Raw genomic sequence first — 121,896 nt, 5'->3', positions numbered from 1 at the left:
AACAGAATACCTTTAAGACAGCATGCTATTTCTTCTGGCGCTATATGCACAGGTAATATTGGACAATTGTGAATAATAATACAGTAGTTTTTATTTATTCTAAAAATACTGATTTCTAGCAAGTTTTCTTTTACATCTAATCTTTATACGCATTTGCAGCCTTTAATTCTGGCCTGCTCTCATGGCTGTAAACTTTTTTTTGACCCAGTTTTAAAAATTCTAGCAAATTTTACAACATTTATCTGAAGCAGATTGATCAGTCAAACTAAATTTTTACACACAAGAAATAAACAGACAACTTGGTCCAAAGTCCTGTTGCATGATGTTTTTTCTTTTTAAATGTAAGGGTGTTTAATAGGTTCTCAGTATATAATTACAGTTCTATTTAATTCACATTATTTATTATTCTGCTTTGATCCCAGCACTTTAAACTTTATGAATGGAACATAATAAATATTGTAGCACTGTGCTGACTTATATTTAGTCTCAACGATGTCAGCAGGCTAATTAAAAAAAAAAAGACAATAGAGGCTATTAATAATTGAACAAAAATCATCTTGCATTTGTGTGAGGACTATTAATCCAGAATCGTTTCCCTACACTCTATCCAACAGGATTTGAGTGGCTAGGAGGAAAATAAAGAATATATAATATTTGTCAACCAGTGAAAAGAATGCTCCTAAGAATGCTAGAGTTTGTGAATTATGTTTATGAATTATGCCAAATCTCTTCCTGACAAAAAGCTTTTTACAAAGCACGAGAAGCTTGAGCAGGAATAGAAACAAAAGTATTAAAATACTTTTTAAAATGTTTACTTAATATTTTTAAAAAGTATTATTAAAAGTACTCATCTCCAAGTTGCCCCTTCTCCATTTTAAAAAAATGGTGAAGATTAATAAGTTATTGTGAGTCTAATTAATTTTGTACTGTTTATAGAATTTGTTATTTTATGTTTGTTAGTCAATAACTGTAATAAAAATATCATCCTTAAAATACACTGAACTTCTTCTGGCTTGGAGGATTTACTTCTGAAAACTGACAAATGATCTCAGAAAGACCTGGTCCAGAAGGAGGTTCAACACAATCCTAAGAGAAATGGAACATTCTGGAGTTCTCTAGAACATTCTGTTCCCTATCAATGATTTCCGCACATTTCTAATGAAAAGAAGTTATGAAAGTAGAAATTATCATAGAGCAATCTCACAATATAGTTAAATAAATACAATCAAATTCCATCTGGTGCCTGCAATTTATTATATACAGAATGACAGCAAGTGTCAGAAAAAGCACAACATCATGGAGATACAGTTAGTGAGTAGGCTTAGAGGCAACATTCCACTTTGGCACAATTGATTAGCATAATTTATACAAACACATTAATAAATACATAATAAACCATTAGAAGAATAGCAAGGACTGATTTGGGGATACCGTGGCACACAGACACCACTGGTCATGCCAGCATTATCCCACAAATCAAGCACACCATAGCAGGGCAGGAGGGAGAACACACATTCATCCCTCCTCTAAAACAGTGGTATATTGTATCAGGCACAGACAGGAGCTAAAATATTTACTGATGAAATTTATCAGTTTGCCCAGTTAAGAAAAAAAAAGAAAAAAGAAAAAAATATCAAGTTCTTGCTTTCGCTTAGATAAGAATGTCTGGAGGCTATGACCAAGAAGAATTACCAAGATAAAATGACTCAGTTCTGAATACTGCGGCACAAAAATTATTGTATGCAACTTAGTTTGATGCAGCAGTAGCAATTCCATATACCAAAATGAAATTGGATAAAGAAACATTTAACTTGATAAAACTCAAGGCAGAAAAAGGATATTAAAATTTGAATTCATTAATATATACTCTGGATACGGAGTTCCTTTGACTGCTGGCATTTTCTTTCCTACACAAAACAAAGCGCTTTGGAGCAAATCCTGTGGAGGAGTTTACTCAATTCTACCAGAATGGCTCCTGTATTTAGTTTCAGTTAAAAAAGTGGGTCTTAGTTCTTACAATTCCTGGATAACCTAAATTGTTTGAATGAACTTCAACTACATAAACACCCACAGGAATAAAATCAAAGGACCATTTTGTGGAGGCACAATGTCATATTTTCTGGATATGTCTCTGATATTTCCTTTTCACAGCATAGGTTCTTGGAGAACTTTAAAACAGGCATGGAATGGCAGTGGTTATATTTAAGCCTGAGGACAAACACTATAAAAGCACATCAAGCACATCAAAGTATGCTACAAAGTAAAGCAAAGGCCAACAGTAAGAGACCACTATTGGCTACAATAAAACAAAAATAACTTAAATAAATAATTACTGTGATGAAAAATAGTAATAAATACTAGTTTGGCCTGTAAACAACCTATTTTTTTCACATTAGATTTCCTGCTCCCCTATTGTGTCTAAAATGAAACCGATTAAGCTTAAAGAATGAAAGGGGAATTAGTTCCACTCTCTTCATTCTTGAAGAAACACTGGAATGTGATGAGCTCAGATTCAAGAGGGGAGACAGGAGGAGGAAAGGTTGGCAGTCTGGAATGGAAACAGGACTGTTACCCACCCACTTCCCCCCTTATTCATCGAGGCCTGGTATCAAGTCTGCAATACTGTCCACATAGTAGTGAGGCACCAGGTCCTTAGCTGAAGGGCTGTCACTGGCCATGTAAGCCTGTGCCTCCTCTAAATATGAGACACCTGTCAGGGTCAAGACAGTATCAAGGCCACAGTTCTTGCCAAACAGTATATCCGTCTCCAGCCGATCACCCACCATAAGCATGCGGGATGGATCTACACCAAAGCGCTCTACAATGCATTCAAACATGTATGTGTTTGGTTTTCCAATTACTGTTGCTTTGCGACCAGATGCTGTTTCAACTGCAGCAGTGAGACTCCCTGTCCCTGAAAGAGAAGAGACAAAACAACCACAAATCAAAAGATTGACCTCCGTTAACAGCCGCAATCCAGGCACTGCCTGACATATTTAGGTAATCCCAATTAATTGACCCAATAAAGGATGAATAAAATGGGTCCTTTTGGGTTCAAAATAGTGAGACTAAGTAAACTTAACTTCACTTAAATGGAAAGCTTACATCTAATTTTACTATTATGTGAAACACATTCACATAATTCTAAAGATTTAATTGCAAATAATATAATCCAAGAAATTCTATCAGCTCGGTTGAAAATTCTTGGAATGGATTCCAAGGTCTTATAAATACAAGCTTTCCCTGGTTCAGAAACTGATACCCTTGAGTATGTAACATTTCAAGGCTGGTTAGATATGAATGGATACATTTTATTACACAGTATAAGTATATATTACTATATATATATAGTTATACAGTATACATTTCAATTTTTTCTCAGTAGTATTGCTCATAATAATGTATACCTAAGGTCAACCAGTCAACTTTGGAGTAAGGTTTTCCAAAAAAGTGGGGAATAGATAACCTGTTTATGAGGGCAAGACTAGGAAGTATGAAGATTCAGATATATCTTTATCAATTGAGATTTTTTTTCAGTTCTCTTACCAGTCATGGAGAATGTCTCATTCAGTGCAGGAATAATTATAAATTCCACAAAAATAACTTAAAACTCATAAAGCTCTAAAAGGAGTTGCTTGCAATGGTCCAGGGGAAACAGATACTGATTCATCTTATTTGAAGAACTGTGCAGCAGCTGACTAATAGACATGTACTTTCTACTTGCAAAATCACTTTACTAAGTCATTTTATTGGTAGTTTGCAAAAAGGGCTATCAAAAAAAGAAAAAAAATCTGAAGTTGTGTCAGACCCATATCTTAGCAACACACAAGAACGGCCACAAGGTTATTTGATCACTGGCAGTGTTAATACATCAATTGTTATTCCAACAATTATTGCTAGTAAAATATGAAAAAAAGTGACATAAAGGCTAAACTCCAGCATTTTAGGAAAAGGCATACTTGACTTTGAGAACATTCCTTGATTTCACACTACCTTGATCTGGTCAAAGCTTTGCTCAGCACATCAGGATTCTTCAAATAAATTATGGAGTGTACTTCTATACTGTATGCTGTTATTTGAATGAAATATTAGTCATTTTGAATCTCATTATGGGACATTTATTAAACTGTACAGAAAACAAGATATCAAAGACCAGAATAGATGACATAACAAGTGAAAATCCATTCCTCAGCCTTTCAGTAAGCCTACCCAGATTATATGAGCAATTTGCATGGTTGACCGCTTTTTCTCTCTACCCCTTTTCTTAGTTTCTGGAAACGCAGGATTAAGCCTGGGCTGCGTCCTCTACCGCACAGACCCAATAGGCCGAGGGCAGGGCGACGCCACTGGGCCTCAGCGCCCACCCGGTGCTAGCCAGGGGGCTCCAGAGCCTGGGCCCTTCGGCTCGCCGCCCTCACTCACCCGGGGTGCGCTGCCCACTGCTAAGCGGGTGCCAAGGGTCTGGATCGGTGGCTACCAGCAGGCACCGCGGGTCGCGCAAATAGGCGCAGGCCTCGGAGAGCTTAGCGAAGGTGAACTGGTCGTCGTAGCCGACGACGACAGCGCGCACCGGGAGGGCCTCTCCGTCGCCGTCCCCTTCTTCTTCTCCTCCGGTCAGCCGCAGCCCCGCGTCGCGCAGCTCCCCGCGCAGCCCTTCCCCGCCCAGCACACAGACGCGGCCCGGGGTCGAGTCGCCGGCGCCAGCTTCCCCGCCCAGAAGGTGCTGGCGGAGGTAGAGCGCGGAGCAGAGAGCGGAGCTGAACACCTGCTCGCCGCGGACGCCGCGGAAGCCAAGGCGGGAGAAGCGACGCTCCAGCTCGGCCACTGAGCGGCGGCTGTTGTTGGATACAAACAGGGTGGTCTTCCCGTTCAGGTTCAGGCGCTCCAGCAGCTCCGGCGCGCCCGGAACCGCCCGCTCGCCGGTCCACAGGACCCCGTCGCAGTCGAAGAGCAGCCCCTGCGCCTCGCCCAGCACCTCGCGCAGACAAGCGCCGCTCAGCCGCATGCAGCCCGCCATGCTGGAACCGCACTCGCCGCCCCGCCCCCCGTCCTCCTCGCGGCGACGCAGCCAATCAGAAGCGCGTCGTTCCCTTGACGGACTAAGGAAACAGTACCAATCAGATGCCTGAAGAGCCGGGGGCTCGACCCGGTTAGAACGAAACAGGGAAGATCTGAGAGTCGTCGTCCAATCACAGGAGCTGGTACGGTGAATGCATTAAAAGGGGAAGGCTGGGGTATTCGCCCGAAGTGCTAAAAGCGGGGCGGGCCGTGTTGCTCCATGACAACCGGTTTACAAGCGAGAAAGAAAGAAAATACAAGAGGGCGTTCTAAGCAAGACCCGTAAGGGGGCGCTCGTCTTCCTTTCTAACTGAGGAGCGGTAGGGGTAAAGTAGTATTCCCCCGCCCCTGTAGCTTCAGCCCATTGGTAGAAGAAAACAAGGAAGAGGCGGGTCAAAATAAAGTGGCACGTGTTGCAAACCTGTTCGATAGAAGGATAAAGGCTCTTACAAATGAACGTTTGAAAAACTCACGTTACGGACCGTGAAAAAAAAAAAAACCCGAGTGGAGCTTAAAGGCAACAGAATAAAGAACCTGGTGAGAGAAAAGATGGATGGTTAGAAGAACCTATTGCAGGCCCTGAGTGCGGAAGGAGGCGGAGTACCTGAGGACGGAGCGGTTTTCGGCGGGTTGCTTCCGGTGCCGTACGGAGGGATGTCTGTGGAGATGGTCACTCGTCCAGGTCATGGTTATCTCAAAGGTGCTTTATCGAAAGGCAACTGGACTGTTTTTTCTTGAGGAGGACGTTTCGCTTCTCATCGAAGAAGTTTCATCGGTTGTGGCAGAATGGGGGTGGGGATGGGATGGAAGGATTAGTTCTGACAGGATTGGGGTGGGGTGGAGGGATCATGTTTCTTTGCTGTTCTCTGGTCGTTAGCCCTCTCCCTGAGAGCTCTTGAGGCCCCTTGGAGGGTTTATCTGTGCCCTCAGGGTCACCTGTATCAGAGTGCAGATGGGGGTGGTGGGGGTGGAATCTTCTTTTGGAGAAGGGTTTTGCTGCAGGGTTTGCCTTGTAGACAGGAGATAAAATGGTGTCTTCTCCTCCTCTGTTGAGAAATGGCTGCTCAGTGTTAACATAAATGGCCTCTTTTACTCCTCTTTCAAACCAATGATCCTCTCTCCAGAATGTGGACTTTCTGGTACAGAAGGACATTACCTTATAGCAGTGTTTCCCAAACTTGACAATTTTAAGGCATGAGGACTTCATCTCCCAGAATTCCACAGCCAGCAACGCTGGCTGTGGAATTCTGGGAGTTGAAGTCCACATGCCTTAAAATTGTTAAGTTTGGGAAACACTGCCTTATAGGAAATTATATCCTAGTCTTACCTACCTATGTATGTCTGTCCTATCATTGTTGTCCTCATCTGATTTAAATAGTGCCCATCGCATATATGTGACTCCTGTGCTGAACAAAATAGTATACCTGTTCAAGTACTGCAAAATACTGATTCCATTTTCTTCCATGGAAGCTATTCTTGCTACCTTTAGAAAGCCCCCTGTTGGCAAACTGTATTCAAGAAGCTGGTTGAGGGTAAATGCCAGATGCTATAGAAATTAAGAGAATTGCCTGAGATACTGCGTTCACTTGTTTTCCTACTTTTTCCTCTGTGAAAAGAATAAAAAACAAGGTGACAGCATGTAGGAAAAGAAATGGCAAAGCCTACAGATGAAGTTAACAGAAGAACCAGCCTAGACTCTCAACTTAGTCACAAATGGACTAAGTCCAACTTCCCTTGAATTCCATGGACCCTTATTTAACTCCAAACAGGTGCTAACCATTAGTTGAGAAGATTTCTGTGCATAGGCTGTTTAGCAATAAATCTGTTTAATTGGACCTTTGTGTGTGGACCTGGTCTTTCGTGCCTGACATAGGTACAGGGTTGGGAAATAAAGCTTGAAAGCACATTCTAGCCATTTAAAGCATGCAGAAAAAATATTGTTCTCCAGGAAAGGCTAGGGATTTGAACTCTTCAGCTGCTTCTGATGGGCCCATTTTTATTGTGTCAGCATGAATGCTTGCTGCATTTGTTCTTTTTTTTTCTCTGTGTGTCATGTATGACCCAGGATTTTTATTATGCTCTTTCTTGTCTATTACAGTGTATTTGTTTTCTTACCAAAAGTTATATATTGCCTTTCAATTGCAATTTTATTTTATTTGCCTATCCTTTCCTTTGTTTTTGAAGCAGTTCTTAAAAGTGAAAATTGATAAGGGTATTCATTGGCAATGTATTTATTAGACTTTATAATGTTAAAAAACACCTTTTATCTCAATAAAACAAGAGCTGTATTTATCTTTGATACAGGCAAAATTGATACACAGTTTCTTTGATTTGCCTTTTGCCTATATGAACTATTTGGATCATCTTACATGAACTAGAGACATTCTTAAAATTGAGTTATAGATAAAATGTTTCTCCAACAAAATAACCACTTTTTAAAAGGGTAAGTATAATTCTCATAGATAGGATTAATGCAAGATGTATGGCATAACTGCAATAAAGAGAAGACAACATAATCTATCTTCTTTTAACATTTATTCAGAAGCTTCCACAAAAATAATAAAAAAAGCAGAGTACTATTAATGAAAAGCTATTTTGTGCTTTATAGACTGATAACAGAATCGTAGGAAAGTGAAGTATGTTGTATCAGACCACTGCTCCTGTACAGGGCTTGGATTCAAATATTGCATGAAGGACATCCTATACTGACTGATGCTCTAATGTTTGTAAACAGGAGGAGAGGGTTTTCTATTTTGTGGGGGGGGGTTGGGGGGGGGAGTTTGATTTAAATAGACCATACCTAAGGGTCCCAAGAGACATGACCCTTGCACCTTGATGCATTTGCGGAACATTTAACAAAATACCAGTGCGAAAAGAATTGCAACAAATTGGATAGGCAAAAGCAAAGCCAGTAAAACTCTTCCTCTCAAACATTCTCCAGAGTTTCTACTTTCTGAGCAGCAGCAGATGGAGAGCTGATTTTTTCTTCATTGGCTTCTTTCTTTGTATGGATGGAATCTTTGGGAGTTTCTCTACTGCAGTCATTAGTAGAATCCTCTTCAGCTGCAGCTGCCTTATTGTTCATGGCTTCTAAAGGAGCCCTAGGTGATGGCGGAGCTTTGTGACTCTGCCTTCTGGCTGGCTGGGGAGGAAGTGGGGGAGGCACAACTGGAGCTCGTGCTGGTCCCCCTACTGTTCTTCGAGGCAAGGCTTTAGGGATGGAGACAGACTCTGGAGAAGGAGGGGGCATGTGAAGGTGAACAAGCGGTGTGGTTTGAGGATGGGGTGGAGGCATGGTAGGTCTAGGTGGAGCCACCCGCTTTGCTGTAAAGGAGAATGAAAGAAAAAAACCCATATTTTAGACATTTTTTATTCTTACTCCTGGATCTCAGCTTTACATGAATCCAGAAAAACGCTGGCATATTTGATATAAAACTCTCTTTTAACTATTTTCTTTCTATGTACTTTCTCTGTATCCGTTTCTTAAACTTGAAATAAAATTTTCTAAAAATGCTGGGTTTTGATATGTGTTATTTATATGTGGTTAACTGCAAAAGGTGGTTCCTAACAATACCAGAATTGTGGATAAACTGAAATCTGAAATCTGTACAATAAGATTATGCCCAACTTTATCAAACTGCAGTATGAATTTTCTATATATGTTTCCCTCTATTTTATCTAGTCTTGTCACTTCAAAGCACATACAGAGCTATGCTCTAGTTAGTTATCCTTGACTATGCTATGAATTTTCTGAACATGACAGTAAAACAAAAGACAGTTATGAATAGCAGAATGATATGATGGTAAACAGAATAATACAGCCAACAAGTAGTATGTCATTGCATATTTCCAAGCAGATAGCTTTCAACTCTGTCAATCAAAATATATTGTGCCACTATTCCATTACTCCTTAAGTATCAGTATAAAATGTTATCATCAGATCTGTCTAAAATTCTAAGGAACACCGATTGCACAACTAAAACCTTTTGAATCTCCCATGCCACAAATAATGCTTTCATAATACAAAATAGTACAATTGTCTTGTATTTAATGAATGTATCTTGCTACAATCCCATTTGAAGCATTTTTTAATAACACAAAATTAGAACTTGTGAGGACACTATATATAACACATAAATGCATTGTGGGAAAATTCAAAACATGCAGTGATTTGGGAACATTGGCAGCTGGTGTCAATGATTACTATGGTAGTACTATGAAACTTACTTTTTCGTGAGGTCTCATCAGCAGGAGAGGTAGGTGGGCAGATTGTTGTTTCAGTAGAAGACTGGGTCACTTTTGAGGACACTGTTTCTGGAATAACTTCAGATTTTTTCCTGTCAATGTGGAAAAGTCTTATAAACTCTCATTTGTAGGCTTCCAAAAGCAATTAGTATACAGAGAAATTCCAGAGATACTTTCCATTTTTAATCCTTTGATATCAACCACAAACCACTAAAATAGTGGCTCCCCTGTATTCCAGGAAGATTACAGTGGAGTTTTTATTCCCTTCACTGAGCAGTGAAGAAATGCTGAAATTTGCTTTGTGCATTCCAGAGAAGAATAAGTCATAAAAACTGGCTCCCAAGTTATGTTTTCTTCTTTTCTCTTTTCCTAATGTGTTTTTCTTTGGGATTATTTTTTAATGTAGGCTTGAGGGAGGGACTATTAGTCCTGCTTTTTATATGCTACTGACTTGTTAGTACAGTGATGACGAACCTTTTAGAGACTGAGTACCCAAACTGCAACCCAAAACCCACTTATGTATTGCCTGGTGCTGGGTAGGCGTGGCCCATTGGGTGGGTGTGGTCAATTGGGTGGGCGTGGCCCATTGGGTGGGCATGGCTTCGGTGGTAACGGCAGACTGGATAGGACTAAAAAGTTCAATCAATGAATTCCAACTTTGTGAGATCTTTTTTTTCCCCGCAAGAAGTTGAACTTGATTGAACCTTTTTTTTTTTGTACACGGCGGCGGAGACCTAAAGCAAAAAGGTTTTATAAAACCCAGCTGAAGGCCTAGGACTGGGGCTCTGTGTGCCACCTGTGGCACACGTGCCCTAGGTTCGTCACCACAGTGTTAGTACAAAGTCAGGTTAAAATGCATACAATCATATCCTGTTTCATAATGATGGTTGGAGAAAGCCGCCTTCTCTGGAGTGTTTTTCCTGTAAGCATCAACAATATGGCTGCACAAGCAGCACATACCAGAGCAAGCTAAAGTAACAGAGTAGCTTATGATTGGTTAGGTTTTTATTAGAAACCCAGCCATCATCTTAGAGTAGGATATAAAGCAGATCATTATGTTAAGCTGTAAGATAAGTAGCTTATGTATAGTATGTTACTGTAGGTATAGTGATTATTTGATTCCCCCTTTATTATTTTTACAAATGTTTTATTAAGCAAGGTTTAGACTTATACCTGGTCTATTTGTAACTATTGTATTAAATCAGGGGTGTCAAATTGACGGCCCATGGGCTGGATGCATCATGCCAAAACTGTGCCCACCCCATTGCCGGCAATGGAAAAAAAAAGTTGCGATATGTCATGACACGTCACGTGATGTTGGAGTTTGATACCCTTGTATTAAATAAACTGCAGCAGTGTCCTGTTGTGATAGGAAGTAAATGGGCACATTGCATCACTAAAAAGAACTGTATCTCAATAAAAATTGGATAACAGAAGTTCCATGTTTTCTAATTGAAACATTTTGCTACAATTCTTTTGAGGAACAGATATAACTGAAAAAAGCACAATGTATTCAATCCATATTAGAGCAACTGTGACCACATGCTCTGTATGTATATTTATGCTGCTGTCCAGATGCTAAGTCAGATGAATACTTTCATGGTCTTTTTATTCACAACATTCTTGGTAGGAAAGTGCAACACCTTCCATTTCTCCTTTGGACCACACTGTTCTAGCCATCCTGGACCAGCCATTTTCCAGAAATTAATCTTCCAAACTAGAAACAATTTTCCAGTCATGGTCCAATTTCATTTTAGCATAACTTTTGATATGGTACAGAGGAAGACTGGTAGGTTTTATCAATACCCCGTTCTTTATTCTGAAATCAGACTTGGACCAGACAAGCCCAACAGAAGAAGATATCTTCAAATGGATATCACTCTAGCTGGAAGGCTGAGTGAAATTTTTTTTTTAAACTGAAACTGGGGTGGGAGGAGTACAAACTGATAAGGAGCATAGCTGTCTATGTATACCTTTCTTCAGGCATAGGGGAATTAGATTCAGAAGGCAGAAACACTGCTGAAGGTTCTTCTATTGTGAGGATGTTTTGATTTTTGATGTCTAATGGAGGAGTGAACAGACTGGAGACATTGAAGTTAATATCTCAAGGAAAAAAGAAAAAAAATGCATGAGATAGTCTGTCTAAAAGCTATTATAATGTTCTGCAATTATCTCTAGTAGCAGAAGGTTCATCTCTGATTTCTTCCACATCTTTCTTTCTCATAAGATTTATTAGTGCTTTATTAAGAATAGTCAATTCATGCAAAGTCAAGAAGAGACAGCCTGGCTAAAAGTCAGAAATCTGTGACTCTTCCCTCCAAAGCCCTTAAAAGTTAATGCCAAGAGCTAGGTGTTTAAATTGCTAAAAGGCACTATCTGTTCATTTATCTGCTTTTTGATTAAGAAAGCACCTCCCTCTAGGACAGTGGTTCTCAACATGTGGGTCGGGACCCCATTTGGGGTCGAACAACCATTTCACGGGGGTCGCCAAACAAAACAGTCCGCCATTTTTCCCCCTTTTCCTTAGCTGTGCTACTCCCTTTTATTCTATTGGCTTTTGAAAGCCAATAGAATAGACTCTCTTGAATAGAGTCTAATTCTATTGGCTTTCAAAAGCCAATAGGAATTGTCCAGGCTGTCTCTGCCCTGCTGAGCCCGCCAAAAGTCCCATTCTGCAAACGGTGCTGCACCAGTTGAGTAGTCCTCGACTTACAACCAGTTGAGTAGTCCTCGACTTACGAGTGGTTGGGGGTCACGGCATTAAAAAGGTTGAGAACCACCACTCTAGGATCCAGGTTTAGCCCTGGAGAAAGGTAATACATTTGGCTGAAATACCATGATGACATTCAACACATAATTTAATGAAGTGCCTTGGAGGTTCCTTTGAGAAGAGTTGGTAACTACATATAAAACATACCTGATAAAAATCATCCACATGCAGCTTCTGCATCTCACATTGATTTGAGTTCTCCCCAAAAACGGCTCAGATATACTAATTTTTTATCCCTACATCTTTAAAAGTGTGAAATATTTTTAAACCCATCTCTCTATTCACCTTTATAAAGAACCTCATTTTTAAATATTAAACATTATTTATATAAATTATATATTTTATTTGCTCCAAAGAAGCACAGATTAAGAACTCCTACGCGCGCGCACACACAAACACACACACACACACACACACATTTTGCAGCTCTTATTGTAACACTGGATAGCAAAACTCTTGCTATTGAAACTTGCATGGCAAAGAGAAATACAGTACATGAATGATATTATTGCAATGCATAATTACTCCATAAAGCAATTTCTTTTTTGTAGGGACTAATGAATTCACAGAATCATTTACTAATTCCATTTTCCAGTCTCCCTAAGCCATCCTTTTCAACTTGATACCAACTACATGTATCTGCTTAGAAGCTGTGTGGAAGAGTCCAGTTTGCCCTTAGAAAAAAGAATTTGTGTTACCTCCTGGAAAGAGGATCTCAGCATTTTGTATGAGAGGTTCCACAACTCCCACAACTTGGATGGAGGATGCAGAAGCTATGTCTAGCTGCACTTGAGACCTGGGAGAAAGAAGCCAAGAACAACACTGAGCAGATTCTGAAGCCACCTCCTATATTTGCCCTAATCTGCCTTGCTTATCTTTACAGGTATGCTTCACCAACATGTCAGCATATAAATATTACTCTTCTGCTTGATCTCTGAACATCTAATAAGATTTAACCTGATTACAACAAGTGCACATAAATAATTTAATAATACTATCCTCTCCATCTGGGTGATTGCTTTTTATATTTATGTGGTATTAAACAGGAGGTGATAGGATAAAGCTATCATTGTTAGAATATATATTGATATATATTAATTCCCTGAAAATAGGAAATATATCTCAGTATTGATTGCTCCTGAAAATGTGTAGGAAGGCATGCAGTTATGTCTTCCATAAGGATTCCCATCTGTTTCTGGTTGGTAACTTTAAGAACAGAACATTAGGTTGAAAGCACTGCTGTTCATGTGTGTTTTCTAGAGAACGGATAAAAACCTAATTTGAAAGATATTAACTGATTTAAGGGGGGAAGCAACTGGATTTCCCCCCTTCATTTTGGCAGGGAATGCCCATTCAGTTTCTTTTATTTCTTGAGAAGCTTGAGAAATGCTATATAAAAATATAGAGTGAAAGAAATAAATATTTCACACACAAGCGCACACACAGTTTCTCACATTAGGAGAGCTGGCAGTTACACAAAAAACTGAAGACAGTTAAAAGTCTGACAGCTGCTTTGGAGCTGTGGCTGGAGAGATACAGAAGAAGCTGATAATAGTCAAACTAAGTAGGATTTAGGTAGTTTTGATTGGTGAAGAAGTGCAGATTCCAAGATGGACTGAGGAAGATTGCCAAAGAGTTCCAAGGTGAATAGGAAGATCACCAAAGATGGAGAAGGATGTGACATAGGATCATGCATGCTCTGTACAGATGTCCACAGGCAGAAGTTGATTGGAGGAAGGCCAGCAGTATTCCACTAGCTACAAAAGACTGCCAACTAGGAGAAATTACTGCCACTGATTAAAGTAGAAATTACCCAGTTACATACACAGACATATTCTATAAGGAATATATTGACAGTATCATTACTTTAGGCAAGGAATTATTTAATAGCTTAACTAATTATTTATGAAGTTATTTACAACTTTTTACTTTATATCTAATTCTTGGATAGCTGAACCTGTGCATGGGAGTTGGGAAGGAGATCTGTTTATGTATCTGCTTAAACTACAAGCCACTTACTGGTTTGGCATGGCTGAAAAAGAAATTAAGACTTTCTTCTCTATATTGCAAATAAAAAAAAAGTTCTCAATAAGGTCTCTTAATGAGGAACATTGAAACCGCAAAAATTAAACTGCTGTAATCACATTGTTGTAGTGATGAAAAAAGTTGCACTTTCCAAATGTTTCCCAGTTTTAAAAGAATTTGCCCTAGATTACTTCCTTTATCCATCCTATGGGTCCCTAGTTGTTTTGTGCTACAATTCCCAACAGTAATGCTATTAACTAGGGAGTAATGAACATTATAATTTAGTGCATCTGATGCATAGTACCAAGCTTGGAAGAGAGTAACATTTATCATTTTTGGTACAACATATTACATAGATAGAATGCGTGAGGTATTTCTCAATAATTCATTATTGAATATACTATATCCGTGGTGGAGAACCTATGGCACGCATGCCACAGGTGGCATGCAGAGTCCTCTCTGTGGGCACATGCACCGTTGCCCCAGTCCTGGGCCTTCAGCTGGGTTTTATAAAACCTTTTCACTTTAGGCCTCTGCTGTTGTGTGCAAAAAAAAAAAAAAAAGGTTCAATCAATCAATCAATTTCAACTTCTCGTGGAAAAAAAAGATCTCGCAAAGTTGGAATTGATTGATTGAACTTTTTAGTCCCACCCAGGTGCTGTTACCACCGCAGCCACGCCCACCCAACGGGCCACACCCACCCGGCACCCGACAATACATAAGTGGGTTTTGGGTTGCAGTTTGGGCACTCGGTCTCTAAAAGGTTCGCCATCACTATGTGTACTATATACTATATGAAACACACAGAGTATGTTTCTTCTGAGACACCTATACTTTACCTTTCATTCTGCTGGGGCCACAGTAGGTTGGGTCCTAGGACAATGGCAATGTTGCTTGGGGACATTTTATTCACTTCTTGTTGTTCAGCCAGCATGGCTAAAAAACGAATCAGATACCTACAAAGAAAGAGTACTTTGTAAAAGCAAAACTCAATGCCTTGATTTTCTTAGGATTCTAAGGTTTTTCTACTGAATTTCAACTAGAACAAAAAGATGATGTTTGACCTATCACAGAAAGGCAGGGAGCAGAAAAGCTTTACATCTTCATTTAAGTAAGCCTATAAGCCAACTTTCTGAATTAAGGCAGTGAACACATAAAAATACGAACATTCAAGAATGTCATTATATATTATAATAAAATTTAAAATTGATCCTTGAAAGTTCTAAAAATGTATAGCTGTGTCACACCTCAGATTGTTGTAGTTGTCCTTGGGAAGAAGATTACAAACATCCTTGAGGCCCTCTAGTCGAATGTCTGGCTCTTTGGCACTGAAAAAGAAAAGTGAAGAAGAAAAAAGGGTGTGATAATATTTTTTTTGAGGCAGAAAAGGAAGGCCAGAACATAGCACTTGTGAGAATTTCTCATACTATTTCTTATTGCCTAATAGTGAAGGACAATGTAATCAGATTCTGGCTGTATTTCTTCTCATTTACATCCTCTAAGGCAGGGCTTTTCAACTAGTGATACGTGTACCACTGGTGGTACTTCGGCACCTGGCAGGTAATACGCAACCTAGAGAAGTGTAGTGGGGGGGATGAACTGAAGCAACGGCAGTGCCATGAGCTGAAGTGGCAGAAATGCCACACAGGCCTGGGGGAGAGTCAGCTGGAACTGTGGTGTTGCTAGGGCTCTGCTGAGGGTGCAGGATCGGTGTGCGTAGCTCCAGTTGATAGGTGCTTCCAGCAGCCTCTGCTATCACTGGGAGCAGCAGAAAGGCCTTGGGGTGAAAGAATCAGTTGGAGCTGCAGGACTGCTGTGAGCTCAGGGTTGGCATGCACGACTACATACTGATTGGCACTTCCGACGCACCCAGAAGAGATGGTGGGGGGAGAGAGGAGAGGATATAAAAGGAGGAGGTTTTGGCGGGAGAGGGAGAGGAAAAAAAAGATGACGGAGAAAGAGAAGGGGACGAAGAAAGAGAGGGAGAAGAGGAGAGGCTTCTGTGAGACGAGCAGAGGGATCAATGAAGGAGTAAAGGCTATGGAAGGAAAGCCCAGCAGGCAGAGAGAGAGAGAGAGAGAGAGAGAGAGAGAGAGAGAGAGAGAGAGAGAGAGAGAGAGAGAGAGAGGAGAGGGAGAGAAAAAGAAGGGCCAACCAGTCACTTGACCACCAAGGTAGTGTGCATATTGATAAATATGAATAAATTCATCATACATTATCAGTGCAAAGGGAAAGTGATTCAGCAAAGGAATTTCCACCGAAGAAATTAAAACCAGTACTTTTTTCCTTTTTTTTTTTTTTTGGTCATCAAGTTTTTGACACCTTGCTAAGCACTGGTGGAATATTGTCATGTCCTAAAAGTGGAACAATCTGTGAAAAGGCTGAAAAGCACTGCTCTAAGGCTTCTCAGATATGGATGGAGCAATCCTCTTTAGCAATAGCAATAGTACTTGGATTTAAATACCACTTCATAGTGCTTTACAGCTCTCTTCAAGTGGTTTACAGAGTCAGCAAATTGCCCCCGAACAATCTGGGTCCTCATTTTACCAATCTTGGAAGAATGAAAGGCTGAGTCAACCAGTCAGAATCGAACTGCTGGCAGTCGACAAAATTAGCCTGCAATACTGCATTCTAACCACTTTGCCACCACAGCTTTCTTTAACTCTCAGTTGGTGGAAGCACCTGGCTGAACTTCTCTGAAGCCAAACAATTTGGGTGAGTCTTCTTAATATTTGCAAGAAAATAGATTTTATAACTATTTTTACAATGTAAACCAGGGGGTATTAGTTTGTCAGATAAATAAAACTCAACCGAAGACTGAAAAAAATATAGTGCGCTTAAGTCCATTTTTCTATTTCCAACTCACCTGGCAGCTTTCAGCCAATCATCATAGAGTTCAGAGGTCATCAATGGCTGTGGCAATTCTCGTAAGTAACATTTTAGTGCACCTGGAAGCAAGGAAGTATGGTTTTGACACAGTATGACTGCCTAGCTGTAAACAAGATGTAAATTACCTGGTATGTGTCTAATGTTCAATATTATGAATATTGTAGCCAATGACCAGAGTTTGGGAACTGTTTTCCAAACTATCTAAAGAACCTTAAGTTGTTTACTGCTGTCTGAGAGAAAGATGGAATTATGCTGTGCAAAGATGCCACAAATAATGATGTTCAAAGTAAATGCTTTGCTTTCCTGTGAAGCAGCAAGGTAAGGCTGCTTAGAAGCTTGGAAGTGGGAGAACTGTGTGCTTTGCTCTACTCAAATTTAACTGAAAAGCCTCTTTGAAGATCTGTACAGTTCTGCTGATCACCTACCTGCCACAGCATGAGGGTCTATGTAGAATTCATCCGGAATATTTGAGCCGCTGTCAAGACAGTATTTTAGTTTCTTCAGCACAGAAGCTCCAGCTGCCAGCCGGAAGAGCCCCTAAGAGAAGAAACAAAAATAAGAGAGAAGCCAGAAGGTCTATGGCAAATGAATAGCTGGACAGAGGGGGGCACCTACCTCTTCCCGCATACCTGTGCTCAACAGCATCATAACACAGGCTTCAATGGGAAGTGCAATCTCTCGCCCAGAAGCCTTTAGGTGAGTTTCTAATGGCATTCCATACACCCCTGGTACAGCTGCATCTAATGGAAAAGGGGCATCTAAACAAGGGAGGAGAAAGGACAAAGATTAAAGACAGTGAGAACAATTAACCAGTGGAACAACCTGCCTCCAGAAGCTGTGAATGCTCCAATACTGGAAGTCTTTAAGAAGAGATTGGACAGCCATTTGTCTGAAATGGTATAGGGCTTCCTGCCTGGGCAGGGGGTTGGACTAGATGACCTCCAAGGTCCCTTCCAACCTTATTATTATTAAAGAATGTTAATTTCCAGAGTCATCTCCTCTCTGCTGTTCCGGGCTAATATCAGGCTTTTTTTGATGGCCGAAGCCATTTCTAGCCAACTACCACAGGTTAATGCAAACATCAGTTAAGAAGGACCCCATCTAAGCAGAGGAGAGAATGTCCCTGCCAAAAGTATTAATGTTCAGTTCCACATACTGTATTTGCAGCCTTTTCTTTGTAATAGTCCCAAAGCTCTGGCTGAATAATAGCAATTTATTTATTGCTAATGTGTCATACCAAAAAATGCATCTCAAGTTGTACCTGACTGGTTTTGAGAACTCATTAGCTCTGCCAACGTAGAATTTAGAGATTCCAGAGACTTCTGGTGATACTCTGCCTGGATTTCCAACAACTGCCACAGAGAAACATGCAAGCAGAATTGTAATTCTAATTAGTATTTTTCCTACAAGTCTTGTCTATGGAGAGATAAAATTTTCAGAAGTTAGGACATGTGATTTTCAAAATATAAATAGAGCAGTAAAGAAAAGGAATTAAATCTTACTTTGATAAAGTATTTAGCATAGCTGTCTTCCTTGGTTGAAAAATGATATAAATCAGCCATATATTCATCCTGGAACAGTATTGGGAAATATTACACTTTGACATAATCATGAAAAAATAAGCATAAGATTTCATCATTATATTTCCTGACATTCATTCAGTGCAGCAGGGTTTCCCAGTCAAGGCAGCCTTGACATATGGACTTCAACTCCCAGAATTTTCCATGACTGGCTGGAGAATTCTGGGAGTTGAAGTCCATGCATCTTAAAATTGCCCAGATTGGGAAACTCTGTATTACAGCATTAACAAACTCCTAATACAGATAGGGAGTATACTTGTAGTGTACTTCTAGAATGTAACTGCATGGCTCTGAGGATACATGTATACAGCTAATGGAAATCAACAAAGTCTTTTGCTTCTATTGGTAGCTGTTACAAGATCCATGGTGACTTCTAGGCTAGAGTAATGAGATGCAGGAGTTTTGCAATAGTCTTATTTTAGCAATCAGGTAGGTTTTGGGGTGACAATCATTAGAAACTAGTTTGGCATTTTGAGCTCATTTGTGGAAGCTATCCAATACACAATAGAATTGATTGTAGAGACTGGTTCCATCACTAGACAATCTAAACACAACCAAGGTGTGGCACAGCAGTTAGAGTGCAGTACTGCAGGCCACTTTAGCTGACTGTTCAGCAGGTCAGCGGTTCAAATCTCACCGGCTCAAGGTTGACTCAGCCTTCCATCCTTCCGAGGTAGGTAAAATGAGGACCCAGATTGTTGGGGGCGATGTAAATATACATATACATTGCTTACTGGTGTACACCGCTTAGAGAGTGCTTGCACCTAAAGCGGTATATAAGTCTCATAAATAAATAAATAAATAAATCTGAAACTACATCAACACTCTATTCTTTCCAGTTTATTTTAAAAAATTTTCTCAGCTCTCCTGTACTTGATGAATTTCTTATACAAATATGTTTCTTTATTCCAGAATTGAAGAGTGGACTAAGATAAATCAATACATTCTTGATCAAGCTGTTTCTATGTATAAGTACCTTACTCTGCTCAACCCTCCTCTTCATCTCCTCTTCCTCCTCCTTCAGATTCTCCAACTTTAAGGCAGCTGAGGAGGCTCCTGAAGTTGTGACAGCACTGACACTGTTACTGGAATTCTTGGCAACTTGGTTTAAACTGCAATTTAAAAAAAACAGGAAGATTTGATGGTATTTCAAAATTAGGAAATAGGATACATTTGATATGGAAGATTTTTTTAATAATCAGAGTTTGAGCTGTTATTGTGAGACCTAAGATTGGAACTCTGAATGCAGACATCCATGTGATGCTATGTTTCCTGTGGAGTGGGAAGCCCAAACTGTTTTAACAGCAGTTTGTGTAGTGCAATGTTTTGAGTGCCAGTCTAGAACTAGGGAGGCTTGAGTTCAAATCTTGGCTGATTGAGAAAGCTTATTGCATAGGTGAACAACCAATACCATCCAGTTTATTTATTCTGTATAACTTGGCAATTTCATGCAATCTAAACTTAAGGATAAATCGCCAAATTTAGATGGTACAAATTTTGTAGGTCCTTTTTTTAAAATAAAAGAGGTAAATTAATTTCCCCAAGACATAAAACAAGCCAAGAAGTTGTTATTCTTCTACTAACATCACTGTCATATACTTGTAACACTTGGATACAAACTCTAATAAAAAAATTCTTGTCCAAGCTTACTGAGTGGCTGTGGTTGTTTTATTTCACACTGTTGTAAGAATAAAAGGGGAGATGGGAAGAAATCTTTCTGATTCTTTTCATTGTTTAGAAATAAGGAAAAATAAAAATGAGACAAGATTGGAACACTTGAGAGATTCCTTCATAATATTAATATATATATAAAACATTATTCCAAATCAAGCCATTAATTGGGCAATAACTTTCCCTTTTAGCCTTTGGCATATCTTGGATAGCATAAGAGCACTATAGGCATTGCTGGATGGTCACTTTCTTTTAAGTAAATGGAATGTGAATTATATCTATCTACAGATGGAAAGTTGCAACTAATCATATTATTTCTAATGCTCAGTAATGTGTTCTATCTTGATTATTCCTTAGTTCATCCCAACACAGTATCAGAAGTAGTAAAGTGGCTTTGTATTTATACCACTCATATTACAATATCTGTATGTATATCCATACAATTCTTATGTCCAAAAATACAGTACATGTATCCACTTGAACACACAGATGAAAATGTTGGGCAGAAGGCCTTTTCATTAAAATAATTTGGTAATCGGGAACCTGAAAGAGGAACAATGCTACACTCTCTGTCACATTTGTGTATGTAAACATGACTCTTTATGGCCATTGCTCTGCACTGATAGTGGACTTCTGGAAATGCCATAAATAACATTACTTTTTCGAGGTACACTTGAAAGAGGCAGAACAAAAATCTAAACATTAATATTTTGACCTTATGATACTAAAGTATATGATGGATTTATGGAGGCTAAAACCAGATAGGCCCTTATGCAATATAAGAGAATATGGTTTATTTTTTCAGTTAGCAAGCATAGCAGTGAAACACTTTACTGATGTGAATATGATAGCAAGCAGTTACTAACTGAAAAGACATCTAAGAACATGAAAGCCATTTCTAACAGCCTTGAGAATTTAGTTTCCTATTACTGACATGGATTAATGGCAATTATCTAACATTTGCAGCTGTTTTTCTTGTCTAATCTGGAAATGGCAAGTGTTGATGCTGAGATGTACTACATGCAAAGTAGGAGTTCTACCACTGAGCAATTGCCTCTCCTTAATCCATGCATTTGCTTAGAAACATTAAATAATTTATGCAAGTCAGCATGGAAAACAAATAGTAATATAAGACATATGGAAAGTGGGACTCCCAAATTGAAATACAGTTGAACAGGCATGTAAGGGATCATCTATTTGTGCAGCTTTCCCCAACCTGGCATCTCTTAAATATCAGTACAGGTAGTCCTTACTTAACAACTGCTGGTTTGCAATCATTCAACGTGACAGTGCTATTATAACTGATCCCCAACGTGACTATTATTTGAGAACTTCAAAGCTGGCTTCTGATAAAGTCAATAGGGAAGCCTGTAGAAAGTTGCAAGTTACAATCATATTACATCATGCTTAACGACTGAGGATGATTCACTTAACAACTGCAGTTGCCAACTTCTGTAAGTCAATATGCTTAGATGACATTTCATTTTATGACCATGCCATTTATTGATGGAGTTACTGGTACCAATTGCAGTCATTAAATGAGGACTATAATATGCCACTGGCCATGCTGACTGAGTAATAGGAAGTACAGTACAGTATATCTGGTAATAGATTAAAAAATGATACCTTAAAGATTTGAAGTACTTTTGAAGTACTAAACTGTATTTTGTCCAAATAAACAGCTTCTTTCAGTTGACAGTGATTGCAATATATCATAAGCCTTAAACCATCATTTAGAAACCATTGTGGCTAGTTCACACAAACCTAAACCTAAACTTCAAATCTAAGAAAATTATAATCTAGGATGCTAAATTAGTCAGTGCTTTAAGGCTTTGGATGATGGAGGTCTTGTTGCCAAGGTGATGTTATCAAAAACACAACCCCCCCCCCCGCAAAACATGCTCCATCTCAAGAGACTTTTCCCCATCACTCCCTTTTAAAGATTTCATTGAGCCCTCCCCATTTTTCTGTTTCATTACATCTCCCCGATACCGGCTCTTGATGATGTTCCAATCCAAAATAAGTTTCTGAAGGTTCTTTTTGTGTTTCAGGATGATAGGCAGCTCCTCCTAGAAAAGGTTGGAATGAAGGAGTTAGGGACGGTTCACACTAGCCTCAGCTCCCATAAGCATCAGTAACTTTTAACTAATAAATTTTTCAATGGTCTTTAGATACATCCAGATATAATAATACTAATGATAATGATGCCAGATCCAGTCTAAACATTTGACTGTCATATTATTATGTGAGCAACCACAATAATAATGAAGTATAATGGCCAGACATAATGGTAATAAAGATACTTTGCAATACCTTCAAGAAATATCATTTGCTTGCAAGTAAGAACTGGTAGCAGCACAAAATAGGCAAATAGAAAATGAAGAAGTTAAGTACTCTGGTACTTTAGAATTCAGACAGATAAGCACCTGCCATATAATGCCTCAGATTTAACAATTGTTGATAAGGAAGACAAAAAAGTCTGGATGGTGGATATGGCAGTACCTAGAGGCAGCAAAAGAAAAAAGAAAGAACTGGAGAAAATCCAAAGACCTACAAAATAAAAGTAGAATAACAGTAGAAAAAAAACAACAAAAGCAAAAATAATACCAATAGTAATAGGCATCTTGGGTGCAATCCCAAAACATCTGCAGCACCACTTGTACACCATCGGCCTTGACAAAAATCACCATGAGTTAATTGCAAAAGGCAGCTTCACTTGGAACAGGTTATATGCTGCAACGGTACTTAACTATTAAACAACAACTCCTGCCTATCTTGGGTCCTTGGGAAGGACTCAGTAGGTATATAAAAATGCCAAGTCCAGTTTAAACATCTGGCTGACTGTGGGACCAACTATAATAGTAAGCTTTATATCACTTCAGTAATGGCTGAATGCCACTAGAAAATGCTTTCAGTGACTAGTGAGGAAATGCTATTAAGATCCTGTTTGTTTTTAATCCGCATAAAATAGCCTATTTCTTATGTTTCCAGGATTTCTGCCCATTTTATTCTTTTTCTGACTTTAATATTATGATGGCCCTTGCAAGAATTTTCACCATAACCAGGTTTGTTATTTATTTGATAGATTTATATCCTGCCTTTCCTCCAGGAGATCAAGGGAGTAAGAAAGTAGTCTTTCTTCCAATTTTTCTTACAACAATCATTCCATTAAGAATGCTGAGTTGAGAAACAGTGATTGGTATATTCAGTGAGCTTCCAGTAACTGAGAATGGGTTTGACTCTCCCGAGGCCTAGGGTGGCTTCTTACTTACTATACTTTTCTTACATTTGAACAGCAGAAGCAGTTAGTAGTCTTTCTTCTGTCACCCTGACAGGAAATGCCAGTTTCCTGATTTTGCTTAAGTTAGAAAGTCAAGCATTGCAAGATAGTTATTTCCAATGCATATTGACCCTTAACTATAGTTGTGAGCAGCCTTACAAAATTTAAACAACCTTTTAATTTTGTTCTTTCTTGTAAATGAACATTATAGTCAAAGTCCCCATAGCTCCTAAGTTACAGCAGCTTTTGCCCATTTGTTAGGAAGGGCTATGTGGCTGGGTTCCTGAAGCATTCCATCATCAATCGTTTAACCACAGTTTACTGCATGAATTGCACTCTGGCTGGACAAATTCTGATAATGCTGAGGTTAAGTAAACATGGAAATAGGAGTGAAGAGAAAAGAAATGAAATATTTTGCTGGTTTCTGACTGTAGTAAAGATTTGATTTGATTTGATTTGATTTGATCTGAGATTAAAGATACCTCACTCAGTTTATTCAGGGGTTGTAGGACTTCTTGTTCGAGAGTAATTTCAAACTCTGCAAGGATCCTGGCCAGGGTGCTTTCAATACAGCAACTCATTTCTAGAGCTTTCCTAGAAACAAAGAAGAAAGAAAGAGTTGAAAACCTGACTTGGAAGGTGAAGAGTATCAATCTACCATAATACCTCTGGGGACTAACATACAGTATGTTTGTTCTTCTTTTGCTTCCAGAGTCCTGGTTTGGATCCTTCAACAGCTGCTTCTTCCCATATCCAGCATTTTCTAGATATATTGCATTGCAAGTCATATGCAATGGGAATTAAGAGCATCAAATTGGGAAAATTGTTTTTTTCTTCAATTAATTTGCCACAAATTCTAAGCTCTGCAATTATTACTAGGTATACTTTAATTTCTGTGATATGTATCCTATCTTTTTGCCCAGAGGATATATAGGACCACTAAAAGTAAAAATAAGCAGTTGAACAATCTAGTTTAAAAGGGGTAAAAATCACAACTCATTCCAACTGAAAAGGATAAAGGACGGAGACCTGAGCACAATTCCCAAAGAAATACTCGCCAGAATTTGGAATTACCTGGATGATTGGAGATACAAGACAGTTTATGCAACCAATAACTTCATTCCTGATATTCATTTTCTAAATAAAATGCTTGTTGAGTAGCAGACACATGTATTTGACACTGATAAACTCCAAAGACTATTCTGCAGTTTCAGGTAGGCTGAACAGTCATTGTGGCTCAGCTTCAGTTGATAACAGTAATGCAACATCCATATATTACTTGTGGGATTAGCTCTAAAAAAATACTTTGTTTTTAGTGACTTGGTGTGCCTGTTACTGATAAAAAGTGTGCCCTTTGCTCTTTTTGTGGCACTGCACAGAGGAAACCAAGGGAATGCTAGCAGGGCAAATAGTGCCTATTAAGTGATGATCAATAGAATTTAAAGCTGCACTAGCAGATCTGCACTTGGGTGATGAGACTTTCTCTTCTTCATGTCACTCCTGTGTATTCTTACAATTGCTCTGGAAGAATAAGAGTTTCTCTGAATCAGATTTGAAGGCATGTGCAAGCCTGTGCAAGAGGAAAGGGAAACGGCCTTCCTCCCACTCAACACCCAGAACTGGCTTTTGCTAATAGAAGTGTAAGAGTCAATTTGGTGTACTGATTAAGGCAGTACATTAGAAACCAGGAGACCATGGGTTTTAGTCCCATTTTAGGCATAAAGCAAGCTAGTTGACCTTTGGCTAATCACACACTCTTAGCCCTAAGGAAGCAGGCAATGGCACCCACTTCTGATATCTTACCAAGGAAACTTCAAGGATTGTCCAGGTAATCACTAGGAGTCAAAAACTGTCATGACGTCACCCCCAAAACTCCCCCAAAACAAATACCCCCCCCCACCAAGTGCAGCTTGGATTTCACCCAGTGAAAACTTGACCCACTCTGTGTTTGTGCTGCTTTCTGTTGTACCACCCTTTTGCTGGACAGAAAGTTATCCCAGAAGTACAAAATATAGTCTAATGCAGATTTCATAGTTGGCATGGTTCTTAAAATACAAGGCCAACAGAAAAGGCATGTGGTGGAGGAAAACTGACAGGCAAACAGAGGAGACTCAACTTGCCAGATACTTCTGTACGAATGGCTTTTAAGGTTAATATTAATTACACAGATGCTGGAAAGAATACTGCTCTAGAAAAATAATATTTTTATGTTTTCAGAAAACAGTCAGGATATTAATGCAAATTGAGAAAGAAAATATGATTCTGCAATCCGTAGGGGGGATGAACTTTATAGGAAGTTCAGACTATATGTTCTTCAGCTATGAAGAATACTGTATGATCTTTCATTCATAAAATGTAAGAATTCATACCCAAGACTGGAATTCATGTCTAACTCCTTAAAACTTTCAGCCATAGCAACCGATAATGCCATCAAAGGTAACCTTTTCTGTGGAAAAAAGTAAGAAAATGAACAGACAAGGAAAATAGCTATACCAGCTAATAGTTGGTAATTACAGTTATTAAATCTCTAACTTCTTGCCTACATTATGGTTTCTTATAGGGATATAACTTTCCTCTGTTTCTTTACTATTGGCTTAACAGGTAATAATAACTGTTTCTCACCATCAATACCTTATCTTAATGTAATATTAGGTTTTTTTTGACAATGATAATTCATTGAATCCTGAGGGCAGTATGTGTGTATATACTGGGATATCTGATAGTTAGTGAAATGTGAATAACAGTACCGTAGTTTGGCTTACAGGCAATGTCTAAATTAGTGATCCTATGAATGAAAAGGCCAAGATATAGGTCAGAGAATATGAATTAGTGTCAAGTGGAAAAATTTTATGAATGCAAATGGTGGTAGAAATGGGTAGAGGTGTATTTTTAAAAATGAAATAGGTTAGGCAGGATACATGATTGGACATAACTGATTTAAAGTTTAAGATTAGCATCTTAAAATGTTGTTGATGGTTCCATAATAAGGCACAGACACAAATAAATATACCATGGATTTTAAGACAGACTAGTATTGGTGCTACTATGGGCCAATTTATATCTTATTCTAAAGTCTGTATCTGGCTGGATGCCTGCAAATATGCCTGCATTCTCCTACTGGCTGCACCCATGAGGAGCTGTAAAAAATGTCCATAGCTTGGCTAGTTGAACTTGGTGATTAGTACTCTGGATTTACTGTATTCAGTCAGAAGCTAGAGACATAAAATAAGAACAAACTGAAAAAGATTCATTGCTTCATCTTCTGGTTTCTTCTAGCTAGAAAAAAGAAGATGAAAACAATATTTCTAAAGAATATGAAGTACAAAAGTATTACTGGTCTAAAGTAGACAAGTAATTACTTAAAGTAATTAAATAGTTATAAAGCTTGATTAATGAATTATCTTGCTTTTTTATAATTTTTATTTTACTATTCTTCAAAGGAATGCAGGTAGTCTGTTATTATTCTCTCCTATTTTTTTATTATCATAAAAGTTCTGTATAGTATTTTAGTCTCAAAAAGGGTAATTGCCTAGTGTACTCCCTTCCTCCCTTCCATATATTTGCTGTATTTAAAAAAGCAAAAATGAGGTACTGAAGAAAAACAAGAAATAAGAAATTTGGGCTTCGCCCGTATTTAATTCCAAAACTGATTATAAAATCTGTATGGATATAAATATCCATACCTAGTTGTATCTCTCCATGGGCAAAATCCAATAATTGGATTCAATGACATATTACTTTGAATACTGATTATGATCCACAGGGCATGTTAATCTCCAGGATACCTTCTCTACTTCTTCCTTTGATATCTTAGAATGGACTTTTCACACCAATAGATCAATGAGAATATGGCTTCCATAATTTTTAGCCAGCTTACCTAATGATAATATTGGCTGAAGATTATTGGAGTTTAATTCAATGTATCCAGAGGATATCAGATACTAGAAGGCTATTTTAAGGAGTCTCCCAAATCCTAGCATAAATGCTACAGATAGAACTGTGGATTAATATTAGACAATTTTAATACCCAAATTTCTTAGGAGCTATACAATAGCAAAGTAGGAGATAAAACTCCTGTATTACAATCTAGATCAGCACCCGAAGCAGAAATCATGGAGAGGAAAAAATTGTAGGCATAAATTACTGTGGACCTATTGCATTTTTTTTTCTCAGTGTAGAATAGTGTCAACTTCTGAAATAGGTGAGATGGGGAAAGAAATATGTTTTATAATTGAGAACTAGCATAAAGCACCAAAAATGTGCCTCCCATATTGTGAATTAAGATCCAGAAAGAACCGCAAAAAAGAAAAGAAAAATGAGATTTACCACCCGTTTGTCCAGTTCTGCCCCATATTGTCCCTGGAGACAAGCCACAAGCCTCTTGTGCACATTGTGTGCTGCTCGTTTGACTGGTTCAATTCTCTGTTCAGTCTAAAAAAGAAAGTGGAACAATTAGCTGGGAAGAAATAAGGAGAAATGCATTTTCTCCTTACTACACTGTAGTTCCCCATACAAACTGTAAATCTGTATGCCTATACATGCAAATGGCTTTGGTGAGCACTCTTTGCTTTGTCTATCACTCATAATATCATTTGTTTAAATCATTTTTAACTGGTTATTGTTGTATATCTCATTTTATACTGAGACACTCAGAGTTGTTTAACATACAAATTCAATTGATAAAATAAATATTTATTAATGGACTCCAGTGCTTAAAACACATTGTACTGTTATTCAAATGACATAGCTGGAGTTAAAAAATGCAGCCACTTTTGAAAGCATACCCAGAATAGTCTGATCCTCTTCTCCTGTTGGAGATTGTGACTAAAATATATACATTATATTCATCTGTGGCACTTTTCATTTATTCACTACTCTTCTCATTGTCAGAATTTTATATTGAATTCAAATATTGTGGTCCCTATTTTTTTCCTAGGCTTTTTATGCCAGGAAAAAAATCAGTTAAGGAAAGAAAAGCCCAATGATTTTAGGATGTCTTGTGAGGGATGGCATAAAACCTGTCTATTTGAAAGCCTCTTCACTGCCTTTAAAAACTCCATTAATTTAAGGAAAGTGACCCAATTCACAATCTATCTGCAGCTTTGCATGTTCTGAACTTTTGCTAGTCTGAGTTGTTTCATTAATGCTTTGCATCTTCTGGATGTTCTCTCCCCCACCCAATGGAATATATTGTATGAAGCTTGCATGATACAGCTTACTAATAGACCTGGATTATATTGGGAGAGGATGACTCCAGTCCAAGATTGTCTTGTGACTCAGACAGAGAGAGAAAACAAACTGCTCTCTAAGACGAGTGACGCCTTCTCTGCCAGCACAGGGCTACAGGTAAGTACATGCCCACAGATGAAACCCAGTGCCTCACCTGGAGCAAGTCTTCAGTCAAGTAATCTGCTGTTTCTTGGGCTCTGGAGAAGGAGGAGCAGTAATGGAAGAAAGAGGTCATCAACACACTTGTACATTATATTATTTCAATAATGTCTATAAGCCACGTCCTTGCATGTCAGATCAGCATTATACTTTCAATAAAATAGTAGGCTTGTTTGTTAGAGGATTGATTTACCCCTGGAAAAGTAAAATAGAATCAGAATTTTACAGGTTCATAGTTGTTATTAACAATATATCTGGTTAGCATTCAGAAAAAAACAGAAGCCATGGAGAGGAATGGGGACAGTTGTCCCCACAGTTATTCAGACATGTTGGTACATAGTGGAAGGGTTCTTGGGCAGCTTCAGCATGTCAGACGAGTGCAGGCTTAGAATGTTCAAATGTTAATCGTGGTTTAATTCTCACAATCCAACCTGAAGTTGAATGTAAGCCCAAGGTCTATAAATGGCAACATAAGGAAATAGCAAAAGCCTCAAAATCTACTCTTGGTTCCTTTTGAAAATAATTGTTTCCAATACTCTGGAAATGGAGTCTGAAAACTGCTATTTCAACAGCACAATGCTATTTTGGGGGAAATTGGAATACTTTCCAGATTCTGCAACACAGTCTTGCCATTGATAAACAAAATAGTAAGGATGCCCTCAGGTCAAACGTGGCTGCAGCTGACTATATAATTGCTTTGGAATCTTCTTGATTGCAGAGATAGCTTGCCATTATTACTGACTCCCAGATGACTGTCATTCCAGACTAGTCTTCTGCCATGATGTTTCTGGTGATCTCCTATCCCAGCTACTAGCTCTGCTTAGCTTTTGAGTCCAGACAGAATCAATCAATTGCCACCATTAGATGAGGATCATATGAGCATGCAAGATGCCCAAAGGTCAAAATATTACCAGAACATCCATCTTGAGTTTTTTGAAGTCAGAAGATATAATGGAATTCTTTCCCAGGTTTGGGGCAAAATGGGCTGGCAAAAATTAGAACACAACCCATTCAAAAAGATTACAATGGATGTGTTGATCAAACTCTCCCCCCCCCCAAGTTCTTGGACAACTAACTACTTGGGCATCTACCAGGAAAACATAGAGGACACTATTTCACAATCTGGGAAATGGCCTTTCCTGAAATATTGCCGCCTTCTTATTCTTAGCACTGTGCCTGACAATATCTTCCCTCTCCTTTTGTTTTGGACGACTATATTTGGTTAGAAACACATTTCAAACTCTGATCTGGGGGAAGTATATAGGATTTTAGTTACATTTACATGCTTAGTTTGAATTTCACAGCAAACTGAAATGAACACAAATCAGGAAATCAAAGAAGATAGAAGTTAAAAAGCCTTTCTCCATTTGTGTATATCAGTGTTTCTTAACCTCAGCAACCAAGACGTGAGGAATCCAATTCCCAGAATTGGGATTGGCTTGGGAATTCTGGGAGTTGAAGACCACATTTCTTAAAGTTGTCAGTATTGAGAAACATTAGTATATATCTTGAGAAATATGTGCTGGCATCTGCCTTGCTGTTGAGATTGATGGATAATTTTCCAACTATTTCCACTAGTTGGTAATATTCAGGAAGGGAGAGAATCAGAGTGTTTATCCAGTTGATTTGCATAACATGTCCTATACAGAAACAATACAAGTAGTCCTTGACTTGCAACCATATTTGAGCCCAAAAATTCCATTGCTAAGCAAGGCAGTTGTTAAGAGAGTCATGCTCCATTTTACCACATTTTGTGCCATGGTTGTTAAAGGAATGACTGCAATTATTAAGTGAATAATGTGGTTGTTAAGCAAATCTTGCTTCCTCCATTGTCTTTGCTTGTCAGAAGCACCCTAGGAAGGTTGCAAATGACAGTCCCAGGATCCTGGAACGCTGCAACCGTTGTGAATACATGCTAGTTGCCAAGCACTCAAAGTTTGATCACATGACTGTGGTGGTGCTGCAACAGTCATGAGTGTGAGAACTGGTCATAAGTCACTTTTTTCAGTGCTGTTGTAACTTTGAAAAATCATTAAATGAATGCTGGTTAAGTTGAAGATTACCTGTACTTCTGTCTAGGAATGGGCTATGTGGACAGTAGATTTTATATTGCAATAGTGTCCTGCCAGTTCAAGAAGTGGATTTTTACATTTTAATTTTTAACCCCTATGATCTGAAAAAAAGGAGTCAGGAAAAGGTGGCAATGCATAAGCTTATGGCTAAGATGACTCCAATAGCTATGGATCCATTCACCAGTTACTGATAAGTTGAAAATTACTTTATAACAGAGTGTAACATATTATCTTATGGGGAGGGGAGAAATCCCATTTTAAATAAATGCTCTGCTAAAACACAAGTATCATAATGTTAATAGTTTGATACCTTAATTGCTGCTGCATTATTGAAAGAATGTTCACAATGTTATATCCCCAACCATCCTGGGGAAATGATTAATTCTCTCTGCATTTTCTTTAATTGTGTGGTGACTGATTCCAATGGCATTTTAATGAAAGTTGCAAACAAAGAACGGTTAAACCTAAAAACATATCATTAACATGGCTGCTTTTTTTATGCAACAACAGCAATAGTTAAGTGTCCTTTGTGCAATTAGCCTAGGTGAGCAAGTCTGCAAAGATCCTCTTCACCCCCATCTTGGAATAGGATGAGTAACTTCAAAATACTACTAGACAGGGAAGACAGGAAAAGCAGCTTCAGGATTCCTGAGAGGAGAACCCTGCCCTAACTCTACTGATGTCATGCCCATGTGTTCAAATGTATGGTAACCAGTCAAATTTTTCTGCACTTCCGGCCGAAAGAATGACAGGAACAAAGTTAAGAAGAGATCTCCTCATCCAACCTCCATGGAATCCTCCTTGTGACTGTTTAGTGCAGGAATAGGCAACCAGGTGTCCTTATGTCTTGGAGTAGAGTTTCAGAAGCTTAATTCAACATGACTGAGAGCCAGGGATTACAGGAATTATAATCAAAATATTTGAAAAGCACTATATTGTTTATTGTTGGAGTAGTGAAATGGGTTTGCCACTGGGAGACCAAAAGTAAAATTCTATCCATCTATAGATGTGCTGAGTGGTTGCAAAGCAGCCCAAAAAATACAAGAAGAATCAAGAATCAATTTTATTTTATTTATATTTCCTATTTTTTTAAACTGCCCATCTTCCTCAGAGATAATTGAATGTTGATTAAATCTTTTGAAGGGCAATAATATTTCAGAGTTATTATAGCAATAATAAGAATAGTCCCACAGTTAGATAGGTGACAAATACATTTAATAAATAAAATAAAACAAATCATAAAATTATCTGTCCTCCTTCTGTCAAATGAATACTGCCTTTTCTTGGAGCAAAGACTCTGCTGTTTATTTTCTTGCTCATATTTGGCAAGAAAATATTTCTAACCTTGTACTTTTCAGATATGTTGGAGTAAATGCCCCACATTGGTTGTGATGTGATTGAGATGCAGGGTTAGTAACACTAGGTTGGTAACATGAGCTAACAGAAATATGATCTTTGGCCTTTTTCTTTTTATTCATAGGTCAGGAATGGGGATCCTATGATTCTCCAGCATCCTTCTAAATGCCATAGTTCTTCCTACCTTGCCAGTTATAACTTATCGTTTGCATCTTTGGTACTTGCTTTAGAAGTTTACCAATCTCCAATTATTATTTCAGGGATATTTGGATCACCAGTATGAGCCTTTGATTGATAGTTGCTATTTTAACAGCCTAAGAAAGTGACTAAACATGAAACTGATATGACTCAGAATGGCTTAGTTGTAGCAATCTAATCCTCTACAAGTAAAATATTGTATAGAATCTGCTATCTGAAAACCTCAGCTTTTATTTTAGGGCAACTGTGTATGCCTCTTTAGATGAGATTTCAAAGCATGTGGTTGTTCACACACACACACAAAAAAAGATTTCAATTTTAATTACAGCAGGGAAAGGCAGCTTTCAGTTTTGCAGAATCCAGTTTTTGTTTCACTAATATCAGAGACTATCAACTGAACTATATACAAAAAGTATGATTCAAAAGCCCCTTTCTCATTATCTGAGAGAAATAATAGATGGATTTCAGATTTTCTACCCTGAAATCAATTTCTAATTAGCCCCACTATTTTCATTTCAACAGTTGTGATTCTTAGTATTTTTCCTGCTAAGGGTCTGCTTGTTTTGCCCTGCATCACCTGATTCTTACAGGTGAATCTATCAATGCATGATGCAGCAAAGGGGAATTATTTATCAGCTAGCTTGTTGCAGAGCTTGATGCTAATAATGGTTGAGAGGGAATGATTGGCTCAAGGTCATCAAGCTGGTTTCTGCAGCCAAGGGAGACTAGAACCTGAGTACCCACATTCCTACTCCAGCACCTTAACAACCACACCACACTGGTTTTCTCAATTTCAGCAGTGAGATCAACAGCATCAGGCACTACAACAAACTATGTATGATAAAAGTGGAGAGATCATTTTGTTCTTGTTAAACAACTGGGAATCAGAACTCTTTCCCATTTTGGTTGCAAAACCTGGGTGCTGAAGTCTTAGTAGGGTTGCAGAAATGAAGGCTATCCACTGTGGGAAAATTCAGCACATTGCTAATCACACCATGGAAGCTTTTTAGAAGTCTGCCGAGTGGAGATTCTGGGGGCATAGGAAGCCACTAATAAACTATAATTAAATAATCCCAAGGAAGGGAAAAGCTGGGGTTACCCCATCCATTGAGAGCTACTCTGTGACAGTTTTTAAAGTAGCTACCCTCCAGCTAGAGATACAAAATCTAAATCCCAATGAACTTTTCAACGCAAAGTTCTAGCACTCCAAACTATACCTATAAAGAGAGGCTGGCAATGCAGCCAAACAACTAGTCCTTACCGTCCAGTGATGCTGGGGTAACTGAGCTGTTGCCGCATCCGGTTAAACTGCCTCTTCATCATCCTGTGGGCCAAGCTGAAATAGTATTACCAAGACAGGAAAACAAGCCAGAGGCTCAGTACCTCCTCAATACAAGCCAGCTGCACTTGCTGCCATCCGTTGCTCTCTCCCTCTCCGCCTTCACTGCAGGCTTCTTCTTGTCACTTCCTTGTCATCTTCTAGTTTGACCTCCTTTTTCTTCCCCACCTATCCTCTCTTTGTGTCTTTATGCCTCTCCTCCCTATTCTACTTCCTTCTCATGGTTTCCCCTTCCACTAATGAGCTTTACTCAACTTTTTCTGGGTGCTTCTTTACTTTTTTTTTTTTGCAAACTTTCTAGCTTCTTAACTCTCTTGCTCCTTCTAGCCTCTGACACTATCTTTTTCCTTGTGCTAGTCAGGTAAGATCTGTGGTTGTTTTTCTCAGTTCCTGTCGCCACCCCTTAAAAAAAAAAGCATAAATAACCTCAGCCAAGTCTTAAAGGGGAAATATGATTACAGCAAACATGAAACAAGGCAGAACAAGCTGATTTGCAAGGCTCATGTGGTAGAACTTCCTACTTTCTTTCTGTTTCTCACTCTCCAGCGCTTAATAGTGTATATTTGACACATTAACATAAAGGTTTGTGCAAAGACAACAGCCCATTGATTAGAATAGGTTGCAAAGTGAGCCCACATTATCTGAATCATGATTTACACAATAAGCCATCAAATCCAGGTTTACACAATAAGCTGTAGTAAGGCTGAACAAGCTTTCTTATGGCTTAGTATACTGTGTGAACAGGTCAGAGAAAACTAGCTATAAAATACACTCATGCTTATCTGACTTATAAGAGTTCCCAAACAGGATCTCAAATAGAATTGATCAGTATTACCTCTAAGCAAAGACAGATGTTTCAAAGGCTTGGACCTTTTCAAGCAAGACTAATAATGTGTAGTGATTCCAACTGTTTAGTTTTGGCCACCAAAAAATATTCATAATAATAAACGATATCTTGCCTTTCTGGATATTTTCAGCTGCATCCTGCACCAGCACTACAAATTAACCTCTTATGCTGAAAGAAAATAAACATCAGAATAAAACTATTCTTAGGAAATATAGATTCTGAACCATACAAGATACAGCATTTTGTTGCATGCTGAAATTACCTCACGCCTGCTGATTTATTCTCCACCATCTCTAGTTCTGGATATTTAATGCTGTTACCAACACTTTCTCAACTATAGCAGTTAAAAACTTGGTGTTTTTCTTAAAAAGCAAAGCCTCCATAATGAAACCATGAATATGCCATGCTGGTCTCCTTGATACTTGTGGAAGTAGGTAAATTATACAACTTTGTAATGCATGTTTTTTCACCTTCACCTTTCCATGCTTTTTTAAAAATTCCAGTCCATTCTTATGAATACAAAGTCACATGGACCAAATTTAAAATATTTCTAATGCTTCTATAATTACATTTTTCTTTTTTTGTCCTGGTTCAGGCAGGTTTTTAAACATGAGTTTACCTGTCAGTTTTCAACAGGAATACAGAAATAAGATACAAATGAAAAAAATATGTGCAATCAGTATGTCAAAGTTTAGGCATCACCAAGCTGTGTTTCACGGAATCCCTAAATGAACAGAAGCTGAAACAAGGGTGAACACAGCTTTCTTTTGCTTTTTTACATGCAACTGTTTAGTTTCAAACTAAGAAAACTGTGAATGTGAAAAATGAAAAAGTTTGGAGTTACTTCATTGTAATACCATTTTTCCAGAAATAACCACTTCCAAATGCTGAATCATAATATTGACCAGTGGCGCCTTAATATTTGCACTGAAGAGCATATGCATTATTGAAATGTATACACACATATCCACATGTTGATTATAGTAACAGATTCACAGCTGATAAGATGTTCATTTCATATTGTTTGGTTAAGTTATGAAATTCAGTATTACAGAATATGATTGAGGCCTGTAGTCTTTTTTAAAAAGTTAAGAATATTTTTTGAAGGTTCAGTTTATTAGCAGCACCCATTTACAATGCAAAATGGATTCTCAGTTCCAAAGTACATTCTGGTGATGAACAGCTCTGGATCTTCTTCATATCCTAGTTGAGCCCTTCCAAAAACGTTTGTCTTGGTGCTACTGGAAATAACTTCAGGAAACAGTTAGACTTGCATCATGCAGTTGCTGCCCGTCCCTAAATTCTGCTTTTATAACCGAAAACAACCGTTAACAGTTTATATCCTTCCAACAAAATGTCTTGTTTATTTATTTATTTATGAGACTTATATACCGCTTTAAGTGCAAGCACTCTCTAAAGCAGTGTACACCAGTAAGCAATGTATATATATATTTACATTGCCCCCAACAATCTGGGTCCTCATTTTACCTACCTCGGAAGAATGGAAGGCTGAGTCAACCTTGAGCCAGTGAGATTTGAACTGCTGACCTGCTGAACACAGTCAGCTAAAGTGGCCTGCAGTACTGCACTCTAACTGCTGCGCCACCTCGGCTCATTATTATCTGACAGGACCACTGAGCTACTTTAACTGGAGGTCATTCACATGTTCAGCTGAGAGTCAAACAAGAACCTTATTGTATGATTACAGAACCCACACATATCTTTCATTGTTTTCCTTCTAACAGGTGTTAACTACTTTCCTGACTGTTGACCACTTGCTTCCTTCTCCAAGTTTCCTCTTCATCTATAGGTAATCCCCTTAGTAACTGCTTGGTGCTATTCACTTGCTATATATGGAGAATATGCCCTGTATTTGCCTTCATAAATATTGAAACAAATGTATATTATTGTATTGTAACTTCTATTGAGACATAAAGAGCAACTGATGCCTTCCCAGAATTGACTGAATGTTTACTTTTTACTAGCAGATGCAAACTTTGCTCCTGTGGCTTATAAAATTCACATATGGCTGATAGCAACTAGTGCAAGCATGATTATCCATGTTTTATTTGGTATACGTTTTAATCAATTTTGTAGCTGTCTTCTGTAAGTTTTATTTTGTCTAGGATTTTGACCGGTAATCAAGAATTTGATTCAAATTAGAGTCTGAGAAGTAGGAAATCTGAAGAAAAACAAGGCAGAAAAGCAATCATAGTTGTTAAGAAGAAATCAGTTCTATATAAGTAGTCCATGATTAGGGACTGTTTGCAGTTACAACAGTGATCAAAAAGTAACTTTACAATTAATCTTTGCACGTATGATCTTCGCAAGTTTATAAAGCAAAGGGGAATTGAAATAAGATAAGCAGAGTCATAATTTTACTTAGCGACTTTGTTTAACAATTGACTTTGTGGTTCCCAATTGTGGTTGCTAAGCAAGAACTACCTATAGTTGTAGATGAGAAAAAAGGTGAATGATACATCTTGGCATCTACAATGCCCTAAATCTAGATGTTCATGGAATTAAATTAGAACTGCTACACAGGTTCTGAATTGTATATGTAACTGAAATTATTGAGCAATTGTTGATTTTTCTTCTGAGGCCTAGAATTTTCTGTAGGTCTTCTATTGAAATCCTAAGCATGTTACAACCCTTTTAAAAAGTAGCTTATAGTAGTATTCATTTCAATTCAGTGGAAGCAAGACTTTTGATTCATAGGCTATAGGGGGGAAATCATTAAATTATTGCTGCTGTGACTGCATCTATAAAATGAATAGTGGTGATTAAGGTTGATTGCAAATATAATTTTTTAAAATAATTCTAAGGATAACAGTAGTCAGAATTAAAAGAGTTTTTCAGTGCATTGACCTGGGAATTCTGCATAACTCAATTTTCTAAAAATTCCTAAAAGACAAGTGAAGAAAACAAGCATAAAAGAGATTACTTTGAATTTACTATCTATAATAAGTTTTATTTAATTCTGAAATATTTATGATTGTATTTTCAAGAGAAAGACAGGGTAGAAATTGTCTAAATATATTTCTTAGAATTCCTCATAAATGTGTTGCATATGGGATGATATGTGCTTTATAATATATACGGTAGTAATATAATTCCAACTATAGATTTTATATTATCTGGTGAAATTTTAAACTTAGGTTTTGATGCACTGATGGACAGCTTTATTCTTGTAAATTGTGTAAGGAGGTAACAGCAGGATATTCTTCCCGGCTCAAGATAGTATGAACAATTACTCTAGTCATTGTTCTATTTGTAGCAGTCATCCATTGGACCGCAATCTAATACCAGGAATTATGGGAACTGAAATACAACACATATAGCAGACTTCCAAGTCAGAGAAAGCCATTATATAATAATTCTGCTAAAGCAATCCTGCCACATAAGTTCATTGTAGTGGTGGTGGTGTTCCTGGAAGTGATGAGTGAAGAATGCTGGGAATGTACACCAAGAATATTGTACTGAGTAGTGTCACTCAAGATATGAATGCTACTCAGCTATTTAAAGCAAGTAGGCATCAGTGATATAGGAAATGCTGAAGGTGGATGATCAGTTTCGTGACGATGGCAAAAGCATAATTTCATACCACGCAGAAAGCAATGCTAAACCATTCCTCTAAAGAAAGCCACTTAGAAAGATAGTATAAAGTGACTGACAATATAGTGTGAGAAGATGGGCCCTTCGGGTCAGATAGTATTCCATGTTCTCCTGAGAAAAAACTGAGGTTCAGAGTATTAATGGCATGTACAATGCAATCAGATTAAAGACCCTGAAATGCTGATCATCAGTTAGTTGCCGATATTGCCATGTACGAAAAGAAAAGCTGGAGCCGCAAAGACAGAATTACAGTGGGAGCAGAGAACATAAGAAATATGAACATGGGATACTCAACACAACTAGAATGCCAAAGTAGGAAAGGTTGAAAAGATAGTTGGACCTATGGTCTAAGAAACAAAAATGAAGCAGAAAAGACTATTTTTGCTAAACCAGTGATATTTTTTATTGCTAACATTCTTTAAACAACCAAAATGACACCTGTATATAAGGACATCAGCAGATGGGGTGCACAAAACTCAGATTGATTATATTATTGATACAAAGGTAGTGGAAGAGCTCAGCTGTAATAGCAAAGATGAAGCGGGCTGTGCAATAGTCCTTAAGTACAAACGTGCAGGTTTGAAATCAAGTTAAAGCAGAAAAAGAAGCAATCGGTTTCCATAATATGATCTTGAATATATGCTAACCATTCTCAAGATCACAAATCAGAGTATCTCATGGATCTTATGCACAACAAACACAGAAGAGGAAGCCACAGTCTGAGCACAACATGGTTAAACAAACTGACTTCAGGTCAGTAAAGGATGAGACAAGGTTGTATTGTATACTCTCTCCCAATTTATTCAATTTATATACTAGATATATACTGAAAAAGAGTGGATTGGAAAACAGTTAAGTATAGATTTAAAATTCAAAGTAGAAACATCACAAATCTGCAGTATGCTGATGACGTTACTCTGATAACTGAAAATGCAAATGATATGCAAGCTCCCAAAAATGAAAGCAAAAAAGCACCAATGGAAAAACTGAGACTAAGATTAAATATAAATATGACCAAATTAATGAAAAGAGCTGCTTAAAACTGACAAATAGACATACTGAAGTTTCTACCTTTCAGGATTTCCAACCAAAGTAAAGAAATACACTGCAGGTTAGCACTTGGTAGGATAGCAATTGAAGGCTTTGGGAAAGATAAAAGATCAGAACTGTGGAGGCAATGCTTTTCTGTTACTCTAAGGAAGCAGAAGTTGGATTTTGAAGAAGGATGGAAAAAAAAATAGAATGTTGGTGTTCAAAGGACTCCTGATAATACCACAGAAAGCCAAGTGGATCAAACAAATCAGTCCAGAGTCCTCATTCAAGACACAGATGTCCAGACTCAAATTATATTTTAAAGTATATGTTTGAAAGAGTGAAGACGTAACACTCTTGAGAAATCTAAGAGAAGATGACCAGCAACAAAATGGATGGAAATGATAACAGCAGTGGATGCACTGTTCAAAGATCTGAAAGACCATTCATTTGGGCCTAGCTTTGTGGCCGGTAAGAGTCAACATCAAGATGACGGCACGTCATAAATCAATGGTACCTAATAGAGAAACATGTGTTATGTCTGATCCAGTATACTTCTCAGGTATGTTAAAATAGGGAAAGTATTCTTTTCTGTTCCTTGTTTAGGTCCTAAAGCAGTGATGGCGAACCTTTTAGAGACTGAGTGCCCCAAACCCGCCCCCCGCCCTGCCTGCTCTGCCCCCACCCGCCCCCTGCTCCGCCCGCCCACAGGGCCATGCACTGCCTCAATGGCCTGCTGTAGATCATCCAGGCAGCCCTGCAGCACCATGACAGCCATGCCCGCTGTCCACACCCTGCAGCAGCATCTGCATGCTATGGAGCGCGAGGGCGGAGTCTTGTTCCTGCTGCCCGTCTATGTCCTTGGCTGCGCTGCTCTGTGCAGGCCACACCAGGGGGTGAATCTCCTCCAGGGGGGCTTCTGGAGAGGAGGGGGGTCACATGCGGAGATGGGGCTGGGGCAATGGTGCGCGTGCCCGCAGAGAGGACTCTGAGTGCCGCCTCTGGCACGTGTGCCATAGGTTCGCCACCACTGTCCTAAGATGTTTATTAAGACATTAAATTTCAGTTTTACTGAGGTTAAAAAAAACTCATTGGTCTTCTTGCACAGATTAATGAAATATATAAAAAAATCATTCCTGGGATGTTTCAGTCACCATCTCACAACCTGCAAAAATAAAGAAGGATCTGACTACTCTTATCATGTGGAATAATTATGGCTTCTCTGTTAAAATTTATTAATCTATCACTGCTGTATAATGTAATTATTCTTCTTTCTTACAGATCATCTACTGCTATATCTCAAATGCAAGAATGCATTTCCTCTCTTTTCCACCAAGTCCAGCTATCATATAGCAGAAATAACTGCTGCAGAGGCCCTGCAAAAAGCAGCAGGAAGAAGAGGAAGTGAGTTATTAATATATGCAGAGCAGATTTGGCCACAAACTATAACATACAGTTTGAGATTATACTAACCCTGCCTAGAACAGGAGTAGGAAGAACAGGCAATGAGGTTTCCTAGGGTTAAAACTATGGCTAGCATTTGCAGCCATCTCTTGCTTTCTGCCAAATAATGTTGCTCTGTAATTGCTCTACAGATGACCATACAAACACTACCTTGCATGAAATATGAAGGCAACTGTGGTTGGTAGTCATATCTTAGTTATATTGGAGGTTTCTGCATTAAAACAGGAATTGAGACTAAGGAACACAACTCATTATGACTGGAAATGGCTGCTCTTACACTTATCCCTCTACTAAATCAAATGATCTGCATAACACTTAAGTAAATTGCTTTTTTTTTAAAAAAAATGCATTAGTATTTTTATAAACACGCTTAGTATTTGTGGATTATCAAGTGATGGTCAGGGCTAACCTCCAGGACAGTTTTTAAAGCAGACATGAATACCCGTAAATATCCCAAACATATTACAGAAATCCAGAAGCAAGGAATTAATGATGCTTTTTGCATTTTGAGAATCTTATCCCTTACGTTTGTAGCCTATCAGACTGTACCAGCAATGTCACCAATTCACAAAGGCAAGATTTCAGTTAACTAGTAGAAACACCATAAAGTATACCAAAAAATGAGATATTTGCATAATACATTCAATTTCTCAGTACAACTTTTTAAAAGTGCAGAGTATACTGTACATAGTTAAGGATTTGGCCCAAGATAGAGATGATACAGGCAGAGTTCCATGTAAATCGTGATATGAAAAGCCACTACTCTATCCCACCAAAAACAGTGACTGCAAACCATTCAAGTTCAAATGAAGTTTATAAATTACGAGTAGGAGAAAAACAAGAGACTTATAAGACTACAATTCTATATAGGATCCTCATGCTATTTCAGGAGGTCCCAATTCTTAGAATGCACTTTAGGGAAAATATTTCTCATTAGTACAGCAGACTTCACACAGTCTATTTTAGGCTCTTCTATGTGCAGAATTTGTATGTGTGGGTGTGTGTATAGGTACACACACACATAAATATGCATACTTCAAAACTTAAATGAAACAAGTCTAAGAAGAGCAAGGGCAAAGATAAACCTGAAAAAGAGACTAGAAATTAAAAGTATCCAGTCATAGCAGAACCTAACTAGAAATATTTCCCATCAAAACCTGTCAATTTGGCTGAAGAAAGTATGCAACTCAGTTGGGTAAAAATGTCATTCACTGTCTCAATCCCATTTATTGTTTTTGCTGCTAAAGCTTAATTTCATCCCTCTTAGTGCAATTTATTATGAAACCAGTTGAGAACTACTAAAACTTCCATGGACATTTTGCTCATAAAAATAAACCGAGGAGCCCTATAGACTGCATGTTTCCGAGTCTGGTATCTCTGAGCATGTCAATTTATGGAAATCAAAAGGATAGCTATAACTGCTAATGATTTGAAGGGAAACATATTATGAGAATATCTCTTTCTCTCTCATCAATTTTCTCCATTGTATTCTAGTGGGTTTCAAAGACTGGATACGTAAGATGGAGCTAGGAGCTTTGCATACAACAAAGTGGATCTGAAGATGGATCCTGCAACTTTCTGCATACAGTATATTGGTATAGTCTGTTTCCTTTCCCAGAAAAGCAAATCATGGAGCAAAAGTTTTCAAAGTTTCCTTGTATTCTTTGTTGCCCATCCTGTTAACCCGGTCTGGTTCTGACTCCTGGGGTGTTATATTAAGAATTAGGCCAACACTCGTCCCCTTGTCTGACCATTGGGAGAAATAAGACCTCATGAGCAAAACAGAAACAGCTACCCTGTAATCCTAAAGATATTTAATTCACAAAGCTTTAAATGGGACAGCTATTCTCCTGTGACAAAGTACTGGGTACTTATCTTGGCCCATCTTTTGTCTTGCAGCTTTTGTGTTGCAGCAAAAAACCAAAACTCATCTATTAACCTGAACATGTCAGGGTTGCTTGTTCAGAAGTGGTATTAAGGGGAAAGTGTAAGATCCAATACTACCTCAGCAGATGGGAAAGCTGTACAGAAGATCTAAAGTGTCTCTTCAAAGCTCATCTGTGCTGATATGATTATTATTCCACTCAGGAAAAAGCAAAAAGTGAGACAACAAGATGAGGGTAAAGGACAAATCAAATAAGAACAGAAATCAAAGAACAGACAGCAACTCAATCCTTCTTGTCCCTCCAACCCCAAGAAAGGCATCCCCTCTTGTTCTTCTCTGCCTCTCATCCTCCTGTGCCTGCCTTTGCAGTCTGAAAGCACAGTCCAAACAGCAGCCAATCCTGGGAAGGCTCTGGTCCTAAACGAGACAGAATCTTTAGAAACATGACACAGCACACTGGCTGAGGCACTAGAGATTTCCCCATGATTCTGGAGGGGGGAACTGGTCCACATCTCCCATTTCATTGTAAGTCTGATCTGCCATGGTGAAGGTCAGCTTGTATCGTAGTCTTACTTTCTCCTAGACAGAGAAAAAGGTGTATAACAATTAAGAGAAGATCTCTGGGATGATGGCTCAGATTTGCAAATGTGGGGTAAGGAGTGGAGTAGGAGAACTAGGATGTCTGAGAAAGATAACTCTAGCTAAAGAGCATAGCCCCAGTTGTTTACTTAAGGAGGTAATGTTACCTTTTGTGGATTTGCAAGCAGGAGGACCTGGGTGATTGCTGTAGGGGGCACTATTGGGTTGAATGGTGGAAGTTCTGTCCCTGAAGGTGGCTGCAATTTCACTTTCATCACCTGTACAAATAAAAGCACATCAATAACATTCTATGATTTAACCATTAAGAACAAGAATTGCCTCCATGCAGCCAAATAATGGCATTATCTAAATTAGAAAGGTTGTAGGCTTTGTATTTCCCCTCTGGAAGAATTGGACTGATAAATTATACTACATCCATCAGAAGTTTGATTAACATAACATGAGCCTTCATATCTTTTAGTTCATAATTCTAATTCGTGCTTGTTTTACAGCCTTTACGAATATTACATTTCTTTTCCTTCAATGAAAAGACAATGGGAAATATGAAAGCAATCATTTTTTAAAATCTTTAACTACCTAAACAAAGGAACAGGTCATTGCAATCAGCATACCAAGGGCAGCAGGGAAGTATATCAACATATATTGATCAGCCATGGGACTTGCTCCCTCCAGATCAACATGAATGTATGGAAGTGAAACCCTAACCCCAAACAAAAAAGCAGAATTATTCTACTGTAACTGGTAGTGGTTCTCCAAAGCCTCAGATCTTAAACAAATGTTAGATTTTAAACTATTAATCAGCAATAGCCTTTCAGGTAAGAGAAAAAAAGTCATGAAACCAAATCATGTCTTTTACTACTAAGTTATGACTTCTCCTTAACTCACTTAAATCAGCAGAAGATATAGGCAAAGTACTAGGTAGGTAAGTATTTAATTAGGTACTTACACTAGGTAACTTGAGGATGGGTGCAGACTTCCTAGTGTTCTCAAAAATTAAAATAGGTGCACATGAAATTTTAATTTGCATAAAAATATTACCTTGGGGACAGCAGATTGAAAGATGATGTTCCTAATGGGCAGAGGGGCTGTGCTTAGCATAGAAATGACCACCACTAGTACATCGGGTCGGTCAGGCAGAGAGTCCTTGGCAAAGTGGAAGAGGACACGGAAACCATGCTGGTCATACACAGTCACTGGGAGGATGCTACCTGGAGTAAGTACCAGGAGAGGCATAAAACATAAGAGAGAATACTGACTGGTCCACTCTAAAGAAGCAATCAGTCAGTGACTAAATATTATTACAGTCAGGAGATAGGAACAGAATGGCCAACCCCTGCCCCCCCAATTCCTCACCCCCAATTCCACCTCTCTTAGCTTGGTTGTCCTTTATATATCAACTAGGGGGAACCCCACATTTTAACTTTCCTCAACCTCTTTCCCTCGTCTTTCAAAAGCCAGGTCAAGGCAACGGAGATATCTTGCAAATGTACATCGAGAAGGATTCTTTGCACAAACCACAAACTTTTTACAGGTGTTTCAATTTGCATTAATGTCAGACACAAGGAACCAGGTGACATTGTGAGCTGATCAGAGTTGCTTCTTTATTGTTGCCTGCCTATTTATAAAAATCTCATCAGACTACATTATTTTGGGAACAGCCAGATAAAGGCTTCAGGAATTGTGTGTGTGTGTATGTGTGTGTGCGTGTGTGCACGCGCACACGGTTCTTGGCTTCTGTCGCTTCCCTCCCTGCAAAGACTCCAAGGTCACCAGTCTTTCCACTCTCCTCCCCCCAAAACTGGAGATTCCACCACAAGAAATGAGCTAAGCCAGATGCTTTGGCATAAGACCATTCTCCAAAACTTTGCTCAAACTCACTTGGCTTGATAGATTCCAGAGGCACAGTGACATTCATCAGTGAGAATTCTAAGGGATGCGTGGAAGCTGGGAGACCTGCTGGAAGGCTTGCATTTCCAGAAAGAGTAGGTGACCCTTGAGGGGCCAAGACAGGGGCTGTTTTTTCCAAGGGCAAAGTGATAGCAGGGCTTGAAGAGAGATTTGGGAAGACAGATGAAGTGCTATTGGTGCTCAGAGATGGGTTGGAAGTGCTTTTGTTTTGGAGATCACGCAAGGTTAATCGAGGAGGTGGCTGCTTCTCCCTGCAAAGTGTGAAAGAGAGTGAGCGTTCTTCTCCCTTAGCAGATGCTACTCCCTTTTCAGAAACACCCTCTGCCCTTCCCTCCTTGCTTCCTACCATCGGACTTGAAGAGACTCTGGGGGAAGAGACTGTTGTAACAGAGTCTTGCCTAGCAGATCCAGATCATCCATACCACTCGTGGCAGCAGGAGATGCAGGCAGTCCAGCTTCAGCTTTCCTGACTGCAGCCGGTGGTCCTGAAGAGACACTGACTTCAGGGCTCTCAGATGACTGAAAAACAAAGAAGAAAAATTGATACAGCTCTCCCCAAAAGCACACCAAACTGAATAGTTTAAGCACAACCCTTGGATAAAGAACAGTGTATTACATGCAATACAAAGCACAGAAAAACCCTTAGGTTTCTTTCACACATGTTAATAGCAATTTCAAATAACTGCAGTCTCCCAGATATGATTAGAAAAGTCTACAATTTTCTGCATAGCAGATCAGATTTGCACAGAATCTACAAAGTCTACACAATTCAAGGAATGACATGGATTCAATTACATATTTGTGGCCATCTCTATTCAGCATGCCTTTTCATTAAGCTTTCTAACGTCTTCTGATATCCCTTCCAAGAAAGTAAGGTTTCCCTTGCTTTACAAAAAGATAGCTGGGGAAAAATGAGAATAGGAAACTTGATTCACACTTTAGTTGCATCTGTTTTTCCTGAAATAAGACTCTGATTTTCTTCTTCTCAAATCAAGATCTAACAATCTGAAATAAAAGCAGATCCAGAAAACCAAGCAACTCACATTAGGGGATTTTCTTCATAAAAGTTACTTCTGCACACAACCTTGCTCACATACCTATGCTATAGAAACGTTTCAACGTGCAAGGGCACTTTTATAGACCTAAATAGTCAACTAAAATAATCTTCACTTAGATTTCCACTGGATAACCTGGATACATTTTGACTGAAGCATCTTTAATTGAACACTTGTACAATATGCTAGGTTAGCTTGAAGAATCTGCTATCATAGTTTTATTATTCAATTGACTTCTAGTCTCAAAGTTGTAGGGTTCATCAACCAATGATGTTCTTCCAGCTTTCCAATAACCAAGACCCCTACCTGGAAACTGTTCCACCCACTGTTGTCGGTGCCTTGGACTGAAGAAGTTGCTTGATCAGTAAGCCCTAGACACAGGATCAGAAAGAGCAGATATGAGAAATAAGATCCAATTAATCTAAAAGTGAGGAGCCCAAACTACAGTAGTATTCCTCTGCAATCCAGTAACTCAGTATAGTATGGAAAACAAATTAAAACATCCAAACAATGATTAAAATAGTAAATGAACTAATAGTCATAAGATGCCCCAATACACAATACAATCAATTATAATAGAACAATAAAAGAAAAAATAAAAGGAATAAAAAGACTAGAGCACATGTTGCAATGCATAAACTTAGGAGAATGCTCTCTGAAATAGTTCTGTTTTCACATTTCCTGAAAATCAATAAGGAGTGGCTATCTCCATCAGGAAGCTATTCCAAAGTTTTAATAAGAATAGACATAAATGGAAAAACACAATTTTGATGTATTTGTATATATTGTATACAGATGGTCCTTAAATCAGAAGCATTATTCAACCTTATTCTTCCCTGTTTAGAACATCCTTGTTATAGAAGAAAAGCTACATCCAGAGCAAACAGCTGGTATTCATAAAGATCTGCTCAACATCTGAGAAACAATAATCCTGCAAGACCTATTTCTACAAAGCACAGAATTTTCTTTAAGCAAAATAAGAGATTGAGAAATGAGTTAAATTCTTCTTAAATTTCATTTTTAAAAAGTATTCCCACCTGGCCTCACTCTATTCTGCTCAAATACCACTTTTAGAACTGTCACTTTCTGTCCCCTGTAGAACCATGGATTTACCTAGTGACATGAGCTCATCGTCCAGTAGAGAGACTGAACTGCTTTGTTCTGGCACAGTTGCTGAGCTACTGCCTGAGAAAGTTGGTACAGCTGGGTAGGCAGGTGCCACGTCTAGTCCTGACAGATCCAGAAGTGCAGAAGTGCTACCTAAACAAAGAAACAAAGTCTATACCAAGAAGAACAGAACAGCAACAAACACAGCTTTTAGCAATTACTCCCTTATGTCAGTCAAGAGATTGCTCTGCAAAAATCCTTATCCTCCTTCAACTCCCGTCAGTCTTAATTCTCTGATTACTGCTTCATTTTTTCAGTCCTAGAGCTGGGCTAAATGAGACTGAGCTAGCCACATAAGATCACTTTTTGAATCATAAAGTTAGATTATTTTTTATCTGTTTATCTCCTCATCTCATGTTCAGATTCCTACTTTAGACAAGACTCTGAGCTCTCTCCTCTTGTGTCAGCAACGATTATTCAGCCTCCTTACCTCGGAGAGAACCTGCTGTAGTTTCACCATTGATCTCCTCTCCTTTCACAATCTGCTTGTACAAATTGATCACTTGCGTTAAGTTGTCATTAGCCTGCAAAATTTCAGCTGCAACAAGACCAAGATGATAAAAACTAAGGTTTGGAGCGGTAATCAAATGCTCCACAATAGAGATAAAGCCTAACATTAACTTTTCTACAAGAAAAAAATACAAATGTTTTAAGCCTACGTTGTTAGTAGGTTTAAAACCTTCAGCTGAAAGTTACATTGACATTTGGTTGTTACTCCTAATATAGCCAACATAATGGAACAGGTCTACATGGATGAACAGTTTTGCTTCCATTCAATCCGTTAACCTGATTAGAACAACACAGGCACACGCAGATGCTCACCAGGGGATGAGAATGGAGATGTCAGAAGTGAAAGGTCACAAACTCTATGCACAAGGTAACTTTGGGTGCACTTTAATCCAGAAACTCATGATTAGAGTGACTTATAACAGAAGGTGAAGAAGTCTATTGATATCTTTAGGGTTTACTTGAAATTATTCTAATGTGTGACTGGATGCTTGCCTATACCTACCCAGTGCTTCATCATTATCCTCTGTGTCACTAGCAAGCCTGAAAAGCATGGGCCTCATGCGTTCACAGCGCTGATACAGCTCCTATAACGAGGAATATTAAAGTTTAGCATAATTAGGTGCACTTCTAGGTGTAAAATACATTGGGGTGGTTTTATTTTACTAATTATATCCGTTTGAACCTATATGAAATTATAAAATTGATTCAAATGAAAAGAAGCAAAGAGAAAAAAAGTAGAAGTGAAAGACAAAGTGGGAAGCCCCACTCAGAAGCACTTTGGAGTATGAACTCTCCAGTCCTAATTACAACAGTCTGGCCCAGGAGAGAGATTTCTTGTAACCTGTATTTGGATGACCTTGAAGCAACAGATCCAAAAAGAACAACATCCGTTTCATCTATACTTAGTCATTTGCAATTAAATGTGCAGTCAGAGGTGTGTGTATTTACACCTACCCATAAGTTAAGATTATGAGCAGTGTGCCTGAGTAGATGCACGTACCAATTCCAGTTTAGTAATTCCTCATTTTATTCATGGATTTGCAACTTCTGAAAGGAGCAGCCAGTATTTGCTCTATAAGTGGTTGTTTCAATAAGAGGAAAAGTTGTAATTTCTGGGCTATTCTTGAAATATTAACACCTTTTCTATCATTAATTGACATCACTTACTAAATTTCAGGTTTAAAGGCTAAATTCAATAGTTAGGTGCACACAACACATTGAATTATGGTTTCTTTAACTATACATTTTGAAATAAGGCAGGGATTCAGTCAATCCATGAAGTCAAATGAAGCCAAGTATCACAATGGCTTAGTCGTCCTGCATGTGAATCCAGATACTGCTTTGTTTATTGTGGCTAATTAGTAGAACCAAAGAGCAAAAAAAGATGTTCTGCCCCCTTCTGGAGGATTGTCATATTAATTTTCTAATTGGTTTCGATGCTATCAGTCTTTCCCAGCCAACTCTGGAGTATGAGATTATGAGCATTCCCAACAGCATGACCAATCTAGAAACTCTAGGAAAGAGTATTACAAAGTATTATATATGACCAGCAAAAAAATATACTAATAAAGATTTTAGCATATCTTTGATGCAACAGATAACAGATGCAACACATATTTAAGGCAGCTTAAAGATTAACAAGTATTAACATATAGGTTTTCTGTAGACTGAAATCCATGTCAGCAGATGTATGGAAATTTCTAATGAAGTAGACCAGAGGTGTCAAACTCAATTTCATTGATGGCCGCATCAGCACTGTGGTTGTCTTTGGGGGGGGCTGGATGGGTGTGGCCAGGGTTGGTGCGGCCTACTGGGTGGGCGTGGATAGAGTGGATATGGCCTACTGGGTGGGCATGGCCAGCTCTACATCATTCACGTCAAGGGTGCCCGCGGGGGCCTGGGCAGGAGTGGGACAAATCTGAAGGTCTCTGGCAGAAGGAGGTGGGACCGGGGCAAGCGCCAACGCATGGTCCATTTCTTCATTCCTCACAAAGGGTGACACCTCCCCAGCCTGCACCCAGGGGGCTGGTTCCTCGCTATTTCTAGACGGCCTTGTAGAGCTAAGACTGAATGCATTTCAGCATAGATGGCCACCACAAAATTGTACATTGGCTCCTGGCCGGCCTGGGCCAGAGCCAAGGCAGCGGGGGCCGTTCCCTCACTGTTTCCAGGATGGCTTCATGGGCCACATGAAACCACTTTGCGGGCCGCATCCAGCCCCCGGGCCTTGTGTTTGACATGTCTAAAGTAGACTGTAGTGCACAAAACATTATGCTAAAAATGTAATATAGTGTAATGTGATCTAGAACCTATGATATGGAACTTGTTCAACTTAACAGTAAATGACATGGAAGTATTAGAAGTAATTTAGATAATAGTATTTTAAAATAATAGTAAATTTGTATATTTGCTGAATATATACAATTGTTATCAGTCATACACCAATATTTGCAAATCTTAGGTGACTTATTTACTCATGTTACAATCTGGCTTAAGCAACAGACACAGGCATGTAAAGCAGCCATTGGTTCAATGAAAAAATAATCAGGCAGCTGAGCCTCAAGGGTAACTGGGGAGATACTTAGAAGTTCAAGCTCTGCAGGCAGCTTTGTTACATTAAAATACAAAGATGTTACATTAGCACCAAGGGTTTTCAATGATGCTTTGTAAGGGCATATTGGACTAACAATTTTTGCTTTTTCAAGCAAACATAAATGGAGCATTTGCTGCTTGTGATGTAAGAACGCTACATGTATTCATAGTTAAGAATTTCAAATACTCCATTAGGACTTGTTGCAAAACAAAATGCAAAATGTGGATATCTTCTCACTTTCATGAGATCCTCGCTGCTCTCTGTCATCTCTCCATTGCTATAGTTAGTCACCATCTCAGTCAGCAGTTTCACATTGTTATTTACTTCTTCAATGGCATGCACTCTCTTGGAGATCTTCTCCATTCGCTTTTGGTCCTGAAAGAAGAGAAGGGTTACAACTGGGTCCTCTTCCTACTCCTTAGAAGACTAGAAAATGTAAAACATGGCAATCCTGTTATTTTCAATGACTTTAAAGAGACCCTCAATATTATTCTATCGAGATCACTGAATGCTAAGATACTGCAGCTAACTCAGCATCCTAAGCAACTCCAGATATTAAAATATGCCACCCCTGAAAGTTTTTATAGCTCACTGGACATGTATTTCAAGACCATATTTTATCTCTGAAACCTCTGCCTTCCATATGCAAAGGAAAAGATCCTGTGAAATAGCATGAAAACTTTGAAGACAAGATTATCAAACAATGTCAACTGATAAGACACACAGAAATGGAAGCATGTCCCAAGCAAAACTTACTTCTTGAACCATCTCTTTGATGAGTTTATTGGCAGCTCGGAGATCTTCAGGATGGGAACTTTTGAGCAGGCGGGCCAGCATCTGCAAAGACACAGAGATCAGAAAAAAACAGCTGTCTGTGGAAAGCTTACAATAGAAGAGTTTCTGAAAAAACAGATATGAGATATAAAGCAGGGTAATTTTAAGAGCAATACTTTTCAGATAATGTTATCTCTTTAAATCAATCAGACCTTTCGAAATCTCAGCCTTATATACTTTGATAGAGACCTAAAACACCCCAGAAAGTGTTATAGTAATCAACAATAGAGTAAGGATAAATTTAATATTTTCTGCTTTCTCTGTAAAGCAGGCTAGCATAATCTGTAATCTACTATGATAAACAGTCAGATTTCACAGGCTGTTTCTAAACTTGTTTAAGGAAAAAAAAGGAGGAAGTTTAGTGAACCACTCATGTGTTGACAATTTGGTTTAACAATATTAGATTGAACTGTATGGCCCATTGCTATAACCATGCCTACAGACAGTTTCATCTTTTATCCCAGATGAGGGCAATCTGGGAGCTCTAGAAGTTGTCTGATTACAAATCTACCAGTCTGTTAAAAAAAAAAAAAAGCTTAAAACAGTAATCAAGAATGATGAGAACGGAGGAGCAAAAAATAGAGGTTTACAGGTTGTCTCATCCAAACCTAGTCCTATCCAAACTTATTAAAACTTGCTGGTGTCAGTTCACTGCAACCCTTAAATTGTTCATATTTTTACTTTCTACCCAAAACCTTTTCAGGTGGTGCGGTACTTGAAAAGCTAAGAGTTTCAAACCTTAGACCAGGGGTCCTCAACCTCAGCGACTTGAAGACTTGTGGACTTCAACTCCCAGAATTCCTCAGCCAGCTTGGGAATTGAAGTCCACAAGTCTTCAAGTCGCCGAGGTTGAGGATCCCTGCCTTAGACAAAGCAAAGCAATTACTGTAAAGTATCTAGGCAATGAATTATTTTTTTACCTTGGATTTCTCTTCATCATCAAAGATTACATTCTTTGGTCTAGGAGGAGGTGAAGGGAAAGACGCGTCCTCTGGCAACTTGGGGTCACATTTTACAATCCCTGGGGGTGGGGGAGAGAGAAAGGAAAGATCTTACCAAGAGGTGTTTTTTTTTTTTGCACAAAGAGTAGAAATGTATTGGAGAACACATTTCTTCTACTTGTATCCCAAAATTATAGATGCTAATTCTACAGCACCTCTTTCCAATGCGTATACCAACAAACAATGTAACATAGCTGCCTCCTCTCCACCAAGTGGCCAAAAGTAGACAAATGATCCGTTTCCCTATCAGGCCAATTTAATAAGTCTCCCCAATTTGACCCCTTTTTCCAAGTGAATGAATGTTGCAGTGAAGTAGACAACCTCTCAGTTAAAATAAATGAAGGAACTACAGGTAGTTCTTGACTTACAACAGTTCATTTAGTGACCATTCAATGTTACAATGGCACTGAAAAAAAGTGACTTACAACCATTTTTCACACTTAGGACCACTGCAGCATCCACATGATCAAAATTCAGATGCTTGGCAATTGACTCATATTTATGATAGTTGCAATGTCCCAGGGTCATGTGATCACCTTTTGTAACATTCTGGCAAGCAAGGTCAATGGGGAAACTCGATACACTTGACCACCGGGTTACTAACTTAACAACTGCAGTGATTCACTTAACAACCGTGGTAAGAAAGGTTGTAAAATGGGGCAAAACCCACTTAACACATGTCTCACTTAGCCACAGACATTTTGGGTTCAATTGTGGTCGTAAATTGAGGACTACTTGTATTGCTAATTTTTCCTATTACCCATCCAGCCAAGGGGAAGGTGTTGACAAAACCTGCCTTCTAAGAAGCGAATGCAAACAGATAGCATGGAACTATAGAAGGGGGTCTGGAAAAACAAAGACAATAAACTGAGTTTGGTGAACAAAGACCAGTACAAGAACAAGGACTTCTTTAGATATGTTCACAATGAAAGGAAAATAATCATATAACAAATGCTCAGTGAAGATGTTAACATGCTAAAGAATAACAAGGAGGTGGCAGAAGTATCCAAGTCCTCTCAAATAAGTGACTATTGATTTCATGAGGCAAATGTAAAGACCAACATGAAGAAGCAGGACTGAAGCCTGGGGCTGCTAAGAGTTATTGTCAGGAAATTACTATGTTCAAATGTTTAGGGCTAGATGAATTACATACTGTGGTAATAAAGGAAAAATTTGATGGTCTGGTTGAAACTATGTATTATCTTTGAAACACTGAGAACTAGCACTATGAGATGAGGAAAACTGAATTAGGCAACTCTGAAGGAGCGGAGATGCTGTTCCTCTCCAGAGAACTGTTCCCTGTAAGGAAACTGTAGGCCAGTAGTTCTGTGGGTCTAAGCACTGGAAGACAATGGAAACCATCAAGTTTAGTTGTGATAGAGCCCTTAAGGACATTAAATTAGTATAACCTCACATTCTAATCACTTTTGGAATTATAATTATTTTAAAGTTAAAAGAGATCTTCTGAACAACAAGTCTGAAAATCCACCTGGTGAGTAAAACTTCACCCTGATATAGAAGGAAGATTACCTTACAATTTAAAGAATTTAAAAACATGAAACAAATGGCAAAAAGCTAAATAAGAATTCAATCTAAGAACGTTTTAAATGGATTAAGGAAACAGATGAATTTGGGATATCAGGACTTGAAGAACTTTGAAAAATTGAGTAAATAAAACACTTTTGTGGGAATGGGACTTGCTGAGCCTATGAGGAAAGAGATTATTGGTGGAAACTTCAAAATAAAAAAATGAGATTTTGTAAATACAAAAACAGGACCCTAAATTAACATTTCAGGCAGAAATTTAAAAAATGTCAGATAAAGGTTGAGAGATTTCAAAAGGTCTTTAAAGAACTGAGAGAGAAGCTTAGAACTAAACTAACATCAATAATGTCTACATCTGGGCTTCCGGTTCCGTTTTTTTGACACTGGCGGACATGCGGAGACTGCTCTCCCTGCTGTCTGTTTTTTCTCCTTCGGAAGACCCTGGAAAGGGTCGAAAGTCACCCTGGAGGGGCAACTACTGTTGGGGGGGGACTCTTTCTGGATCGTGGAGGGGCGGCAGCTTCGCCGTTTGATCTGCAGTAACTCCTCAGGACCGCTGTTAATGGCCGCTCACTTAGTCGAACCAGCCGAAAGCCCAAAGCACCAACTAAGCATGAAGAAGCAACTGGAGGAACTGGGTGAGACCCTATTTTTTCTTTTCTCCTTCCCAACTACTTTCCTGTAAAAATTTTGAAATACCCCTTGCCCCCCCAGATGAATTCTGCAGCTTTTGCTCACTTTGGGAATATAAAGCCAAGAAATACACACAAAAAAGGAACAACAAGATTAAATGACCACTTACCTGGACTTGTAATATCTGGATACCTGGGCTCCCTAAAAGCTTGGTATCTCGACAAAAACTTACTGCTTTACTTTTGTGTTAACTGGGGGAAAAAAAGGGAATGTTCTTTGTTTCCTCTCTTGAACCTGAAAAAAGCCCTATTTTGTATGTCACCGGGGACATCTAGTGGTGACATTTGGTACAGCAAGTGGAAAATTTTTCTGACTGGGAGATCTCTGAGACTAAAATTTGTCCTTGACAGCAACCAAAAGATAAGAACTTGAAACAGCTAGGTGGTGAAAATATTTTTTTATAGTGGAGGTGGACAGTTATTGACTCTTATTAAAAATAGTCTCCACTAAAAGTCTGTAAACATTACAGAAATGGAGGAAGCCTGATGTCAAACTCATACTTGAAAAAATTCTAGAGGCTACTGAGCTAGTGAATTCTAGAATCAAAGACTTACGTGCCACTTTAAAGCCACAAAATACAGCTTTAACCCCATTAGAGGAACCTACACTTCAAAAAACAACAGAAGAAGGAACTAATAACAAAGTGGATTTTAAAGAATGTCAGGAACAACCTACCCAGAACTTTAACATCCAAATTTTGACCTCACTTAAAGACTTTACAACTACAACAGCAACAGAGACTGAACAAAGCAATGCTAAGATGGAACTTGAAGAGGATTTATGACAATACACTGAGATCCTAGATAATCTAGATGATCCAAAAACAACTATAACATTGAACATGAATTTTCATTTATTTCAGCTGAAACCAGAAGAAGACCAGCCTGAACGTATTATAAATACATTAACTCAGATATGGAGACGTAAACCATTTGGCCAACAATTCAACAATTGTGAAGGGACTGGCTTCCTTGATAGGCTGATGATCAGATGGTCTCCCCTGTTTCAAATGATATATCCAGGAAGGAAGGGAGAGCCACTTGAAAATCTAAAAGCTTTTTTATGAAAGCCGGCTTGGCATAAAAGGAAGGAGAGAGTTAGACTTAAAAAAAAATGGTTTTCCTTGTGTGATAAAGCTTTAAACTTTATGTAATGAGCCAAGGAGATTTTAAAAGATATTATTGGATTTAATAGTTAGGATCTATATCTATAAGGGAAATAAATTAGTTATTTAAATAACTGTTTTGAATTACAAATAGAAGATGGATTTAGAGGATAAAGAAGCTTGGAACTAAACTAACATCAATAATGTCTACATCTGCCAACATATTTCCTGAAATTTTAAAGAAGTCAAAGATGTAGAAGAGAAAATCCTAAACAATGTAGAAATATTTTGAAGAAATTGTGGATTATAAAAGAATTATAAAATGATAGAATTGAAATACAAATGACATATCAAGAAATGGGAAAAGATCTGACAGTGATTTATTGGATTTACAAAAGGAGGTTAGTAAAGTCTTGAAGAAATTTTTGAAATGGGAGAAAGTAAGTTTGAACGGCAATTTAATCCTACAACAAAAACTTGATGAATTAAAGATTAAGACTGTTTGAAGGAAAAGGAAATGAGCAAATGCTACTTTTATCTTTAAAAAAGAGAAAAAGAAGGCTCTGGAAACTATAAACCAGCCACCCTGATACTGATATCTAAGAAGTAAGCTAAGCTCCTTGAAAACAATGCAGTAATTAGTATGAATTTGTAATAACAAATCTTATTGAACTAAACTTATTTCATTTTTTAAAAATTGATTAACTTCCTTAATAGATTGTGGGAATGCAATGGCTATAATGACTTGCTTTCAGAAATAAATTGGATAAAGTACCTCAGAATATTCTGGTTAGCAAATTAATTAATAAATAATCCAGAATTCTCATGTCAGGCCTAATTAATCAGATTCAAATTATTATATTTTGGCAAATACCTAACTCACTTGTAAAGTTCATAATGTTGAGAAGGTTGAATACTGCAAGGTATGTCTTGGAATATAAAGATACAACATCAGTAATAAAAATTTAACATAACTATAATGCTAATCAATTGCATATTTAGATGTCAAATAGCTGCTTTGGTGACTATTACTGGTAGAAAGATTCCTATGGAAAGTATTATATCTAACAGCGTAAGATATGAAGCAAAAATTAACCTGCTTTAATCATATTGAACCATCCTCTACCACATTTATTAATTTGTATGTATGAGTTTGCAAAAACATTAGTGCTAAAAAAAATGCCCAGTTCTTTACACTACCTCTTCAGTATTTTTGTAGTCCAGAATATAAAACCCCCAAGTTATTAACCCAAGTTTGGAAGGAACATCCACATTCTTGTACAATTAAGTGAAGACCTCTGGGCAAATAAAAATATATCCCACCTTGTTTTTTCAACATCTGATATGCTTCTGTAATTTTCACTTCCTGGGGCAGACCCAACGTCCAGCTATACATCAATTCTAAGATTTTGGATTTCACTTTTTCTGCAGTTCTGTTTCCTAGATACTGAGGAAGGAATAAATCACACCTCATATTTAACATGAAGGACTTAAAGAAAAACACACAAGTTTGCTTCTAGGGCAGACATGTCAAACTCGAGACATCACGCAACGTATCGGGACTGTTTGCCATTGCCGGCAATGGGGTGGGCGCGGCTTCCATGTGACGCCTGCGGGCTGGCAGTTTGATACCCCTGTTCTAGGTTGTTCTGTATGAAGCATGAGATGAAGTGTCATGTGTTTGGTTCTATGCTGAAGGTGAAGACAAATCCAACTGTTGCAATCCTGACAATATCAGACATTAAGGGAATAAATCACCATTCTTCACTTTTCATTTACAGTATACTAGCACGGAACTCAAAAGAAAATGATTCAAAATACAAGGTTTTCTTGGTGAAGCCAATATTACTTTTTATTTAACATGTTAAAATATGAAATTGCTCTCTGTTTATCACTACTTGTTACTCTTTGAACCTGACACACTAGTAATGAGCACTCACCTTTGGTGACACAACCTTGATGAGTTCATTAAGGAACCTAAACTTGCCAACTTCATCATGAAAGCGCTTGCCACAGTTTTTCATACACGCCTCTAGCACCTGTAAAATAGAGCAGGAAGTGACCCTAAATGCCCACATGCCAGGATTCCTCATTCTCTTCAAAATGAGGACTGAGAAGAATATTATTTTAAAAAGTATGCCTTTTGAAGCTTTCATATTAACTTTTTTCTCCCTGATAAACCACAAACACAATATAAACCAGTCTTCCTCAATAGTGCCTTCTAGATGTTGGACTATAATTGCTAGAAGTTTTCCTACATTTTAGGAAGAGGTAATAAAAGGTTTTCTCCTCTGCCAAAAATCACAAATTATGACTTCAGATTTGAAAACACTGGTTGTATTTAGAGCTACATATTTTGTGCACGTTACCTTCCTTGTCTCTTAAATATGGAAATAATTAAAAGCAATCCCACCATAATTCAGTACAGAATTAGCCACCTTGGGCTATTCGGAGAGCATTGCCTTGTAATAACAACATGCTAAGCCAAAAATATATGATGGCTTTCAATATTAAGCCCAAGAATGCCTTATTCAGACAAATAACATATGCACATACATAAATATGAGCTAACAATTCATTCTATAAAACGTAAGTTAAATATGATATAAATGACAGAAAAAAAGTGTCAGTTACTCCCAGAAACTTAAGAGATCTCTTATTTCTCATTTTGTGGCAGGCACATATGACAAGGAATCATTGGAAACACCTAGATGAGAGCTAAGCAGGAGTGTCCTTATTAGGCACCTGATCCAAAATCTCAAATGTCAATAGACTTGTATTCAGATGAGAATTTCCTCTTTCCCAAGTGATTAGATACAGATAGTATTTACTCTTGCTAGAAATAGAGTGCATGTAAAATCAGTCAGGGTTAGCTTTTAGCGTTCATGTATTAATACAACTGCTGTGATTATTGCTTTCCATGTAGACCAATTGTTTCACATGAATGGGGAATATATTTATCAATTTACCATATTGCACACTTTTAAAGTTAAAAACCAATACACATGAATGTTTTAAAAATCTAAAATAACCAAAAACTGCAAGAGAATAAAACCAAAGTAAAACCAAAACGAGCACAAGAATCTAAAAAGAAGTATTTTAAACTGAAAATTCAAAAAGCCTAGGCCAACCTTGGCAACTTTAAGACCAGTGGACTTCAACTCCCAGCATGGCTGGCTGGGGCATTCTGGGGGTTGAAGTCCACAGGTCTTAAAGGTTGGGGACCCCTGGCCTAGGAAATGCAATAACCAAACAGAACTGCAGTTTTCTAGAAACCAGAAAGCAGCGAGGGTATGATGTCTCCTCTGAAATACTTGGTATCCCATGAAAAGAAGAATGTCTGTGTCTGTCAAAGGTATAGTACTTGAAATCAGAGTGCAGAGTGGGGGTGGGTGGGGGGAGAGATAATAATCATCCTGACATTTCACATTTAGCCTTGATAATATTGTTACCCTTCTTCCAGCAAAAATCTGACATAACCCCAAGATTGCTTAAGTTGTACCACCATCTTTCATTCAGGTAGTTACCAAGAAGCTTTGTTTCCTTCCAACTTGTAGTAAATCAAGCAGGATACAATTCATGACGTCTTACCGTGAGAGCCTGCATGGCTTCCCATTCTTGTGGAGACTGGATCTTGTGGGCTAGGAGCCGGGTTGCTAGGGGTGGGCTGTAAGTGAGACATAAAACAGTGAGTGGAGTCACAGGAAGAGTTAATGAAGTAACAGTTTGGATCTCTCTAAATCCCATTTTATTTTAATCTTAACACATTCATAATAACATACAAGCTACCACTCACTGGAATAAGAGCTCTCAATCCAGAGGCTATTCTTTTTAGGTCACTTTCAGACCGCCTTGAGGCTGACACTTTTTGTGAAATGGATGTGTTGGTGAGATGCTGCCCATTGTTATATGAAATCCCACTTTTCCCTCATGTAGTCTCCACATTTTTTACTTTCTATTAGCTGGCTTCAAGAAAATCTCACTGGTTCTTAACTCTGCAAATACTTTGTACTCCCCTTTTAAGATATTATACCTCTTTTTGCAGCAAACATTATGAATAAGGCAATTTAGTAAACTGTTAACTGACACTAAGAGACTGATTGAAGTTTACTTCTGGGAATAATCACTTTTATAATCAAAATTTGATTATGACACTAGTCCATTCCCTAAAAACATTTCCTAGTTTTAATATCTTAGTGAAATCTTCAAGTAATCCAGAAAAACTATGCTGGAGAGCCCTACTGCCAATAAAGAGGGCATACAAGTATCATTTTGAAATTGCTTTTAACTTCCTGTGTTAAAATGATGATCCTCTACAAAAGTCATCAATTTAAACCTGCTATCCTTTATGCCAGGGGTGTCAAACTGCCGGCCAGTGGGCCAGTTTCATCATACTGAAGCTGCGCCCACCCCATTGCCAGCAATGCAAAGAGTCGCGATACGTCGTGGCACATCATGTGATGTGGTGAGTTTGACACCTGTGCTTTATGCAAATTTACATCAATCCTATATTCTAATTGTAGTGTTTTTAGGTGTCACACACATACACATATATACACACATACATATATATTCACCCAACAATTATATATATATATATGTATGTATGTATGTATGTATACACACACACACACACACCTAAAGTCTTAACTAATTGCTTTTACTATTTTTTCTATCTTTCCAGAACTCCCACATTTCATACATAGGATATTTTCCTATTGGCATTTAACTATATTATAAACATGCTCTAGTAACTTCTTGTTCTTGCTATGTCCCTATGACACTATCTTCAAATTGTCCTTAGCTCATGAGTAAGACAGGCTTAAGTTGCATTTAACTGTCCTACCTTTAAAATAGTGTTTTTCCCTTAAGCCAGCAGCAATCCACAGCAATGTCCAAGGGAGTAAAACCCATTGTGATTTACTAACTATTTTGTCAGATGATACCCAAGAGGTAGGGAGAACTCGGCACCTATTGACTACTTCAGTCTTCTGGAGGCTTGCTACTTCTCTTGGAATTTAAGGAATTTTCCTCTGCTATGCTTGTACTTTTTTCCTTCCAAGTGAAAAGGTTACACCCATCAAAACCCAGGGTACCTCCCTGTTGCCTGTCATCAGCTCATCAGCATGTACCATAAGACAGTAAACTGGCTCTCTCAAAAAAGCTACAGAGTTAGAGTGATGTGGCATTGAAATAAAATAAAATCCTGCAATTCTAAATGAGCACTAAAGCCAGTGTCAAAACAAGCTTGCTAGATAGTTCACTGGCAGGATTGGTGAGCTGCCCAGTAAATGGGAAAAGCTATTCTGCCTTACAGGCAGATGCTATCCACTGTGGATATTTGCTTCAGATCTACAGAATGGGTAGCCCAAGATTTCTATTGTTAAGTGAGACATTTGTTAAATGAGTTTTGCCCCATTTTACGACCTAGCTTATTAAGTCAATCAATGCAGATGTTAAATTAGTTACATGGTTGTTACGTGAATCTGGCTTTCCCATTTACTTTGCTTGTCAGAAGGTCACAAAAGGTGATTACATGATTCCAGGACACTGCAACCATCATAAATATGAGTCAGTTGCCAAGCATCTGAATTTTGATCATGTGACTGTGGGGATGCTGCAACGGTCGTAAGTGTCAAAAATGGTCATAACTCACTTTTTTTAATGCCATTGTAACTTTGAATGGTCACTAAACGAACTACCTGTAATGCAAAAGAGGCTAACTGCTTTCCTGGACAGCATCCCAACCTCACAAATCAGCTGCTGGTGGGTTTATCCAGCGGCATATGATCAGGACTGCATGGCAAAAGGGATTACACAAACTCAGAATAGTGGGTTAATTTAGTTACTACAGCTAAATAAGCAAAAGCTTTGAACATTAGAAAAACACAAAGGGATGCAGATGCCGCCATAAGTTTATTCGGAATGCTTCTTTGGAATACTTTCTTTCATAGATAAACCCCAGATAGTCAAATATGAGATCAGGTATACTAACCCCTCTAATTCTTTGTTCAGCTGGTCACAAAAAGCATTTATGTTGTCCCATTCCAAGTCCTTATTTAAAGGATTTGTAGCTCTATCTGAATTGAAAGAAAGAAAAGTTTTATTTTTTTTACTTGCAATCAGAATAATTGTCAAAGTCCATTTACCAATCATATTACACAAAAAGGGAAGTTCTTAAAAAGGGATGTTCTAAAAAATTTATTGCAACGTTGCCATCAGACATAATAGAAGTGACACAACAGGAGATGCCATTGTTAGTGGTAAACCATGTGCTTACATAACAAAGATCCCAGGTTTAATCTTCAATATCTTTTTTGTCACAATAAGTTATCTACTTAGCATGTGCAAGTATTACTAAATGAATGGACAGTTCTCAACAAATTGAATCAAACATCTGGCTAAGGTAGCTCTATGAATGCAAATTGGAACATGACATTATAGAAGAATAAAACATTGAATTGCACACATTATCTCCTGAGAAGATATCAAACTCAAGTCTTAATTAAATCCATGCTACTGAGAAACAAGTGTTCATTTTTAAAAAATGCAAATCAAAGCTCTCTCAAAATAATCCACCATTACAATAATGTAACCTCAAATCAATATTGCTATCATCTGCACTATAACCAGGAGAAAAAACTTGCTACAGCTTCTATTCTTATAAAGCCAAAGAATATATAATAGTCATCTATTCTGCACACAGCAAACTTGATTAAAAAATAATGTGTCAGATCAAAAAAGAGGAGGAAACAGGACAAACAGATACTAAAGCAGCAGCAAGACATGCGACAAACAGCATACAGAATCTGCTATACCTTAAAGGTTAAAACATTGCACAAAAATCTTTGTGGGCCAAAGTTCCTTTCATCAGATATAAAGATATTAAAAAAATCATTTTGCAAATTACCAACTACCTCATTTTAGGATAGTTAGTTGCAACTAAAGATTACAAATATCTCCTTGAACATGTCTGGATTTTGATGAGTTATATTCATAACTAAACATATTCAGAATTCTCCTTTTTAAACCAATGTTATTTGTACCAGCAATATATTTACAGTCCATGTGATTAATACAGCAACTTTTTCTTGGGATTGCTGTTGTCTGATTCGACTAAGCCAGGCACAAGCTTCATTTTTGGGGCACAGTTACAGACCTTCACCTTGGCAGTCGGGGAGAAGGAAACTTAGCTTGGGCCAGAAAAAAAAAGTCTCCAGGGCTGAAGGGGGATAGAGGTCAGGTCTCTTCCTCGCTCAAGATAACCCAGCAAAGAGCAAAAACGTGGCAACATTTTCCTGGCAAGCAGCGACCTCAGGATGAAAAAGGGGAACCGCAGGGCATGTGATGTGGCGAGCGGGTCACGCGAAGAAGAGCTGTCTTCGAAGCAGGCCCGAAGCACCTGCTACCACTAAGGATGAACCCGGGCGGTCTGCCCTAACTTACTGATCCTGGACTCCAACGTCTCAGCTTCCATTCCGGGCTCCATCGGTTCCCGCTCGGTTGCCCCGCCCCTTACCGCCGCCGCCGCCACCACGGCCGTCCCGTTCAAAGGCTCAGTACTCCTGCCGCCCTCCGGCAGCCCGGAGCCATAGAGAAGAACCGCCGAGAACCGTCAAGAGGGCCGTTCTGGAAATAATAGAGCTTCGGAAGTTATAGCCGGAACGCCCTCTGGGAGCGGTACAAAACTTGCTCACAACTTCCTCCCCCGAATCACTGAGATGGACACGCTTTGTCTAGATTCTGCTAGAGAGATGGAAGTTCTACTGAGGTGGCGTTGCGGTGCCGGGCTGAGGCAGGACATAGGATTTTCTATCTATGGCGGAAAGGAAGACAGACACTTCACAATCTCAGGGCAAAAGAACAGGGAGACACATGCTTAGAGACAGAAAATTTGAGTTCAATCGTACAAGTTTAAGAGGATATTGCTCTTTCTATCTCTATGTTATTACTCTATGAGTAAATATAACGGAAGCCTTTGACATAATATCATAGAGAACGACATTTGAGTACGCTAGAACGTCTCACTCTACCTTCTGATTGCCTGCGTCAGATTTCTCGGACTACTAGATCGGAAAGCGCTGTAACTGCCGTCTTAAGTGCCGTCCCTTGTTGAAAAGGCGCATTGTTACCATAGTTATGCTTCATGAAAACAAGTCCTTTAGTGGTGCATTCTGGGAATTGTAGTATCATTGGTCAAAGCAGACGTGTGGGATTCGCTCAATTTCTTCCGACTCAGTATTTTTGATACGAAACACAATTCCTAGCAAAACATTTCGTTAGAGTGTTCCGAGGTTTCTCTGCCCGTGTAGCTGGGGTGGGCGGCTTTGAGGTGCTGGTCCGTTAACGAACGCGACTGAGTCAGAGCGCTAAATGTCGAAACTACTATTGGAGGTCAGGCATTGACCAGATTTATTCACCTGCTACCGTTGGTTGTTTATTTCTGGGTTACTAAATAAACCACAAGTGGAGCGGTATCCATATGTGAAATCAAAACTAAAATAAGCAACATTGTGGTTATTTGAGGGATGCTTGGTGCTCTCTGAGCTTGCTTGTTTTCTTGCAAACGTTTCTTTACTCAAACTAGGTGACATCATCAGCGCTAGTAAAGATACTGCAAGAAAACAAGCTTAGAAAGCACCAAGGATCTCTCATTTCAACCCTGAGCTACAAATATTTTCTTTTATTGTGGTTAATTATATTTTATATTTCTAAACCACCCATCTCCCTCAAAGATGGACTCTGGGTCATGTACAATATTGTATAGTTTATCAGTAAAACAAAATTAAAAATTAAATTAGGGTTAAAAAATTAAATTATAAAATAATGACAAACATCAAAAGGAGGGATAATCCTAGATGGCCATTTAACATTGGATTATGGGGGGGGGCTCTCAAGGGACTAACTAGCCAGCCTCATGGTTGGTGGTCCTCTGCCCTCCCCATGCAAGCTTGCAGAGCCAGGTTTTGACCCCTTTGCGGAAGACCAAGAGATCTGAGGACTCTCTTCATCTCTGGAGGCAAGATGTGCCACAAAGGAGCAGTAGCAGCAGAGAAGGCTCTCTTCCTAGAACCTGTCAGTGATAATTCTTTGACTGCAGCACGCTTTCCCAGCCTGATAGAGTGAGGTGGGCTGATGAAATTGAGCAAAGCTGGTTCTGAAGGTAACCTGCTCCTATGCCATGTAGGGTTTTATAGGTGATGACCAACACCTTAAATTGGACCTGGAAGCAAAGTGGTACCCAGTACAGTTCACGGAGCAAGGATATTGTATGGGGTCTTCTAATGTTTTTCTATAGACCAGAGGTGGAAGAAGTGTAACTTTCCTTTTCTTTCTCTTTTCCTTTTTAGGACTAAAGAAACTCCATGTGTGTGTCTCTCTGTCTGTGTGTGTCTGTGTGTGTTTGTGTGTGTGTGAAGAATTAGTTTTTTCCCCCTAAAGTTTTCAGAGTTAAAGAACAAAAATCTTAAGCTCTTGTAGAGCCTGAAGGCTTCAACAGCCTTCTTTCTCAAAGAGAGTTGACAGCCTAGGGTGGTCCTTTAACCAATAGAAACTGCACAGCCTGAGATTTTTGTGTACCTGTGCATTAAAACATTTTCTGGAGACTGAATCTGAAGAATATAACTAATTAGTTACAAATAAACAAATCCCAGTATTTCTAGCAGATAGGTCCTCTATATCAAATTAAATTTGAAACTATGCTTTCTTTGAATTGTTCTTTGTTCATTTTTACTAGTAGTCTTATTCTCATTTTGGGTAGCTTAGTAGAAACTATTTAATATTACAATCTATTTATTCATGATAGTTGCAGTATGCCACTTCGACCAAATTGACTTTAAGCAGCTTATAAAGTAAAAACATGGACAATAATAGATACTTCAAATATAAAGAAAAACATATCAAAGGTATTAAAGAACTTACCATAGATAATGACATGCTTTAATACAGACAATGACCATTTTAAAACACTTCAGGAAAACCCTTCTTTAAAAAAAAACCTTTAATAAGTCCAATGTTAAAATATTTTGCTTCATTCTGTATTAGTAAGGCACGTTTAAGTTTATATTGTCACTCTTATATACTCAATAAGGAAATTCCAAAAGCAAGCAAGTGAATGAGCTGGTTCCAAAATGGGTTGGGGAATTGAAGAAATCTCAGTATCTTACAATGGTTATAGATTTCTCCCTTAATTGTAATCTTTAGTTCCTCCTGATCCCTCTAGTGTCCAACTTTCAAAGTCTAATCCTATCATATTTTTAAGTAGAATTCAAAACAATTTTCCCACAGGAAGGATTATTAATTAATTTTAAAATCTTATTTCAGATGCATCTTGATCCTTACTTCATTTGTAACTTTCCAAACCAAAGTTCTAATCATTTTTTTGCTGTTTGTTCCAAAATAATTAGTTTACGTCCTTAAACTTCTTTTAAAACTTCTGTTGCTAAGGATGAAAGGAAACTCACCTGGTACTATAAAACTTGTTGATCCAAAAGTTCCTAATAGCTGAAAAGCAGTTAAGCAATTTCTGAAGTCATTAGAAAAGGAAGTACGGGTATGTGGACCCAGTGTCCTTAAAGGCACAGTCTGTAGTTTGAGAAATAGGCTATTCCCCTTGTTTCTCAGAGTTCTAAATCTGCCAAAGTCTTACAAGGAGCAACTGTTTGGAGCATGTGTGGATATCTCAGGCCATCTCCTTGCCAGGAGAGCAATTACAAAAACCCCGTCTACTCATTGGCTCTTCATTCCACCATGGTTATTGGCTGTGCTTTTAATGGAGCCATCTTGGGTTCAATGTTTCTTCCTTGGAAGTCAGTGGCCACATAGATTTTTTTGCATGATGGTCTGTCCCTAACCTGGTCCTTTGATTCTTCTAATGATGCACCCATTGCCACTGTAACTTAGTTTGTCCACCTTGCTGCTGGTCTTCATCTTCTCTTTCATTCCATCTTTCCCAGCATCAGCACCTTCTCTGAGAGCTAGGTCTTTGCATAATGTATCCAAAATATAATAATATGAGCTTGGCTATGTATTCCAAACCATAATGGATACATTATTCGCCAGTTACTACTTCCAGTCATTCTTGGGCTCCTCCACATTCCACTCTGGTTTACCATTATTACTATTCAATGGAATGCATTCTTACTTTCACAACCTAAATGACACCAATTCATAGTGTCTGAATCCCAATAACTAGAAGATAGAGGCAATGTCCTGACATTTCCTTTGATGCCTTCAAGTCAGTATTGACCCCAAGTGGCTGGCCCCTGTAGTCTTCTTGACAAATTTCAGAAGTGGTTTGCTGTTGCCTGCTTCCTAGAGCTGAGAGAGTAACTGGGCCATGGTCACAGAGCTGGTTTTGTTCCTAAGGCAGGACTAGAACTCACAGTCTCCTGTTTTCTGGCCTAAACCAAATTGATTCTCTGGTATATTGAGGGTATCCTCACTCATACAAACAAACCATTGTTTAGTGCAATGTGTGAATCTAACATTAAGTTGTTTACAAGAGACATATTAATTTACACTTATGCAATGTTATAATAAATCACATTTTAGAGAACGGTATTGATAACATAACTCTGATGTGTTGACTCATTTTCTTGGCAAAATTACCCATTATCTTCCAAATTAGATGATATTATTGATCCTCTTTATTATGGTTATAAAAAAATAAGCTCTCTAGATAATTAAATATAAGTTGTCCTTTTATCCTTGCTTCTTTAATAAGTTATCCTGGCTGCAATTAAGATAGTTAATAATAATAGCTTGTCTTTTATCTGCTCCAGCAGTTTTGTAGCAATATAGCATGTTAACTCTGTACAGTCCTTTTAATTTAATGCTTGGAGAAGTTGTCAGCTTGACAAGTGCAGAGTCCTCTACTTGATGACTTACACATCGTACTGTGAAGGTGAGGGCTGAGTGGTAGGGTGCTTCAAGAATTTCATCGACTTGAATGTGATGAAGAAGAATGCTGATCAATTATTATAGCACTATTGATATTTCTAAAACCCATCCAGATTTGATCTGGTCAATCATAGCATACAAGACTGTGTACAATTGCTAGTGGAGAGGCAAGTCTGAAATGTCTTAAGATAATGGATAACATAATCTAACATCCCTAGATCTGTTTGTAAAAATATTAGCAAAATATTTACTGGGACATAAAGTGAGAACACAGAACTATTATCTGTATGAAGTTTGCACTCACTGAAGCGAAGACGTGCTAAGGATTTAGCATCTGGATGTAGCAGGACAATGTCAAGCCCTTTTAAGACTTCTGCTTTGCTTCTCAGTTGCCAAAGATACATGTATGTACAGTATACCATTTTCACTAATGACATTTGATATGCAAACAACTTTGAGGAGTGATAGTGCGGATTTTAGATGTCCACATGCTATTCTGAATAGTCTTCAGCAATATTTGCTGTTGACTAGGAAAACAGACTCTCATAAAATATTATACAGTAGGTTTGTGTGATAAAATGCAAAGAAAGTGCCATATCCCATGTTTTTTCTTGATTGATAGCAAGACTGCTTAATAAATCACTAAATAATATTTATTTCCCCAGCTACACCTCAAACAATGCCACTTCCCATGAATTAGGAATTGTGCCTATGAGAATGCCCATATGATTGTGACAAGTAGAGGGAGCCAAACAGCCACAAATAAAGGGATCAAGCCAAGAATTTGACCATCATGGCAATATCCCCAAACAGAATAATATTTAGCACGGACAAAAGATCAAATATGCTCTGAGTGCTGTCCAATTAAGCAGAGGTATGTTCACAGATTCAAATTCATATAGGTGAGGGGTAAATTGTACTGCAGTAATCATTGCTAACTGAAAACTTGTAAGCATACAGCTATACCTGGGTATGAATGGAATGATTTTACCAATTGTCCCAACATTTATGCAAATTAAGAGGGTCCAACACATCTGGATGTGTCCATGTTGGGAAAGTTTAGCTTGGCAGAAAACCTAATGATGCAACTCTTCACTCAGCAAGACAATAATTTCTTGGAAGAACCAAGCTTGGCAGAATTTGGCTCCCAATCAATGTTAGGTAAATGAAGTCCTCTGTTTGTCTCTTTGAAAGGTTTATGTGCATTAAAAATAACCCACATTTCATTGGCTGAGTAAGTAGATATCAACAGCAATGTAATTTTAATCCATTCCTCCACTTTTCTAATCTAGATGTTCTTAATTTTATTGTCCAGTCCATTTCACTTTTCTGAGCAGATATGTACATTTTTTTTAATTTTTATTCATAATACAATTAAAACAACAATGGACAAACATGACATTCCAGAGTGAATTTTCCTATCAGTTCCTATCATAGTACAAAAGTTTAATACATTGTTCTTAACCTCTATATAAGCCTCATCTTCTATACAATACAATTATATATACAATTATATGTACAGTTATGTATATCTTTTAATTCTACCATTAGCTTGAAGTCCGAGCAGTTCTTAATTCATACCAATGGTAAAATTTGCCCCAGATTTCGAAGTGTTCGTGTTCCGTTTTGTCTTTCATAATCATTGTAAGCCTGTCCATCTCCGCGCATGATAGAATTTTATGCAGGATCTCTTCTTCCGTTGGGGTTCCCTTATTCCTCCAATTTTGAGCAAAAACCAGCCAGGAAGCCGTTAAAATGTGTAGCATTAAATAAAGTACGCCTTTGTCATGCTTTTGCGTAGTTAAACCTAATAGAAAGAGTTCTGGTTTTAGTTCTACCACTTGCTCTAATATTTCTTCCAACCATATTTTAATCCTGTTCCAAAAATCACAAGCTCGCGTGCATTTCCACCACATATGATAGTAAGTTCCACTTTTCAAATTACATTTCCAACATTTAGGGGAGACATTGGTATACATTTTAGACAATCTTATGGGTGGGAGATGCCATCTATAAAACATTTTGCAAAGGTTCTCTTTGTAAGAGGTGGCCAAAGTAAGCTTCTTGTTTCTTGCCCATAGTTCTTGCCATATGTGCAGATCAAAATTAAGACCAAAGTCCTTACTCCAATTCAACATAGTCACTTTTACTTGTTCCTCGTACATCGCCTGATCTAGCAAATAGTAGTATAATTTTTTAATCATTTTATCCTCCGACCCCAAAATTATTTTATCCAATTCTATTGGTTCTAATTTAATGCCTAACTCTTTTTTGTCTTTCCGATATCTCGCCTGCAGTTGCAGGTATGCCCACCATTCTAATTCTATCCCTTCATCGTGGATGGTTTTCCTGGATTTCAATTCCCCTCTTTCATCTAAGATATTTTTATATGTTATGGTCTTGTCTAATTGAGTAAATTTTGGGTGTACATATATTTCTAACGGTGAGAGGGCCATGACTTACAAATAGGATGGCATGCCATATTATGGGATCATAAATATAAAGTACATAAATATTTTCGAAGTCACTATATTAGGCAAGCTCTTATTGATGTATGGACAAAAATTTGGCAACCAAATGATACCCAAGTACCTAGTCAGATATGTACATTTTTAAGATATTGTGAAAATCTTCCTCCCTTTTTGAATCTGGTTCTTTTGAAAAAATATTATCTTCAGTTGCTCTTGTACTTCTGGCAATTGTCTCATTTGCTATATCTTTAAAATCCTGTTTGCCTTTTTTACCTCTTATATACCAAAGTTGCTATGTAGTCTAATATATTTCTTACCAATAGTTTAGTTATTTTTTCTAAAATAAATAGAAACCATGAATCCAGCCAAAGTTGAATTACATCTATTTTTCATATTCTGTGTATTAGTATATAGAAATGAAAACCATGATTGTCTGATTTTGTATTGAGTAGTTTAATATGCCCCATAACAGCCACATTTCTGCTTCCTTATTACAGCAAACCAATCTTTTCACTGTTGTTCCCTGCCTTTAATTTAATTTAATTTTATTTTATTAACCCAGTGATTGGGGATCATGCAGCACACTAAATCAAAAGTAGAGAAGCCAATTATGTGAAATTTGAAGCCAGCCACATTTTGGGTGATTGCTATTTCAAATCAACTTATTAGTCTTCACTACATCCAGGTTTTGTGTGATAAGTAATTAACCGCTTTTTCAGAAGAAGATAACCTAGATATCCCTGCAATAACTAGGAACTGAATAATCTAGCTTTGGAACACAAGGGTTTGTGTATCTCTTATATACCAAAGTTTCTATGTACTCTACTATATTTCTTAACAATAGTTTAGTTATTTTCTCTAAAATAAATAGAAACCATGAATCCAGCCAAAGTCTCTATATCATTGATAATTCCCATGGTAACACCTGTTAGAACTATTTGGTCATTGTTCTGAACATTAATTCCTATTTTGCTGGAATTACCTGTTCTTTTCTATTACCTGATTGTTTTTTTTCTTTGTGCATATTTATTATGAGGAAGCATTCATATGTATTGAGTAATTTTCTATTGATTTTGGCACTGTCACTTAGGAAAAGAAATAATAAAAAGATTTTTCAACCTCTCTTCTTTTTCCTGGGATCAAATAAATTGAATCTCAGTATAATTCATTATACAACTTGGGAAAAATGCATGACTATGCAGTTACTTGACTGTATTTCTGTAATTTTTGGCTGGCACTCAAGAATGGACAACTATAGACATTCTTTGAAAACACTATTTCAACTATTTTAATTCAGGGTTCAAGTCTAATTTGGGGACTGAATCAGTCCTGATGGATGACCTTGCACAGGAAGCGAACAGTAAAGATGTAACTGTCAATATAGTTTGATCAATTAGCTGCTTTTGAAACTGTTGTTCATACTATTCTCCTGGATTTTCTCGGTGAATTGGGATATTGCACTGTGGCAATTTCACTCCTCCTTGTGGGAATGATCTCAGAGAGGGATGACTATAATTTTGTAGATTAATAGCTATGCTGCAGGATGCCAGAAGTCTCCAGTGCTGTTTAACTTCTATTTGCAGGCATTGAGAGCGGCCTGAGAAGTTTAGGGAGAAAATATGGCCAGAATGCTGACACTCAGCTTAATAACATCCTAATTAGGAGAAGTTGAACATGTTCTGAACTGGTTTCTCAACGTAATGATGGGATGGATGAAGGACAATTAACTGAAGTTGAACCATAAACATCCAGTATAAATCATGATGATAAAAAATGATGAAATGCGTGTTGCACTGTCATGACATAAACTCTGTCTTTTTGTTCTTGCATTCTGATGTTGGACACAAGCATGGAGGTCAGAAATATTGTCACGTCCCAATGCATTTTTGTCACTTCCTATGTATCATACAGATAAATCAAAACAAGATAGAGACTTAATTGGTCAATAATTCACAAGTATAGGAATTAGGATTCCCTCAAGAAAAAAAATCATAATTTGGAATAACAGAGTTGGAAGGGACCTTTGAGGTCTTCTAGTCCAACCCCCTGCTCAAGCAGGAAACCCTATACATTTCAGACAAATGGTTGTCCAATCTCTTCTTAAAAACCTCCATTATTGGAGCACTTACAACTTCTGGAGGCAAGTCGTTTCACTGATCAATTGTTCTCACTCTCAGGAAATTTCTCCTTAGTTGTAGGTTGCTTCTCTCCTTGATCATTGCTTCTTGTCCTGCTTCAGATGCTTTGGAAAATAGGTTGACCTCCTGTTCTTTGTGGCAATCTTTTATATATTGGAACACTGCTATGGAGTTGCTCATATAGTTATCATTTTCATTGGAGATCCAAATGACTACAGGTAGTCTTCATTTAGCAGCCACAGTTGGGATCTATCTATGTATATATGGCTGTATATGGCAAGGCCTGGCACTGCCAGATTTGGTTGACCTATCAACTCTACCCTTTCCTGAGCAGGATGGTTGCAATTGTTCACATAAAGAATAGATACACAGACTATTGTATTAAACTGAATATGGAGCTATCCTACACAGAATGCAATGGCCAGGTTGCAAAGTGTGGCACTGGAACATGCTCACATTGGAGACAAGCAGCTAATAAATTCAAATAAAATAAAACAAACATTATGTATTCAATCAACTTTACTGGCTGCAGATTAGTTCTCCATCTTGTTTCTGTATGTTTCTACTATATTGCTTTAACTTGTAGTGCCCTTTGCATTTTGACAGTCCAGCAGATAAAAATACCTCCCTCCCTCCATGAGAGCTATTTTGTAGATTACATTGTCAGTGATATCTTCTCCTGGCTAAGTATGATTTTATCAGATTTTTTCCTATGGTGTTTTTGGTTGAGAAGTAACTCTTTGGGGTCAACAAATATACCACCAAACTTGTCTAATCTGCTTCAGATCTATCTTGAATTCTCTTCCTAATGAGAATTTTGAGATTTGTAATTTTCATTCCTCTGGAGATTAACAGTTTGCAGAAGACTGCTATATACATAATATTCTCCTACAGCAATTTAGATGACATTTCTTCCAACTACCCAGTTCTGACCCATATACAGAGGTTCCTCCTTGCCTGTCTGTATAGGATTTCACCTGTTGACTTTAGGAAATCTATTACATAAATTGTACGGTCTTAATGTCACAATTTCTCTGAAAAAATAACAATAGAATATGCACCCTGGTATACCTAGAAAAAAAACTTAGCAGTGGGTGTTATGGGAAAAAAGAAGCCTGGATAAAGTTTGGTATTCTCTAACTATTTATTTTAACAAGATACAGAAAAACAGAGGAAGAAAAAGAGGCACATTCTGGGATGCAGAGAACTGTAATAGAAAAAAAAGTGGGAATCAATGACTGATTTATATGAGTAAGTTCTTAACTGGAAGCATCTATGGATGATTTAACTCTACAGTGTCATTTGGAAAGCTGTGCCAATTGGCCAGAAAGAGTTGCAACTTCTTATTGCCCTTTATGTCTTGAGCAAATGGGATAATATTGGTACAGCTGGGAAAAAAAATCACTTGAACCAATTTTGGGTTAGTGATGGACAAATATGACTTGGTGTCAATCAACTTGTATGTTTGCTTATCTTTTCATTTATTTCTGATATTTGCACTACCTATCAATCAAATTCTCTGAGTGTGGTTAATAAAACTATAAAAGTTTAAGTCAAGCTCAGTGCCTAGTAATTATGCATGAAGCATTTATGAAGTGTTTGATGGGTAAATTACTGATACATAAAATACAAAATAATTATGGGTATGCTTGAGACAACACATTGGACATTTATTAAAATGTGAATATCGTAATAATATCCAATATTAACCCTTTGTTGAAAGAAAAATCTTCATTAGGATCCAGTCCAAGTGGGACTAAACAAAATGGAGACTGCTTTAGAAAGGTTGCAGTTTATTGAAGAGGAGAACCAAAGATGGCTCTGGGAAAGCTGACCACATGTAGCAGGGAGTGGTGGACTTTTATACCTCCTTTGGGCTTTGTATTTGGAGTTCTTCCTGTTTGAGGCTTTGTATTTCCTGTGTCATGTACTTTGACCTGAGTCTGAGTGTGTCCTTTTGGTATTGGTGGGTTAATCCTATTATGTTTCCTGTCCTTAGAATTTGGGTGGGGTATGTAGATTTTAGGGGTCTTTGTCTTCCTAATCTCCTCAGTTTCTAGCTGGAAGGTTCCAACCTTTCTGAAAGGATTATTGAATTTGCATTTCTAAAAGCTGCTGAGTTTTCTCCTTGGGGGAGAGGGGCTGGGGCTGGTTTCTGTCTTTTTAAAAAGATCTTCTCCATTATTCCTTTAAGGAAATATATTCTGCCTTTTTAATATTCTCCAAAATATTTATTTCTCTGGATTCTTCCCACACCTTTATATAAATCTAGAACAGCCAGCATAAAATCAATTGAAGCTTTAGCCTCATTTTAAGAGGCAATAGAGAGCCAGATTGTGGAGTGGTTAAAGGCATTAGGCTGAAATCGAGAGACGATGAATTGTAGTCCCACTTTAGGCACAAAGCCAGTTGGATGAGGGGATAAATAAAATATCTTTTAGGCTATTCCATAAGGATACCACCACTAAAAGATCTTCTCCATTGGGGTTGCCTGCCTTACTGAATTTGATGAAAAATATGCCTATTCTTGTGCAAGAATGGGGGAAAAGAGTGCAACTTGAGAGAAGATTAAGCTAACATAATTGTTCTTTTCCAATAGAGACATTTAGTTTTTCAAATGCAAAATATGTTGTTGGTTTAGAGTAAACCACAACCCATCAATAAAATGGTACAAGATTTTGTACGGGTTTTTTTTTGTTCTTCCTACCCACTGCGTATTCTACATTTAGTCCTTTCCCTCTTGGTATTTTTGTCAGAGTCCTCTCATTTATTTGTTCTAAAGAGTTCTATTCAGGCTCCTTTACATTTTGTTCTCTCTTTTCTTAGTTCTCTTTCAGCTGTCTGAAGTTCATACTTTAGAAGCCAGTTTCCTGCAGCATGCCATTTATTCGGGAATTTCAAATTCTTTCTCTCTTCCTCCCTCACACTCTCAATCTTTCTGTTTCCCTCTCTCCACTAACTAGCAGCTTTTTCACTTCAGTCTCCACTCTTTTACTCCAACTTTGCCACTTTATTGCAAACAAAAGGAACATGTTCTATTTAATATATTTCAAACATATGGTTTCTAGTTTGATATTCAACTGTCGAATATGACTTTTTAAAGCTGTTATGCTGAATGTGGCTGACTTTTGTGAAGAAACTTCCAGCAATTTCCCAGAAAACCTCAAAAGATTTAGCCTTAGAAGATGAAGTTATGATAGCTAGGCCCCATGGAGGACAATGTTTTCATTTTTAGTCCCCCATCTATTCAGCATTATTCCTACCCAAAGCACATTTTTGTGTTCTCAATTTACAAAATACAGATTGAATTTTTACTGCACAGGTTAGAAGTAACACCAATGTCTGTTTATTGTGATATTTGCAAAGTATCTGATGTGTTCATTGATGCTATTCCTGTATCATTAGTATACCACTGTGTTAGATTACCAATTACCAAAGATTAGCAAGCACATTATTAAAACATATATTTAAAAACTTTGAAATGGAATATTATATACTGCAATTATAAATACACTGAAAAAAGGAGAATTGGGTTTAGCCTTGACTTCCTAGCCTAGCCCAGAGATTTGAAATTCCCTAGTGATTAAATCCCACTGGATTCAGAAAAGTCGAATGCACTATTTTGTGCTGCATCCATATCAAGTACATTCCTAGATAAAACATACTTTTTTGGAATTAAGAGAGGTGGAAGAAGAGTATTCTCCATAACAAATGCATCATTGCCTGTAATATCTTTCAAAATAAATTTGTTAATATTTAAGGAACCTTTAGCCTGTAGGCTATTTTAAAAACAGTGTCACTTCTGATCTAGTGATTGATATGGAAATGGGGAGCTAGTAACAGACATCCATTATATCTGAAAAAATAGAAATTTGCATTATCATTTTCCTCCAGAGCTTCCCCAGAAGGATCTGAAAATATATGTCTATATGCAGAGCAATGAATACACATTTTCAAATCACATAAAAGTTCTTTAAAGTTTATACCTGATTTAAAACACTCAAACATTTATACCTGAAAACATTATTGTTTGCACAATTTATGATTTCATTTCACAATTTTTATGGAGGGTTTGTGTGCCATTTATTGTCCTAGATGAACCAAAAATGCAGTCATTTATACAGGCATTCTTGCAAAATACCTCCTGATACTATTTATTTAGTTCTAGGAGTTTGTAGTTTGGTACACACAGTAAGGATCTTTTAAATATTATTTTCCCTTTGTGTAGCATAACACAACTAAATAAACTTTCCTGAAACTTACACATGGGATTTCTTAACCAATGCATGAGTCTTACTAGGAGTAACTTTTCTGCCATCTTCAGTTGTGTTAGATTACTATTTGTCCCATCACATCTAACCAGAACACTAATTAATTATGATTGGGGAAGATTGGAATTGTAGCCCAAAATATATGGCGAGCTCTGAAGAGCAAAGGCTGCTCTTAAAACATGAAAAAGAACTAACTATAATATATAGCTTGTGGAATCAGTTACCATATTATACACTGCTATATTGTAGTTCAGTTTGTATTTAATATTTTACTCACTAGTGAAATGTTAAACCGAAAAGACATTCAAACCAAAGGCTGTTCTCTGAATGCCCTTTGAATATATGATCATCCTGGATAAAAAGGAACATATGCTAATCTATAACTAAGGCAAGATTTTTCTCTTCATGTTCCATTAAAATTTCCAAACTCTTTTCTGATAGAGCATTGTTTCTTTCTGGTCCCCAAACTTACACATCCATGATACATACGTATTCAACAACAACAGGGCTTTTCAACCTTTTCACAGATTGTACCACTTTTAGGATATGGCAATATTCAAGTACCATCAGTTGCCTAGCAAAGTGTCAAAAACTTGATGACCAAAAAAAGGGAAAAAAGTGATAAAGTACAGGTAGTCCTCAACTTACAACAATTCACTTAGTGACTGTTCAAAGTTACAATGGCATTGAAAAAAGTGATTTATGACCATTTTTCACATTTATGACTGTTGCAGTATCTCCAGGGTCAATCTACATTTGGATGCTTGGCAACTGGTTCATATTTATGATGGTCACAGTGCCCCAGGATCATGTGATCCCCTTTTGCAACCTTCTGACAAACAAAGTCAGTGGAGAAATCGGATTCACTCCTCCTTTTATATCCCCTCTTCTCTGCTCCCTCATTTATATCCTCTTCTCTCCCCTTCTTTTATATCCTTTCCTTCTTTTATATCCTCTCTTCTCTCCCCCTTTATATCCTCTCTTTTCTTCCCCTTCTTTTATATCCTTTCTCTCCCCTCCTTCTTTTATATCCTCTCTTCTCTTCCCCTTCTCTTATATCCTCTTTTTATATCCTCTCCTCTCCCCCTTCTTTTATATCCTCTCTTTTGTCCCCCCTTTTATATCCCCTCTTCCCTTCTTTTATATCCTCTCTTCTCTCCCTTTATATCCTCTTCTCTTCCCCCTTCTTTTATATCCTCTTCCCCCCTTCTTATAGCCTCTCTTCTCTCCCCCCTCTTTTCTCTTCCATGCACATCCAGCTGATTCCTCTCAAGGCTGCGCTTCTCCACCTCTCTGTCTCTCTTTGGCAGTCCCCTTCTCTCCCCCCCCCATTGTCTTTTTTCCCCCTCTCTTGGGCTCCTGCTGAGCCCCCATAGCCCTGCAGAAGCACCAATCACTTTAACTGCATGTGCCAATCCTGGGGCTTCTGCCCAGCCCCCATAGCCCTGCAGAAGGGTGTGCCGATCCTGAGGCTCCTGCCTGGCCCCCATAGCCCTCCAGAAGTGTGTGCTGATCCTGGGCTCCTGCCCAGTTCCCATAGCCCTGCAGAAGCGCTGATCAACTGTAGCTGTATGTGCCAATCCTGGGGCTTCTGCCCAGCCCTCAAAGCCCTGCAGAAGCATGCATTGATCCTGGGCTCCTGCCCAGCTCTCATAACCCTGCAGAAGCACGCGCCGATTCATTACTCCTTCTCATCATTAGACTAGACATATTAGTTCCTGCGACCATCATATGTTTTAGCCTCCAGACCCCTAAACATCTTTGTTGCTCTTCTCTACACTCTTTCTAGAGTCTCAATATCTTTTTTGTATTGTATTGTATTGTATTGTATTGATCAGAACTGGATGCAGTAAGATCCAGTGGTCTTACCAAGGCAGTATGTAGCAGTACTAATGCTTCATGTGATCTTGATACGATTCCAGTTAATGCAATCTAGGACTGCATTGACTTTTTGGTAATGTTCCATAACTTGTCCTATATTAAAACTGTAAGTACCAACTGCTGTCAGAATATGGGGCAGGGCAATTTGTGGTAGCATATTTTCTGCTAATTCAAGAACTGAAAACATAGCATGTTAAGATGGTTGTGAGGAAAAGTCCCCAGTTACAATATAATAGTAAAGAAGCCCTGGGTTAGATTTATACACTTCAATGAAGTTTATTTGATTTTTGTTTAGCCCATTTTGTAAATCCTATCACTGCAGTTTGTAAACTATTGCTATTATAATTGCTATTAACAATTGCGACTAATTTATCAAAACAATTGGAACAAACCATGACTGAGTATATTATGTGAATCAATCCTATGGGTCCCCAAACACTTTTGATGCTGCATCTGACTGATAGAACTGTCTTTAGCAATCAAGTATCTTGTAGATGTTTTGGCTACAGTTACCTGTAGCACAATCTATCTGCTAGGGCTTAGGCTGGAGAAGTTTGGATTGGACCAATATTTCTCAGCCTTAGCAACTTTAAGATGTGTGGATTTCATGCTGGCTGGAGAATTCTTGGAATTGAAGTCTACAAATCTATTTGTAGATTTGTATTATTTGGCTATTTCTTCCATGAATAGGTGAAAGAAAATGGCAATCTTCTTTACCTGAAGGAAGTTCTAATTCCAGGGTGTAGCATATTTGTAAGGAGCAGCCAAGATTTGACATGGCCCCTACTATTAATATTTGCTTTTTTTTGTCCCTACTTCTTAGGATTATTGCATCTACTAGGCTTCTGCTTTAGCAAAGATTGCTGCTCTATTGCTGTAAAGATTGAAGAAAGCTGCTTTAGAAAGCAACAGCTCAATCTGCATTCTGCAGCTGACATCATATTGCAGCAGCATTTCCTGACTAGTCAGCCTAAAGATGGTTGTTTGTCTTGTATAACAACAGCCTCATCTTGGTATCTAGCAATGCAATTTGGAGAAACAAGCCACAGGTGTTAAAAGTGCTTCCAAATATATTAAAGGAAAGCCTCTTCCTCTACCTGCATTTATGTTATCTTTGCTCGTCATTATCTTTATGGGAAATTCCAGATAGTTAGCAATTAACTCAGTCTTGCCAAGGCTATCTTATTGCAGCTGTGGGAAGGAGAGGCAGATAATTGTTGGAGAATTAAAGCCTTGATATCAGCATGAAGAACACATGCTATCTGCCACAAAAACATCTAGCAAAGTTCTGATGAAGCTGGAATCTGGCTTAGGAAAATTCTTAACTCTAATCACTAAAGGAGGTTTTAAATTTTCACATCACTTCATTTCAGCATGTTATCCTTATCTGGGGTGAATTACTGATCATGAAAATCTGCTTTATATAGCATGCTTTGTATGATGTATTTTGTTTGCTTGTGACTTGGTGTGAATTCAGCCAGTTCTGACTTGCAAACCATATTTGTACAAATCTACTACTCTACATAAGATTATACAATCTATTTTAACATAATGCGGCTTAAGAGTAAATAAACACTTAAACTTATTGAAATGGACATTCCAAGATATTTTTTTCAAAATTAAATGCAGCATTAATTATAGGGCATTGAACCCTTTGTAAATAGTAATGGTGGTAAGTTAAAATGGGATTATGAATGCTTTGGACTTGTGGATTCATGTGACACATTTTGTATCGAATGTGAGCTAATGTGAGGACTTTCAGACAAATACAGTAAATTGGATTTATTAAAGGAAAATAATTAGTTCTCAATTCTATGTGTCTGCAGAAAAAAAGAATCCTTCCTTTGACTATCTGAGTTAACTAAACTTTCTGGTATATCAAGGATTAGTCAGAGCTAAAGCATGCCTCTTGATTAGATGAGATTCTTCTTAGGAGCCTGGTAAAGTGATTAGTCATGTTTTCATCTCAACCCAAACAGAATTATTCTATTCTATAGAAAAAATTATAGTGAGTTGCTGAGAAGCAAAATCTAAATGGCACAAATAACTGTGGGCTAGTTCAAGCTTGTGTATTTTTTGACTCCTAAAACTGCCTCAGTTGAATTGGAATAGTCATGAAAGTTGAAATACAAAGAAAAGGACCACAACAACACCAACCAGTCTTTATATATGCAGATTTACATACTGTATAAAAATTGTGGTAATAAGAACAATAACAAGTGCCAGGAATATATAGAAGAAAAGGATGGGATCTGTGCTTTGAAGCTTATCAGATAACCGAGAGCTGACAGAGGGATGTTTGCTAAGATCATCTCCAAATTACTGAGGATAGCATTGGGAAAATGGGCCAGCAGTATAAATATGGGTGTTTTTCCTACAGATTTTCAAAGCTGTTTAGGGTCATGCTAGACATATGTTCAATACCACTTAAAAAAAAAACATAAGCAGCTGTGTGTGAAAATCACTGAAATAGCAGTGATTGGGGAAGGGGAACCTCCTTTATGTATAGGGAGGAAAGCTTCCATTAATAGCATTATTTTGTGGGATGCAATCAGCTTTGTATATTAGGTTTCCAGTTTCAGTTCTGAACCTCTCCAGATAGGGCTGTGAAAAGTGCCTGTTGAACCAATGTCAGCCAGTGCAAATATCAGAACTAGATAAGCCTATGGCTTAGCTCTGTGTATAGCCAATTGATTTTTATAAAAAATGTGCACTTGAATGCAAAGATGTACTTAACATCCCGCCTTGTTCAGTGTTTAAGCTAACCCTTCCCCCAATCCATCTCTAGCCATCAAGAATGCTAGCTAAATGCCAAATCACTACTGATGTGTTATTTAAAGATGCTTACAGTCATTTCTGTTGCTCAGGCAGTGAGGTTGAAGACAGCTTGTTATAAGCCATCCAGCACAGAAAATCAGTTGCCTGGATGTTGCCACATAATGCTTGTTTACTATATTTTGTTTCTTCCTCTTTTTTCTCCCTCCTCCTGCCACGTACAGCTTACTGCAGGATTAGCCTTCTTCCAGCTGTTGCCAACTTGTGAACAATCACAGTGCTGTGAGGGACATTTTGGTGACCTCATCTCAGACATCTCTGCTTGCCACAAGGAAAAAAATTAGAAAAAAAAATTTCTTCTGTGAATATGGAAAGAACTTGTTCATTCAAAAGAATCCCAAATGTAGGCAGAGACTGTCATCTAATGCTCCAGTGAACCCACATCTCAGGAAGACAAGCCTAAGAATCCCATTTTTTTCTAAGCCTATAGAAAAGTACTTTTACTCATTCAAGTTCCTGAAAAAGTGTCAGAATACATAAATAGTATACAGGTAGCCCTTGACTTACAACAGTTTATTTAGTGAGCATTTGAAATTATAATGGCATTGAAAAAAGTGATTTATGACCGTTTTTCACACAACCATTGCAGCATGCCCTTGGTCACGTGATCAAAATTCAGGCACTGGCAACTAACTCATATTTATGACGGTTCCAATGTCCTGAGGTCATATGATTACCTTTTGTGACCTTCTGACAAGCAAAGTCAATGGGACAACCAGCTTCATTTAACAACTGTGTTACTAACTTAACTGCAGTGATTCACTTAACAACTGGAGCAAGAAAGGTCATAGAATGGAGCAAATGTCACTTAACAAATGCCTCACTTAACAACAGAAATTTTGGGCTCAGTAAGTCAAGGACTATCTGTACCTCAGAAGACAGGACTGTGGAATCAAGTGGTTCTGAAGGACAGAGTTCTGTGCAGGTAATACTCACTTAACCACAGTTGTTACATGAAGTGGTCTCTAAGTGAATCCCTGATGGTGTTTATGATTTTACTTCAGCCTTCTTTTGCTTTACAGATCTGCAAAGGTCATTAAGGTGAGGACTGGTCACAACTGTTATTTTTTCATCACTGTTGCAAGTACAAATTGTTGCTAAACAAACGAATTGCTAAATGAGGGCTACATGTACTCACTAGGGCATTATAACTGAGGTAGATAGCTTATATTCCTATCATAGGGTGCTATTGATTTGTTCAAACCTCTCTGGTTAAGGAGACCCTTCCTTTACCTATGGCCTGAGAGAGAGTCAGAAAGGTGTTAGAAAGTAAACCCCAAACTGGTAAAGAGTGCCAGAGACAAAATAAAAGTACATATCTTTTGGGGGGCTTGGATCTCACTAATTATTTCTTTACCCCTGCCTATATGCCCCTTTAATTATCCCCAAGGAGCTACAGTCTTTGGCTGCAGAAAGATACCCTACCAGTAATACAGTCAGTGGTAAAGAAGAAAAAAACTTAATGATCAACCGGTTACAAAAGAGAAGGATTTGAATCTCCATGTACTATGATTGCTTTGGTTTGCTTAACTAGAAGCAACCCAAACGAACAACTTCAAAGAACCCTTTTGAGGTAAGGAAGAATGTTAAAACATCCTTATGCCTGCTTTTAAAACTTGATTTCAGTTGACTAGAGAAATCTTACTGCCATGCATGTTAGGTCCTCTGGCAACATTTCTTTTTCATAGCTGCTAATCTCCTAGAGAGTTTACTGTATGACATCCACTTCTTCCCTTTTGTTTCTCAGCAAAATAGTTCCTTGAGAGAGTGATTTGATCAGGGAAAAATGCAGGCAGATGGGTGGGAGCTGGAAGAGGTCAATGTATGAGTATCTTCTGAAAATATGTAGGGGAGGGGGAGTGAGGAGCCTAATTCTCATGTTCTTCCATGTCTAAGACAAGACAACCCTTCTTTCCCAGCCAACATAACTGTCTGAGAGCTCGTTCAAAATGAGCACAAAGTCATGATTCAGACTGACTTATCTCAAATAGCTGATGCTTCCAAAATATCTCTGTGTCAAACTGGGCACCGCTATAATTAGCCAGAGAGAAAATTTTATCCATTTTTCTCTTTTTGGGGTGGTCAACTGTTGCTGTGAGAATATATACTAATATATTCAGAGATCCTTTCAGATTAAGCTGTCTGATCTTCCCCTCAAGGATACTTTCAAAGATACTGCTTCTTTTAAGGAGTGTTTAACTTATGGTTGCCTGAATCACCCTTGAAACAAGGGGGTGGGCAGTTATTACCTTGTCAATGAAGGTTGTTTGTACCAGTGGGCAAAAGTGCAGACTTAGGTTGGCAGAGCACATGGCCAGAGACATGTATGGCTGCAGTTTTAATTTCATTGAGGCTCTCTCCTGATATGGAGAACAGTTGCTTCCAAGAGTATTCAGTTGTGTAGGGTGGTAGACAAATGAGGTTTAAATGAAAAAGGAAATGCACAAGGATGACTTTATGCATGCCATCCTCCCTGTTTAAGCCACACTATATATTATAATTGTAAAGTGGAATTAATACAGGGATTGTGCTGTATTCAGCCGCTTTCTTGGCTAAGCAACAGCTTTATATATGGCAGTAACAGCAAATTCAGGGGCCACCTGGAAGGCTTCCAAACACAACATGTAAACTGTCCTCTTTTTGGGGCTGGGGGGGGCATGGAAGCATGAAAAGCAGTCCTGTTTCAGATTCTCTGATTTTACCTTTGTTCCTGAACATACATTGTAGATAAGCTGCTGCAGTAGCTATGCAAAGCTGTAAGTGCTAGAAACAAACTGTTATTTAGGATTTTGCATTGCCAATGCCTGAAATAGGACATACAAGATGCAAAGTTATATTTCAGCCCTCCGTGTCAGATCCTTAACATACATTGAATTCTGTACACTCTCTAGAAGTATATAAAACAACAAGCTTGACATATAGATTCCCCTGGAATGATAACAATGGAAGACTAGGATTACATTTCCTTCTGAGGGTGCATAATAAACAAATAATCCTATCTCAATCAGAGTTCTGGTGCAAGAAAAATGAACAGTGTGCTGATGAACTGGTTTCAGATCCAATCCAAATTTTGTGTTTCTGGTAAAAAGAGGAGAGGAACCATCCTGCCTAGCTGGTGTCTCAGTATCTTGCTTTGGAAAAACAGTTGAGTTGGTCTTCATTTTTAGCACAAGACAGTTAGAATATTGTCCCAATGGATGTACGGTTACTCTTCCCTTTTCTAGACTGTTCTTTTTTTAAGTGGCATTTTTCCCAATAGTTATTTGAAAGGGTCTCTATCCTTAAGTATAAATGTTTTTATTTCTAGGGAATGGAAAAATCATGGCATCACTTGTCATGATGAAATCAATCAGCCAGTGGGAATGAAGGAGCATATGAAGTCATAAGCAACTTTAACTGCCAGTTACCACAAAAGAGCAACTAATACTTTTTGTTTGCTATAAATTGTTCCTTTTTTCTATTTCTTTTTTTAAATACACAAAGCAGGGAGGAGAGAGACCATGGTAGAGAAATGAGTTCCGTCCTCCATCTGCCTTTCCTAGCCTGGCATTCCGTAAGTGTGGTAAAACTATCACTCTATGGGAATTCAAATTGGTTTTCAGACTGGAAACACCAGTTTAGGAAGCATTGACATATAGCAGATCACCTGAAAAGAAGGCTAATCTTGTGAATCTGAACATATCCAGAATGCCAGATAGCTTTATATTGTTTCATTTTGCTCTGATATCTCCTAAGAGGCTGATGGGAGGCCACAAGAGAGCATATACGTCTGTTCAAACCTTAACTTCATCTTCATCCTCTTCATCAACATATTCAAAGGAATCATTGTATCTCTCTGTAACAATGGCTTCTTCATCACTGTCAAACTTGTCGTGGTCCTCCTCCTCTTCCTCCTCCTCCTCCTCCTCCTCTTCCCTTATTTGTTGCCACCCAGTAGAATATTCCTGTTGCTCAGGTGCACCTACTTTCAAGTGCCATGAGTTGGTAATTGGGCTTTCCCATGTGGTTTGTCTCTTTGGATGATCTTGTGGAGATGGGCTGCAGTAGCTGCTTCCTGCCTCATAATGGCATGCTAAGACATGGGCAGCATGGTTGAATTCTCTTGCTTCCGTGTTACAGTCACTGTGGTGTCCTTTTTGCCAATAGGTCTCTTTTGGCACTGCCCCTAGTTCAGAACTAGAACTCCTGCTTCTCAAACAGGGAGATCCTTCCTCAGACAACTCTATAGAATGAGAATCTCCATTGGCATAGACCAAATGTCCCAAGGGTGATCCAGGCTCAGAGTAATCCAAAAGGCTTGATGCATTTTGGCTTTCTTCACCATTACCATGATGAGATTCTGACTTCCCAAGTAGTGAGCCCTCTGACCAGCTCTTGACGTGAAGGGATGAGTGAGGCTCACTGCTGCTTGGGGGTTTACTTTCTTCACAGTCTGTCTTTTCCCTGCAGTCAAAGCTGTTGCTTCCTGAGAAGCTGATGACATGAAGAAGTTCGCTCATTAGAGAAGGGCCAAGGTCCAGGCGGAAAGACAGCAAGGAATCTGAACGTTGCAATGCTGACTCAGCAGGACGGGAGCTCTCGGGAGCCTTCTCGGACCGGGGAACACGTGGAATGGTGCAGAATCCAGATTCTAATCCTGAAAGGCCATGAAACCAACAATGAGAAAAAAAAATTGAACTACTTCTCTGAATTACCTGTTATAGCAGAAGGTGACAATTCTATATTGGTAGAATGTGAAATATGAGGATAGGTCGGTAGTATTTCCCAATTCTAGAGAAACTAGAGATTTTTCATGTGCCCTACTCATAACTGCAATTTTCAAGTTGCAAATCTCAGGACAAAACAATTTGACAGCAAATGGATTAAAATGGGCAAAAAATAAACAAGCTAATGAAACCCAGTCATATATATTTGACTGCACCTGGAATTTCTAGGACCAGATTTCAAAATGGTTCTTTTTCCCCCCTGTCCTTTTCTTTAAGCTCACAAATAGTTTGGGGAGGTGGGGAGGAGCCGAGAGATCAAGGTAGGAAGATGAGTTATTTCCTCCTCTTAGGACTTAGTCAAGATTCCCCTGCAAGAGATCACCATTTCAGGAAAAGTCTATTGTAGAGCGAGTGCACCATGTCAGACTAACATTGATTCACATTTGCCACCTCATGCACATTTATGTTAATAGTGCTCAGCTAAAATATGCAAATTAGTCACAGCTCAGGGGATTGTGAGCTGTTTCTAATGAACTGTTCTTGGTGCCGAGAACAAATTTTTCATCCCCTGGGTTAACCTAGTAGCCATCCTTCAGCAGTGGGCTCCCAGAGCCAGTAAAGGAAATATGTAGAAACAGGTTCAGAATTAGAGTGTTATATTATATTTCTGTGTCTGATTTCTCATTTTATGGCATTCATCTCGTGTCTATGTGTATTCTATTTCTAGACTAAAATTGAAGACATACCATACTCTTAAAAATTATATAAACCCACAGAGTCCATAATCAGGAATATTAACCTCATCACAACAATAGTTCTGTTATATGCTGGCATCGCGCCGTTTAACATCAGTTTGTAAGTCATGGCTCTTGTGGAACACACATGTTGTCATTTGCTGCCCCTCCCTCTAGAATGTCAGTGCGCCTGATATTACAAAGTGCTAACACATTGGCAAAATATCATAACACATTGAACCAGAAACAATTATTTATTACTCATTTTAATTTTAACCCCATTCAACATGCTTTGTGAGTTCAGATTACATTCCTGAACGATGGGATTTCTCAAATCTAAAAGGTGCAAAGTAGAGTATTTTGTGAAACTCTGGCCCCTTTATCCTCCTAATCAAAATTACTGTATGTCATATATTGGCAGAAAGAACAAAATGGATACTGTGACAGTTCTTCCATTAAATATAAATAGTGCTGCATTATCTTCCTAGAGCAGTCTTTCCAAACCTGGTGCCTTCAAGGCTGTGTATTATTTATATTGTAGGAAGCATTATGTTTCGAATATCAGTTGCTGGAGAAACAGGTATCAGGAGGAACCAAGGAAGTCTATGAACATCCTATACAAATCTGGGGTAGCCTCTGTGGAGAAAAGAGGTTGTTGGTCTAGACCAGGGGTAGGCAACCTTGGCTCTTTTATGACTCGTGGACTTCAACTCCCAGAATTCCTGAGCCAGCATCGTTGGTTCAGGAATTCTGGGAGTTGAAGTCCACGAGTTATAAAAGAGCCAAGGTTGCCTACCCCTGGTATAGACAGATCCAGTTGACTGTCAGGCCCAAACCCAGAGATGACACACTGAAATCCAATCAAATTCTTTATTTGCTTATTCCTAATGGACAGAATCTTGCCAGACTAAAGCTATAACCTGCTAGATATATCCTGAGAGATTCTAGGGTGTGCCTACCCTGAACATCTTCCTCCCTCCCTCCCTCCCCATCCAGCTCAGGACTCCGCAGTCTCTTAATTTGGGCCGCTGATGGAATTTACTGCCTCCTCCCTGGGGAAGCCCTGTGCTGCTAAAGCTCTTCTCCAGGTGTACATTCCATCACATTGGCTCTTAATTTATTTTAAATATTGTAGCCTGCTTTTTATTTAAAAAGCATAAAAAATGATCCTATGATGGTTCAATATGGTTACTTAATTTTCCAAGGCACATTTCAGCCATTCTCATCTCTAAAATAAAGATATCTTAGGTACATAGGCACTGCCTTAGTTAAAATCTTCTGTGAATATCCTCCTGCCTGTTGCTAAACTTGTAATTCTAAAAGCAATATGAATTATGCATCAGAGCCAGCTGGCCTAAGCAATGAAATATTGGTCATGCTTATTTAGGGAGCAAATATATAGGGAGCAATGGAACTGCAAGTTTGATTACACTCAGAAGATTGAACGGATAAAAGCAGAAAGAATGGGGAACTAGTTTTCTCTCTAAATGATTGGTTAACCTTATCTTTTCTGCACTTTGCTCATGAAGCTGGAATTTATAGGAGGGATGATAAAGTGTAAAAAGCTGGAAAGGGGAATGTGATTGCAACAACTGCACAATTCACAAAGAACATCAGAGGGCAGCATTCTCTCATAACTCTTTTGAAGAATGCCAGGAAAGAACAAGGCTAGACTGGCAATGTAGGCAAAGATAACTGTGCAGCTGCAGTTGCTCAAATTGACTCTCCTGGTCCCACCTCAGTGAGAATGCTGCAGTTTTTTTTACTGCAGATGCAGACATCACAGGAGGTAAAGAAAGCAACTGCTAATTAAACAGGGTAAAACCTGGATGCATTCCATTGTTTTGAGTTGAGATCAGAATTGGGATAGACTTCTTCCTATGTTGATTAGGTGGATGCACAGAGGATTGTCTGAAAATATCTGAGCAATGGTTTAGCATTTGACACTGGAGAAGATCTGTTCTATTTCATTCTGGTTTCCTCTCATGATCCAAATCAAATTTCTTCCTGTACATACAGATTCCTCTTTTTTTCCTATTAGCTGCTTGCTTGGCATTCTGTACTGAATATAGATTCCCTTGGTAGACATAGGCCATGTTTCCAGCATTAATGAAAAGTATCTTCCCAAAGTCTTACATATATATCTCCTCAAACCTAGCAAAATAGCACAGATTTATAACCTTATCCTAGGTATGTTTCCACTGATGTATGTCTCATTGCCTTTGCTCATTAAGATTTAAAGTCCAAAACAAGTGTACAGAAAAATAATGCCTTTGATGAAGATTTTTCTCCACTGCCCTATATAACTCTTCTTTTGACATATTTAGCAATTCTCCAAATAGACACATGTCATTACATGTATTAGCATAGGCCCAGAGTTAGTTCTATGTTTACAGTAATGAAATGTCCGACTTCTATAAGCACAATGTCAAAGTTATGATCTATTTATTGGTTCAAGGTATTTTATTGTTACACCAATTTCAGCCATAAAGGATTCCAATCAGTGATGAACAAAGTATTTCATTTGAGACATGCTAATCAAATACATTTTACAGCATTAGAGCCATAAGCCTGGAGTAGACATCTGAGTCACTGCATGTCAGGTAACAAATGCATCTGTCTGGAAATGCATATGTTAGCTGTTGCATTTATATTTCTGAATTTTAATGTTCTAGCTGGAGGGCACTCAAACAACAAAGCCAACAGGAAGTTGAATTAATCAATCAGCATGCAGGATGCACATCTCAACACAATGTGTAGTTGAGATTTGGAAGGTGTGAGCATCATCAACCCCTTTGCAGCATAGGTACGCATTGATGCCTACGTGCAGTTGCAGACAAGTCTAAAAAGCTAAAATCAGGAGGCATGTGATGTGTGTTTTTATAAGTGGAGAGATCACATCTTCTGTTTTGCTCCTATCTCTCTGTTTACATTCAGCATAATGTGAAGTGACGTATACACAGAGAAATCTCTGGATTATATATGCTGGTTGTTAACCATGTATTTCTCTATATGTTAGTTGGAAGCTTGTTCTTTTCCAGGGATTCTGACTTCCTTATGTAGAATTTGTACAGGTGTAGGCATTTCTTATGTCATGTTGAACATATCCTATGTTTCAATTTATTCTGATTACTGCAACATATGCAAAATTCTTATTTGCTGGTTATTTAGAGCTTGGCAACAGATTTTTATATTCTGTTCACTTTTAAAATTTAAAGTTATGTTGTCACCTTGTGGCCCCCCCCAAAAGCAGATCTTATTGCTCTGAATTATTTCTGTTCTATTTTTTTATCAAGTTAACTCTTCCAAAGTTTATTTTGTTTATGTACCACTGACATAGTTTACTCAACTGCAGATGGTAAGATTTTGATTTAGAATAAGCAATATAGTAATAGATAAAAATAAAAGTTATTAGCAAATAGATAAACAAGGATATTGCAGATATATTAAACATTAAGAAATAATTGGTATGAAACCATCTGTACTAGTGTTTATTCTGCAGCAATAACAACAACATTATTTTTGCAATTTTTAGACTCTTCATAATATACTTGCTTCATTTTGGTTGCACTTGCCAATCTCATGCATATTTGCAATTGACGATTACTCCACCCCTTCCCTTTCCTTTCCATTTATAACCACACTTCCCATTTCTAATCTCCTGCTGTCTATGGATTGCTGGGTAAACCAGAAAATATATGTAGCTATTTCTGGCCTTATCGTTATCATTCCAGGAAAATGCCAAGTGCATTCTGGAAACATACGACTTAGTAGAATTGATGTAGACTTGAAAATATGTACCAGAAGAACCATCAAGACAAAAAAAATGACGAAATTTTAAAGCATTCTCAACTGCCTGCTGGCACTTGGTTGAAAGGCCAAAACAAAGGACATCTGAAAGCTGAGTCCCATTATGATTTTCTGCTAGAAACCCTCCATTTTCAGTCTTTTATTTTATACTTTAAAAAAAAATAGGCATATACTTATAGAAATTTCTTGTTGCAAAGCCTCTGAAAAATTCTTAAAAGATGTCATTTGAATATGTACTAGGACAATGCTATGACTTAAGAGTCAGTATGTTATTCAGAATGATTGGTAATCACATATTGCACAACTGTTTTCAATAAAAGAATGGGAGACCAAGAAAAGAAAATTACTAGAGAAGAGAATCATAGAGACTGCAATGTAAGATAATGTGTGTGATAGACTTCCCTTAAACACATACTACAGAATGGCACTCATCAATCCAAAATAGACTTCTAAAAATATTATTGAAATGTCTATTTGAGTGTTCTTATGAAATGTTTTTGTTGGTGTATCTAAATCAGTGTTCCTCAAACTTGGCAACTTTAAGATGGGTGGACTTCAACTCCCAGAATTCCTTTGCCAGCATAGGAATTCTGGGAGTTGAAGTCCACCCATCTTAAAGTTGTCAAAGTCGAGAAACATTGAACTAAGTAAACCAAAGCACAGAAAGAATTAATATCTAAAACAAGATAACCTGTTAAACTCAAACGAGTTACCCTAGAAACCACCTACCATAGTCAGAGAAGCTTGTTGGGGGTTTCTTGAAGGCAAATGCTATACCAAGATCATCAGTCTCGTAGTGAGTCTGATTGAGCTGAGGCAGTGACACAGCATTTTTGATGATGGGTGAGATGGCGGGAGGAGCAGATGAACCCTGATCCTTGTTTCGGCTTCCCCGGTTCCTTAGCGGGCTCCTTCTCACATGCCACAGTGTACGAGCAAAGAAATTGTGGGGTTTGACTTCCTCTCCACCATGGTTCCTAAGGAAAGAAGTGTCTCCAAAGGCGTCACCACCACGCCCTACATGCATGGTGTGACGAAAATCCCCCAGTGGTGGGCTGATCATCTCTGGGGTCAACTCTGTTTTGAATCGACGTTTGCTGTGTGAGCCAGACACCCAGCCAATCACGGGTAGCTTTCCAAGACTCATTTCCTAGCCAGTTGGCAAAAACCTGACCCAGAAATTTAATGTGTCCTTCAGAAAAGGTTGATGATAATCTGGAAGTATACGGATATGACTTAAGGATGGTCTCACACACCTGCACCCCCCATTGCTTATGTTTTTTTTTTCACTGTTCTTCTTTCTTCTATACTATTTAACAAAGAATAAAAAATAGGCCTGTCACGGAACTTCTGGGTTTCTTCCAGGACAATGTTGTCTAATTTGCACTGTTCTCCCCAGTCCAATTTGATAGTGACCCTTCACAGTTTTCATATAGCTATTTATCTGATTTGCTTCTTACAGGTCTGGATGAGCATAGGGAATCCCAGTCTCTCTTTTTGAACAGCAATGGTCATTAAAACAGTGTTTGCATTTGTTTGACTCAATGTATGCAAAGCTGGAAAATCAATATTATTGAGCTGATTCGTCTTCCACCATCTCTCTTTCTCAATTTCTTTTTCAAAAACCAGCAAAACCATGGAGCAGCAAGTAAGAAGGGTCACAGTAGGAGTCTCACATCTCATATCACGAGCCTGGATTGTTGCTACGGAGCATCCTAGAGAAGATAAAAGAGACAAAGTAATAGTTGAAGTTCCAAAACTATTTTAAAATGATGAATTTGAAAGTGAAGATTGCCCATGTGTGCCAGTAACCAGTCTGTAATGAAAGTACAATGCACAAGGTTAGGTAGAGGAAAAGTTACATGGTGCAGTAAGCAGATTCCTTCTGGAATCCACCACCAGGTGGCACAGATGGTTTTCTGTCTGCAAAACCTATATTTGTATTTAATACACAGTGCTGTTGATCAAACAATTCTAGAGAGATTACATATTAATAGATAAAATGACTTTCTCCTTTGCCTCCTCTGTAACGTTGGCTGGAATTATAGTTAGGTTGAAATAGAGCTTGATGGCAGAGTTTGCTGCAGTACACTATTTCTCTATGTCTGTACCCTCCAGGTCCGAGGCAAATGATTGGCAGGGAATGCATCATCTTGCAAGAACTTCCCAACTCTTTTTCTGCAGAGCCTCAGATCCTTATTACATTCTGTTCTAGCTGTATGTGACTTAAAAGGATCCTTCCCTAACATGGGGTTCTGGGGCAAAGTAAAATAGCTAAGATATCTTCAAGTCAAAGTCAACTTTTGATGACTTACAGACATATCCATGTAGTTTTCTTACCAAACAGTTGGTTTTTTTTCTCCCAGGATATTCCCAATGTATATTTTCAACTGGTGCAAAATATGGCAGTGTGGGCAATTCTTGGGGTCTCTAGGATGGTCCATGTTACACCATTGTTCTGTGAGCTGCACTGGCTGCTGGTTGGTTCTGGGTGCAATTCAAGGTCTTGGTTATTTCCTTTAAAGGCCTGCATGACATGGGTCCAGGTTACTTGAGGAACTATCTCACCTCACTAGAAAGGGCCCTCCCTATCTGCGCCAGCAGAGAAGGCATGTTGTGAGCCTTGTCAGTCAAGAATTCTGGCTGGCGGGGTCCAGGAAAAGGGCCTTCTTTGCCCGGGCTCCTATCCTTTCGAACATCTTAGCCTCTGAGCTGAGATTGGCTCCCACCCTTCTGATCTTCTGCAAGAGCCTGAAGACCTGACTCTGTCAGATGACTTGGAGCCCAAATGGAGGAGGAGCAACGGTTGTTGAATTAAGATGCAATCCCACCTCCCCCCAGAGCATCCTGTTCCCTCCCTCCCCATCTTTTAACTACAATTTTATCTTTATTGGGATTTTTATTTTTATTTTTTTTAGATATTTGCTAGGATTTAATGGTTTAATGCTGGAAGCCGCCCAGAGTCATTTCATTAAGAGATGGGTGGCAAATAAATTCACTAAATAAATAAATAATAAAATAATATTTAAAAATTTCTTGGCCTTCCCCCAAATCCTGAGTTTTCCTAGTTGTCTTTCATTCCATTACAAATGGTCTCTGACCATGCTTAACTTCTGAACCCAGACAAGGTTGACCAGTACTGCCACCTGCCATTGCCCTCAATAGTACAGTCACCATGGTGCTATTTGCCATTATTAGCCAATTATAAAAGTTGTAATTAAATACATCTGAGGACATCTGATTGAGGAAAGCAAACATCTTTCCTGTTCCTCATTTCAGTAATGAAGATGCCCTGGTCAGATGTGCTTATAGTTAATCCAATCCTTTCAACCAGTTGGGATTTTGTGACCATATTCAGTGTTTCCATAAGTGTAACTGCTTGCTGGATTATTGGAATTATAATGTCACATCTGGAGACCATCAGGATAGGAGAGCTATTTTACAAACTAACGCTTTGAACATGGAAACAATCCTGCATAGATACTGCTTTGGTGAACCAAAGTCTACACAATACTACACATTGACTGGCATGTACTTGAACCCACATGCATCTGTTTTTGCTCAATATCCAACATTTTAAAGTGCCAGATATTTGAAATATTACCAGCATTTGCACATTATTAATGTACTGGCTTAATGAAATGCTTCTTTATATACTTTTTTTCAGTGGAAAATGTTCTCTCCCCCATTGTGCTGACTTAACCATATCCAGAAATCTCTTCAAATGTCTCCTTTGTTTTCTGTGTTGTGGCTCACCTTGGAAAGGCCAGAAAGGCAGAGCAGGAGTAGCTACTGAATCACTAAGTGGTGTTCCAGCTCCGTCTTTCCTTTATTTTTGGCTCTGTTTGTTCATTCAGAGTTACTCTTATCTACTAGGTTTGGAAGCTGGCAAATATTAAAAAAACAAAAACTGAGTAACTTCAATTGGAATTTATGGCACACACTAACTGCTTTTTAAGAGGAATGTGATTGGGTTGTAAAGAAGCAGTTCATGTTTAACAACCTGTAATTTTAGCCTATACACAGGAAGAACAGAAAGTAATGGTCACCTATACTTATCAGAACATAATAAAAGGATTGCATACATATAGGTGATAGGAGTTATGGGGAATCTTGCTGGATTTTATTCCCATGCATTTTTGCTTGTGGGCTCTGTGACCCAATGTTATCCTTAGGAGACAGAGCAGAACAGGCACTGACTCACAGGAAAATTAGAACTATACTTTATTGAGATAATCTATACTAAAAGAACCTTGCAAGCATGCTTGTGTTTTCCCTACCCTCTCTCTTATACTCCAGGAAGTCAGGGGGTTAACAATCTGAGTCTTTTTCTAATACTCTCCCAACTCTGGGCATAACACATGCTTCTGTACCTGTTGTTGTTCTAAATGTTTGGATGCCTTCTCCAAGTTATGTCCATGGTTCCCTACACCTAATCAAGTAACACATTTTTGCAGGACATCTCACAAAGAGGGAGGTGTAGGTAGCACCCTTTGTGTCTCTTGTCGGTAATGATGTCCCAGCTCCTCCTTTCTTCTGATGAGTATAAGAGAAACAAGGCTAAATATATGAACCTCTACAATGCTGAAAGATACCAATCTATTACACAAATCAGAAAAACCTGTTCTAGCGGGACCCTGCTTAACAGTATCAGACTTGCATTTTACTGAAAAGTACCCAAAACTATCCATTTTCTTTCCTAGAATGGAGGTTAAAATTTGCCCATGCTAGTGAGAAAGGCTATGATTTTTTGTTCTTCTTCAAGCAATCCATGAGAATTGTGACTTTTCTCCATCTCCATCTCAGTTACCCTCCATCGTCAAGGGTCTCCGTCTCATCTCAGTTACCCTCCATCACCCTCCTTTCACTGAGGCCTAGCAGATCTCACTAATATCATCATGAAAATGCTGACAGGAGACAGGGTGGAGAAGAAGGAGACAAAAGAGCAGAGGAAGGTATTTGCATGTGGAATCTGCTCAAAAGCTGTGGCAGGCCAAGCAGACGATTATTTTCTATTTCTCAACATGACTCCCATTTAACAAACACAACTTTCAGAAACTCAAAAGTGTTGCTTTCTTTTGGATTTGCTGTCCATTGCCAGCAGCCACCTCAGCCTGCTCTTGCTAAAGAACTTTGGTTTCTTCCAAAAGCCACAACTTTATGTGCCTCCTTATCATCCATCTTTGGTTTTACTCCTCCTTTCCTTCTTTTTTCTGCCAACCAGCCTAAGTTACTATTGCAAGGACTGTCCCAAACACTGCTGCCCGGGAGCAACATAATCAACAAAAGTTCTTCCCACTCCTTTGAATTCATCAGGAATCCAAAATCTAGTTATTCTTTTGTTTAAGGAAAGTTTATGTACAGCTACTGATAAACAATGGCTGCATTGGCATCTGTCTGTCTGTCTATCCATCCATCCATCTTTTAATTTAATTGATTTGATTTAGGTGCTGCCTGACTCCAGAATTAATCTGGCTTCCTTCCTTCCTTCCTTCCTTCCTTCCTTCCTTCCTTCCTTCCTTCCTTCCTCCCTCCCTCCCTTCCTTCCTCCCTCCCTCCCTTCCCTCTCTTTCTTTCTCTTCTTCTCATAAGAATATTTACAGTACTTGACTACTGAATCTAATGCTGTTTACTTCCAAATGTGTCTCTAAATAGCACATGTTGTTTTACATCCCTTTTGTTGCTTTTTCCAATGTCCAGGCTGATCTTGTCCAATTCAAATTTTTTTCCAGATGCAACCGACAATTATCTTCATCGTGCCTACTCAACCCAGTACAGATGAAGGGGAAAAAACATGACACATATGGAGGGTGATAAGTTGGGCAAAGCCATCTTAATTTCTCTAACTTATAAGGCATTCTTGAACAACAAGTTTGTTTTATTTCTGTCTTGTCTTGATATAAGAACCCTAAAACAATTAGGAGTGAAATTAGAAAATACGATCAGCGTCTTCTTTTGTTTTAGGAAATTCATGTCTGTTATCCAGACAGTCATAGTTTACACAGAACATGAACAGCCTGTTAGCACTAGAATGCATTGCAGTTTACAAGTTCAAAGGCTCAACCAGAAACACTACTTTGAAAAAAGAGTTCCAGCAAACAAATGAACAAAAATGGAAGGAAAAGGTCCAGATGGCTCTTTGTGATATTTGCAATCCAAGCCACCCCAAAAGGTAGGAATATAAAAAGTGGAAAGAGCTAACTCTGGATAGTCTGAAAAAAGAACTAATCCTGCTATGTGCCAGTTTTGGGTTGAAATCCAGAATATTTGCTGGAAGGACTGCTTTCTTGCTAATTTTTTCCTTAGCAAGTCAGCAATTAAAACACAGGCTATTTAATAAAACACTAAATTAAAATGCTACCTAGAAGAGGAAATACCAACATCTGGAAGATCTCTAGTTGCTTCCGGGGCCTAAGAAATTAGACTCATAAGCCACAGCAGAAACATGAGAGGTTTTTGTGTGTGCATACGAATGTGTGTGTATATATGGATCACATGGAATACTCCCCCCCCCCCCAGACAGGCTCATGTTTAAGTCTGGCATCTTAAAGTACTACTACTTAGTTCTATTCACATGATCACACTCCACAGTTAAAAAGAAATTCTGTTTCATGCTTGAAAAGTTAAGGAGCTCTAGTCCTTCAAGCGTATGATATAAAATCCCAACTATTTTATGCACACGCACACACCACAACTTCTACCTCAGCACTTTTTTTTCCCCAGGCTGCTCCATATGGTACATCTGTCTTGACTCAAACCATTTCTCCATCCTAGGTGTTTTCTTCTTGTCCTACTCTTTCTCTCCTTCTCCTATTGCATCCTGTTTCTTATAATTCCTCACAACTCCAAACATCCTCAACTTGGTGCCATCCAGATGGGGTGAATTATAGTTTCCTATAATTCCCAAGCCAAAATGCTGAAGGCATAAAAAAATGTAGGGGACTGTTGCCTCTTCCCCTTAATTTTCTTGTCCCATCTTCATCATTACCTTCATGTCTTTCAATTTCTTCTTCAACCTTTCAAGCTCTACCCCATAATTTCTTTTCCCTCCTCCTCTCCCTTTCCCACACTCCGAACGACGTACTAAAATTCACCCGTGACTTGCCGAGTGTACAAAAACGTTAAATTCTAATCTTTAGAATTTACCTGTCCTCGGGGGTGGAGGGGAAACCACACAAGACTCTCGCCTTTCTGAGTTTTCTAAGTCTTTTTTTCCACCGAAGAAAACTTGCCGAGGAGAAAACAAGAGTTCTGAAACTCTCTTTTACCACCGCAGCCAACGGCGGAGCTCTTAATGCCAGGGACGTTAAAAGTACCTCAATCGTAGCCTCTTTTTTTTCCCCTTTCCCCGTCGCCGTCCCTGCACCGGGGACATAAAGAAGCAGAGTCAAGGGACGGACACGGGAGAGGGATTTGGAAAGAGATGGGTGGAGTTTCAGCTCTGATTGACCAATCCCGAGCCGACAGAGAATGAAGTTGAGTAAAGACGGAATGGCTTTCAAAAGTCCAGCCGAGGGAAATTCAGAAACTCGTGATCTTTCATCTTTCCCCTTCCCCACCCCTCTCTTTCCGACCGAGAGCGTCCTTCTTAAGAGGCTGAGATTTTGAATTTTTTCCTTCCATGAACAAGGACTGAGGAATGGCATTTTCAGCTTTGGCAGGTTTTTCTCGGTTTATCAGGAAAAAAAGTTGGTTTTATTAGATCGACAGTCTCCCTCCCCACCGTTCCCCCCCCCCCATACATCTGCACACAGCGACTAAGCGACTACAGGATTTGAACCTATACGTTGCAGCTTCATCCTCCTTTCTTCTTGCAGAGCCAAATGTGGATCAGGACGATGGGGAAGGAAGAGGAAGTCTTTATTTCCCGCGTGCATTTTGTTTACCTGAAGCAGTAGATTCCAGCTGTACTCAGTGCGATCCTAAACTCACAATAGTACGCGACAACTGCCTGTGGGTTTCCAGATGCTGCTGAACTACAGCGCCCATAGTCCCATCCAATATGGTCAAGGAGTAGGGAACGTAGGTGTTGTAGTTTAGCAATATCTGTAGAGTTACAATGCTCCATGCATTTAAGGAGCTGTATTTAACATAGCCAGGGCTTTTTTTTTTTTTTTTGTCATAGAACGCCCAGAACGGAGTTCCTGCACCTTTTTTGGATGTAACCTTGTAGGGTAGGCAAGGCGGGTTGTATGACGTGTGTGAGTTCTGGCACATTTATTTTTTATTTTATTTTTTTCAAAAAAAGCACTGAACATAGTGTATAGATAGGGTTTCCTGCCTGAGCAGGGGATTGGACTAGAACATCTTCAAGATCCCTTCCAACTCTGTTATTTTGCCAGGAGTGTCTGTGTGTATGCGTGTGTGCTCAAACACACATATGTGGATCTGCAGTTTCAGACTGCCATTATTTAAATGGAGGAATGGAAGATTGATATTTCGTACTGCCCTGACTTACATTGTTCTTCTGAGTTCCCAGTCAGTGGGGATGCAATAGTTACTGCAGGAAGGTAAAATGGATAAATAAGAAACTTTGTTATCGACATGGCTAGGAAGTTTTTACAATGATATACGATGAGGTTATATATATCACTGAAAGGCAAAGATTTCTTTATGTTAAACATGACTTCTGGTAATTATATGGCTGTACCAGTGTAGTTTTTGTGCAAACAGGATTGAATAGTTTGCTATAACTTTCTTCCCAGATTATTTTTCAACTTCTTAGCAGAGCTTATAGCCTTGCAGTTGTTTAATAATCTCTTATGCAAACATTAACCTGATCCAACCCAACTTTATTCTGAGATCAACTGAAGTGAGCAATGTGTTGCAACCGACTTATTTCTGTTTTTCTAGATACTTGTTTCCAGTGTCACCCATATATCACATTAAAATATTTCTTAAAAATATCCACAAACACACATTCACTGTTCCATCGAGTTGCTGGAGAAGTCCACTTTCGGAGTGTTCTTTGACTTTCTCCCTCCTTGAGTCCTTAAGATGATTATGTTTAAAGCATAATATTTTCATGAGTTGTTCTGGCTGAACTCTTCCTTCCTTTATTACTCAACATGTGGTTGATCAATTCAAATAAATGAGTTTGCATATTACCCAAACAGTAGTATTAGGGAAGGATGGTGGCTCAGTACATGCAGTGTATTGCACAGTAAGACCAAGTTGTATCAAAAGATGATATAATGAAAATGGAACTATAATTATTTGGGGATTCTGAAAATGTAGAATATACACCCTCTGCAAGGGAACTTCCATTTATCCTTAAAGCAGCAGCTTTACAGCCTGGAAGTTATTGCTAAACAATCAACTATTGTCTTTGACTAGGAGTACTTTTCTAAACCTTGTATCTATAGTCATACTACATACGTAACCAAGTAATCTTGGTTTTCATCTTGCATGTTGTATAAGACCAGCATATTTGATTAGTTGATGGTTTCATGTACTGTATTTGAAAGCTCAGAAAACATGTTAATTCAGTAACTGACTTCATGGTACATGCATGCTGCCTCTATTTTGGCTGTGACTGTTTCTGGAGAAACTGGTCTGCCTAATCACTTCCAGGACAGATTAATGTAATATGTTATAGACAGTGGTGGCTTTAATAATAGGTTCAAAGCTGCCTTCAGCAGGCAATTATCAGAGTTCTGGCTAGACCCTATGGGATAGATTCGTATATAATTCTAAACCATCCTTTGTTTCATTCTGATTTATGAATAAGACACAGTTAACTAGGTAATGGAATCATATTGGCTAGGTTCATACAACATAATGAGCCAAAACAAGCAAACCATATGACCTAGAAAAACATAAGATATTGGTAACAGCTAGGTTTATACATAGTGATATTTCATACATACATACATACTATTGATTTGCTGGTGGCATATTATGGGAACCAGCCACTTGTGACTGATTCAGTAAATTATGATTAAACATACCATGGCTTAATAAGATGTATGAATTACCTTGCAGCTAACCCTTACAGGACATATTTGGTTAATATGTTTTCCAGTTTCAGTACAATTCAATCATAAACCTCAGTTATCTTGTACACTTTTATCAAAACAGCGGATATGAATATATTACTGTGGCATGCTCATATTATTCATAGTGCCCAGGGCAGTGTTTCTCAACCTTGGCAGCATGTTAGCTGGGGAATTCTGGGACTTGAAATCCACACATCTTAAAGTTGCCAAGATTGAGAAACACTGGACTATAGCCTGTAAAACGTTTGGAGTTTATTAATGTATTTTAAGGTGTTTTTTTTTAAAAACACTGAAAATATGACAGGGAAATTAATTTATATAGCATCCAAATTAAATATATTTAATTCATTACTATTACTTCATCACATGTATACTCATTGCAATTTAATTTTGTGACATCATGCACTCTTCGACAAAATAAAATTCACTATATCTCATTGAAAATATAAGTGAAGGAAATACCTTTATAATCCTAAAATTTTGGCTTATTACTGCAATGAAAACGTATGAAGATAAATGGCCCGAGAATCTACAAGGAGTCTTAATGTGGCCCTGTATCACCAAACGCCCATTCTTTGACTCAGGAAATACAGTTGTCCCAATCTTCAGACTGAAGTTCTATTGTTCCTGTCTGGATACCGGCAGTTCTTGCACAGTGGAAGAGTTTGCTAATCTTTTAAACCAGTGCAAACATACCTGAATACTCCTGTTAAAGATTTTTATAAACAGAGAAATACTTTCCTCCTATAACAAGGGGCTTTCCTCCCAACAATGAGGCTCAGTTAGGATGGCATTGGGGAAAATATAACCGAGTCCTTCAAATTAATGATACTGCTGTGTGGTTGACACTATATTCTACCAGAAGATTAGGAAGCAATGGTGTTAACACCTTTTTCATGTGATAAGCTATAACAAGAAGTATTCTCTTCATAAAGGAAGTTCTTTATTAGCATTTAAAATATATTTACATAGGCTGCCATGTAGTTTGATATCCACATTGTTGTATTCAGAAAAAGATAAGGGGTGGGAAATGGTATTAAGGCTGCCCATAGTCTCTAGTGTAAAGTTTTAAGAAGTTTTGCCATAGCTTTTTCTGGAAAGCAACATAGAGCCTATTTAAAAGGAAGTACTGTAAGGAAGGAACACCTATAAACCCTGGGAATAGTAGTATGATGATGATGATACCAAGGGTTCAGACTTGAAAGACCTATATTTATGAAAATCTTAGCAACTAACAGTCAGGCTGGGGCACAAAATTATTATAAAGCACAAAACTTGTTCAACTGAGGAATTTATCTGCAGCATCAAAGTTCAGAATTCCGTAACAAAAAAAAGGAAGGGGGGGGGAAGCAACAGACTGGATTCCATTCTCCTCACACAGACCTTCTTCTATCCCAAAAGCCTAATTGAGAAGGCAAAGAATTTAGAATCCCTTAGTAGACCATTCCAAAATTTAAATTCCACCCACCCTTTTGTAGCACGGTAATCAGTTATTGAATAAAGAGGGGCAGTATGAAAAAGAAAATGTCATTATCAAAACTTTTCGAGCTGATTTTTGTGTGACTTCATTCTTTTTCTCGCTCTGCCATTAGAAAAAAGTGAAAGAACCAAAGGATTCAAGAACATATTAACACATCATACTTAAAAGAAAAATAGTGCAATGTGTAAACATAGCAACTCATTTTCTGATTTCTCTATGAACTAGAAAGAGTGCAGAGAAGAGCAACAAAGATGATTATGAAACTGGAGACTAAAACATATGAAGAATGGTTGCAGGAATTGGGTATAACGAAAAGAAGGACAGGGTGACATGACAGCAGTGTTCCAATATCTAAGGGGTTGCCAAAAGGAGAGGGAGTCAATTTATTTTTCAAAGGATCTGAAGGCATCTGAAGAAGCAATAGATGGAAATTAATCAAGGGGAGAAGCAACCTAGAACTAAGGAGAAATTTCCTGATAGTTAGGACAATTAATTATGGAACTTGCCTCCAGAAGTTGTGGATGCTCCAACACTGGAAGTTTTTAAGAAGAGATTGGACAACCTTTGTCTGAAATGTCACAGGGTTTCCTGCTTGAGCAGGGGGTTGGACTAGAAGACCTCCAGGGTCCTTTCCAACTCTGTTATTCTGTTCTATTATTCTGTAACATCTGAGGCATTTAAGTCACATTCTATGGGGAATCTCACAGGAGCTATCAATAACATACTGCACAAATCTGTAACTCAGAAATACACAACAGAAACTCCAGAGCCCCATACATCTCTCACAGCTTTGGAGGCAACTCCAAGAAACCCTCAGAAGCTCATCCCAAATGGTAATTGCTTATGTGATAAAAAGTGGAAATTCATAAATACTAAACTGAAGAGGATCATTTGATTGTATATACATGTTAAGCACAAATTCTGCCTATGGGTGCATCTTTCAGTGGCCAGATGCTGATATTGCCCGAGAAAGGTTGCCTATTCCTGCACAATGGCTTGGCTACACTCATCTTTCTTGTTGAAATGATATACTTCCAATGCCTTTATGTGCAACTGCTCACCTCATTCATAACATTTTGTAGGCAATCAAGCCATGGTCATCCTTCACTTGCAGCTCTCCTATCATTTTATATCACTTCTTCTGTTTTATTTTAATTTTAATCACAAGGCAAAAATATATTAAAGTGAATAGAAAGAAAAACTAAATAATGTCTTTTGATTAATGGTTGTGGAACACCTCTGTCAGGAAGAATATTATTAGCTTTATTTCTGTCTAGAGAGAAAGAAGAAGAAAGATTTAACATGTTCAATTTCTGCACATTATGTTTAAAAATTCTGCTCGAAAAGTCCTAATAACCTCTTTCACTAAAGAGTATATGAAATTAAATATTTTGTATTTTGTCTTTGACACAGTCTCCACACTGACTGAGTTGTAGTTTAATCACAGCTGTACTTCTGAGCTTGAGGCAGTATGTGCAGTATATGGAATCCTATAATATTTATCATAACAGTGCTCTGTAGGCTAGGTTATCCTGAGAATAATTGCCCAAACAAGCAGAAAGATTTCCAAATTATGGGCAGATGCCATTAAGACATTTATCTATGACCTTTGTACTGTTGGAATGCATCTAATGATACACATCCTCATCTAGGCTTACCTATACTGTAGTATTGCTTGTCCATAACTAGACCTAGACTTCAGTCATAAAACTGTAATCTGTTTCTTTGCTGTTGTGAGTTTTGAAAGGATTTAAATTTAAATAAAGTATATATTTTTTTAAATAAACAGTGCTTATAGCCACTTCGGTTGGTATACTTGACTCACATGTTTTTTTCCTGCTTTTTAATAAGCAGTAAATAAATTGGATGCTAACACCCTTTAAAAAACCATCAGCTTGTGTCATCGTTACCATTGCTTCCTGCTCTCCCCCTCCTCTAAAGTATATTCATATTTACAGATATAAAGTGGCATAATAAGGGGACAGATGGATGTAGACTCATTATTTCCTTTGGGGTAAAGTGGTAAACGGTTGTTTGTAATTGGCCATGCTCACCATTTTGTGATGGCAGCCATGGTATGGTCCCATATTTCCAAATGTGTCCAATAGCCCCAGAATGTTAGGCTTTGTAGTTCTAAACCAGAATCTTTATTATTACCAATTTTGACAATGGTCACTTTTTATTTTAGTATTGTAATATGTTTCTGCAGATGTAAGATTAGGCACACTGTGAGTGTATAGTTCCAAAAATTAACAAGATATGGGTTTGCCATGCTTGGTAGACTATATTGCTTCATGTAGCATCTGTCAAATATTAAAAGGTCTGGATACTTACAAAATGGGGTTAACAATAATTTACTTCATGGCAGACTTTCTGAGACTAGACCTGGAACACCAATTTATTATTAACATGCAGGAGCACCACATTCCTTTAGTTTTTATTTACAGGGGTGGGATTTTTCTGTCAGACCAATAGATCTGAGTGCAGCAGGCCATGATGTTTGTACATTTCTGCCTAAGAGCAGCTGACCATTCCCTTGAGTTCCAAGAAAGGAGAACCAAACTTTTCATTCATCTGATTAACTTAATATCTAGGAATGCTGTGTAATTCATCCTGTCATGGAGTTTCATTTCAACATATGCTTTGCACAAAAGCTGGCAATATTCCACAAAACCTTTGTCAGATGAGTATTTCCAACTTCTCATTGAAGGTTCACATCCTTCTCCCCACAAAAAGACATCTCTCTTTTTGTTGTAGGGTGGAGGGGCAATTCCAAGAGAGCTGTAATCATCCCTGCTCAGGAATGCAGAACAAATCTTTTCCACATTGGCATCTGTTATAGGAGGGATCTTGGGGGGGGGGGACACTGCAGGCCTTTATAACTCCCTTTTCTTCCACACTCCTCTCAGCATCTGATTATTCCAAGGCTGTAGAAATTGTCTTAGTTTCCTGAACAAATGGGCAGAATGCACCTAAAGCATTCTATAGTAGTCAGACCAACCTGGATTCTGATTCTATCTTTATCTTCTTAACTAAGAAGATTTAGTTTAGTTCACTACTTAAAGGAGGAATCATGTTGGGTCAACACTATATTACTGAGAAGGCAGGACAATGGTAAAGATACTCTTCCATGTACAGTCTTCTGGTGCCCTCCAAAGATCACTTTTAGAAGTTGAAACCTTAACACATCTGAAGGATATAAGATTAGAGCAGTTTGCGTCAGGATATTGCAGAGCACAATGGTTCCATTGTTTCCTTGAATAAATGAGAAGCTCAGCACTAGGGTAACCATATTTATACAGAATCCCTCCCCCGCCCGAATCATATCTAGATCAAAAAACAGAAATAATAGAGATATACATACAAATTGCATATTTACTTTTACATGCAGGTATAATTTTGAAGGCTGTGTTACAATTGAGAGAAAAAATCAATACAGTCTATCAGAATGGAAAGACTACAGTAGGGCTCAATGGCTATTCATTTGCTCAATCTGCAGGGCGGCTGCTCATGATTACTGGAGAAATTTAATGGCCGTGTATTTTCCTTTTCTCCTTTCTTGATATATATGTTGGCTTCATTTCATGAGATTATTAAACTTTGTCTGCAGATTGAGACGCAATGGAGCCATCACTCTGAAGCTTGCATCCAGATGGGAGATGCCAAGTTCCTATTACTCCACTGAACACAATCAATAGTCAAGTTGATTGGGAATGAAGAGAATTGCAGTCTAACACCTTTGATAACAAGATGGGGGAAGGCTACCACAGAAGGGAAATGGAAAAGTCAAGTGTTTTGTGTTTCAGGGAGCTCAAAATACAAAATATAAATCTGAACAGCTGGAAGGGAGACAAGCATATAAATAGAATTCAAGACACTTGGACAAGAATTTCAAAATGGATTCTACAAAAACTCAATTGCTTTTCATCAGTCATTGGATATTAACAAGATGGGTATTCCAAATATTAGTTTCCAGACTTGCAAAAAAACCTTGATGATGGCAGTGGAATATTTGCTGATTGGCTTACTGTAATCTGTTTGTTCTCACTTCCTTATGGCTTACAATATGTTAAAGCTCTATTGGTGATTATGGCTTATGTGTGAAGTGGTGACAGGGAAAGAGAAGAGTCTAACAGAGAGCAAAATTATTCAAGATAGCTCAATCTAACTTTTTAACATGTAAAAAAATTACACACTTTGAAATAATCAGACTGATATCTGAAATAGAGGAGATAAAATACAGTATTCAGACTTTTGAGATGGTGGACATATTTTGAACTTTCAGAAATCACTAGAGGCACCATCAGAAGATGTGTGCCATACTTACGCCTGATGTCTGGATATTTGCATATCTGAGTTGCAGATATCTGGACGACTAGATAATGGTGAAGGATTAGAGTTTGCTGCCATCTAATGGCCATCCTGATATTTGCAGCTGGGACACAGTATGCCTCCAGTACTTAAAAAAACTCATAATGAAAAAAAACATGTCCATATTGGATTCATATACCATGGTTTGTTCACTTCTGGCTTAGTATGATACACAAACTAAATGCTGTGATTAATAAGTCATGGTTTAGAGTATTATATAAACTGCAGCTATTATAGTTTTACTATAAAGCACAGTTAACTATTACATAATCAAATGTGTGAACCCAACCACCTGCTTAGAAGTGTCTGCAATAAATTACAGTGATGCCATAATGACCACCCATATGCAATAACATCATTCCAGTGCTGCAATTAGGTGACACTTATGTTGGATGTATCATTGTTTGGTTCCCTCTGGGTGCCTATGTAAACAATATCTATTCTATGCAATGTACACACCCAAAATGCATAACTACAACATGCCTACTTACAAAAAAGCACCGGTAGTTCCAGTTATCGTTGTGCTAGCCTGCATTCTCTCATCAACCTCTGCATTAATCAGCCCAAATTCCAACCCTATTTTTAGATAGTAGTAAATGGGAGAAATGTCCTATTTTCTCTCCCCCACTCCTTTTTTGGGGTTAGGCTGCATCAATTCACATTGAAGAGCAGACTTCTAGCCAGTCACTATCTTTTCTAGGACTCTGGGTAGGAAAGGAAGATGAAGGCTGGAGGCCTCACCTTCCTTTGAAGCGATTCCATCCCAGCTGCATGCCTATGTATACGTTTCATAAATATAAAACAACATGTTAAAGGTTTTTTGGGAGGTGTATGTGACCAGGGATTTCTGAGCAGAGGTCTGGGCAGGGTCACTAGCAGCCAATGAATTTTAAATCCCACTCATCCAAGGTTGCTATAGACTGTTATGTCAAAGCGTGAAAGTATGGAGAATGGAGTAAAATAGGAGAGTATTAAGATATTGGTCTAAATGTAAGCTATGATTTCCATCGCTCAACTATGTTTTTTTAAATAAGTCACTAATGACTGGATTCATGTGACATGTTAAGCCAAACAATTTACATTATGACTTAGTGATAGTGTGAATCAGATTATTTATACCATTTGGAGTTGGAAAAAGTTTTTTAGATAATTTAGATCAGTCTCTTGCCCCTTTTAGAAGTAATCTTCAAAAGGAGATTACCCAGCCTGCACTTAAAGATCTCCAGAAAGATCATATTGTTGATTGCCAATACCATCAATATGTTTTTTCCTAGTGAAGCTATATTTGTTCCATTTCTCTTTTTTCCTGTTCTTTCCCATCTTTTAAATGGAATCCTGTATCCTGCATTGATCTTGGACTCTAAGTTTTATGCACATTGATGCTTAACTACAAGAACAACAATAAAAGGACACAGCGGTTTCACTATGTTGGCAAACTTGTAGAAAAAGCAATTACTGCTACTAGGATGTTTTGTAGCTTGGAACACTTTGACCTAAAAACAGCTGGTCTACATTTTTCCCCATGGAGAAAGGTCAGGAGGGAGAAGGATTTAAGGACTTAAGATCTGTTGAATCCTGAAATCAGCTATCTACCTTGTCCTGTTATGTCGTACCTTAGAGTGTAGATACTTAGAGACACTGGCAAGGAAGTAGAAATAGGGAGTCCCAAACTGGATTCTTCTACCAGGAGGGAGAATCCAGGAAATCATATGGCAATGGGGCATGTAGTTAGTTCTCCTGAAACCTGCAGCAGAGAGTCAAGATAGAGGCTGAATATAAAAGACGAAAATGAGATGAATCCCTAGGCAAACTAGTAAACAGTTTACCAACAGGCAGGGCTGGAGCATTCTGGAAAATTATTTTATCTCAAGTGCTTAAGCTGTCCATGGAGCCCATTTATTTTTGGCTTGTGGAAGCTAAAAATAGGTTGTTTCTGCTTCAAAGTAACAGTGTCCATCCATTTGATTTGTAAGGGTGCTGCGGAGAGCAGGGTGTGGTACATAAAGGAGGAGGCGGGCTTGGCCTCCACCCTGTGCTGTCTAGCTTTGCCTTTGTTTGCAACTATACCTCTTATGAGGACAGGAAAAGGCCTGGAGGCTGAAAAACAATAGTGCATTCTACTCAGAGTCAATGCCTGATGCTCCGTGATAGGGAAGCGGGCAAGTGGCCAGCCCCCTGGCATGGGCTCTTTCCCCCCCCCCAGTTGTACAAAATGGTGAAGGAAAAAGCACTTATTCATATCTTATATGGTCACCTCCCCAAAACCAGACAGTGTCCTTCCCCCGTCTAAGTTACCAAGCAGTGTGTGGTAAGAAAAGATGGTGGGGGTGGGAATAAGAAAGGGAACAGTCTCCTTTGGAAACAGGGAGAGTCTGTAACTTGTATGGACAGCCTACAGATGTGTGTGTGTGTGTGTGTGTGTGTGTGTGTGTGTGTGTGTGTGTGACATACATATTAAACTATCCTGTTGTAACTTAAGACGATTCCTAGCTTTACTTCAAAAGTGCCATGATGATTTTTTTAAATTGAAGAAACAAATAGAATAATATTGACAACAGAATCATATTTGTATAAGTGTGTGTGTGTGTGTGTGTGTGTGAGAGAGAGAGAGAGAGAGGGAGAGAGAGAGAGGGAGAGAGAGAGAGGGAGAGAGGGAGAGAGAGAGTGTTAAACATTTTCTGAACAACATGAGCATTAATTGGACAATAGTTTGATTAATTTTGTTGGTCACCTGGATAAAATCCCTCCCGTTTGTGACAAAATTGTGCTTGTTTACATTATAGATACTTTATAGATATTGATTATTGAACTGTCTCCTTTAACCTCCTTTTAAAGTACAGGTAGTCCTTGACTTACAATCATTTGTTTAGCAACAGTTCAGTGTTATAATGGCACTGAAAAAAATGACTTGTGACCAGTTCTCACATTTATGACCATCAAAACATCCCCACAGTCATGTAATCAAAATTGAGGCACTTGGCAACTAGGATGCATTTATGATGTTGCGTGTCCCAGGGCCATATCATCACATTTGTGAGCTTCCCAACTGGCTTCCAACAAGCAAAGTCAATGGGGGAAGCCAAATTTGCTTAATAACCACATGATTCATTTAACTGCAGTGACTCATTTAAACCATTGAAAAAAGGTTCAAAATTTGCCTTGCTTAGTAAGGGAAATTCTGGTCCCAGTTGTAGTCATAAGTTGAGGACTATGTGTATTAGCAAATGTTATATCAATTGTTTTACTCTTGTTCTTTGACTCAGTAATACATTATTACCAAATCATGGCAGAGTGGACAGTGGTGTTCATGCAACAGTAGGAGTCAAAATATTTTGAATCTAATGGATCTGCAATATAAAAGAAAGATTGCACACATTTAAGAATTTATTAATGTGCAACTGCAATTTCCTAGTAATTGCAGATCATATAGAATGTGTATATGTACTAAGTCATGGTTTCTTTAAACAAGGTTCATTGAACAAACCACAGTAGGCTTCAACAACACACTAAACTTCAGAATAAAATTATACTATAGCTCAAAGCAGTCTGTGAACCCAATCCCAGTATTACTTGGTGAGCTGGTGTAATTCTCATTCGCCAGGAGAAGAAAAACCAGTTGTTTCCAGTTTAGATATTTAACAAAGCTTAAAAAAAGCTTCTGCGGTTTATTTAACCACTCCTACTCCTAGAAGGTACCAGATAGGAATAATCAAGCTTGAATAGGTCATTAAGTATTTGCTAGAGGGAACAGAGACACAAAGAACAATTATTTTAAAAGTTTAAATTCGCCACAGCATAAAGTACTTTTGGCTCATTATTCTTGGAAGCCTTAATATGGAATTCCCTTCCTGGTAGTTGAATTTTTAAATTTTTTCTACCCATCTCCAATCCCAGTTTGTTAGGGAAATCTATTTTTGCAGTCTCTCTTTTCTTCACTCTCATGTTAGGGAGTTTTCCTGGAATTTCTTCTGCTGGTGGATGACTGGTCATTATTGAGCGGATTTCAAAGCCTTGTGGGTTTGAAAGGCTGACTTGCTGGCCAATGACCAGCAGAACAAGCTGGGGGAGGGAGTCATTTATTAGACTTTGTACTGAGGGGACCTCTTTCCAATTCTTTGCTCAAGATCTCCAGGGTGTATAGCTGAACGGCTGCCAGAAAACAGTTGTTTACTCAACTGGGAGCTGTGACATTCAAGGTCTCTACTGATTCTACTTTCCCACACGCAATTTGTTAACTACATTCCTGGGTTGAGAGGGGCCGCAATGGCGTCCAGGAATGTGAGGGGGCTCCCTGTGGCATTCCACATCCATCCTACATCAGACTGCAGAGATGGAGGGTAGCGGGGTGGGGGTTGAATTACAGGAACTGTTCTCTAATTGGAAGGAGGCCAACAAGTGACACTCTGTTATTCAGCAACTGCAGTCTCGGGTATTTTTTCTTTTCTTTTTTTTTGCTCTGTTTTGTGTCACAATAGTATGGGTGTCTATTTCTTAAATTTTAACTAGTTTTCAGCAAACCCCTTTATTCATATTCATAGTCATAATTTTCCCACATAAAAGTTTAGTCTTCATGAATAGGCAATGGATAATTTAACAAGTGGATTCATTCAGATAAAACAGCAATATGCCAGGTTGTTTTTTTTTTTAAAAAAAATGGCATGAAGATTAGAATAATCTTCACCAATCTAGTGACCTCCAGATGTGTAGTTGTCACAAACCCAAACTTGGAGACATAAATAAATTCAGCAATGTAGATGAAATGCAGGAAAACATGGTTTGTTCCAACCATTGTTTTTTAATTAAACACTGACTGGCTTTGTACATCATGCTAAGCCATAAATTACTATTTATGAACAATACTCTCAGTAAAGATAAAAATTAATGTGAATTGTGAACTTAGGTGTGCTGTGTACTCAACCATCAAGTGTAACTGTTGAATTTTTATATTTAATGCTACACATTTTTCATCGGTCACTGTGATCTTTGTAGCCACCAGTCAGGATATTCTTAAAATGATATTCAGAGTGAGTTTACTGACTACATTGTTACGCTGATATCAATTAGTTGACTAATCCAGCTTTTTCTTACAGCTGGAGCTTTTAATCTTGATTCTAAGGAAAGAAGACTATGTACTCATTCAACCACTTTTATTTATAGTTTTTATGCTTCCTTGGCTTCTGTAATCCCAGAATCATTTACAAAACTGGAAAGATGCTTTATACAGAATCAGACACTGGCCTGTGTTGTTCAGGATTGCTTTCTCTGGCAGGAACTCCTCAGGTTTTACATAAAGGCCTTTCTCATCTTCTCTGGAGATGTCAGAGAGTGAAACTGGGGCCTGCATACAAAGCATGCCATCTATTTCAGCCTCCTATTTTGCATCAGTATTTTTTATGATTGGCAACCAGTTTGCCTGTAACTTTCAATACTTTTCTTGTCCTGCCTGTAGCTTTCTAGTTAAGCAGAGGATACAGCTGAAATCTGTTTACTATCTACAGAGCCCACATAGCAAATTGTAAATATCATTGTGGATCCTTTAAAATTAATGTATATTGGGAAAATAACTAGAAATGATTTCTCTTGCTTCATCACCTCATGGAAAGCAGGACTTTCACTGAGCCTCATAGTGGAGAGGATGGGCAATAGGAAAAAAGGATTGGGATGGAAAGACAATAACATGGCTTTCTGGATTTCCATAATAGTCATGAATTTAAAAATACAAGGAAAATCAATTATTTGCAACCTGGCTGCCCTGACTCCATCTTAGCCAGCCATCATCTGATTTATGCCAAGTCTCCTATTCTATCCTGGATTTCTTCCAATTTCCTCACCCTTATTTCTGCATTTGCAGATGGGCATGGCTGTTTTGGCACTTACCCCACCCTAGCCTTTAATTATATAGTTCCTTTTGGATTCAGCAGCCTCCCTACATCTGATTCAAGGGTTTTGTTGTTGTTGTTAAAGGTCTAATCTATTTTAGGGTGAATCCACTTACGCAAACATTTCTGCCTGTTCACTGAGCACCAGCTCTTCTTTAGTCTCCACCAACAAAGGAAGCCCTGGGATCACATTGTACACACAATTTCCCTTTGCTGCAGCTTTGATAAAATAAGGCAGAATGGTTGAAGCACAGGTTGGATTTGTGAAATCAGGAATGGCTATTTCATAGCTATACCTCCAGTACCACCAAGTGGTACAACTGAAGATACATATCTGAACCCTATTTGAAGTGTTTTTAAAATCTATTTTTAGGTCCCTAAATCAGCTTTCCTCAGTCTGATACCCTCTAGATGTTTTAGATTACAACTGCCATAATTCTCAATATCAACATGGGGATAACATGTAGCTCACCATATATGTAGAGGAACAGGATGGAGAAAGTTATTCTAGTGCCTTGTGGTTAGCATGTTTTGCAAAATGTATATCTGTAGTCCAGAATGCAACTGATTGATTGTATGCATCAAGTCTGTGGTAACTCTTAGTGATCATACACATAGACTTTTCTAGAATGCTCTATCCCCAGATTTGTCTTTCATGTTACCCAACAGAGCACCCATAATCATTTTATTTATTTATTAATCAAATTTATATAGTCATCCATCTTAATATTGGACTCTGGGTGGCTCACAAAGAGTTATGTGAGTTAAAACAGTTAAAGCAAAACAATATGAACTAAAACAGTAAAAACAATATAAACCATAAAATCATATACAAATCTAAAATTCACAGCTGAGGAGAGCACCTCTACCCATAGCCATTGCACAAGCTTTTCCTGGAATATCATCTAAAAGCAAACTGGCGACCAATGCCGCTCAAGCAGCAAAAGCATAACATGCACTGATCGACGGAAACACATAACTGCCCATGCAGCAGTGTTTTGCATTCTGAATATTCTACAAGGGCAGCGTCACGGAGAGCACATTGCAGTAATCCCTATGAGAGCTCACTAAGGCACAGGTGACCATGAGCAGAGCTTCCTGGTCTAGGAATAGGCACAATTGGTACACAACATGTAGTTGATTAAAGGCTCTCCTGGCCATGGCTGCATCTGTTCTTCAAACAGGAACTGTATGATCAGAAAGGCCTCCAAATAGTGCACAGTGTACCTCCATCCAGCACAAGAGATGGAAAGTCCCCAGAACCAGAGGGCTCCAACACCCAAAGCCATTCAGTTTTGCTTGGGTTGAGCCTGTTGTTTCCCATCCAAACCCACATAGCCTGAAGCAGGACCTCCACAGAATCACTTTATGGCCCACCCAGGGTGGAGATGTAAAACTGGGTATCATCACAATATTGATGACTGAGTATTCTCAATTTGAGTCCGTTCGTCTTATGCTAGTCATCCTATTTCCTTCCATTTTCCACCATTATAGACTTATCAAGAAAGCTGTGTCTTTGCATAATGAATTCAAAATATGTTAATTTGAATCTGCTCATCTGTACTCAAGTGAGAATTTGAGATTGATTTCCTCTACAATCCATTTATTTATTTATTTTTAGTTATCCATTGTATTATCAGCAGAATTAATCCTACGTCTTCAAAATCCAGCTTTCACTTCCACATGCTGTAATAAGGAAACCCATTGCTTATACAGTATGATTCTAATCATTAGTATGAACATGTCATCTGAATATCTTTTCTAAGACCTTCATTGCTGACCTCTATGTCTGGTTTCTTTACTGTTGATAGTATGCCTTAACAGATAGAAGCTATCTAGTATTTTAATATCTTTTATTGTCAATTTATTGCACACCTGCAAAATATGTTTGATGTTGAAAAGTAGTGTCAGTTTTAGGTGCTTAATCCACCACCCTTTTCCACTATCAAACAATTATTATTAAGAAGGATTAGGAAGGATCTTCTAATATTTGATTGAAATCTGCTTTCTTGCCATTTTGTTATTCCTTTTGGAGAGATTAAATCTGCTTTGCTTTCTGTGTAATGGACCACATTTTAGATATAAAAATTGTTGTTGTATCTTCTCTTAAAAAGCTCTTCTCCAAGTTCAACATTCCAACCATTCCTTAGAGGACTTTCCGATTTTTCTTTATACTAGCTAACTCACTTCATCTTCATTTTCAGCTTTGCTCAGTGTCTCTTTGCCATTTGATATGTCACATAAACTTATTGGATGATAGTGACTGTCTTCTGGAAATTTCTTCACTGCAACATTCATTTGTCTCTCGTCTGCTTGCATTTGGACATTTTGACAGATTTTTCTTTTCTTTGTGAAGACTAATGGCTATTGAATTGCTCTCTTTGTTGTTTTTGTTAATGATAGTATGTTATTTGTTCTTCGGTTGTCCTTTTCTTAACTTTATGTTATGGCCTCTTACAATTTGTCTTGATTATATTATTACTTATTAGATGTCTTGAGAGTCCCTGTTGGACAGAGAGGCATAGTATATGAATATTTTATATAAACAAACGCCAATAAAAACAACAAGGGACAGGTTTTGCTCTTACTATTCTTCATAAAATTAGTAAACCCAGACCAATCTCACTGATGCATAGAAATGAGCCTGTTTAGCAAGCTCTAAACACTTCTGCCTCTCTGTAGGAAAGACAAGACTATTTGTACAGTAGATGTTGAGCTAAGCTCCACACTCTCCAATTAATATTTATGAGCTCCAATTAACACCTTCTTAGCACACCTTCTTAGTTTCATCTAATTTTATTTTTCAAGGTTACTTTAAAAAAGAAGAAGAAGAAGAAAAAGAAAATAGCTGGAAGCAAGGCAGGGCATCCCAAACAGTATCTTTATTTCCAAGGATGTCTCTTGGCACTAGATAGGCCGCAGAAGCATTATTAGAAAATAAGATGGTGCTTTGTTAGGAGGTGAATTCTTCTGCTCAAGAAAAATATAAAGGTACGCTAACTGTAGAAATGCAACATATGAATATTAATTATAAGCTGATATTATGTGCAGGTCTCTTGCAGCTCTCTTGCAGCTAAGGAACAGCATTCTTCTCTCTCTTCAAAAGTATAATTTCTATTGAGACAGTTATTGGTCTGTTACTGGATTGCTGCCTGTCTGCTGGTAAGCTGTTTGTATAGAAATCTTTTAACATAGTCTGTACTATTTTACTGTAGGTAGTAAACTATTTATGAAAGTTGACACAGTTCATATATATAAACCCAGCTATGCTAAAGGGTACTCTTAGAGGCTTAAGAATATGGTGAGGAACAGTTTGTTTTTTTTGATAATTTAGCATCTTGTAATAACATACTTTCAAATTTCCCACTGACTCAAAGAAAGTTTAGGATCTCTTATGTTAAGCCATAAAGCTGACTACGTGGTGCATTAGTCTGCTCAGACCTTTTGGATATGACTAATGAGTTGTCTCTGGCTTGATTACTCAGATTTGGCACCACTGATTAATGGCCTTAATTCCAGCAGAAGAAACCATAGGATGAAAATATGGTTTGTTTTTACTGTATGAAGATTTAGATTTTGCTTTCTTTCAGGGAAGTAAAGCCAGTGTCAGATTGATTGATTGATTGATTGCCCATCTCACTATCTAAAGCAACTCTGGACTGCACACATTATGTCAAATGAACTTATATAAAGGAAGCATAAAGAATTCTTTGACAAACTGAAAGACAAAAAGGACAAGTATAAAAAATGGAAAGATGGACATAACCAGCAATAGGTTAAATATGCAAAGATGAAGTCAAGAAAGCTAAGGCTCAGAATGAACTAAGACTTGCAAGAAATGTCAAAAATAATAAAGTTTCTTTCAACATGTAAAAAAATAAGAAAAAGTCAAGGAAACAATTGGTTCACTAATGGGAAAAGATGACAAAGAAATGACGGGCAGCAGGGAGAAAGCAGAGCTGCTTAATTCATTCTTTGCATCTGTCTTCACGCAAAAGGAAAAAGTAGCCCAAAAACAAAACCATAAAAAACAGACTAGGAATACAATAGGCAAGAAAATGTAAGACAACAACTGTCCACTCAAGATGAGTTCAAATCACCAGGATCAAATGGATTACATCCAGAGTTCTGAAGGAGTTGGCAGACATGATCTTGGAACCATATGTTTCAAAGATCTTGGAGCACTGGGAAGCTATCAGAAGACTGGAAAAGAGCTGACAAGGTTCCCATTTTCAAAAAAGGAAAAAAAGGGATCCAGGAAACTACAGACCAATCAGTCTGACACTAATACCTGGGAAGATCTTAGAAAATATAATCAAGCAACAGATCTGTGAATACCTAGAAGCAAGCAAAAGTATAATCAGAACTCAACATGTCTTTGTCAAAGATAGATAATGCCAAACGTAACTTATTTCATTTTTTTTGACAAAGTGACTAAATTAATGGACCAAGGAAAGACACGATAGCAGTCTTCCAATATTTGAGGGGCTTCTATAAAGAAGATGGGGTCAACCTATTCTCCCAAATAACTGAAGGCAGGACAAGAAACAATGAACGGAAACTAATCAAGGAGAGAACCAACCTAGAACTAAGGAGAAAATTCCTGACAGTGAGAATAATTAACCAATTGCCTCCAGAGTTTGTGGGTGCTCCATCACTGGAGGTTTTAAAGAAGAGATTGCATAACCATTTGACTGAAATGGTGGGGTCTCCTGCTTATGTGGGGGATTGGACTAGAGGACTCATGGTGCCTCTTCCAATTCTATTATTCAGTTTTGTTATTTTGTTATTCTTTTTATGATCATGTATATATCCATCCCACCAAGTCCAAAGAAAGTCTGGAATGAATGGTATAGGATCTCCTGCCACAGGCAGGGGGCTAGACTAGAAGACTGCCAAGGTCCCAACTCTATTATTCTATGTTCTAATGTAAGCCCTGAGATTATTCCTTAAACACTCATTCTTGCACTACTAGACCAACTTCATAGTCTACTGTGATGTGCAGACTGGCAATAAATAGATGCAAACTAAAATATTTTGTTTTTGTAATTGTTCCTTCACCATTGTTCTGAAATTTATTCTATTCCATGTTTTAAAAAGACTTACTTCTTGGTTCATTGAGCAGGTTCTGAGAGAAGTGGCTGATTCATTTCTTACTTTGAAACCAATTATTACAGTTTTGTTGTTTTGTTTGTTTGCAAAAGATTCTGTTCCTTTTTCTCTCCCACATTTCTTATCAGGATACAGGAGACCTCAGCAGTTAAAAAAAGTTAAGTTTTAAGCAGGTGATTAGAGTGAAGCTAGCAGATCCAGACCTGTGGGAAGGAAATGAGCCTTTCCTTCATGGGCATTGGGTAGTTTTTGTGTGAATCTAAACCTCTGCTGCTGGAGAAAAACCTAGAGCTGGTGAGAGTGCCTACTTTGTCCAACAAATATGCCATTGCATAGGTTAAGGCAGACATGTCAAACACAAGGCCCGGGGGCTGGATGCGGCCTGTGAAGTGGTTTCATGTGGCCCGCGAAGCCATCCTGGAAACAGTGAGGGAACGGTCCCCCTGCCTTGGCCCTGGCCCAGGCCAACCGGGAGCCAATGTACAATTTTGTGGTGGCCATCTATGCTGAAACGCATTCAGTCTTAGCTGCCCAAGGCCATCTAGAAACAGCGAGGAACCAGCCCCTGCTGCGTCGCCCCTGCCCCCTGGGTGCATGCTGGGGAGATGTCACCCTTTGTGAGGACTGAAGAAATGGACCATGCCTTGGTGCTTGCCCCGGTCCCACCCCCTTCTGCCAGAGACCCTCAGATCTGCCCCACTCCTGCCCAGGCCCCCACAGGCACCTTTGACGCGAACAATGTAGAGTTGGCCATGCCCACCCAGTAGGCCACATCCACTCCATCCACGCCCACCCAGTAGGCCCCCCCCGAGGGCAACCGCAGTGCTGATGCGGCCCTCAATGAAATTGAGTTTGACACCCCTGGGTTAAGGAGACTACTATCTATGTAAGAATCCACAATAATAAATCTATTGATGTTTAAGGTACTGCAAGGTTTTGTTACTTTGGCCCCAAAAGAGTAATCCCTCTTGAAACTTTTCACAAGAACACATCATACTGGAGAGAGTTTCTTTCAAAACAAGACAAATCAACCAGCAAATGTCCTCAGAAGAGATTGTGAAGAGTCACAGAGTCAACAAAATCTTCAGCTTCCCCCTTACCCTTTTATGATAAGGGTTAATGACACCTTATTTGGGGCATCTTTTCATCATGTTTAGATTTTAGATATGACCACAGATTCCTTTGCTTCTTGATCTGTAAATATACCAAACACCTTTCTTCTGATTCATTGGCCAGTTGAGTTTTATTTTGAGATATATATATATTTCTTCTTGTCAAACATTGGCCCCAACTCCAGAACATCCTGGTGCCAAGGAACATAATAGATATGCCTTATCTCAGACACCACAATCTCAGACTGTCCCTTACTTCTGTGTTGGGATGTGTTTTTTAAAATTTTGTTTGTAACTTTTCTTCTTCTTTGCTTGGCATAAAGGGATCTGCCTCTGGCTGCCTTTTAAACTGTCACAGGAAATGCAGTAAGGGCAGGGGTCAGCCAGCAGTCCCTCCCATGGGAGACCCTTGTACACATAACACAGGGGCTTGTTTAACTCTGAAGGAGGGAGACGACCAGGCATTTCCTGTTTATGTGACTTAGCAATCCTCAGAACAGAGGGGGAGGGAGGCAACTGTGATGGCTTGGAGTGGTAGCAAATTAACTAAGAGGAAGCGTAGCAGTCATATGTGCGACTCAGCATTCTGCCAAGGAGGAATAGAGGAGGAAGGATTTGCAAATGAACCATTTTCTGCTGGCTATCATAGATCTCAAGTTAATATTATTTAGATAGTTTCTATTTCAAACATGCATGCTTATAGAACTTGCATTGATAGCAAGATGCCAGATTATGAGCGTGATTTATGAAGGATAGTGACAATATAGGGCCTGTGCAGAATAGGATGATTAGGAGAAGGGCCTCAAAATCGAGCCTTCAAGGGAAATGGTAAAAAGAACTAAGCATGTTTATGACAGATGAGATGAGGTATTAAAAACACATTTCAAATACAGAAGATGGTGCAAACATCTCTGCTCTAAAATTCAGGACCAATAGATGGGAATGACAAGAAAGCAGATTTGAGCTGAGCATTAGAAGAAGCTTCTTGAATTAATAGTGGATTAAGTTGCTTTGGGAGTGATGGAAGATTCTTTATCACGTGGTAACCTGTCAATCAGGAGTGTCTGCAGGGGTGGACATGGGGTGAAACAAGACAAGATGATGGTCATGATTGCACAACCAAAGCCCTGGTCCCTTTTTAATGTCCATTGCATGTTAAACAGAATAAAACTGGGGTTCATCTAATTGATCTTCATGGTATATTCCAATACTACACCTTTTTGTTCCTATGCATAGCACTATTTAAAATTTTGAAAATTTTAAAATATTGAGGCATGCCTTGAACTATGATAACATCTTGTAGAGCATTTTCCCTTTTGGATCTTTGATCAAAAGAGCATCCACTGTCTTTGTTTTTAAATCAGTGCAGGATGGGCTACTGAAAGTTAAATGAAAACTGTATATGAAGAAAAGACAGAGACAAGACTTCAAAAATGAGTCATGATTGCAGGAGGCAAACCACCAAGGATGCCATTATGGAAATACTAATGCTGTAAAGAAAAATTCATTTTTGTGTACTGGGAAGCTATTATATAATTCTGAAAATCAGATTTTTAAAACCTTTCCTCTATCATAAATGTAGTACTTGGAGGTCCTTTCTCCCCTTGAACCCAACATGGAATAAGCCTTTATAACCTGTCCCCATTATGCTGTCTTATCTAACCTACACTAGAGGCATTCTTACAACATTGAGTGTTAGTATTTTTCCTCTTAAACATGTACATTCAATGACAGAAGCATCCAACTCTGTGTATCATCTGTATGCTTTGCTACAAATCATTTTGGAGGCAGGGTTGGATGGCTCATAGTAGGATAAGATCAGCCTGATACCAATTAGCCTCTTCAGGCTGATTTAGGCATGTCCTTACCTCTTTGGTCATTGGATATTCTCCTCCAGAGTTATTTTGTTTCAGAGACTGGAAAAGACCAGAATGGAAAACTCTTTCAAACCAGGCTTTCCTACAATATTGCCATGTCGAAGACAGCTGATCCACAAACTCCAGGAAGTGGAGGGTAAAAAGAAAGCAGGTTTAAAAGAGCAGAGTCTTTCCACTGAACTACACCTCTTGAAGTCTGCTCAACAGCTGATTCATGAGTATATCATACTTATAGTTGCTAGACTAAGAAAATCGTTTTTCCATGGCTTCTAGAGAACTTGAATGTAAGCGTATGACTCAATTCTACCTATCAAATTACAACTGCACAATTTGTGCTCCTCAAAATCTTAGATGTTGCCCACCAGACCCTTCCAAAACATAGATCCAAATGGAGAAGTGGGTTGTTTTTTTTCTACTTGTACCTAAGCCTGGAATGAACAAAATCACTTTTTCCAATATGTCCCCATAACACTATCTTCATCTTATCCTCAGTCCATAAGTGAGACATATTTAAATTATCCTTAGCTGAAATGATGTTAAATAGTGTCCCCCACTTAAATTGACTGCACCCAAAAGCAACTACAAGTTGAATCAAATACCTTGCATTTCATCCACATGGAAGCCAGGGAAGTGTGACTCAGGTGACTCAAGAAGTGTTTAATCAGAGAGGTGCTTATTGGCTTCAGGTGTACAGTACAGGCAGACCACGTTCCCTCTGATTCCCCATCAGTCTCATCGATTGTCATTCGGCTATGGTCTCCCTACAGTGCGAGACACAGCAGCATCTGAAACATAAAGAAAATGACCTGAAATGGTGTGATATTGAGATGATTTAACATCATAGCTCTGTATAGCTCCGAAATGACCAGAAAATCTCACTCCAGCTGCCTCTTGAACAACATGGAGAATCTCAAAGTTGGCATCTAGTGCCTTAGTAAAAGTGCTCTTTGGGACCCTTTTTTCATGATTCTGACCAGCATTTTTTTTTTTAAAAAAAATATTCTATTTGATTTGAAAGGAATGAGCTGTTTGGAGGAGAGGCAAAGGAAGAAGCCTAGAGATGATGAACAGAATCCTGTGACTAAATCTAGTCTGTTCCTACTGCAGTGCAGTGATGGATGGATATTTTTTTTTCTTCTCTCAGCTAGTCATATGCTGAAGAGGGAAAGCAGCCAAGCCAGAAGAATCAAATAATGTTGTATAAATTGCTTTACTTGTTATGCCCTATGCATACATGACCAGGACAGCACTGCTCAATCAGAACAGAGACAACAGGGTAGGGATCAGCAACGAGGGCTATACATTTTGTACTGTTCAGGTATAATCTGCTAACTCAAGGGTGGAAAGATAGCAGTTGAACGGAGCACTAGGGAAAGGCTCAAAGCGAAACATATTTTACATATTTCAAGGCTGACCTTGGATGGTGGCAGCATGAGGGGTAAATGCTTTTGACCCAGTTACAGTTAAAGATGACTTAACATGATGGGGACAAGTGGAAGGCACCACCGTGCACCATTGGTAGAAAAAAATATGTGCACATCAGTGCTTGACAAGGTATGTGCCATAATTAGGTACAAATGGGCACAGGGCCTAAG

The 121,896-nt window shown here is 38.4% G+C and overlaps 3 protein-coding genes across 4 annotated transcripts; all 3 read right to left on the bottom strand.

Annotated features, from left to right (window-relative positions):
* Positions 1 to 1,230: 1,230 nt before the first annotated feature.
* Positions 1,231 to 34,403, bottom strand: SH3BP1 (SH3 domain binding protein 1). Its single transcript, XM_039333538.1, has 21 exons — positions 33,794 to 34,403; positions 28,902 to 28,944; positions 27,845 to 27,949; positions 25,888 to 25,964; positions 24,001 to 24,112; positions 22,231 to 22,307; positions 19,544 to 19,679; positions 18,490 to 18,558; positions 18,249 to 18,339; positions 17,603 to 17,745; positions 17,413 to 17,524; positions 16,965 to 17,046; positions 15,346 to 15,426; positions 14,938 to 15,054; positions 12,772 to 12,869; positions 11,277 to 11,406; positions 9,286 to 9,395; positions 7,988 to 8,382; positions 6,483 to 6,604; positions 4,423 to 5,198; positions 1,231 to 2,914 (listed from the first exon to the last, which is right to left on the bottom strand). Exons 1-21 carry the CDS (start codon positions 33,853 to 33,855, stop codon positions 2,589 to 2,591), a joined length of 3,264 nt encoding a protein of 1,087 aa, XP_039189472.1. The 5' UTR covers positions 33,856 to 34,403; the 3' UTR covers positions 1,231 to 2,588.
* Positions 34,404 to 41,435: 7,032 nt separating this feature from the next.
* On the bottom strand, positions 41,436 to 63,776 carry GGA1 (golgi associated, gamma adaptin ear containing, ARF binding protein 1). 2 transcript variants are annotated; one of them, XM_039333626.1, is made up of 17 exons: positions 63,759 to 63,776; positions 61,721 to 61,805; positions 59,317 to 59,392; positions 57,666 to 57,764; positions 57,049 to 57,172; positions 52,302 to 52,402; positions 51,304 to 51,384; positions 50,785 to 50,922; positions 48,457 to 48,538; positions 47,875 to 47,982; positions 47,391 to 47,537; positions 46,584 to 46,648; positions 45,569 to 45,741; positions 45,193 to 45,473; positions 44,353 to 44,522; positions 43,461 to 43,571; positions 41,436 to 43,293 (listed from the first exon to the last, which is right to left on the bottom strand). In XM_039333626.1, exons 3-17 carry the CDS (start codon positions 59,329 to 59,331, stop codon positions 43,183 to 43,185), a joined length of 1,806 nt encoding a protein of 601 aa, XP_039189560.1. In that variant the 5' UTR covers positions 59,332 to 59,392; positions 61,721 to 61,805; positions 63,759 to 63,776; the 3' UTR covers positions 41,436 to 43,182. The 2 variants fall into 2 exon arrangements, with proteins under 2 accessions (XP_039189560.1, XP_039189559.1); XM_039333625.1 differs by lacking the exon at positions 63,759 to 63,776 and adding an exon at positions 63,172 to 63,476.
* A 19,886-nt stretch (positions 63,777 to 83,662) lies between these two features.
* On the bottom strand, positions 83,663 to 97,947 carry CDC42EP1 (CDC42 effector protein 1). The gene is made up of 3 exons (XM_039333578.1): positions 97,619 to 97,947; positions 91,202 to 92,187; positions 83,663 to 85,858 (listed from the first exon to the last, which is right to left on the bottom strand). Exons 2-3 carry the CDS (start codon positions 91,617 to 91,619, stop codon positions 84,996 to 84,998), a joined length of 1,281 nt encoding a protein of 426 aa, XP_039189512.1. The 5' UTR covers positions 91,620 to 92,187; positions 97,619 to 97,947; the 3' UTR covers positions 83,663 to 84,995.
* Between the last annotated feature and the right edge of the window lie 23,949 nt (positions 97,948 to 121,896).

Source organism: Crotalus tigris, unplaced genomic scaffold (assembly GCF_016545835.1).
Source record: "Crotalus tigris isolate CLP2741 ecotype Arizona unplaced genomic scaffold, ASM1654583v1 scf7180000024506.7606697, whole genome shotgun sequence".
Lineage (NCBI taxonomy): Eukaryota > Metazoa > Chordata > Lepidosauria > Squamata > Viperidae > Crotalus > Crotalus tigris.
This window is presented reverse-complemented; position numbering and strand designations above follow the sequence as displayed.

Excerpts from the sequence above, each read along its gene's own strand:
- GGA1 (XM_039333625.1), bottom strand. The coding sequence starts at position 63,214 with ATGGAGCCCGGAATGGAAGCTGAGACGTTGGAGTCCAGGATCA. Across the intron at positions 51,385-52,301 it reads ATGATGAAGAGAAATCCAAG|ATGCTGGCCCGCCTGCTCAA; the intron begins GTAAAAAAATAA and ends GTGTCTTTGCAG. Across the intron at positions 43,572-44,352 it reads TTCAATCTGCTGTCCCCAAG|GTGATGAAAGTGAAATTGCA; the intron begins GTAATATTTTTA and ends TTATTTGTACAG.
- SH3BP1 (XM_039333538.1), bottom strand. The coding sequence starts at position 33,855 with ATGATGAAGAGGCAGTTTAACCGGATGCGGCAACAGCTCAGTTACCCC. Across the intron at positions 24,113-25,887 it reads GACATGAATTCCAGTCTTGG|GAAAGCTCTAGAAATGAGTT; the intron begins GTATGAATTCTT and ends CTTTGTTTCTAG. Across the intron at positions 11,407-12,771 it reads TGAGATCCTCTTTCCAGGAG|ATATTAACTTCAATGTCTCC; the intron begins GTAACACAAATT and ends TTTTTCCTTGAG.
- CDC42EP1 (XM_039333578.1), bottom strand. The coding sequence starts at position 91,619 with ATGAGTCTTGGAAAGCTACCCGTGATTGGCTGGGTGTCTGGCTCACAC. Across the intron at positions 85,859-91,201 it reads AACAAGCTTCTCTGACTATG|GATTAGAATCTGGATTCTGC; the intron begins GTAGGTGGTTTC and ends ATGGCCTTTCAG.